The 143,070-nt window shown below is 42.6% G+C and overlaps 2 protein-coding genes across 13 annotated transcripts; one reads left to right on the forward strand and one right to left on the reverse strand.

Annotated features, from left to right (window-relative positions):
* Positions 1 to 17,771: 17,771 nt before the first annotated feature.
* Positions 17,772 to 78,100, forward strand: phldb1b (pleckstrin homology-like domain, family B, member 1b). Of its 11 annotated transcripts, none has more exons than XM_080730959.1 (20): positions 17,772 to 17,913; positions 19,233 to 20,743; positions 40,946 to 41,326; positions 43,056 to 43,202; positions 44,153 to 44,290; positions 47,561 to 47,689; positions 55,293 to 55,448; positions 56,126 to 56,236; positions 57,074 to 57,163; positions 59,751 to 59,840; positions 61,077 to 61,244; positions 61,899 to 62,042; positions 63,641 to 63,748; positions 64,753 to 64,855; positions 67,355 to 67,721; positions 67,971 to 68,061; positions 68,319 to 68,465; positions 69,901 to 70,120; positions 73,773 to 73,858; positions 75,202 to 78,100. In XM_080730959.1, exons 2-20 carry the CDS (start codon positions 19,361 to 19,363, stop codon positions 75,340 to 75,342), a joined length of 4,200 nt encoding a protein of 1,399 aa, XP_080587085.1. In that variant the 5' UTR covers positions 17,772 to 17,913; positions 19,233 to 19,360; the 3' UTR covers positions 75,343 to 78,100. The 11 variants fall into 11 exon arrangements, with proteins under 11 accessions (XP_080587085.1, XP_080587088.1, XP_080587091.1 ...); XM_080730962.1 differs by having other exon boundaries at positions 40,946 to 41,284; XM_080730965.1 differs by lacking the exon at positions 61,899 to 62,042.
* On the reverse strand, positions 75,411 to 119,690 carry LOC308289309 (alpha-2-macroglobulin-like protein 1). 2 transcript variants are annotated; one of them, XM_080730957.1, is made up of 36 exons: positions 119,424 to 119,690; positions 118,515 to 118,701; positions 116,457 to 116,613; positions 115,755 to 115,807; positions 115,243 to 115,263; positions 114,657 to 114,828; positions 114,459 to 114,543; positions 113,829 to 113,946; positions 113,373 to 113,487; positions 112,745 to 112,854; positions 112,226 to 112,390; positions 110,265 to 110,498; positions 109,102 to 109,162; positions 107,857 to 108,002; positions 107,406 to 107,555; positions 106,936 to 107,283; positions 106,226 to 106,298; positions 101,876 to 102,032; positions 99,506 to 99,734; positions 97,745 to 97,871; positions 94,426 to 94,547; positions 93,658 to 93,709; positions 93,116 to 93,202; positions 90,628 to 90,804; positions 88,938 to 89,019; positions 87,585 to 87,741; positions 86,611 to 86,685; positions 85,379 to 85,544; positions 84,924 to 85,123; positions 82,941 to 83,156; positions 82,255 to 82,373; positions 81,730 to 81,820; positions 80,508 to 80,576; positions 79,967 to 80,069; positions 79,572 to 79,613; positions 75,411 to 78,501 (listed from the first exon to the last, which is right to left on the reverse strand). In XM_080730957.1, exons 1-36 carry the CDS (start codon positions 119,489 to 119,491, stop codon positions 78,479 to 78,481), a joined length of 4,557 nt encoding a protein of 1,518 aa, XP_080587083.1. In that variant the 5' UTR covers positions 119,492 to 119,690; the 3' UTR covers positions 75,411 to 78,478. The 2 variants fall into 2 exon arrangements, with proteins under 2 accessions (XP_080587083.1, XP_080587084.1); XM_080730958.1 differs by lacking the exon at positions 101,876 to 102,032 and adding an exon at positions 101,679 to 101,829 and having other exon boundaries at positions 75,414 to 78,501.
* Positions 119,691 to 143,070: the final 23,380 nt, after the last annotated feature.

Below are 143,070 nucleotides of genomic sequence, written 5' to 3' on the forward strand. Positions count from 1 at the left end.
TTACAGAATATAAAATAAATAATACAACAGAATTGACACAGCCTAGATTTAAAGGCTTTCATAACTCATTGCCTTCAGGAATTGGATGGCTGTGGTCTATGAGGTCATATCCTCTCTATTATGTCTCCTTCTGATGACAAATGTTATTTGAAAAGTAGACAGAGACACATACTTTACTACTGATGCAACGGGGTCCGCTCACTATCCCGACGGGCCGCTGTCCCGACTAGCGTCGGCAGGTTAGTTACTGAGGTATGGTTACTGAGGTTAAGTTTAGGGTTAGGGGTAGAGTTAGGGTTAGTTTTAGTGTCGGAATACCGGCCCGTCGGCACACTGATGCGGACCCTGATGCAACAAGGTGTTTCATTTAGTTAATTTCACTTTAGTTTAGTGTCTGTGGACTACTTTGTCAAATCACATCTTAGTGGGGAGGACTGCAGTTGTGGAAACCCGCTCACAGTCAGGACATAATCTTTTCAAATGTTGATAGTTATAATTGTGTTTTCTGTAACTGTTCTCTGACTAGATACGGTAGATAGGCCTACAGCAAAGGTTAGATACCAACTTTTATCTGCATGGTACATACCGGTATACAGTAGGGATTCTGCTAATGCATCACTTACTGCAGAAGGGTTTTCCATTTGGACATCCACAGAGGCACTTCTCATGCCTCGTGTTGATCAAAATTTGATGAAAAAATTAACACTGCTTTACTCTATTTCCAATTTTCAATACTTTTACTTCTACTCCACTACATCTCAAAGACAAATATTACTTTTTGCTCCTTTTTACTTTTGAATATTATTACAAAATATACATTAACCACTTTGGCTATTTGAAAATAGCCATCACGTTGTGAGCTTGTAGATCGTCTATTTTCCAAAAGATCTTTTATACATGATGAACTTGTGAAATGGGACATACTGCATAATTAACACTACTTTTACTTTTAAGTATATTTTGATGCCAATACCTTTGTACTCTTCCTCAAGTACACTTTAAACACCAGACTTTTACTTGTAACAGAGTATTTCTACATTGTGGTGTTGATACTAAGTAAGTGAACAAAAAAGAACATTACTTTTTCCACCACTGGTTCCATTATTAGAATATCTATATAGAATGTCTATGTTGGTGGAAAGCAAGGAAACTTGCAGACGCAGAGGTGACTGGTGTTGGAGTGATTCCCAGAGTGCACTCAGGGAGATGAGGCAGCCAGTTAGCCCTTATTGGAAGCTCCGCTCCCCCACAGCGCGGACGGATCAATCTGGCTGATTAACTGGGAAGATTTCATAGCATGTTATGTGTGTTCTTGCACACACACTTTCTCATGTACTTTATCTAAACACACCACACACATGCACGCTCGCACACACACTCCTGATTTCATCCTGTGCTCGGTGACCCAACGTTCACTTAATTTTGCCGCCCACTGCTGCCCTCTCCTAAACGACTTCAAGCATTCTAATTATTGAAATGGCAGTGTCATATTTCACTGCCAGAGTTTAAAGTATAGAGGTTGAGACAGTCTCTCTCTCTCACTTATTCTATCTGTCTCTGTCTGAATATACTGCATATCGCTCTGAGGAGGTCTGCTTAGCTCAGCCCACGAGAGAAGGGATTCTTTCTGTGTTCCTAGTTTCTTGAAAGCATCCTGAAATGTCAGAGAAGCCTCTTATGAAGAAAAGCTTCTGCTGTGTTTGAGATTGCATAGCCTATCATTAAGATAAGCCAATTCCAAATACCCAGAGCAGGTGTTTTACTGTTAAACCCAAAAACTCAGTTGATGACATGTTTTTGGAGCGGTGAAAGCGCTCCCAATAGACAGGTATGTCCGTGGGTATGTCTATGGGTGGGTGGGTGGGTGGCTGGCTGGCCGTGTCCGTAGCCTGGCAATACCTTGAGTGGCCACACACAACACACTAGTTAAAGGAGGGGCGCTGTTTTGTGCAGGCCAGGCACACTCAACACACACACACACACACACACACACACACAGGGTATAGCTGCTCAGATTCACCGCTCCACTTCGAACCGAGGTTTGATTTTTGAAGTTTTGACGGGTTTAAAAAGAGTTTTAAACATCCACACGCCTCGGATGGTTCCCGTTTCTCGGTTCGGTTGTCTCAACTCTCTTGTCAAATTGTGGGAAATGTGATGCTCATTAGCCAAGTTTAGACACTGTCTAGATGTGTGTGAAACAGAAAACCAGATGCTAACATTCAACATGAAGTGTATTCATCTGATTCTATAAGTTGTAATTAGACAAAATAAAAATTAAGCTAAACTGTGAAATATGATGAAGGCGTCGCTTTAACAAGGACTTACCACCCTCTTAGTCTAAAAGGAAACCTGAGAGCCCAACCTTGACTGCTCCAAGTTCACGTCCTTCTCTTCTTCCTTGTTATGTCAAACGATTTGACCCTCCCAAGGCCTCAGATCAGTAGAGAGAATTTGACCCCTGGATAAAGAGGCCTTTCAAGTGACTCACTAAACTTCCAGCAGACCACCGAGGGAGAGACGTTCACGTAGAAAGTCAAAAAAGCAACACACAATTGTTCCCACTTTAAAATGCTTCCTAGTTCCTATACTGTACTTGTATTCGCAAGTGTGTTGAAAGGGTAGAAAGAAAGTGCTCTTGACAAAGTTCCTTACCTTTTGTAACCTGCTTTTGCATACTTTTAATATATTATATTCTTGCCCAAATGTATTATAAGACGTTTACAAATGATCAGGACATGCAATCTGTAACCTTAATATCTACCTGTGACTCAAGCCACAATTTCTGAAAGCATATTTGGGTAGAGGATTTTTGAGCTTCATGAAATACCTCTTGTCTACTGGTCCTACTACCTGACCAGAGGATATACAGTACTTCTCAATAGAAGAGAAGGTAGACCAAGTACAACCACCGCTGTTGTGTTAGTTATAATGGTGTAAAAAATAACATTCTATTCACGCAAAGCAAAGTTATGGATTGCAGGTTTAAGGAAGTAACCTGACCAACTCACAAACCATAATTAGATGCTCATCGCCTTTCAACTTCCTTTGTGTTCATTCCGCAGTGTGCAGCTCTATCATTGACTGTAATTACACGTCTTCACTGATGAGAACCTTACGTTACGATGCGATGCATACTGGTACCTGCTGTGCTGTAAGGCTCTGTCTGTGAGCACAACTCATGTTACAAACTCAAAGTGCTTCAATTGACTATACGCTAGCCATCAGTAGCAATGATTGTGCATCCACAAAAAAGCGGCAAAGTTCTCCTTTAAGGCGACAATGCCACAGATACGAGCAGTTTGTGTTAATATGAGCTTAGCTGAGCTCTCCTCTCCTGTACATTGTTTATTGACTTTACACTACCTTTCGTTCTTGTGCAATTATAAAGAGAGGAGCTGCGGTTTCATTGTATGAACATTGTGTGGGTGCCGCTATGTTGCCAAATGAATAGGGCAGGCTACTGACTGTGTATGATTTATGAAGCCAAGTCCTGTAATTCCTCCACCCACCGAGTATTTGATGCATGGGCCTAGTTAGCATGTGCTCATATTATAAAAGGTTCCCAGGGACCTTGATAAATACCCAGAGTCTCACGAGACCATAAATCTACAGCTACTGTGTCAAAAACTATTGTCTCGTCCACACACTGTCAAGTGTTTGGAGGCAGCGGAGGATCCATCTTGATGAAGGGGCTGCTGGCATTTTAACAGCTGGATTGATGAGTGCTAATTGGCATCCAGGGACTGTTCGTAATGGACCTGAGTCTTTCACAGAAACCTCAACCACTTAAGCCTGTATTGTTGTACTTCTCTTTTTTGTAAAATAACGGATCAACAAGCTCACAACACATCGTGAAAAATATATATAATTATTTCTATCGCTGACATTTCCAAAATAGTAACCATATGGCCTGGGTTGTAAGTGGTTAAAGTTGATATCAGCTGTGAAACATCCTGCTTTGTTATTTGTTATTCACGCGTAGTCAGGTTTTGCCATTCCAGTAATTATAATGATCACTCTCTGCTAAAATGTCAGCTTTCATCATGTTTTTCTCGGCAATATACCGTAATATCCAACTTTATTACATACTTAGAAATATACGTAGTAACACAGTCACTTATAGAAACCTTATCATTCGTGTAAAGTGTACATTTGCTGTTAGTGTGGTAGATTTAAAAACCAGCGAGTAAGAGAAGCTGAAAAAGAACACTGTTCCCTGGTGGTTGTGAGAACTGTTTTCTCATGTGTTTCAGAGATGTCTTTGTTTCGCTGACTCATCCTTTAGGGCTGATCCACAATGCCCCCTCTCCTGTCACACATCACACATGTGTACTGTACACACACACACACACACACACACGCACACGCACGCACGCACACACACACACACACACACACACACACACACACACACACACACACACACACACACACCCTCCTATAGCTGCTGAGGCCTGTGAGCCTGAGCCCTTGGGGGTGGGATGGGGGGCTATTGAGTGGCAGCTGCCAGTAGCATCAGTGCTGAGAGTCTCTTGTCATTACTGTCACGTAGGCTCTTTACCATGCAGTCTCTCTGGTTAGAGAGCTGCTGGGCTGTGAGGGGGGTGCGGCCACACAGTAAAACCCCTGGTGTTAATTTAACTCTGTGAGAGTGTACAAATGGTCTCGCGAATGGATAAACTAATGCAGAGGATTTGACTGTGTATTCCTACCTAATAGCATAGTTAGATAACTCATCAGATAACTCATGAATAGATTGAACCAATATTTTATTATAGAATGCAAAAAAATACAAGTGTAGATATAATATTTTATCTTGGCTCTGCTAAAATGTTCTCCCTGCCAGCTCAGCACAATTAGACAACCATCATTAACCATTAAGAGCAGGGAGATCTATAACAACGCCCCATGGGGAACAGAACTAACAGCAGAGCCCACTAGTGGTGCTGGGTGGTGGTGGGAGCAAACAGGCTCATCTCAGCCACACCAACTCAAAACGGCCAAAGACGGATTCTGTTCGGCGGTTCCCGACATTCGGTCGTGTTGGAAGTCACCATTATTACAGAAATATATACTGCATGCTATGCTGAACGTAATCCACTTAGTGTCATCTTTTCAAAATGCATATTTACCGTACAGTTTGTGTTTGTATGCTTATTTTGCAATACCTATTGCGCAATCCTCTGTAGAGTGAGTTTGTCATCATGGTCACAAGAGTATCGGGTTTCAAGAGGGAAGGGGGGGGTTAGAGAGAGAGAGAGAGGAGAGAGAGAAGAGAGAGAGAGAGAGAGAGAGAGAGAGAGAGAGAGAGAGAGAGAGAGAGAGAGAGAGAGGTACAGTAAGATACAGTAGATTACAGTACAGTAAGATACAGTACAGCAAGGTACAGCATAGTACAGTACAATACGGTACAGCAAGGTACAGTAGAGTACAGCAAAGTACAGTACAATACGGTACAGCAAGGTACAGTAGAGTACAGCAAAGTACAGTACAATACGGTACAGTCAGGTACAGTAGAGTAAGATACAGTAGATTACAGTACAGTAAGATACAGTACAGCAAGGTACAGCATAGTACAGTACAATACGGTACAGCAAGGTACAGTAGAGTACAGCAAAGTACAGTACAATACGGTACAGCAAGGTACAGTAGAGTACAGCAAAGTACAGTACAATACAGTACAGTCAGGTACAGTAGAGTAAAGCAAAGTACAGTAAGGTAAGGTAAAGTAGAGTACAGTACAATACGGTACAGTAAGATACAGTAGATTACAGTACAGTAAGATACAGTACAGCAAGGTACAGCATAGTACAGTACAATACGGTACAGCAAGGTACAGTAGAGTACAGCAAAGTACAGTACAATACGGTACAGCAAGGTACAGTAGAGTACAGCAAAGTACAGTACAATACGGTACAGTCAGGTACAGTAGAGTAAAGCAAAGTACAGTAAGGTAAAGTAGAGTACAGTGCAATACGGTACAGTACAGTACAGTACAGTACAGTACAGCAAAGTACAGTACAGTACAATACGGTACAGTCAGGTACAGTAGAGTAAAGCAAAGTACAGTAAGGTAAAGTAGAGTACAGTGCAATACGGTACAGTACAGTACAGTACAGTACAGTACAGCAAAGTACAGTACAGTACAATACGGTACAGTCAGGTACAGTAGTGTACAGCAAAGTACAGTAAGGTAAAGTAGAGTACAGTAGAGTACAGCAAAGTACAGTAAGGTAAAGTAGAGTACAGTAGAGTACAGCAAAGTACAGTAAGGTAAAGTAGAGCACAGTAGAGTACAGGACAGTAAGGTAAAGTAGAGTACAGTAGAGTACATTAAAGTACAGTACAGTAAGGTAAAGTAGAGTACAGTAGAGTACATTAAAGTACAGTAAGGTAAAGTAAGGTACAGTAGAGTACATTAAAGTACAGGACAGTAAGGTAAAGTAGAGTACAGTAGAGTACATTAAAGTACATTAATGTACAAAGTACAATACAGTAAGGTACAGTAGAGTACAGTACAGTAAGGTACAGTAGAGTACATTAAAGTACAGTACAGTAAGGTACAGTAGAGTACATTAAAGTACAGTACAGTAAGGTACAGTAGAGTACATTAAAGTACAGTACAGTAAGGTACAGTAGAGTACAGTAGAGTACAGTAAAGTACAGTACAGTAGAGTACAGTAAAGTACAGTACAGTAAGTGGATGGATGGATGTGGATGGATGCATGGATGGATGGATGGATGGATGGATGGATGGATGGATGGATGTGGATGGATGGATCGATGGATGGATGGATGGATCGATGCATGGATGTGGATGGATGGATGGATGGATGGATGCATGGATGGATGGATGGATGGATGCGAATGGATGGATGTGGATGGATGGATGTGGATGGGTGGATGGATGTGGATGGATGGATGGATGGATGTGGATGGATGTGGATGGATGGATGTGGATGGACAGACAGACAGATGGATGGATGGATGTGGATGGATGGATGGATGTGGATGGATGGATGCATGGATGGATGTGGATGGATGTGGATGGATGGATGGATGTGGATGGGTGGATGTGGATGGATGGATGCATGGATGGATGGATGTGGATGGATGGATGGATGGATGTGGTTGGATGCATGGATGGATGGATGGATGGATGTGGATGGATGGATGGATGGATGGATGTGGATGGATGGATGGATGGATGTGGATGGATGGATGTGTGGATGGATGGATGGATGGATGGATGGATGGATGTGGATTGATGGATGTGGATGGATGGATGGATGTGTGGATGGATGGATGGATGTGGATGGATGGATGTGGATGGATGGATGGATGGATGTGGGTGGATCACTGCTGCAACGTAGCTGTGAGCGCCTGCGAAGCAGGCGCGATCTCTAGATGTGAGCGGCCCGAAGGGCCGCGAACCTCTAGTACCAACAATCCAGGGACAAATTACAGCAGGAGGAAGAGCAGAGACTGAGGTGAGCTTAAATAACCAATTGGGTGTTGCGTAACACTGTTGTAATAACTCATCCGTATATACACTCACATAGAAATGTGCATGTGTGTAACTAAGCTTGAATTAAGCTTGCAAGCTACATATCATTTAACAACATGAACTCTAGGAATCCCTATTCTGGGCATGACATAATAGGTGAGCATTAGGTGAAGCAAAACTTTGCCAAAAATAGCCAATCAACTCGCTTGTACGCTTGTAGATTGGCTATTTTGGTAAAAACATTTGGTGTAGAGGCAAAAAAAGGAGGCACAGTACAGACCCTTGGGGGACTGTGCTCAACAAAGTGTATAGTATTTAACTCATTCTGTGCCTATCCCGAACATGTTCGGCTTTATTTCAATCCAATACAATTTTTTTTTTATTAATTGACTTACCCTGAGCTGCTTGTAGAGTCGTGGGTGGTCCTGGCTCGTCCTACGCTAGCCAGCTAGCCATTTTACATGGTCCGACGATATATTCCATTAAAAATGGTTTAAAATACATTTTTGAGCCCCCCAATGTTCACTGAATGTTCAGCGCCGCTTACGGAACGACGTCCAGTGTGCCTATCCCGAACATGTTCGGCTTTTTTAATGAAATGAATAAAATTATCCGAGGCCTTCTGAAGCCTGGGCCTAAATTTTCAATCCAGTGTTCGAAATCCGGCCGCCCCCCGGCCGGCCGTTAGCCGCGAACGTTGCCGCGAATCGCCGCAGAATCCAATGAAAAACCACATCTTTGGAGGCCCATATCTCTGGATTGTGTTTTTAGGGATGTGGCGCGAGGTTTATTTACGGCGAAATCGCCTAAAAATGATCTTTTAAATGACAAAATGCTAATAGCTATTCTGTAGCCATTTTCATCCGGGACCTTTCCATGACGTGCACGAAGTGAGCACGCGCGTCACCGGATGCTAATACGCTCGCCTATGGGACAAACCCTGGCATTCTTTGGCACCCTCTAGGGGCTGGCACTAAAAAAACTGCGGTTAAACTGCACACATACAGTAATACTGCAGTGTCTTCCAGTATGTCACATACTTGCAGGTATATGTGGGTTTTCAAGCGCTATTATTTATTTGCCATATAGGATCAAACCCTTGAACAGTGTTCAATGGAATTCACTGTGGGTTTTAGACAGACGGATGGTGGGTCTGCTGCATGGGCTATGATGTGTGACTGATGTTAACCACAGAGATCATGTACTCACAAGTACTGGGAGTGTCTGTGACTCAGAAAGAGACAGAAGATTGTGAGACAGACGGAGACAGACCGAGTATTAGACAGAGTATTAGAGCCCTACCGATTTGGCCAATATCAATATGATCAATATTTGAACCCCAAAATCTTTTTTTGCACTGTGTCAGACTCAGGAATCATTTGCATTGATAGGTAGATGTAAATGTGTCCTGTTGAAGACTGAAGTGGAGAGATATATATCTCTATTTAGCAGCACTAGGGCCAGCCTGCTCCGTGCTGATGACAGACCACCGGGTTTATCTCAAACCGTCCAATCACATCACAGCGGGACAACAACAGAGCTAAATTCAGACAGCAATGAACGTCTGATGGCTTATCTCTTTATTGAGCTCCTGGCTCACATGGTGGCTGATAACTGACATGTATTTATAATGTGTGTTTTGTCGTTTCCAACCTGAATGTGAGTGGGTGACGTTGACCTGTGTGCTTGACGAGTTGCCTATGTGAGTAATCCAGGTGAAGTGTTTAATGTATCATTGTCGGTGTGGTGTCTGTCTGCTCTAGATTAGATCGCAGCTCTTTGTCTTTCTACGTGAATCATGGAAACACACCGAGAAGGCGTACTCCCCATGAATCATGACACTGAATCATAGTACGATTGAGAACAAGTATCCACACCGGAGCAAGGATAATGTTTAACAAACTTGCAATGCTAACATCGGTAGTGAATAGTCTTCCGGTTATCACTATCCCAGGGGTCTTCAACAGGGGGTCTGGGACCCCTAGGGGGTCCTCAGAGTTACTACAGAGGGTCCTCCAAATCTTTGTGTGATAGGAACTTGTTTCCCCCCCCCCTTTCTTATTAACCACTTGAACCCTAGCGTCCATAATCTAAGAACTTCTACAAGCTCATGTTGATCGTGCGGTTGATCGTGCTGTCAAACAGTGACACTATATCTATGAACAGATTGTGGGGGTCCCTGCTTCATCTCTCTCTCAACCAAGGGGTTCTTGACCTGAAAACGTTGAAGACCCTTGCACCATCCGATTTCTCTCTCTCTCTGACCAATTATTGTTAGTTTGGTATAAAACAGTATGTAATTATGTTCTTTGGCGAATAAATAACACCGCCTTTTAGAGTTCATGCATTTCAATGTGCTTTGCAGATGAAGGAAACCACAGATGAAATATCCCAAGTTCTCAATCTCTCAGCTGCCCGGCCCACTGGCTTTTCATCTTCAAAAGTATTCGGCGTGTTTGCGGGGGAAAGAACTAAACAAAAGTTCAGGCTGGTGACTCTGGTTGATATGAATCTGAGACTCTGAGTTAGATATGTTTCTCATGTGGCAAAGCTGTCCAGTTCTGTGGAACACATTCTACTGAAAGTGGCTACAGTGTAATGGTGTGTTCAGTGTGGTCAAACATCAAACGTAATTATTATTCTACCTGATCCAGTCGTAGTCATGCTGATCTCTGTATTAGTTGGTTAGACTTTTCTGTTAGCCAACCGTCGTGTAGGATTGTTACACCAGACTCTTTGCGCTGTTATTGTTAATGGCAGGTTGTGTCATGATGCTGAGCAACCATGCGTACACAGCTACGCAACATTAGGACAAAGATGATTTGTGAATGAAGGATAAAGTGTGTGTCTGTGTGTGAGAGAGAGTGAGTGGGCGGGACAGAGAGAGAGAGAGAGAGAGAGAGAGAGAGAGAGAGAGAGAGAGAGAGAGAGAGAGAGAGAGAGAGAGAGAGAGAGAGAGAGAGAGAGAGAGAGAGAGAGAGAGAATATGATGAATAAATGAAGTTAAGCATGTAAGCCTGGTTTATTTATACTTTATTGTACAGTGGTGCTGCATGGTGGACATGGTGACATGGTGACCCCAATGTTATTCTCCATAGAGAAATTACTTCCGTGACCCAAGGGATGAACGAGTGCGCTGTTACATAAACTGTACATTTTGTCAGACAGATTGGTCTCTAAGTGAAAGAGATACAAGGTGGTATTCCCTGGCACCCTGAGCCCTCATGTTGTTGGATTTGTGTTGTGATGACAGAACAGAACACACAGTGCTGGGGCTTTCAGTCCGCTCTGATCATTCAGACAAACTGTTCAAAAAGCTGACACTGTTTCCTACAGGAGAGAGAGTGAGAGAAGCAGGAGAAAGGAACTGGCAGGAATTGATTCTGCTGGCGAGCAATAGACCTTTTGCGCAATTCCAGGTTCCATAGTAACGGGTGATGACGTTGTTGGTGGGTAAATCTGTTGAGTAAACAAACAATCAAAAACTTTTGGCTTGTTGAGAATTGCTCCACTAATTGCCCAAGAGGGATGAACTATACAGCAGTGATTTTGAGCTGCTTGAAAATATCACCACCATCTCTGTATGACGTCCTTGTGTAACCACAGCGTCCCCTGAGAGAAACATGTACTGGACAGAAGAAGGCCTTTTGCTCCTGGCCACTTTGCTCATCAGCACTATGTGACCATGACAGCTGCATATACGTACAGTACTAATACCAGTAAGACTCCCTAATCGGGAGATAAGCGACCGTTGGTCGCTTATCTCCACAAATATCACAGCCTCCACCTCTCACGTCATACGGGCAGCCATAGTTACACCTGGAATGTTGAATCTCCATATATGGAGATAACCTACCCATCACACAAAGTCTGACCTCACCAGCCCATACCTGGGCATGGACGACTTATATCTCCATATACGGAGATGGCCATATATGGAGATACGATGACATCACAGAGTCCACAGCTGATGATGTGGCGTGATGTCATACAATACACAAACAAGCCCTATATAAAGGGGCAATTCTCACCAGGGAAGAGAGCATTCCCCACTAGCTGAGTATCTTAAGATGGTTGGATGTGATGATAAGCCACAAATAGGCCAAAAGTTTGTTTTACCAATTATCAAGACATACGGGCAGTTGACAGTTTGCCATTGTTACTCATTGAAGTTGAATCTCCATCTGAATCCCTTTTATGCCCATATATGGAGATCCCTGCTCTGAGTATCTGACATCACTAATCCCTTTTATGCCCATATATGGAGATCCCTGCTCTGAGTATCTGACATCACTAATCCCTTTTATGCCCATATACAGTATGGAGATCCCTAACAGAATCCATTTTATGCCCATATATAGAGATACCTGCTCTGAGTATCTGACATCACTGTGATGTCACCTGTTTATGCCTAAATATGGAGATCCCTGCTCTGAGTATCTGACATCACTGCGATCTCACCTGTGATGTCACAGTGACACATCACCTCAGTATCTGTGATGTCACAGTGACACATCACCTCAGTATCAGGCGTTACACGTATACATTGAGCAGGGCAAAGGTGTGACGTGTGTGACGGACGGACGGACGGACGGACGGACGGACGGCCGGTGGAGGTTTTCATACCAGTAAGACTCCCTAATCGGGAGATAAGCGACCGTTGGTCGCTTATCTCCACAAATAGGCCAAAAGTTTGTTTTACCAATTATCAAGACATACGGGCAGTTGACAGTTTGCCATGGTTACTCATTGAAGTTGAATCTCCATATATGGAGACATAAGTTGCTCATACCATAGCAACCATGTTTTTTACAGGGCCTGGGATTGATGACATCAGAAATCTCCATATATGGGCATGAAAGGGATTTTGTTTCTGGAAATATGTCTGTGGGGTGCCACATTTGGAATAAAACACTTACATCACACATCTGGATATCCATACAGCCCATCTAGTTTGCCTGTGTCCATTTATGCCCATATATCTGATGACATTGGGACAATGATCTCCATATATGGGCATAAAACTTATGTTAATTAGTAAAGCCTGGGGATCTCCATATATGGGCATGAGGGGTACCCTAAAAGGGCATCATCTGGGAATAGCAAATATAGTTATCCTAGAAAGTGAAAATCTTACATCAAAGGCCATAACTACCTACCTACCACCATACTGCATTCCTCATTAAACTACCTACCAGTAAGATGCCTATAGGGAGAAAAGCAAAGGGCGAGGTTGCACCATTTCTTGGTCTTCTGGCCAGTGATGTATATCGGACCATTTAACCATATATGGAGACATCTGGTACCCAAAGATATTCACAGATATGGGCTTAATATTGATGACATAAGGGATCTCCATATATGGGCGTAAAAGGGATTTGGTTCCCCTGGCATCACAGGGATCTCCATATATGGGCATAAAATGGATTTGGTTACCCTGGCAACACAGGGATCTCCATATCTCCATATATGGGCATAAAAGGGATTTGGTTCCCCTGGCATCACAGGGATCTCCATATATGGGCATAAAAGGGATTTGGTTCCCCTGACATTACAGTGATGTCAGTGGCTGGTTCTACAGAGGGGATCTCCATTTATGGGCATAAAAGGGAATGTATGTATGATGATGTCAGATATCATAGACGTCATAGGACTTTCACATAACGAATAACTGAGTAAGCATGTAAACCCGTAAAATCTATATTTGGGCATGGCTGATTTATGACCTCATCATGATGACACGAGCAAACACAGCTGAATTGTATAAATGATCAGTGCAGAAACCAACAGAAGTATTTGACCAAGACTCTTCGATTTAAACATCAACAAAGGTGTGACGTTTGTTGATGGTCACAAAGGTGTGACGGACGGACGGACGGACGGCCGGTGGAGGTTTTCATAGTAAACTGCTCCCTGACGGTCGCAACTATAGAATATATCAGACCCCATGAACCCCAGCATCCATGGTCTCGGCATGACATAAAGGCGGACATTCAGAAATAATAGTAAATCTATAAGCTCACAATTTGCTGTTTTCTGAGAGGAAATTTGGTGTAGAGGAAAAATCAGAGGGCCCTAAACACAGAGCCCTGGGGGACCCCTGTCAGTATACAGTATATAGGGTTTAAGTTGAATATACAGTAGACCTCTTTAAGTTGAACGTACAATATCAAACATTAAGTTGAATATACATTAGATATATTGGACCTCTTTAAGTTGAATGTACTGTATACATTACCCTACAACACCAACACCTCTTTAAGTCAACTCGACCTCACAGTAATAGTCTATACCACACAGTGACAGTATGAATGACTATGGGTATGAATGTCTAGGTGGCTGTGGTCCATGCCACCATTAGGGACGCTGTCAGAATCGCTTTGATACCAGTAAACCCTTTGAACCCTCTTGTCCTCCTGTTGGCTATACGTCTGTCACCTGTACCATGCTGTTATGACAACTCTCATATCCAGTGTTGTCCTACTGTACCATTCTGTTATGACAACTCTCATATCCAGTGTTGTTACTGGATGTTGTATGCTATACATTTGTTTATCATATTTGTTCATTTTATGGAAATAATTCTGATTCTGTTTCTGCCACACTGCAGTGTATTTAATGTTGACGTGTGTGTGTGTGTGTGTGTGTGTGTGTTCCAGGCTGTATGCTGTGTTTGGGACAGTCGGCATTCTTCCGTTTCAACCACCCTGAGGAGGCATTCAGGATGAAAAGTATGATGCCCTCTGCTGGAGGGAGGGGCACGTCTGGGGATTACAGACTACGTACAGGTAGGCTACTACTGGAAAAACACACACACACACACACACACACACACACACACACACACACACACACACACACACACACACACACACACAGTGTACTGTGGAGATGGACAGAAAACAGGGGGAGAGATATGGCGAGAGACGTGCAGCAAATGTCGTCTGGAACGGGAGTCGAACCCGCAACGCTCTGTCAGGCCACATTAGAGCCTAAGTGCCCGGACCGCTAGGCCAGCTTAATCTCTCGCTCACTCACTCACTCACTCACATTCTCTCACCCCATGTACACACTGGTTGCAATAACCCTTTTCACAGCAGACAATTTGATGGGTACCCTAAACACACCCACAATCAACTTTAGTACCTTCAGTCGTAATAATGACTGCTGTGAAAATTACAGTTCCATCAACTATTTAACTGTATTTTAAAGATGATGACGGGAAGAAATTCAGTCACTCGTTGGGCAAAAGTGCAGTGTTACCTAAACGTTCCGTTCTTTTTCTATAAATACAGGCCTTATGTGAGCAGAGGCACACTGAACTGTTGTCATAGGAACAGTACGCCTCAAAAGAGCGCTAACTTCCTGGGTTGTGCGCGGCCTGCGTGGATGAATGGTCAGACTGTCCTGCAGGGCACCAGGGCAGGCCGCCAGGCGCAGCCGCAGGGGGGCCTGGTCTTTTACAGGTGCCTGTGCGCTCAGCAGTGAGCCTCCCCATTAACATAACCCCCTCACTCTGTTCCCGAGCTGGAGGGGGTTGAGATATGATAGCGTAGCATAGCGTGGCAGCCAGCCTGTGTGGTGCCTGGCTGGTGCCTCAGTTCACACCATGCATGTTTTATGAGGAGCTCATTCCTCCCCGTCTCCAGGCAAAGTTATCAGCGGCAAGATTGTGTGTGTGTGTGTGTGTGTGTGTGTGTGTGCGCGCGACTGTGCGTGCGTGTGAGTGTGCTTGCATACGTGTATTTGTTTGTGCACTTGTGCTTGTGAGTGCATTCGTGGACATCCGACACACAGACATGCACAGGCAAGCACACACACACACACACACACACACACACACACACACACACACACACACACACACACACACACACACACACACACACACACACACACACACACACACACACACACACACACACACACACACACACACACACACACACACACACACACACAGTCGTAACTATATCACTGCCCACTGACAGTATCTTGTTATTTCCTTCTGTTCCTGTTGTCACTGCCTACCATGTTGTGACGAGTTTAGCTCACATGTTTACTGGGTGTTGTGGACTTCCTGGCTCTGTAATGAATGCTTTCCGTTGTTTAGAAACTTAGAGCTTTCCTCAATTATGCGTTCCTGTTGTGCATAAACCAACTTCTTATCACTTCCATGATCTGGGAGTGGTAGGATAATGTCCAGATGCTATCTGGAAATTATTGTTCAGTCATATCTACTCAGATAGACTATAAAGGCATACTCAATAATAACTTGTAATAAAACATAATAACTTATATATCACTATTAGAAACTGAAAGCGTTCATGCAATTCTTTGCAGACTGTAACATTTGAGCTGGTAGTAGACTGCAGTATAGCTAGGCGGTAAAGTTGTTTTAAAGGACTTTAACCAGATTTGAGCCAGAAGTAGACAGCGGTTGCTTGGTGTTAAAGTTGTTTTAAAGGACCATAACCAATGGTCTATCTAGCATGTTTAGCCCATATGACTAATTTGTACTTGATGTATATTTAAAAACAACATTCCAACTGCATTGTCTTCATCAGAATACTGCTATTTTCCAGACGTAGTTTGATTGATTTTCAAGGAAGACACTAGATGCCATAGGACAATCATTGCAGTAATACCATACCACACAATGAATCAGTATGGTATGAAAATCTACTTGCAGAGACTGATTCGAAAGAAAAGAAAAGATTGATTTAACATCCATGAATTATTCACAATGTAATGATGTTTAGCAAACACAGTCATTCAGGCAAGTTTATTTTTTAGATATTTTGGACAAAATGTTATGGGAAATGTAATGAGAAATAATACAATTTCAGTCCGATAACTCACAAATAACCAATATTTTATTTAGACCTAGGCTATATAAGTCAGTTGGCCAGTCGGTCAGTCAGTCAGTCAGTCAGTAGGAGTCAGTTGGCCAGTCGAATCAGTCAGTCAGTCAGTCAGTCAGTCAGTCAGTAGGTCAGTCTGTCTTGTCCTGTTCTGTCCTGTCCTGGTTACTCTACAGAGATTACAGTATCATACTGTAAAAGTGCAAATTTCTTTGTAGGAATTGAATTTTTACAACATGACAGACAGGCAGTTCTATTCAACAAAACTTTTAGGCTAAAATTGTTGTTGAACTGTCTGCAACAAGCGTCCCATATTCTGTTGATGGTTATGTTGTCTCTAAAGCGAGCATGCTGATTTATTCTGTCATTTTTAGTTTGTTAGAAAAACAGCCCTGGCCTACTTCTTCTTTAATAAAAGTCATAACACCCAGCTTCAAATTAATTTGAGTTATGTTTTTAAAAATCACAAGCTTTGCCTTTACTTTTTTTTAATTTCCACTCATGTCATAATGGAAATTGTTTCTGAGTGAAGCTTGTGAAATGTGAATACTGGCCTGATTTCATGAAAACATAATGTCAAATTAATTTGGAGCTGGGTGTTATGACTTTTATTATAAAACCTGGCTCAATGTGCTGTCAGACAGACTAGACATGTGGACATGTGAAATGCATTGCCACGGCCCTTTAAGATATTTCAGTGCCCGCCCAGTCAGTCACATCCGGAAAGGGAGGAGAGCGGAGTCCTAAATCCCATAGCCTATAGAGACACGCGCGCTGTGATTGGTTATTTGGTTGTCGAGCAACCGTTTATGTTTCTCTTATTTTATACGACAGCCCCTGACATAAATTACTTGAATGAACATGAACGACAGTCAAATATTTGTCAATAACAGAACGAAGTGAAGTTACAGTGACAAACGGGCTGCTTGCTTTAACAATACGCCACGTTATTTCCAGTCGTGTAAAGTAAAGTACATTTACTCAAGTAGGCTACTGTACTTAATTTACTTTACTGGAGTATTTTCCAATTTCATGCTTTCTGCTATTTTCAAACATTTAAGTACTTTTACTCTTTTGCTACTATAGCCTATTTGATGCCAATACTTCTGTACTTTTACTCAAGTAACATTTTGAACTCCGGCCTTGGCTTTTACTTAAGAGTATTTTTATATTGTGGTATTGCTACCCATAGTATATATCTGTAAATTAATGTAGTAAAATGTTAGGTTATATGAACGAGTTTACATTGTGTACAAGAAGGTGTCAAACTAGGTCGTGTAGTAAACTGGGTCTAAAAAGCCAGCGTTCTCTGGGCTATGGGATCGTACCGTACTAGCGGTGCGTTGCTGTGGCACCTCGACGCCGGCTGGGCTGAGTCGGCTGACACATCAGTCGGGCTGTGGTTCGCCCAGCCTCGGTCCCTCTGTGGAGAAGCGGGACCCGAGCCCGGTCCGACCCATGGAGGCTGTGTCTCCTCTTACTGTATGTGTGCAGCATCACTGCTATGAAATTGGCCGGGTCGCGTTCTGATTCGTGCATGTGAGTACCCCACACTCAATTACAGCTATTGCCAAAGCGCTGGGAGCGACCGTCAAACCATGACATCATTGCAAAGGGGTCTCCACCGCAAAACGATTGCATCTATTTATTTCCGAACTGTCATCGTCCCCAATCTGCTTTGTCGTTATTTTTTTGAATCACGTGACTTTAGCCCAATTAAATTACGTTTGAAGCGCCGATATAATAACCGGCAGATCATTCGTTTCTTCCATGGACATCTGTTCAGGGTTGATTCTGATTGTGGACAAGCTGTCATTTAACAGAGAGGACTGGCTGTTGGGGGCAAGGCTGAGAGACACGCTATTCTTCTCCCTGTTGAACAAGCAGAGCCCAATGAATTATTTATGAAGCTTTAGAGCAGTTTTTTGAAATATAGACACGTGTCTTTGCCAGGGGATAATTTTTTAACAGCACCACTGAGGGGAAATTTAAAAACTGTTCATGGGCAGCTATTCTGTATTCCCATCCACAAGGCTTATTATTTTGCTTTTAGACTATAATATGGCTATTATTGTACTTAACTTTTCCGCTGATGTTGTTTTCCTCAGCGTTTTTATACCACTAAATCCATCTTCAAGTTTCAGCATACTGTAACCACACTTTTACTTGATTTCATTTTCCACAAATAAAGATCGGTCCGACCCCATCCCAGTTTTTGGAGACCTGTCTTGGTGGTGAAGCTGCCCACGTGGTTGTCATGTCCGCTTGCCCGCTTTATAATCTACTATGTTGACATTAGAGAGAGACAGTGAAGATTAGATTACCCTGGCCGTGTCCTGTGCTGCTCCGGGCCACATGGTAATTGGGTTACAGCGGCACATTTTCCCCTGTTCCCTATCCACACACTACAGATCTGTGCTGTTCTGCTCCTCTGTTCCCTGCATGCATGCATCCTTCCTTCCTCCATTCCTTATCTCCTCCTCTTGTCTCTACATCGGACACAAGTGGTACTGCAGCAGAGGAAGCCACTTCTATAGTAGAAGAGTCATTGAAAGCACTCCTGGGTTAAAGAGCTCAGGTCCCCTTTATGAAGTGGAACTGTGGTACTTGAAGGGGCCAATGTATTCAGCCTCTCTCTACATTTAGACAACATCTAACATTGAATAGTGGGGCTGCAAGAGCAACATGTTATCTTAACTTTTGCTCTGTATATGAAATACCGTATCTCCAAAGTATTAATTTTGGTGTGTAGGCTATACTGTACATAATTGACTGTGACTCCTGTGTCAGTGTGCTATGCAAGAGATTACCGTACTTAAAAGCTGTATATTGACGTTGCTTTAATTTCATCTCTCCAGACTCGCAGAGCTTGGTCAATGGGAATCACCAGCCCAGTCCGGCTCAGTCTCCCCCAAACGCCGGAGAGAGAGTCCAGTCTGAGCACAGTGCCATTGTCAGCTCTATCGAGAAGGACCTCCAGGACATCATGGACTCCCTCGTGATGGACGACCCCCAGCCTTCACCTTCGGAAGCCAAAAAGCCTCCCGGGGGTCAACCGATCCCCCACTCTCCCCTCTCCCCCATGCTTAACGGAGGAGGGAGGTATCTTCTGTCCCCTCCCACCAGCCCAGGGGCCATGTCTGTGGGCTCTAGCTATGAGAACACCTCTCCTCCCTTCTCCCCCCTCTCCTCCCCCTCGGCTGCTAGCAGTGGGAGCATAACTAGCCCCTCTCTCAGTGGAGGACCCCAGGACCAGAATGCTTCTCTCCCACCAGTGCCTGTCCGCTCCTCCAGCTACAACTACTCCACCCAACCTCCGCCCAGCCCTCAGCCACGGACTATATTGCCTAACTACAGTGGAGGTGGCGGGCCTCAGAAGGTTCAGGAAAGCCCCAGGCTTCAGAGGAAGGCCCTCCTGGAGGCTCCTCCAAGCCCCAAGCCAGGTCGTAGAGGACTGGGCCAAGATGGCAGTGAGAGCCCCCGCCAGGTCCACCTACTGTCCTCCACTGAATCTCTCAGTAGTATGAACATTGTGCCAAATAGCCCCAGACTCACTCCCAAATTCCCCACTTGCGCTTCCCCATCCAGTCCCAGGACCAAGGCTGCCACGGTGCTCCAGGACCGGCCTGCAAGCCCTTTCAGAGATCAGGGTGGTCTGCTAGACCGCTCGCTCACTTCCAGCCCCTCCCGGCAGCTGTCGCAGCCTGGCAGAGCCTTCCAGCCTCCCCTGGACCCTATCGTGCACATCATCCATGGTTCCCAGCTCCAGCAGCATCCTCGCATGCTGCAGCCCCCAGAAAGCCCCCGCATGACCAGAAAGACCCTAGAGCTGAACGGGGACAGCCGAGCCGGGGGGGCCAGCATGAGGGAGCTCCCCCCACTCAGCCCATCCATGGCTCGGAGGGGTATCCCAGTACTGCCAGGGGCACTTCCGGGAACTGTTCCGACCCTGAGGACCCCGGATGGCCTGTCGATTCCAGGCAAGCTGGTCCCGGACAGTCCCCGGCTCCGTCGCAAGACTGGCTCCCCACCGGAGGAGCAGTATGGCGGCAGGGTTGTCCGAGCCCCCAGCCCCTCCTCCCCATCCCTGTCGCTGATGGATGGTGACGGCGGATGCAGGAAGGCCAGCTTTGGGAACGTCCTCTCCCCTGCTTACAGCCTGGGCTCTCTGCCCTCCTCCCCCATGGCGAGCCCCAGGAGCCACAGGAAGATGTCGGCAGGAGCCAAGGAGCTGGGGGGGAGGCCCCGCCCAGGGATGAGGGAACGTAAGAACAGCATCTCGGAGATCAGCGACAACGAAGATGAGCTCCTGGAGTATCACCGACGCCAGCGAGAGGAGCGCCTTCGCGAGCAGGAGATGGAGAGACTGGTGAGTTGACAGCAGCAGAGCCCGTCCACACACTGCTTTGTTTTTCTGCTTTATGAGAGAGATCAGTAGACATACAGAGGGAGAGACGGTGATCTCACTCGGCTTCCATCAGCCCAAACCTCTATAAAAGCGCAATATTTCTGTGCGTGCATGCTTGTGTGTGTAATATGTAGCTGTCCTTTGTGTATGTCCAAAACCATCTGACCAATCGATCTCAAATTCCGTAGACCATAGGTGGCGCGGTGCCGGTTGTGAAGCTGGTTGGAATTGCATTCGTCATCGTCATAGTACTGACGTCATAGACTGGCCTCCAAGTACTATGATAATGGACATTGCACTAAGTACTCTGACAAAAGGTACAACGGGTGTTGTACTGTATAACTAAAGGGTCATGTGTTGTGACGAGTATCACCCTAGTTTAATAAAAAGATCTGTGGATCCGGTGTGGCCCCATGTGAATCTCTAGCCGCAAATTGCAACACTAGATTTTTTATAATCGGATGAATCTAGGGTTGCAATACCTCCCATAGGGATCCAATGCATGAAAACTGTTTTTTGCTATCTGATTGTATTAAACGACTTCAAACTCACCAATATTGTGGCTCTATGGAAAGCTTGGAATGTCCTCTTGCTATCTGCAAAGTGTTTGTTTCTGAAAAATCCACCGTATAATTGTTATGATTTATTTTCTGTCAAGAAATCCGAGCAGACATGGTTTATTTTCTAAGTGTTGAACTTCGGAAGCGCTCGTCTTCTATAACGCCTCTTGCATAATGTGACATTTAGAACCAGGTGGTCACAGGACCGTTGAGGGATTTTCCACGAGCGCTTCCAAACTCCAGGACTTTGAAAAAATTATCACCTGAACCAAATTTCTTGGATAGAAAGTAGCTCCTAACATGTCTACTGTGGATTTTTCAGAAACAAACACTTTGCAGATAGCAAGAGTAAATTCCAAGCTTTCCATAGAGCCGCAATATTGGTGAGTTTGAAGTCGTTTAATACAATCAGATAGCAAAAAACTGTTTTCATGCATTGGATCCCTATGGGAGGTATTGCAACCCTAGATTCATCCGATTATAAAAAATCTAGTGTTGCAATTTGCGGCTAGTGAATCTCGTACTTCATGTGGCCAGCCTGTGACGTTTTCAGTCTGGTTAGAAGGGTTAAAATTAAAGTTCAATATTTGTAAGTAGAAAACGTATGTGAAAACATATGTGAAGAAGAAAAAAACTAAAACAATTGTGGAGATATTTCTGTGGCTTATTGATAGTGTACACACACAAGAGACTTGCCTCTGATCAGTCCAGCGGATTGTGAAATGATTTGGCTCCAGACACACAGACAGAGACACAGACAGAGACACACACACATACCCTCTCCTTGACAGCTCGCCTCCTGCAGAGCCACACCGTAAAAACGATAACATGTCCTTAGGTCGAACTCCCTTTGGTCCGACCACCTAAACCTAACCTTAACCCTAACCTCAGTAAAACTATGCTTTATCCTTAAAAACAGTTTTTATTTTAAAAACACACATTTCAAGGCCGGTGCATTTCACACAGCAACAACACTGGATTTAAAGGAGCAGTTTTTCACTCTTTTTCAAACTTATCCTCATATAATTGGTCCTCACTATTATATTATATTATAAGATTTCAATCTACTCCCTCCTGGTTGGCTGTGGACACTTCAGAAACCTGCATGATATCATCATTGGGATTCCAAAACCTGCCTACCGATGATATCACCAGTAGGCACTAGGCAGGTTTCTGAAATTGTCCATAGCCCTCCTCTGAGTAGACAGAAATAGATCCAGTGGTGTAAAGTAACCAAAAACATTTGCTCAAGTACTGTACTAAAGTACAATTTTGAGGTATATTTACTTGAGTATTTCCAATTTTCAGTACTTTATTATTTGTATACAATTGAAAACTTGGGAAATTAGCCATTTTGCATAATGAGTACTTTCTACTTTTTGTACTTTTAAGTACATTTTGACACCAATACTTTTGTACTTTGACTCTTTTTTGAATTTTGAATTCAGTACATTTAACATTTAACGAGTATTTCTATATTGCAGAATTGACACTTTTACTTAAGTAAAGTACTTTTTGCAACACTTTTGTGAGGACCAAGTATAGGATGAAAAATGAAAATAATCAGTGAAGTGGTCCTTTAAGTACATTGGTACAACACTTGCGCTACACTTGTGAGTTCTATTGTACACGCTACCCAATTGGTACAGTGGCACAAACGTGATATAAAGCTTGGCGATCCGTGCAGCCGATGAGTTCAGTTTTTGCTGATGGACACAGACAGGTAAGCAGACAGACAGACAGACAGACGGAGACATACACATTCGTGGATTATATCCTCTGGACCACCGCCAGTCTGACCGAAACACATCCCCGTCGTTGTCAGTGGAAACCTCGTATCTCCCAAGTTTCAAATTTGTACGTTCTTTCGCAAAGTAAAGCCCTGCTTCATCTTACAAGGCTGTTGCACAAAAGTAGTGAAAACAGCAGATCTACAAGCACACAACGCTTCGCGGTGCGAGGCGTTGTGTGCTTGTAGATCGGCTGTTTTCACTAGTTTAAATCATTTTTAAAATGAAAATGCAAAACGAACAGTTTTGGACATACAAGGTTTTCACCTGACAACGACGATATGTACAGTACAGTGCTTTACCAGACTGAAGTAAAACATGGGCTAACAGAAAGAAAAGAAGGCCGTAATCAGTGCGTTTGTTTGCTGAAGGTGGAATTAACAGGGGACAGTTAAAGCCACTGACTGAACCGTCTGTAACTCGGCTAGTTGGCCAACGAAATGCTGTCTCCTGGCGCGGAGCAGACGTCGCCATGGTAACCACATTGTTTGTTGTCTCGTAATCTTAGGGAGAGACAGAAAGAGCGTGGGCAGGGGGGTGGGGTGGGGTGAGGTTGGGGCTTTCTGGCAGGGGGCGGGGGGCATCTTAGGCTCGTCTGGAAGTTTGAATGAAACCTGCTGCTGAGACAATGTCCTTTTTAGAAGGTTTTATGTGACTTTCGTGCCTCTGCGAGAAGGCATTTTGTGTGCCCTGTTTGTAATTACACAGTGGGTGTGTGAGAGAAAACGAAGGCGTTTCTGAGTCTAAAGCTGCAGTGTGTACATGCTATGATATTGTAGTGACATTATTAGGGGGGGTCCATTACAGTCCAGTGTTGTCTCACTGACCCCGTGTCACGGTAGAGAAGGCTGCTGTAAATGTCACACAGGCAGAGTGAAATGTAGACTTGTACAAATTCAAAGTTATAAAGGCATTGTCAAGAAGACAAGACTGCTGATCAATATGTGGTTCAGTGCAGAGGCGGAATGAATACAAAGATCTTCATAATAAGGTCATGTGTGGTCATCAAACAATGTTGTGCAAGAAAGGAGCCTTGCTGCAAAAGCCAGAGTCAATGATTTGATTGTGTTGCATAATTAATATAGCACTGTAAAGACAGAGAGCCTCAGGGTCTGTGCTTAGTCATAGTTGACTCAGAGTTGTGATTTATTTTCAAAGCCCACAAGCTTTCACATTCAAGTACCCAATCTTACACACTCTGCTACCTACTGTACCTGAATTGATTACGGTAAGTAAAAATGAAAAGGCTGAGCTAATGGGAGTGAAACTACTGGTCTGAAGGAGGACTCTTTCTTGATAACAGCATACAGTATGTGTGCAAGTTGTTTCCATCTTTATAACATGAATAGTGAGGTTGTTTTGTTCCTTTATTAGATGGTTGTAGTAGGGAAAGTAGGTCTGATTTTCATTCATGCATTTCTTATTTCTCTTGTTTCTGAATAAACATTTGACTTCATGTCAGCGCAGGGAGAGGTGTGGTAAACTGACCCCAGCTCTGGGACAGACAGACAGTCAGTCACTGTGCAAAGTCTGGTAGGGGGTTATATTTACCCAAGTATGCATTGGTTTTATCACCACACCTGTGGAAACACTGTTGACTTATTCTGTGTATAATCATGTTATATTAGAACTCTCCGAGTTCTGCAGCTGTAGATGTTTTGTATCACTCCGAGTCCATGTTATATTGTATCCACCTGTTTCCGCGGGAATTTACCATAGAATTTATGTGTGGGACACATCCGGGTATTCTGGGACCGCCAATGACGGTCAGGATTACGATTATGTCACACTCGGCTCGGCTCGACTACGACGCAGCTGCGAGCCAGAAATGCCGCCTACCTTCTGCTCAATGCACGATGGGACGCTGGAAACTTGTTGATACTGATATTCAAGACTGACAGGACCTAAACCTATATCTAACTTCTGGCTGCCTTAGGTATAATATCATCTTTTTTTTAAAGATTTGTTTTTGGGAGAGAGATGGGGAGTGACACGCAGCAAAGGTCCTCGGGATCGGTATTCGAACCCGCGACATGCTGTCAGGCATCAGAGCCTATGTGGTATGCACTGGGACCGCTAGGCCAGCGCCAGGACGTCCCGAATAGCAGAGTTTCTTAGAAGGCCTGTCCTGTACTGAGCCGGGTGTTCTGCTTAGTTATATCTGACTTATCTACTAAAGATGTTTTATATCGGTGATAAACTTGCTGTGTGTGTGTGTGACGTGAACAGGGTCTCGCATTCTGATGACATACTGTACACAGTAAAGAAAAGTTATTATTTTGAAGGCATTTCTGTGCCTGTACATTACAAGACAGTGAAAAATGAGGCACAGGGTAGGGCAATTTAATGACACTCAACACAGACCCTCGTCAAGAGCAGTTCTGTGCCCGTGCGGTACGCTAATTAATTGTCTGACTCCACATTGTTAGCCAGCCCCCCCCTGGCTAAACAATATGTAATTGCTTTGTTTTCCTAACAGCCTGGAGGTGAGCGTTTTTACTGATGGGCAGCCGACAGTGAAGAAGCAGCATTTGCCATGTCTGTCGGGTGCAAGATGTCCCTGCCTGGCGAGCAGCTGTCTGTCTGATATACTGTCCCTCTTGGCAAATACACTTGGCATATGGCCTGAATTCACAGTATCTGCTCTGTCTGTCTGCAGACAGATAAAGGGGGGACTGGCCGTGCGAAAACACAGTTCCTCTGTCTGCCAAAGATGACCTCATCTTTCAGCCGGGGAGTCCACTGAAGATGTCGTCATTGTTTCAAGAAACGACCTTGAGATGATGTCTCACTTCACGTGTGATACATACAAGTTTAGATGATGTCTCCAGAATAAATGTTGACTTTTTCTTATTAAGAGTGGAAACATTGTTTAAGTTCATTCTGGAGTGCAGCTCATCCATTCTGTGTTGACTGCTGAATATTTAAGATGTAACAGTGTCACAGTCTAACGGTTGACACGACAGTCACTGTAACCGTCTAATGCTTGTAGTTGATTGACAATTACTGACTGTATGGCCATAGTTAAGTGAGTTACTGCAGCTGTCCAGTGTCCAACAGCACCAGTTGAGTGAGAGTCACTGTATGGTTGTAGTTTAGTGAGTTAATGTAAGTGGCTAATCGGTACTTTGGAATGAGAGTTTTCTGCAACTGTGTCTAAATTCAGTAGTTCACAAAGTGGGTCCAAGGACCCTCAGGGTTCCTTGGGGGTTCCATATGAACCCTTAGCTTACAGGTCTGTAACTCTTGAGAGTTGTGGGGGTCCTTGAAATACAAAAGTTTGAGAACCAATGGTCTTAACTAGCTGTAGTTGAATGAGTTACTTTATCTGTCTTGTAGTTGAGGGAGAGTTACTGTACTAGGGAGTAGGGACACTATATGTTTTTCAGAAAGACTCCCAAGGTCTGTCAGTGTGTTATTAGATATTATTTTATATAATATAATTGGTCACAGCAGGAAGACAAAATGTGCTGATAGTTGAAAAGTGGATTGTGTACTGGACAGTGTTCAGACGAACTGGTCCGCAGAGAATAATTAGAGCAAAGGAGTCTGCCTTCTGCCAGCTAGTACTGTACTGGGGCCGCTGAGTACTGGACACATGAGAACCCATACTGTACTTAAAGGGGGGGTTCAGGGAATTAAGCTATTTAATTAATTACATTATTTTTATTATTATATATATATATTTATATTAAATTAAAATATACAGCTTAGCTAGACTTCACCACGCAGTGCTTTCGACAAGCATCGCTCTTTAGCCACTTAATATACTGTAAAATGGACCTGAGTGAGTTGTTTTTCGCCCCGATCTACAGCAAATCTCTTTGCTGAAAATAGCTGATCTGCAAGCTCTTTGTAAGCTTGTAGATCTCTTTTTGGCAAATGTCCCTTCCCCAGAATAGGGTTGGTTCGGTTCAAGTGGTCAAACAACCATTTCATTTGACTTCAATGGTTTCAACTACAGACATTATAAGATTTTAAAAGATACTTCAAATTAGTTTGGAGTCCATTTTGGCACTGAAAATATTTGATTAATGTTGTTTCACTTTCATATCCTAGAAGACTAATACAGACTAATTGCACTGTTTCCTAACGACAGCTCACACATCTCACTTTTTTCCTTTTCCATCCTCTGCTCCTTTTGTCATGCTATGCGTTGCATATTTTCCCAGTCTGTCAGTCTGTCTGAAGAAGAAAAAAATACACAGTAGTCAGGACATACAGAGAAAACTCTGTTGTGTATTGCGCCATCTTTGCCAGTGCAGTGTCCATGTGGATTACAACAACACTAAATATACCTTCATACTGCAGATATAGGCACCCACATTCAGGACAGGAACGCCTACAGCTGCTCTTTAAGCAAAGAAACCTAGGAAACGTATCACAGCAGGCCAGGATAGGCCTAGATAGGGTTGTACAATGTATTTCAAATTATGTGATCATATTAATATACAGTGTTTCCACAGTATATGTCAGAAATAATGGAAAGAGCCAGCATGTAATGAGATCTGGTGCTATTTTAATGTTATATGGGTATTAAATCACTTGACTTCCACCAGGAGCATTGTGTAAAATGGTGCTTAGTTTTCCTTTGATTGATTGATTGATTGAATATTTTATTATTATTTACAGAAATGCAAACAGCACGAGTACAGTCATACACTTAAGCCCTTTGCACAGAGGACAGTTGCGTTTTTTTCGTTTGCGGCATGAATAAAACGCATTGGATTTGGTGTGCAAGGCTGTGCGGAATCGGCGCTGCGGATCCAAAAATGTGTCATAAAAGGAGTGATGAGTTTTTTACCGCATGCGACAAGACGCACGAATCGAACTGGGTTCGATCGAGAAAAAAACGCACGGCGGCAGCCACTCGTCGCACGGCTAATTCGGAGCCGGTGTGCATGAGGTCATAGAGAATCATTGTTTTCTTTTCAAAAAATTATATTGTCCGTTTTATCCGTGCGGTTAAACGCGCCTGTGTGCAAAGGGCTTTAGTCTAAAAGGATAACACAAAAAGGTCCAGTGGACATGTTTCCATTGAGGTCCTATATATACTAATATTCTTCTTTTCAGGTATTATGATTGTCTGAATTATCACATCGAACATTGTCCCAAATCTTAAGAAATGATTACATTTAATTTGTAGTATCTTCTTATCTATGTGTAGAGCTATAATTTAACATCAGCAGTGCTCTTCAACAGGTTTCCTGTTGTTGGAACCGGTGGAGTCAGGACCCAGTATACCAAAGAATAGGCTATATCGGTGGTTTTAAAACCCTTTTGACTTCAGCACAACTTTTCCTAATTTCTGGATCAAAGTACCCCCTTTACCCGACTACAACATGTTGCCTTGAAAACGATATCTAGCAAAACATTGCTGCCAGGCAGAAACCTCATAAATCCATATTTTACACAGCAGGCAACAGCCGGCGACTCTGGGCGATGTCGTCCAAAAATCGAATTATTTTCATGTTTTTGGGCGACGTCGCCTCATCGCCTACTATCGGCAGTAGTTGCCAGGTCCCATTGAACTCACTCCGGAACTCACTTCCCGACCGCCATTCTCTCTGTGTCTAAAGGTAAGCTCTGTTAATCCAGCCTTGAGACACCACACACACACACACACACACACACACACACACACACACACACACACACACACACACACACACACACACACACACACAGTCCATATACATTTAATATTGTTCCATGGTGTATTTATGCTATTTGGAGTGGCTTTTCTGCCTTTAATTGATTGTACAGTGGAGACTGACATGAAATGGGGGAGAACTCAGGGAGTGACATACAGCATAAGTCCACCCGGCTTGGGAATTGGGACTTGCTGTGTGGTACATGCTTCATTGCCCTATGGTGCCATCATTGCCCTATGGTGTATTTATTAATGGGTATTCTCATAGCAATAAAGTATAACATTCATAGCCACACTGTGTGTGTGCCCATATGAAACAAACGCTGAACGGGAAGTAATCAATTCATGGGCTTCTACGGGACAGGTTTTTATGAAGATGCATTGGTTGTGCATTCCATAGCGATAAGCATCATCAGGTGCTCCAGCAAAGTAGGTGGCCTGGAAGACTGGTGCTAATTACCCATCTATACTTTTATATCTACGGATGTGTTAGTCATATTTGCCAGTTTGGTGCCGGAATCAGGTTTCTGTTGCAACTCCTAATACTGTATTTTGTTGCTAAAACAACAGAATAATAACATACTGCACAGCAGTTTCATGCACATTAAGGTGCTATACTGTGTGCTGGATACATCCCATTAGGACAAAGTAATTGCCTGTGCATGGGAAACTTAGTTTTACATTTTACATTTTAACTCCTTGAAATGCTGAAGATCCACATGGGACACATGGGATAATGTCAACAAATAAAGGTATAGTCTAGTTTCCTTCACTTCACTTCCAACAGCAAATGTTTTGTCAACCACAGTGTCAAGTGTTCTTGTCTGAACTCTCAAGTGTTGTGGCGCTGTCTGGCCACTAGAGGGTGTAGCTTCCCTACTCAGGTTCTAGTTGGAAATCAGAAGGCACCATGGAGAGTGGAGGGAGAGTGGGATACAGTACATTCAGCTAAACAGCAAGCCTCTCCCAATCTCATATTTGGGTCCCCACTCGAATTGCAAATTTATTATTCGCTGAGTGGGCAGATTATTAGGAAGGAACATCTCCTGCATCTCAAATGTCTCCAGGGGTTGAAATTTCTTCCTGAAAGTATGATTTTATGTGCTTAGCTGTTATCGAAGCTGGCACAATCCCAGAAAACCACAACCGCACAAACCGCAGGGTTTTATGTTTTCACACTGCAGTGTAAAAAGATTGGATCGAGAATATTCTGAGCCCTTTTGTGGATCCACCTGGCCAGACTACTGACAGCATATTGATATCAAAGAGTGTCTAAAACCTTTAAAGTACAAAGTTGCTCTTCATGGAACCAACAAGCAAGCCACCTCCCACTTCAGGAAGTCCCTACTCAAAAGTATGCCTAGCCCCTCCCCCCTTTTCAAAGATCACGCCCCCACCAGGCCCCAGGGCCACTGAAGGGCTCTCTCTCTCTCTCCCCCATTTGTTCCAAAGTAGCTCAGTCTGCTTGAGTAATTTCTCAACATTAAGACTACAACACAGGGAGACAAAGTGAGAGAGACTACAGTGTTGTGTTAGTACTGTCCAATAACATCCAGTAGTACATAATTGTAGCTACCAGATATGGATCGGCACCAGGCGCTGAGCAGCGCTGCACCGGTGGGCACAGTGGGGAGGAGGCGAGGGCAGAGCAGAGAACAGGCCATGTTGTACCTGCTGACTCTGGCTGGCGAGAACCCAGGCTTCCTCAACAACGTGGCAGGACTCATGAAGGTAACTGATGCCACGATCTGGGACTCTCTGGTGGGCTCTGGCTATATTTAATGAACCACTCTAGAGACCTTTAGCTACATGAAGAGGTGTTGACGGAGCTCTGGGATTCTTTCATTAGGGAAGTGATTTAGACCACCAGGCAGTTGTGAGCTGTGTTCTTGGCTGACTTTTAGAAATGCCCCTCACACATCAGAGTCTAAATTTAGAGGGAACGTTGTACTGTTTGCTGGCTGGCGAGAGGACAAGTTGATCAGATGGCATGTACTGTTGATGTTAGCGCGCTCGCGGGTTTGTGTGTGTGTGCGTGCATGTGTGTGTGTGTGTGTGTGTGTGTGTGTGTGTGTGTGTGCACGCGCGCGCACGCATGTATGTGTATGTCTGTGCGTGTGTGCGTACCGTGCATGCTGGTACAAGAGCTGGGCCAATGCCAGTTTTATGGGTCTGATGCCGATACAGATGTTTTCACTGATATTTTGTAAAATAATAGTGCAAAACCTTTGGGGGAAAAAAACTTGACTAAAGTTTCTATTTGGAAACTTTTCACTTATAATATGAATTATACACAATCATCGTCAATCATTGTAGATTGGCTATTTTAGAAACATTTTTAAAATCCTTGGCTGTGTATAATAATTGTCTAAATCAATGTTGATATAATATATCGGACAAACGGATGTACAGTACAGGTATTGGTGGGGCTCCATCATGCTCGGTCAACGGCGTGCTACAGCACGCATACATATGCATGTGATGCCTTCTGTCGGCTCATTCATTCACAATGGAGAGCTTTGAGGTTTTGCAGCATCTGTATTAGTTCAGATGTCTGCCGGTTGACTGCAGGTTGGGGATTTTTATAATGAGACCTGCTGAGAAATGTGTTGGGAGTTTTACTACTGCAGGTAGTGCAAGCTAATGAGAACGAGTCAGAGACTGAGATAGAAAGGCAAAGATTGACCAGGAAAAGGGATTTAGAACTAGTATTTCGTTGCTGATCGAGACAGCCGAGAGAGAGGGAGGCAGCGTTGGATGGGAGTGAAATTGTGAGTGACTCTGTCTGTGAACAAAGCTTCAGGCTGTTGTTTGCATCCTCTTGTGTGACAGCTGGAGAGCTGTTTGGTTTGTTTGCCGCTGTTTACGTTGGCTGGTACGCTTCATAAATCTCCCCCGGCCAAACAATCGCGCGCAGAATAACTAGCAGCTCATCACACAGACTGTTGCACGCTGGCATTGATCTACAGCTCATATTTATTGGGTTATATGGGCTGTATACCGGTATGTCATTTTGCATATTGTACAGACAGATATCATATGTATTTCAGAACATCCCTCTGCCTTTTTCGGGACAGAGTTTAGTGGTGGCTGTCTGGCTGACATGATGCAACTACAGTTTGTGCAGATATTACACTTTTGGAGTTTGTATTGCGGATGTAGGATTCCTCGTTGTATTTTAAATAACAGTAATTGTGTTTTTTTTCCTACATAAATCCCCCACTCTTAACCTGCCCTCTAATCACTGCCTGTGCTCTTTGATCTCGTCTGTAGGCCGAAAGTTTTGACATAATAATAACCAAAACACATGTGGGAAATAAATGACCCCTGGGGGCCCATATCCTAACCACTTCAACTCTATTTAAAAAATAAAAAGAGCAGATGTTCAGTACAGTACTCCTGAGATGCCAGGTTGAGAGTGGTTAAGGGCCAGGACTCCGAAGGGACGCTACTCTGGTTTAAATGCAGCTGCATCTACTGCTGGTTACAAGCCAATCATTTACACCTTCAGTTCAGTACATTTGGACTTCACACACAGTCAATCCAACGTATGCAACATTGATAAAGAAATAAAGAAAAGAAACCAAAAAACATTTCACTTGGGGTCATGGTGCAGGCAGATCACACATGTAAACAAGAGATGCAATATTATCTGAGTGTATCTGATTCAGATCTTTTTTTTTTTACCCATTTAGAACGGGTACACATTATTGTGTATAATTATTTTATGCTTTAACTATTGAAAAATCGCAGATATACAAGCTCACAGCGCGGCACCGAGTGCCGCGCTGCGAGCTTGTAGATCTGCTATTTTTGAAAAATCGTGAAAATTAGAATTTTGACCCGATTCTATAAGTGTCTTTTGAATCCTTCTACAGACCCCCATCTCAAAATATTTAGTTCCAGGGACCCCCCAGAAGCAAAATTTGAGTTACAAACGTTCGATTTGAATAAAGAACAGCCTTTCAGGAGAGAGTACCCATTTAACAGCTTATAAACTTTCATAGTGTTCCAGTTCCAATTTTGTCAGCTCATTTCTTCATGTCATCATTCTAATTCACCTGTTTATTCTGTATCCTGTTTGAGGTCTCTGCCCTGATTGGATAAAATGTATATCCTGACCTGAAAATGCATTTTCTGTTTAATAAAGAGCTGGAGAGACATGGATGTCACTGAGCAAACACTCTATACAGTAGAAACAAGTACTATCAGAATAATAGAGCTATACAGTCCATAACACTTATTTTAATCAAAGAAAATACACTTACCCTAGTGCTGTGTATTTGGAGCTATATATTTTTAGACTCTTACATAGTACTTGGGCCTGTAGTGAATATAGCTCCAGAGGCAACTGTTGTGGAGCAGTGAGCTCCGGTTTCTAGCATCTTGCTGTTAAAGAAGCATTCCAAACAGGTTATGTCAAAATAACTCCAAAATAACAATTGATGGGCTGGTTCCAGAGGGGGATTGGGAGTAAACAGAAAAGTTAGCTCTGATTTCATGACACTTCTGTCATCATGCACACTTTCACTAAGACTGCACTGGTGCTGTCTTAGTGAAAGATGGCACCAGTGCAGTCTCTCTCTATGTATGATCAGGTCAGATTGTAAACATTCATACATGGAGGCTGGCTTTGGAGTTTTGGATAAGCCTATCCACAGAGTGAAAACAGCACCCTGCCGCTGCTGTGAAGGTAAAGAATAGCAGTGGATCACCCGTACGCTTTCACAGAGTGTCTTTTTTGGGAGCTATTTTGACATATTCTGTTTGGAGAGCTTGTTAGCAGCAAGTGTCTAGAATAAATGAGAGCACGCCATTTCGACTGGCAGCTCAGACTCTGGAGCTGATATCCTACTGCGCTTCCAGGTTACTACAGGTATGTAAGAGGCGAATTATATATACACACTATGTCTGGAATTGCCGAACTTACACTTAAAGCTCGCAGTGCAGCGAGTGCAGCACGGAGGGCCAGTTTATTACCAGGAGAGTCAGGCTGCCTGAGGGCTCTCTGGTACGCTTGGCTTTGAAGCCTGTTCCGTTGCTCCACCACGTTCCACCAAGGAGGAGGAGGAACGCGGTCCTCGTTAACAGTCGTCTGTTCCTTCTCCCCGGGGACAATGACACTGAAAATACAAAACCCTTCCCAATGGAGTGCATCTGATGATTACCACCAACGTGGTTTGTTTTGCGTAGGGTTTACCAAGGGACGGAGCGTGTGAATCTTCTGCTACACTGCCCGGAAGAGATAGATGAATACATATATATTATATATAAATAAATTATCTATGGAGGTAGGCAGAGAGAAAGAAAGAAAGAAGTGCTTTGTTTTTTTTGGGGGGGGGGGGTTTAGTTGAACTCTATTGAATCCAGCTCTGGAGGTGTACTTACCAAGGTTCTGTTCCCGTCTGTGACGCGCTGTAAGATTACAAGTTGCCCCCCACCAATTAAAGATACACAGATGCCCCCCTCACCCCCACCCACCCTCTCTAAGGAAAGAATAGGATAAAGCAGAGAAAATTGGGGGACGACGGAGAAGGGGAGACGCACTGACTGCCGGGGAAAAAGAAGAGGAACAAGGGAGAAATCCTGATTGCCGGGAGGCTGGAAATGAGGATGTTAAGTAAGGAAGGAAGGAAGGAAGGAGGGAGAAACTGCACAAAAAAAAGTCACTAGAGAACTATCTGCAACGAGCGTAAATAACAAAGAAAAAACTAAAAGAGCATTGTCCTCCTAGGTCTACCCCTGTCAGTTCTCCTGATCGTCATAATCTTTGTAGGGTTATGGGTCGGTTGTAATGCTGCTAATCTGAGCTCGTTGTTCTGTAAATCATTGGTTCTCAAAGTGGGGTCCGGGGACCCCCAGGGGTCCGTCCTTGAGGGAGTTCCAGGGGGTCCCCAGATAAATGATAGTTAGGAACCAAATGGACCCTTATGGGTATGTAACGCAGAGAGTGAAACGGGTCAATTTGGTTCCATTTCTACACTCTTAAATTAACATTGATTTTACAATATAAATTGGGGTCTCAGAGCTAGAAATACCATTAAATGGGGGTCTGTAGCCTAATGCATGTCAAACTGGGGGTCCTTGAAATTAAAATGATTGGGAATCACTGCTAGAGCCGTAAAAATCTTAAGTGTCAGTGTGGGGGTCCTTGACATGAAAAAGTTTGGGAACCACTGCTGTAAGTCACTCGGGATGAGAGCATCCATCATTCACCTGGTGAATTCCTTTCGTTCTCCAAGGCTGCCATTGGCCACTGTCATGTCCGCCAGTATTTTATACGAGTACAGTACATATCAGTCCTTTTCAACTGGGTTACCATTTTGCAGCAAAACTCAGCTGTTAAGGTCGTAACAAAAAAGACTTTGTGTGAGTTTTTTGAGAGTAAGCCAACGGAAAGGGGGCCGGGGGGAGTAGAATGTGTGAATTCAGGTTTGGCCTCCAAGACGGCCAGGCACCACACTAGAGCTTAGGGAATGCTTGGAACTAAGCAGGCAGCGGAATGCCTCTCTCACAGAGAGGTAACAGTACCAGTACCCCCACACGCGCGCACACACACGCACACACGTATTGGATTTACACTTTGGTGGCGATTATACTGTTTTTTTGTTAAATACTTTTTGGTTAACTGTTAACTGTTAGAGAGTACTGTACTGACACAGAGAAAGGCAAGTAAGGACAAGGGACCTAATGAAGTATTCATTAATTTGAATGCATGCATGCATGCAGTGAATCTTCTCATTTGCTCAAGTACTGGATTTATTCGTTTTTGATTGACGATGAACTGGTGATTTTCATATGAAAAATTAACAATTTGTCAGAGATTAGACAGAGCTCATGAGTTGGTGTGTGTGTTTGTGTATTGTGTGATGTTCTTCTCTGTGGTTTGAGCCTTGTGACCGAAACTTTCCGATGTCCTACAGGCAGTGAGATAAGTACTGGAACTGTGGTTGACACACATTGAAGTAAGACTTTACTGTATTCATCCTGGAGATGACACTTGGGGTGTCCGTACACCCCAGATCTGAAAGGAGTCAGTACTAAACACGTCCACAACACACAGAGATGTGATGAGAAACGGTAGAATGGATAGCCTCAGGATGCATTGTAGAGAGGAGAGGAGAGGTTGTGCCCTATTTTTTCCCCCAGTTCTAATTGTAGATTTCTTTATTTTATTTCTTTATTTTATTTTTAATTTTTTTGTTTCTTTACCAATTTATTATGCAAGAAAGTACTTCGTCAAAGTACTTTGAACAGTACAAACAAAAAAGTGCCTGGTAGCTTGGATATTATTCTCTCTATCCATATCCTCATGTTTACTGACAATACAGTACAGTACAGTACAGTACAAAGTCAGACACAGAAGCTAGACAGGCTTTCTACTAAGGGGAGAGGACAGATCCTCAGTTATTATAAATATTTATAATATCGCCCTACATTTGATTGTGATCTCCCCCACATCTCCAATACTTCCCACCATTTAAGCCCCATAATGTGTCGTCATTGTTCGATTTGACGAATATCGAAAATACGATATTTTCTATATATTTTTGAATTCCGAAAGTTGATTGTGACCCTGTGCATGATGCCAAATAGGGTGCCCTATAGAGGCGTGACCGCTGTAGAAGGCCTGTATTTGTTCAACTGTCTTTAAGCCCAGCCTGCGTCCTGCCAATGAGGGTGTCTGTGCTAGCGTGCATGTGTTTTTATCCCAGTCTATTCTAACATCGCCACCATGCGAGTGAGTAAACCTTACCTTGTTACTTTCTTTTGTTCTTTAGGATTGCACACATTTTTAGTTTTAGCTTTGATGATATGATTAAGACCATATCGTAAAACGGTGTCCGTTATAAAATGCTTAAAAATGTTGTCTGTCAGTCAACTCGCCAGTCATTCAATCAGCTACCCCGCAGTCAGACAGCAGGTCAAAAACAATGGGATTGGGGCGCCCGCTGGCCTAGCGGTCCAGGTGCATACCACATGACAGCTCTGATGCCTGACAGCATGTCCCGGGTTCGAATCCAGATCCCGACGACCTTCGCTAGGTGTCACTCCCCATCTCTCTCCCCATTTCCTGTCAGTCTACTGTCCTATCAATAAAGTCATACAAGCCCCCCCAAAAATCTTAAAAATATAAAAACTAAAACCAAGCGGACTGTGGATTCTCCATTCACACACGGAGATCCAAAAGTGTGTTTGGTGCTTCTAATCATGCCACCACTGAGGTGATGTCTGCTAAACAGTTCTGGACCTACTGCCCCTCCCTGCTCCTTCCCAGCCTCTTGTTTCGGCCCAGGGGGATTGTGCTAACGACATCTACAGAAAGGCTCAAGGCTCATAAACTGACATTTCTGACCTCGGGAAGTGGTTGTAGTAGCAGCGAATTGCCCTCAACACACCTCCGCTTTCTAAAAACCCCACATGGGGAAACAGAAGGGGGGGGGGAGAAAAAAAAAGTTCACAACAGATGTGGTAGGCAGTCGGGAGAGCACCAGCGTGATTTGTGCGTAATTTGCAGGTTGTCTGGCTTCTAATTTGACAGTGTGTCAAGTTGATTTACGCGGAGAAGCCCCCCTCCCCATTTCATGGTATGAAATCTGTCTGGCTTCCTGCTCCTCAGCTAACAGACACGTTTTCATGAACATCGTCTGGTATTGGAGACAGATCTTCATTATATATCTACTCTTAGTTTTCCTTTCTTGTCCAAAGTCAGATCAGAGTGTCAGAGTTCAGATTGGTCTGATCTTAAAGGGGTGTGTGGGTGCGTGCGTGCGTGCGTGCGTGCGTGTGTGCGTGCGTCTATTCAGGTAGCATGCGTGCAGCTACAGTAGCATTCATTATTCATTGTGTTCTGGTTGAGGATACTGCACCGTGCTACAGCTTGGGGCTCTTGTCCTCCCACCCACTCTGTTAAAAACAGAGCTCCCTGATTACAGCTCCGAGCTAATGGAGGGGTTGCTACAAGCTTCTTATCATGCAGACACTAACCCAGAAGACTATGGGAAAGACGAGCTTGTATCTCTACGAGGAGGGACTTTATCCCTTTATGGCAGTGGGTCGGGATCCAAAAGCATGACGGAAGATGTTCTTTGCCTCCATGTCAAAGCATCCAGCTTTTTTTTTAATTCTCCCCTTCTTCTTCATAGTCAATTCAGGTGTGAAAGTGGTTTAAAACCGGCGCACTGGAGGTTGTGTGTAGTTGAAAATTGACTTGTTCAGTCGGGTGGTTGCTATGCACCAATGGGGGAATGCCTTAGAACGGACCCCTGATGTGATGTTATGTGTGACAAAAATACCACATAGCTCCCTGGTTTCCAACTCGGAGAGGATGGCATGAGTAATAGAAAGAATTCGGACGTGCCAACCCCAACACGCAGAACCTCAATTGCACACATTTTATCATTTTTTCCCCCCCATTTCATTTTTCTGGGATTATTGTCTGTGAAGAACTTGCAGTCTGCAGGTGAGAAGTGGGGTGGGAGGTCCGTGGCAGGCAGCTGACAATCAAGAGGTCAGAGTTCACATGCGGTCCCAGCTTACTGGAACCTTCCTAGTAGGTGGGCTGACATCCAGGACACAGCTGGGCAACCTATCAGCACACATAGACATCAAAAGGGGCTTGAGCCCCTGCCCCTTTATCCGTCTGTAAAAAGTGCCCTCTCCAGACCATGAATGCAGTTTTTACCATGGTGAAAACTAAATACAAATGCCCTCTTTCCTTGCCATACCTGAAGGCAGCATTCAGTTGATTCGCCTTGTCCAAACTCTCCTGAACTTGAAGGCAGCATCTTATGTAGAAAGAATTGCCCTCTCTGTGTAGCAATTCATGCCGTTACACTGTACCACATCTCCAGTATTCACTTTATTATGCTTAGTTTGGTGTGGTATTAAGCAACGAAAATAGCCGACCTCCGAGCTCACTGCGACGCGTTGTGAGCTTTGTGGTCTGCTATTTTCGATGTTTTCACCAAAAGGCCCTTTTAGAAATGTCAGCCCCTGCGCTGCGAGGCGTTGTGAGCTTGTAGATCTGCTATTTTCGGCAAAGAGCTTTGGTGTATTGGGGAAAAAGAGCAGACCAAGTACAGAGTGAAAGGTCAACTTTATTAAGTATTGACGGTTCAAGTGGTTAAATATCTGAAAACTCAAATTGACATAAATCCAAAAAACACTGATGATTGTGTTGTCAAACAATGAAACTATATGGAATCTATGAACAGGTTGTGGGGGTCCCTGCTTCATCTCTCTCTCAACTAAGGGGTCCCTGGCCTGAAAACGTTGAAGACCCCTGACCTAGAGTCTAGGTAAATGGTAACAAAGCATTTTCTGACAAATCCCCCCTCTGAATACGGCAGCAATTTCTTGGGCAATGACATGACTGGCCTTTGCAGCGTCGTTATGAGTAATCCGAGTTTTGTCGAAGATGGACTGTTGATTGTTCGCACCTTCTTCAAATTCGTCACACTTTTTGCTTTTTGCTTTGTGTTTTTATTATGTTGCCCGTAAAGCCCACCCTTCCGCCCTGTGTGTTGGGGGCTATTAGGGGGAGGGGACAGGGAGTTATGAACGAAAGCGTGAACGTAACAGTTTAAGGAAGTGAACTAGATCTTTTGAATGAATCACTCACAAACGAACCATTACATCACTAGGACCTCTTCGCGGGCACAAAATGCCTGTGGAGAGGACAGTTTTTAACAGCCCTAACCTAGACTGTAGCAGGGTCAGCAGTTCATTGCTAGGGTGACTAGGGTCTTTGATGATCCTCTGGGCCTACTCCCCTGGGTGTAGTCGCTTGATGCATTTGGGTCTCATCTGGATTTGATGGGTGTGGCAGAGTTTTGCTGAGTCATAGTGGGTCAGTTGAATTGAACCGTGACAGAGATGGCACGATGGAAGCTTGTGTTCCAGCTCGTTAGCCTGGGGCCTGAATTCTGTCCTTTCTCTGAGCGGCTGCCTCCAGATCGGTGCCCGGTGCACGCGCACCCAAACAGGAAATTAGACGGTGCACGATCCAATCTGATGTCCTTCTGTCTTTCTTCTAATCACATATTCTTTCCCATTTCCTACATGTAAAAATTATATATGCATTATTTGATTTTTTTTAAAAGGTTTCAACAAAGAACAACAACTTTCTAATAACTTCCATTAAAAAAGAAGAAGGAGAAAAGCTTTGCTCCATGTTGTGAGCTCGTAGATCTGCTATTTTCACTGGTTTGGGTCGCGGGCAAATGTCTAATTTCTCTTTTGGGTCTTGAAACCACTGATCCAGAGAAACCATCAATGTAGTTGAACAGCCTCATATCGCTTCATGAGCTAAACTACTCTCAAGTATTAAGACAGCTGACAGCAGTCATCCTGGTGGAGATAGGGGTGGTAGGGGTGCAACAGTTAATCAAACCAATCAACTTGAATAAAATAATCGATCTTGGAGGGGGGAAATGTAATTTTTTGTTTGTTTTTTCTTTCTTAAAAAAGACAGCTTGTAGATCAGCTATGATGTGGCTAATTCTTATGAACAATAGAACCATACTGAGAAAGAAACAATGAGCTAGAACTGTCTTGGGAGTTTTTATTATACGTGCACTGATGCTGATTTGATGTCAGCACAAGCTGAGATGAGAGCAACACGTAGAAAAGTACAGAGAAACAGAGAGTTTTAAAGTGTCTCTCCTCTCCCCCTCACATCAGGGAGGCAAAAAGGAGGGACAGGTTCTTATCAAACAGGCTACGCTCTGTGAGCCTGCTTCGTACCAAACAAAAATTCAGCACACTGAGACGGATGCTTACACCCACGCCACATGCTATGTATAACTATTGAGAGTGTAAAATGAAACCAAATGGACCCGGCCTCACGGATCCACTTTGTTTCATCTTATGCTCTCAAGTGTTAAATTATTGTTAAAACATCTGCATTACTTAATTTACAAGAAGTCTACATCATTAGAGAATGTATAAGAGTTGTTATTTTGCCTGTTATCTCTGCTATGGTATCACATCAATACAATATTCTTAAGTTTCGGGTCTGAGTGGCAAATCATCAAATGTTGGTGTGTGGCTCAAATGCCCAATACATAATGTACCTTGATATGAAAAAGGTTGAAAACCACTGTCATATAGAGTTTGACATTAAACTGTGTTTGTGCGTTTCTCTCTTGTTCATCAGGAGAGACAGCGCCTGGAGACCATCCTGAACCTTTGTGCGGAGTACAACCGAGGCGACGGCCCTGGAGGCCTGGAGATGGCGGTCCAGTCCAGGGCGGCGTTCCCCGGGGGGTCGCTGGCCGACGGCTGCAGGCGGAGGCCCTCGGTGGAGAACCTGCTGGGGGGGCGGAGGCCCTCGGTGGAGAACCTGCTGGGGGGGCGGAGGCCCTCGGTGGAGAACCTGCTGGGGGAGAGGACGCCGTCTCCCGCCCTGCGCCACGCCGCCGCCCAGCGCCAGAGGGAGAGCGACGAGGAGAACCTGAAGGAGGAGTGCAGCAGCACGGAGAGCACGCATCAGGAGGTGAGGTCCACTCCTCCAGCACTGCACAATGGAGACAAACAGGTCAGAGACTAGCTCGCTGTTCCCTTGCCTGCATGCCTGCCTGCCTGCCTGCATGACTGCATGCCTGCATGCATGCAATGCATGCACCTTCACCCCTGCATGGACGCCAGCATGTACCAGCATGTACCAGCCACTGTACCAGCCTAAATCAAGCAACAAAGAATTTAATTGGCACTATGCATAACTGTTGTCCTGGGTTTCCCGATAACCATTTCCAGTTCTGGTACACATTTTCCTGTTCTGGAAGAGCAGATTATTTGAGCGAAGCTGCAGTATAGAAAATTGCACCAGAAATGTGTATGCCACTTTAGGGAAACCCGGGACTACAGTTCCTTATGCACAGAGCCTGTGAACAAAGAAGCATTCATTTCAAGTAAAGCTTTGCACTTTCTTCAACATCATTTTCATTGATTTTTTTGGAATCTTAACTGGACCCTGTTTCCAGACTACATGATCTTTCTTATAATATAATATTGTTATTATTCAATCAGTAACCACTTTGATCCGGGCGTGCCTATTTTGGTCAGGTAATTGTATTGTCAAAGAGAATTAAAATTTGCTAAAATGGCCAATCTACAAGTTCACAACTTGCATTGTGAGTTTATAGATCGTCCGTTTCGTGGTGGTTAAGATGCGTAAGAGTTACTGCAGCATGGACTGTCGGTTCACTTGGATAAATGTGTGCATGCACTGTATGAGTCTGTTCTGTGGGCTCTGACAGTTTCTACGTCTGCCACACTGAATATTGTGACTGTGAGTTCACACAGGTTCTACATCTGTCACGCTGAACATTGTGAGAGTCCCGGGGCACGGAGTGCAGTTCATCGTACATCTCTAGTAGTACTGTAGCTGACTTTTCACTCAACACATAGAATCTTCATATAGTTTTTCTGCATTTGCAGCAGGGTTGATATTGCGTGATGTAACCAACCCTTAGCGTGAACTCACACTTGATGGATAAAATGCTGTCACTGCCGCGAAGTTTCATGAAGCTTTTAGTCACGCGGGTGCTGTTGATCGGAGGGTTAACTTGACAGTTCGAGTCCAGCTAGAATCAAATCCCTGAAAGCTGCCAATGCCAAGTGACCTTCACTTTAAGGTCATCAAAATACCATCAACTGCATTCTGTGTCTCCTGACTCTGTTTGAGTATTATTTATTTTGTGAATATTCTATCATCATATTCCTCGTGCTTTCTGTGTGAACTCTATCTCTCTGATGTAGGGCTGTCACAATTATTACATAATCGTCTAATCGTGATTTTTGGACATAATCGTGATTATTTTTCATAATCGTCATAATCGTGTCCATGTTGAAAAATGTTCATATATTTAAATAAAAGGTCAAAAATTGTGGAAATAGCAGATCTACAAGCTCACAACGCGTTGCATCGCGACACGTTGTGAGCTTGTAGATCGGCTATTTCCACTATCAATGTTCTTTTTTAAGTATAAAGTTGTCAAATATGTCAGTAATTATGTGTCATATCTACCATGTGCAATTTAAAAGCTGAAATGTAATTGTCAACTACAAAAACACAATTAAATCGTTAATCGCAATTGTTTGAGTGACAAATAATCGTCATGTAAAATGTCATAATTTTTACTCTGATGTTTCTCAGACTTTCTCTTATTCTTCTCGGTCTCAATATGTCACGATATCTCTCCCTCTATTCTAATCTCTCTCCTTCTCTTTTCCTCTCTCTCTTTTCTCTCTCTCTCTCTCTGCAGCATGAGGACCCGTCCAGTCCGTCCGGCGTTTCTGCCGTTGAGCTCAACATCTTGGAGGATGAGCGGGTCAGGGTTTTGAGCCGCGTTGACGAACTCAAGAACCGCCTGACAGAACTGGACCAGCAGCTCCAGGAGTCCAAACAGGAGGTAGAGTCTCAGCCGGCTGTAGATGGCATAATGAAACCTACACTTTTAGATGAATCCTCAGGAGATTGTTCAGAGATGGGAGAGAGACGGGAAGCTGAAGGAAGAAAGCAGGAAGGCGTTTACGGATCTGCAGATCAGGAATTGAACCGGGGACCTTGACATAATGTGGTTGACACCAGTGTTAATTTTGATAAGCAAATTCTGATTTAATCCACAACATTTAGTCATATTTTAGTCATCTGAAATTTTATTTAGTTTTAGTCGGCATCAAAATCTTAGTCTTTCAGTCTTAATCAACAACATGAACAATGGTTGACAAATGCTCTGCTCATCCACCGGGACACATGACATTTTAATTACTTTTTTATTGGTTATTTAATTACTCATTATGATTAATGTTGCGTGATGGATTATACATCATGAAGAATCCCTCTGCTCACTCAGGTTTACAGCTAGGATGTGTTTTTGTGCTTCTGATATTGAATGTGAACTCATGTTCCCTTTGGGGACAATGTGGGAAGCACAGTCCTGAGTATTAACCCACTAAGACAGGGAAAGCATCTGTGTCACTTTAGATCTTACCACTTTAACCATCATTTTATACTTTGGCTATTCAAAGATGGCAGATCTACAAGCTTGTAGCGCGGCACTTTCGTGACGTGCTGCGATCTTGCAGATCTTTTTTTTTTAATGCAAACATTTTTGCCTCTGGAGGTCCCTGCAACAAAAGATATTTTGAGAATTCATATCATTTTGGGTGTCCTTGACCTTGACATGAAAAACCTTGAGCATCACTGACACATACGTTTTTTTTCCTCCAGAAAACTATTAGGATTTAGAAGGCATTTGTAGAATCGGCCTCCTCAGTATGATGCACATTATTTGTGCGAGGCTGCGAGCTCAGATCAAAGTGTCAGTGTTTGATGTGTCGTTGCCCTCCCGTCCTGCAGGCGGAGATGGAGCGCGCCCTGCTGCAAGGCGAGAGACAGGCGGAGCTGGACCAGATCCAGGCCGAGGCCGGCATCATTGTTCAGCTGCAGCGCAAGCTGGACGAGCTGGAGAACGCCATCCAGAGAGAGAAGGACAAGGTAGAGAGATGTTATCCTGTCATGCATTATACATACATCCTGTACACACACACACACACACACACACACACACACACACACACACACACACACACACACACACACACACACACACACACACACACACACACACCTAGCCTGGAAAGCTGACGAATCTGCCAATGCAAAAAAAAAAAAAAAAAAGAAGGAAAAAATGCACTCTGCAGATTTGGTCTGGCACCGCTCAGTTGTGATTGGGTTTCACTCCCTCTGAAGTAGTGAGGGACCAATCATGGCCCAGTATGCATAAGTGGGGCGGGTTTACCACCAGAGGCATTTTCTTAAATTTGGACCTTGTAAAAAGCAGGTGCCAGACAGAGATTCCAGACTAATATCTACAGTATGCAGTGATATTTGTCTGGCCATGCCAGGCTTAGAGAAACCCTGTGTGTGTCTCGCTCTCTCTCTCTCTCTCTCTCTCTCTCTCTCTCTCTCTCTCTCTCTCTCTCTCTCTCTCTCTCTCTCTCTCTCTCTCTCTCACACACACGTTCACTTACACTGAACTCTCACATATATTGTCTATTTGGTCACTAGTGCCTCTTGTCTCCTGATTTAGTTCATGTGTTTGCCTCTTCTTTTCCAAACCAACATTCCTTTACATCTTGGTGGGTTGTGTCTCGTATCACATTCTACTGGTGACCGAATTTTCCCCCTTCCAGTTCTGATACTTTGAATCACCTTTCTTTCAAGGATCAAAGAAAGCGAGTGCATTCTCTCAGGGTTGTTTTTCCTCTGTCGCTCCTGCTCCCGCTGGGCTCGTCTCTACTGCACTAACCAACAAATATTAACACTCCCATCGCTGGTTTTCTGTGTCTTCAACATTCACAACCAGTTTCTAGCCTTAATCACTTGAACCCTAGCCTCGGAAACCCAGACTTTTATTTATTTTGGCGATAACTTGAACCCTAACGTCCCCTATTCTGGGGCATGTCATAATAGGCGAACATTCAATCCGCACAAAAATAGCCTATCAACTGTACAAGCTAACAACACGTCGCAACGTGTGGTGAGCTTGTAGATCAGCTATTTTCAGCGAAGAGATTTGGTTTAGAGGGGGGAAAAGGAAGGGTTCAAGGGTAGCCAAGGGGGACCCCTGGTCAATGAAGAATATGGGGTTCAAGTGGTTATTTGTGTTTGGTATGAGATATGGATCTGTCCTGCACAGAATCTGTCACTCAGAAGCATGAGTTACATGCGAGGACATTGTTCTGTTTGTAGTGCGGTGCAGCGTAAAATGAAAAGATTTGTAAGATTAGGAGGCACACGGTCATGCAAACGGAACATGTATTTACACACAACATACCTTTTTATAGGACGCTTAGACTACAGCAGAACAGTAGATAAACCAGAGAGGTTCTCCTTAATGTTCATGCCAAGGATCGCCGCTTTAATTTGGTATAAAACGATCTGTCTGTGCTGTAGGTGGAAAAAAGAGGATAAATGCTGAAGAAGGCACACTGATGAGTCTTTTGTGGTAAAACCTCCAGCCTGCTCTGTGCAGCCCAGGGGGTTCTTCCTGTACTTACCTGCCTCAACCACAGTTAAACGGCAGCAGAGAGATGGAGAGAGAGAGAGAGAGAGAGAAGAAAAGAGAGCAGCTTGAGGCACAATACCCATTTTCACCTTCTTGTGTAGCAATTAGTCATCTAGCCACTCTGCAATTTAGATTCCTGTGTCTCTAAATTGTACTGAATCCTGTGATGCCAGCAGCTCCCCCACTCCCCCTTCCAAATGACACATTTTCTGATATCCACTGAACAAGTTCAGACCTGCGGGTGTCTGAGAGGAAAGTAACCACTCCCCTCTCTTAAAAAAAGCACAAAGATCTAAGCTTCACTTGATGTATCTGTGTCAATCTCAAAGAAGTCAAAAAATGCAATGTACCGTGGTTGAGACCCAGTCTGACCACAGATGGCCCGGGGGGGATCCCTTATTCCTGTGCCCCCCCCCCCCCCCCCATTGAATGTCTCTCTTTCAACCATTCTATTGTCCGCCTCAAAAAAGAAAACCCAAAGGTGTATGATCTGAACATTAAAAGCTCAAAAGAAAACTCTCTCTCTGCACAGAAGAAGACACATCTCTGAAAATACAGGATGCACTAGCGTCAATGGACAGTGAAACAAAACAAACAAAGACCACAGAAAACTCAAATGGAAAAAAAAAAAAAAACTGCTGGACAGTTCAGGACTGCATTTTCCCTGAAAGATTGTTGCTTTAATGGAGATAAACTACGGAGGTTTGGTGTTATTGATCGTTTCCTGACCTGGCGGCCAGAGCAGCGCTCAGGGGACGTACTGTAGCGCCTCTCCACTGTCACTACAATACAGTAGAAACATATCGTCACTGTCGGGCGGAAACCTTGTATAGTTTCAAATTTGTACGTTTTTTCGAAACTAAAGCCCTACTTCATACAAGAGTGTTGCACAAAAGTAGTGAAAATAGCAGTGTGCTTGTAGATCGGCTATTTTCACTATAATAAAAAAGGAATGGTTTTGGACATACAAGGTTTCCACCCAACAGTGACGATAAGCTACTGTGTTTCACATTGTCTGCTTTACTGCAGTAAACATTGTGATTTGTGACAAGTGAGTTTGTAATTGTCTCAGATGTAAGCCCACAAAGGGCAAATAGAAAAAAATATGCTCTAGTAAAAGATTATACAAATGTATCTAAAATGTCCTTGAATTGATTCTTTAAAACCTGTGTACTGATTGTATTAAGGACCATAGGCTTAATTTTAAGGATATGAACGACTTTGAATGCTGTCATGCCTGCGTAAACCGAAGGTTCTGTCAATGTAAACCAAAACCAAATAATATCGCTTATTCTCAAAGAACAAGGCAAGGAGTTTATGCTGATCTAAAGCAGGCACGGTAAAACAACTAAAGTTAAAAAATCTCATGTTTAACCTCCGTCAAGTGACCGTTTTAACTCTCAAGTTGTTATTCTATGGTTCCTACTTCCTACTAGAATACAGATTGAGTTCCTCTGTCACTATTTGGGTTCCGCTGACCTTGGAAATTGCTGTTGTGACCTCTTTAACATCTGCACGGTGTGACCTTTTCTTTTTTAGCAGCGTGAAGTTTCTTTTTCGGGGGTGGTGCGTGTGCGTTTGCTTCTCTCTACCTCTCCTCCATCCATCCTATGTATGTTTGTGTGTGCGTGTGCGTGTGTGTGTGTGTGTGTGTGTGTGTTTTATGTGTGCTGTGCTGTGTTGTGTTGTGTTTCTAGGAGAGCGCTAATGTCGAGGCCGAACGCCAGGCCCTGCAGAGCCTGCGGGAGGGTTACGCCGAACTGAAGAACCAGCTTCACAACTGTCCCGAGTCACTGCGGGAACAGTTGCAGGATCAGCTCAAAAGGGTGGGTCCATTGGACAACAGCTCTACAGGGTTCCCACGGTCATGAAATTCCTGGAAATATTTTGAAATTAGAAAAATATTTTTCCAGTGCTGGAAAAGTTTTGGAATTGATCAAGGGTCCTGGAAGGTCCTGGAAAATTGTCTTTGGTTATTGATTTTGTTAATACCTCTGAAATGACAAATTAAACATTGGCCAAATTGTCAAATATTAGAGGCAGAAATTGTGAAAATAGCCGATCTACATGCTATTTTCTCAATAGAAACGCGTTATACAAAATTCCTCAACTCTTAGTGCTCGTCAGGGTGCCGGGTCCCCATTTAAAATATGATTATTTCTGGGGTCACAGCCTGAAAAGTTTGAGAACCACTGGCATACACTACCTGTCTTTGGGCATAGGAGTAAGCGACTTGTTATTGAGCTGGATTATTGTTATATAGTCATGGAAATTGGGTTAAATATTCTGGAAAAGTTTTGGAAATGAACTGGTAAAAATGTGTGGGAACCCTGGCTCTACACCCTTGTGTAGTGCAGGGTTTCCCAAAGTGGGTGCTTTGGCACCCTAGGGTGATGTGATGCACAGTCCAGGGGTGCCTCAGAATACTTTGATAATATTTGGAATGCATCAACATCACTTCGGTTTAACCTCTTTAGACCCTCTATGCTTAGTAAAACAGACCTGATTTGCGCTGTACTTAATGAGTTCTTTTTCCATCCACCTCAGCTCTCTTCACCAAAAACAGCAGATCTAGAAGCTCACAACGTGTCACGTTGTGACTCATTGTGAGCTTGTGCAGTAGATCGGCTATTTGTGGTGAACCTTCATCCTATTATAGGGATCCTTGGGTTCACGTGGTTAAACGTCAAGTATAAAAGTTATTTTCCATCTTTTCTAATGGAAACAGATAATTCGCTGTGACATATCGTATCTCAGATGGAAACATGCATATTTACCTAACGTAATATGACATAAGATTCAAAGAATTTACAGTGTAATTCAGGGGTGCCGTGGATGAAAAGGTTATTGATACAGTGATGCCCTGAGTCAAAAAAGTTTGAAAACCACTCGTGTAGTGACAGTCCCCTCCATCCCTTGGCCCAAACACACACACACACACACACACACACACACACACACACACACACACACACACACGCACACACTCTAATAATCAGGATTCACCCCCCACCACCACAACACTTTGACGACGGCTCGCCAGATTGCCACACGTATCATATCCTGTGGTTCAGCCCGCCATTTTAGATGCCAAGCTGTAGTTTCTTTCAGCCTGTAGCAGCTAAGCCTCAGACACCCCCAACCCCCAGCCATTAAGTGGGGGGGGTGGGGGGGGGGGGGGGGGGGAATTCCAGCAGCGAGTGCAGTCAAGGTATTTGTAAAACAATCCCGGGCATTGTCGGCTTTAAAAACTGAAGCACATACTGTAGCTGGCAGAGACAAGGCTCCAAAAAACAAACAATGATGAATTCCAGAACTCTTGATATTTAGCATTCATTGAGATCTCCAGTTCATGGGTCCTTTCACGCTGATGGTGTTTTTCTCATGGGATTCATTTGCCTGAAACTTTTGAACTGTTGTTTATGTCAAGAGTTCATTCGCGCAGAATGTGATTATTCTGCGTTAAAACGGTGCATTTCTTTATTCGGAACAGCACAAATAATGTTGTGATCAACCTGTCTGAATAAGCCTCCGGCTATGTGAATGCATTTTGACGCAAAATACTCTCTATCAACGTTTGTTAGAAATCGTTTCACTGTGGCCCTGTAGTGTACTATACAGTACACACACACGCACACACACACCTCCCAGACTCGGTAATACCACAAGCTGCTGGAAGGTGTCCATTCTCCCCCACCACACCTATGTGCTACTGAACCCACTGAGTTGTAGAGGTGAACATAGCTTCAGGTGGCAACACTGCTCTGTGGTTCATGGACTGGCTCATGTGATCTGAATGTACAGTATCACGTTGCACTTGCATGCCCTCCTTCCTGTGTTTGCGGTGGGTGCTTGTCATGTATGTCATGCCTGCTCATGGCGTGCGGCCCATGATTTATGCATGCATGCATAATTTGTAATCGCTCACTAATCAATTAACACAGACGCTAACGAGCTCCAATCTCTTTTCTGCCCTCCCTTCCATCCTGTGACATTTCTTATGTCGAGTGAGTTGTGTTTTTTTGCCTTTGCCTTTTTTTTTGCCTGGTTTAGAGGTCTCTTCTATCTTTTTTTTTTTTTTTTTACAATTCATGGTCTGAAATGATGCATATTTTTATGGTCTGACTGAAATTATGCATATTCTTTCCTCTGTATTTCAGTCTTGTTTATTTATCAACTGTACCTCCAAGCTGCATGAGAGCTGTTCTATAATCTGTCAGAAAAGTACAGTACAGTTTCAGCATCTCACCCAGGCCAGTGTCAACTCCTAGCGGGTCATCTTGAATCCTGGTCAAAAGTATTATTATTATTATTATTTTTCAAAAGCCCATAAATGTACAACCTTAGTAGCTGGTAACCTGGTCCTCTATAACTGATGTTACAACGTCACACGTCCTTGCTGGTTGTTACAATGATGATGGGAATCCTACAGTCTCGTGTGCAAATAGAAAGCAGATGTGTGCTGTTTTTATTTATGTTTACAACACTGTCATTAGAATTACATTGAGTTGCGTTAGGAATACATTTCATGAGGATTTCATGTTTAGCAAAACCAGATGTGGTTCAAAGGGAGAAACTATGAAATTAAATTAAAGGAACACTTCACCATTTCAGCAAGCCTACCTCCATATACTGGTATCCACTAATGCTCAACTCTAGGATGCTACCATGTTATGCCTCCTTGTGTCTCAGAGATGAGCTATGGATATTGTAGCATGACAATTTACTCATCAGTGATGTTATTGGCATCCTGATGTCTAAAACCAGTGATATGATGTCCTGCAAATCCCATTATAGTCTCTTTAGCGGTCGCTACAGTCCTTTTCTTCATCCCACACAGATCTACAGTAATGTTGTGTACCTCAGCTGTAGTAGCAGCAGGATGTTTCACAGCAGTCTGCCTATTAGTCTAGGACCTGGGTAAGATATGTATGCGCTTAACTTAGGAGAGAATTTCTCAACTGTTCTAGACTAATATGACCCCTGGGAACAACGTAAGAACTTTGCGAAATTCTCTATCCGGGGCGAAATACCCGAAAATGACCACGCCCTTTTAAAAATGACCACAACTTCCAACATGGCTTTATCTTCTAATCCGTTGGAGCTACACATTTTCTGAAGTGCTCAACATGTTCAGAATACCAATGTTTAGGGGGACATATAAGTGTGTAACATTTATAATTTCGATATTTTATGACAAAACAACTAAGAAACGCTAAAAACGGTCAACTTCTTATTGTCCAGGGCCTTAGGGACATTTTTTTGCACTAATCAGTGTAAAACCATAAAACCTGTCCCAGATGTAACCCAGAGCATGCTCTAATGATTTAGGAAGGGTGCCCAGCGACTCTTCAGTGTCATCATTGTGGCCAAATCCAATATGGCCGCCATCTCAAAACAGTTTTGGCTCTAACTATTGAACCAGAAGAGCTACAAATGCAAACTTGGTGTCTATTTCATGTTTTTTGACCATTAGAAACATGTTGGAATGCTTGTCTTTATGTTTGGGTGTATCTCAACATATTTCAAAGATGACGTGTATCTGAAAATGTATTTTACTGTACCTTACTTAATCTTTGCCACCTTTTACTGTAGCAAACATTGTGTCTATTATATGCTACTTGAGCATTGGAAACACAAGGGTAGAGCACTAGAGCACTCTAATTAGCTTAGTAAGATGCCTCAGGACCTCACCCTAAAGGGCGAGGTCGCGCCATGTCTTGGCCATCTGGCCACTGATGTATATCGACCAGTTACCCATATATGGAGACCCGTGGTACCCGTATATGGAGATCCATGTACTTTATATGGAGATATGCTGTGAGAGCCCAAACATGCTTACTCAGTTATTTGTTATGTGAAAGTCCTATGATGTCTATGACATCAGACATCATACCCTTTTATGCCCATAGATGGAGATCCCTGTCTGTAGAACCAGCCACACAGATATGGGCTGTCTTGACCATCTGTCTTGGCTATATATGGATTCCGTTAGTGTGGTATGTGGCCGATGTGGCCTCCATATATTGTATGGGCATGGGCTTGGGTATGAGCATTCCCATATGAAGTCCTGTGAAGTCCTTATTATGTTGCCTGGTTAATAAACCAGACTGCACTCAACACCACCCCCTGACGGTAGTGAAGTGTGTGATAGAGGCTGGCACCATTATGGGCTTAATATTGATGACATCAGGGAACTCCATATATGTGCATAAAAGGGACTCTGTTTGTGTGACATCACAGTGAAGCCAGGGCGTGACATCAGAGCGACAAAGCCATTCTGTTAGAGTGGTTCCCCTGACATCACAGTGATGTCAGAGAATTATGTCAGAGCGGCAAACCCATAGGCCGTAAAAAAGTGTACACGTCCAGACGTCCACGCATCCAGATGGATGGAGTCAGCATGTGATGTTTCACATACTACACTGCGGCCTTCATGACATCATCGTGATACATTATTACATGTATCATTATGTAACATAAAGTTTCATCCAGATTGAGTGTAGAGTTCTAGGAGTGAGTTAAAACTGGAGAAAACAAACAACTATGTATCTTAGATGCTTCTTCTCCTTTCGTGTATCATCGTCCGGTTGGCAACATTTTAGAAAGTAACAAGAAATGTTAAGATTTCTTGTTACTTAGGGGAGGCCATGGGGCTGGCTGTCGTCTTCTCCCCTTTGCTGACGTCAGCCTAGGCAGGGTTTGAACTACTCACCTATGCACTAACCACTACACCAACGTCGCACCTTAGATGCAATTTTATTGAAACAATATAAGAGTAGACACAGCCAGTACAATATTGTGTAACAATGTTCAGCAAAAATGTTGTATATAAACGCCATTATCTTTGAAATATGCAAATTGGTTCGGACCCAACCAATCATAAAGATAAGCATTCCAACATGTTTAAAATGTCCAGAAAACATGAAATAGACACCAAGTTTGCATTTTGTAGCTCATCTGGTTCAATAGTTATAGCCAAAACTGTTTTGAGATGGCAGCCATATTGGATTTGGCCACAATGATTGATGACCCTGAAGAGTCGCTGGGCACCCTTCCTAAATCATTAGAGCATGCTCTGGGTTACATCTGGGACAGGTTTGATTCTTTTACACTGATTAATGCAAAAAATGTCCCTAAGGCCCTGGACAATAAGAAGTTGCCTGTTTTTAGCGTTTCTTAGTTGTTTTGTCATACAATATCGAAATTAGAAATGTTACACACGTATATGTCCCCCTTAACATTGGTATTCTGAACATTTTGAGCACTTCAGAAAATGTGTAGCTCCAACGGTTTAGAAGATAAAGCCATGTTGGAAGTTGTGGTCATTTTTAAAAGGGCGTGGTCATTCTGGGGTATTTCGCCCCGGATAGAGAATTTCGCAAAGTTCTGACGTTGTTCCCAGGGGTCATATTAGTCTAGAACAGTTGAGAAATTCTCTCCTAAGTTAAGCGCATACATATCTTACCCAGGTCCTCTACTATATAGCTGATTGCTGAATGCAGATGTGGAAAGTAACTAGTGCTAGGGGTGTAACGATACATTTTAACAGCGATACGATATGCATCACGATACATGGTTAACGATATGATAAATGGACGAAATTGGTTCATTCATGGCGATACGATTTGATTCAATGATTTAAAATCGATATAGTAACTATTTGGTAAAGGAATTCAATCTGTGTAAAACGTGTAAAAAAATCTATTATTATCGAAGTAAACGCTGTGATTATCTAGCAAATACATGGACATTATATTTCAACAGATATGGACAAACCCACCTTGACATGAACACAGAGATTACACACATTTATTGATAGACCAAGAGTAGCTATATGGAATGGAAAGGTAATTAGACCCCTCTTTTTCATTTTCCCTCTTAAAATTGCTAAATACAAGGCACAAATACTTAGCTATCAATTATTTGCATTGAAAAACTTTTTTTTTAAACTATACAGAAACGATACAAAGCCAAAACGGTACGATATATGCTTTTGCAAACAATATAGTAGATCATTGCAAATTAAAATCGACATTTCGCTTAGTTACTATATCGTTACACCCCTTGTAACTATGTACATTTACAATTTTGAGGTATTTTTGGAGCTGTGTGAAGCACAGGCTCCCTATACGTGGCTGTGTGGGTCTGTGTGTGTGTGTGTGTGTGTGTGTGTGTGTGTGTCTGTCTGTATGTAGCCTGAACTTCCTAAACTTCGGCACGCCACTAGTCCCACAGTTTTGCCACCACACACTCGCGCCATATGTCAAATCGACCGGCTTACTCGGGAATCGTGGGCTATTACTTTTCTAAGAGAAAGGTTCTATAGTTTAATTGATATTAATTTATTAGTGAATTAATTTTCCCCATTGACTTATAATGGGAATTGCAAAAACTCACATTCAATTATTTGTCTCTCGCAAACCATAGGGGCTAGAGTTTCAAGACTTGGAGAGGAGGTTCATAATGATTTCAAGGATTAAATAAAAAATACTTGTGTCATTTGGCCGCATGGTGGCGCCATAACACCCCACTTTACGTTTTGGCCTGTAACTCTTGAACCGTAGGTCGGAAAATTAAAAATATTTTTTCCCTGGATTCCTTGGGTCATGACGCATCTCCCCATATAGGCCACGCCCATTTGCGCCATGATAGATTTTCCGCCATCTTGAATTTTCTCCAAAACACACTTTTTGCTCCTTTTCCTACATATTTTCTTCAAATGTCACAAAAATCGGTACACATGATCCACACACACACACACACACACACACACACACACACACACACACACACACACACACACACACACACAGCTCCACTTCACACGGGTGTGATTTTTTACTTTAGTGGAGTATTTCCAATTTTCATTACTTTTACTTCTACATCCCAGAGGCAAATATTGTACTTTTACTCCACTATAATTATTTGAAAACATAAGTTACTAGTTACTTAGATTTGGATTATTATTACAATAGATATATCAACCACTTCAGCCCTACCGTATATACATTTCGGGCATTTGAAAATAGCCGATCGACAAGCTCACAATGCGTCGAGCTGTTCTGCTCTTTTCAAAAGATTTTAATACATTTGAAAACTTGTGAAATGGGACATTACTTGTGGTATTTTTAAGTACATTTTGATACCAATACTTGAATTTGGACTTTTACCTGAAACAGAGTATATCTACATCACAGTATTGATACTGAATGTTCTTGGATGCCTGCTGCAGTCCCAGACCGGGGCTAACATTCACCGATCCTACCGGGAATCAAAACTCCCCCCTTTTATTTGAAAGACCGGCAGGGTATTTGTGTTGCTCTTGTTGGTCTGCGTTTCCCAGGGTGGTATGAAAAAAAAAAAAAAAATCTACCACGAGGGTTTGTGTGTTGTTTTAACGGTGTGTGTCTGGGCGGGCTGTGTTAGGACGGCGAGGCGCTGGAGGCGGGCACCAAGCAGTTTGAAGACCTGGAGTTCCAGCAGCTGGAGAGAGAGAGCAGCCTGGAGGAGGAGAGAGAGAACATCAGCCAGCAGCTCCTCCAGGAGAGAGCCGAGTACCATGAGAGCATGGCCAAGAGGAAGGTACGTCTGACTGAGCTCTTCACACCACTGTGGATTTCCTCAAATAAAACTATGACGAAGAATGTTCGTCGGCTAGCTTTTTTCACTGACGAAAATGGCATAAAAACAAAATAAAAACAACTAATATGTTAGACTAGTGGAGAAGAGATCCATTAGAACTAAAAGACAAGACATGTTATGTTTGGTCTCTATACTTCCTCTGTCTCTATACTTCCTCAGTCGGCGATTGTGATGGAGGAGAAAGGAACTGGTTGGAATAACGTGTTCCTTCCATGCATTAAGTCCTACCGGGGGAAACTCCCCCCTGTCAGGTGATAAGAAGCGGCCTGCTCACTCCTCATGCATTGAAGGAAGCATGAGCTCAGTTCGGGGCTCTCCCCTGGTTGGCAGAGGGAGAGTAGAGCCCAGGATTACAGCTTAGGCAGTTGACACAGGGTGAAAAAAGGGTTATAAAAGTTTTAAGAGGCGAAATCAAACCTGAAGATGGGCCTTTTACTATAATGATAATCTAAGTAACTGTTGACCTGAGCCTTACTGAACTTTATTATCATATCTCTTATTTTGTTCTCTTCATATGTATTCTCTTTTTTTCTCCAGGGTGTGTAAATGTTTAAAACGTAACTGCAGGTGTTCCAAACTGTGCACTGTAACCCCGTGCGCCGTGTGTGTTTCCACAGGACAAGGTGTCTGCCCTGGAGAGCCAGGCCAACCAGCTGGGTCTGCAGGCCTCTCAGGAGTGTGAGAGACTCGGCAAGGACAGGAGCGTCACCCTGCAGATGCTGCAGAAGGTACGGAAGCATTTCCCTGTACACCGCCATGCTCACTGTAGAACAAGACCAGACTTCAAAGTGGAAGCTGTCAAATGTGTGTGGGAGAGAGGTTGACAGCCTGGTTGAAGGATGACATTGTGGAAAACAGAAAAATAGACTCTGCACATTGGATCGTGTTCAATATTCAGTATTCAGGATTCAAGAGGATTTGTTTGTCACTCTACTCGTACAGGTACAAGCAGGGAAATGTTGGTGTGGCATCCTGTAGCCTGTGCTGACAACAGCAATACAATATAACAAGTTAATAATAGTGATACTACCAGATGTCCCATGGATGTTTATTACATTACCACTGAATGTTGCGTTTCAGCCGTCTAGCCCAGTGTTTCTCAAACCTTTACATTTCAAGGTCTCCCCTTAACTCTGACAGTGTACAAATGGAAACAAATGGACCCTAACGGATCCATTTATACACTGTCAGAGTTACAGACTTGTATGGGTCAATGTAGCCCCCACAAAGGAGCCCCCAAAGTTCCTGGAATCCCCTTTAGAACCACTGGTCTAGCTCTTCCTCAGACAAAGACACATGCAAAAACACACCTTCAAATACTAGGCCAGCTAGTTCACCTGACCAACTTTGTTGGTGTGAATGATGTTGCCACATTATCTGCATTAAAATTCATTGGAGGTTGAAGATGCCATTATACAGAATATATTGAATATATTGAAAGCCCAGACCAGGTATTTTCACCTGGAAGCAATCACTAAATAGCGTAACCGTTGACCTTCAAAGGTTTCTTGTATTCATCATGATCAGGTGAACCATGGAGCTCTGTGTGTGTGTGTGTGTTGCAGGAGAAGGAGAGGCTTTCAGCCCTGGAGAAGAAATACCTCAGCCTGACGGGTGGGAAGAGCTTTCCTAAGAACTCCACCACCATGAAGGAGGTGAGATGACTCTCTCTCTCTCACGCACGCACGCACGCACACTCATGCACACACACACACACACACACACACACACACACACACACACACACACACACACACACACACACACACACACAGAAGCACACTTTGAATTATACGCTAAGGAGGCTTTGAACATGCCAGAGCTCTGTGTTGGTTTTTTTATGCGAGTTCGTCACGCTGCTAACCTGACTTCATGTGATAATCCAGAATAGAGTGTGCGAGCATAACAGCTGCTGTTGACTTCCTCGCTCACATTTACACTGGTTCTTATGGGGGGAGGGGTGGTGAAAGGTCGCGGATTATGGCGGTCGCGCGCGTTTGACACGGGCAATAAATCTGGTCTCCTGACCTGTCGAAACAGGAAGTGCGCCTGCGTGTCAACGACGCTGACCTCCGGGTGGACGTGCGCTCCTCCCAGCATTCCTTCTGCCGGGCCTCCTCCTCCTACTTACTCCCCTCTCCTTCCTGTCAGCCGTACCCTGGCAGTCCCTCCGAGGTACGCTAACCCCACTGACGCTCACCACATGACGGACCCACCGCTGCTGTCTGTCTGTCTGGGTGTGTCTGTAACCTCCGTCCCGTTCACTCTAGGGCATTCACGAATAGTGATTTTTAGTATTCGAATTATTCGACCTCATGTATTCGAATAGTCAAATATTGGACAGGACTGGCCAAACCGTCAAATATTAAGTAAGCAAGAGGCGAGGCGTTGCGAGGCGTTGTGAGCATGTAGATCAGCTATTTTCACAATATTTATCTGCGGAAGCGAGTCACATTAAATGTAATACCTACAATTCCAAGTGCTTGTCAGGGTGGGGGTCCCCAGTTATTGTGGGGGTCACAGCCTAAAAAAAGCTTGAGAAGCCCTGGTATAGAGCATTAACAAATTCATCCACCAGGGGCATCGACAACTCATTCTTATGACTTCCTATCTCGCCAAGCTTTATAAACTATATATTTTTTAAAGAGAAAAAAAAAAGAAAAAAAAGGTGAATATTCGACTTCGGTGAACAACGTCGAATAGTGACTTTGATATTCGAATATTCGAATAGTTGGTGAATGCCCTAGTTCACTCTGTGGTGCTGAACCCCCACCTGTGCCCCCTGCTCCTCACTGTATCGGATGCTTTAAGCAGAGCTGTGAAACTCAGCGGTTCTTTACCATTTTAATTCCAAGGACCCCCCATAACATCTGAGAGTGTATTAAAGGACCACTTCACCTCTGGGACAGCATCATATGACCAGTTGTTGCATGCTGAAATACTGAAATATCTAAAAACACAGATTGAACACAAAAAATAACTCAGGATTGTGTTGATCGTGTCCCAAACAACAATAAAATAAGATCTGGTTGTCCCAGAGGTGAAGTGATCCTTTAATGGAACCAAATTGGCCTCCATTTACACGCTCGGGGCCCTATTTTCACCCGGTACTCTTGCCCCTTCTCCCTAAACTATTTTGAAAAACATTTTTCAAGACGGGGTGCTGTGATTTTTTCCCCTCCCCCCAACACATGATCATCAGTTATTATGATTATACTAGGAGGACGATTTTTTTTCTTCAAAAAGGTTAGGTTAAAATGATGTTTTTCTTTGGCCTTACCCACCAGTTAATTAAGTATACCTGGTTTTCTTAGCACCAACCACCTGAAGTTAGCCACCCCCACAGTCGTATGATAATAAGGGGAAGGGATAATCTTAGTGTTTTACTAAAGCAGTGTATTGTGATTGGGCCTTTTGACTCAGTCTTCCAGCTTTCAGGAAAAAACTAAAATACACAGGGAAGACATTATTGTTTATTACAACCACACCCAGGGGTCATGTAAGTAATGTTAACTCCATAGACACATACAAAACTGAAAAAGTACAAAACTATGGCACCACCTCTTTAAATAGTTCAAATAGCCAATCTAGATGTTGATAGTAGTAGATGTAGATCGACTATTTGAAGTATTTTAAAATGTTTTTCCAAATAGTAAAAAAAAGGCAAAGAAACGTAGGGGTCCCCCACCGTGTTGATTGCTTGAACCCTGCACTGTGTGGAGGCTTTGCATGCGATAAATTGGCTGTAGGGCGGAAACCTTGTATCTCCTTTTTTCAACTTTCACATGTTTTCCCAGTAAATTAATGCCCAACTTTTGTGTCGCACAAAAGTAGCGAAAATTGCAGAGCGCAGATAAAGAAACACAAGTTTTTTCAGAAAACCATTAGGATTTAGAAGACATATTTAGGTATTTTTCAGATCTTAACGGATTAAAGTGAAAGTGGCTTAGTGTGTTTTGGGGTTTTATAAATATTTAAAGTATTAACAGCTTGTGACTAAATAATTACCACATTGGATCCATTGGAACACATGTTCTAATGGTAACCTAATTGGACATTTACAGGTTGACGCCCAACAGCAACGATATCCTAATGAAAGTGGATCAAAGTGCGGATCACTATTATCAAGTCTGAACATATTGTGAGAGGCTGTTGGCGTGTTGCTGTAGGTCCTTTAGAGTGTTGTCCTGACGTTGTGCTGTGTTATGTCGTTGTTGTTGTTGTTGTACGGACGCGCTTCAGGAGTACCTGAAGCTAACAGATGTCTATAAGATGTATGGCGGCAGTTACCATGACAACAGCAACCCCGCCTCGCATGCCGGGCCGCGCGAGGTACCATCGCTCTGTCTGTCTCTCTGTCTGTCTGTCTCTGTTCTCTCACTGTTTAATTCGTACCTCTTTGCTGTCTGTTCTTGCTCTCTGCCTCTATCTCTCTCTCTGTTTCTACATCAGTGGTTCTCAAACTTTTTCATGTTACGGACCCCCAAATCAATATGAATTTGGCCACAGACCCCCAACCGAAAGTGTTTTGTTAACATATTTCAAAAATAATCGAAATCTATCACAAAGAGACAATCCACAAGCTCACAATTCGTTACGATGGGACGAGTTGTGGATAGCTTGTAGACCGGCTATTTGTAGAGTTGAATTTGTTAAACTGATTTGGATATTAACACATTTTGCTGGGTACTAGCCCCTTAAGGACCCCTGGGGGTCCCGGGACCCCACTTTGAGAACCACTGCTCTCCATCTCTCCATTTTCATGTCACATTGCTCCCTCTTCTGGTTGGCTGCTTAGCTGGAAATGTAGCGTTTGCTTACTGCATACTATTAGCTTTTCTCACTCCTCACTATGACCTGTTGCTACAAGCAGCTTTACTCTGCCCTCTGAACAAAGAAGGCAATTGAAGGGCAACTTCACACACAGTACTTTTAAGCCTGACTCCTATCATTCTGTTGTGAGGAGGGTGTGAGAATCTGCAAAACGTATTGACACATCACATAAGCTGATAGAGCCGTTGACGCAGTTCTCCAGACACAGAATGTGTTAGGAAGGTTTATGTTTGAATTTTCAAAACGCCCACCTTGCAATTAGGTGCTGCGATCGAGATTTTTCACTTTAGATCCGATACGGATATGTCAGCATCGATACAGATACTGATCCGATACAGCACTTTTTTATATATATATTTATAGATGAAATATGATATATATATAAAGATAATAAAATAAAAACACATATTTATGATTGGTCATTTTCGCTGCAGTCCGATCCGATCTAAGTTTTTTTGGCTGATATCGAGGCGATATCCGATCTGAAGATCGGATCACAGGCTGCATCCCTACTCGCAATAAAAATAACAATAGGTTTCAGGCTAGAAGTCACGAAAGTTTGCCTTTATTTTGGACGGTACATTTGGATAGTGGATGTATGAGCAGATTGTTTGAGGTGAGCTTAATGTCCGACGTCTTGGAGCGTGCTTCACACCATGGACGTGATGTGTCTGTCTCACTGTCTCCATGTCTCTTTCTGCTGCTGTGTGTGTGTGTGTGTGCGTGTGCTAACAGGACTATGTGACTGTTGGCCAGTTAAGTCAGATGTACGGGATGCCCAAGGTGGAGTCATCCCCCACCTCTCCGCTGCGTCAGCCCGCGCACGCCGCAACGCCGGAGTCGTCTCCTGCCTTCCCCCGCATCTCCTCTCCGCACGGCTCCTCTCTCTCTCTTTCTATGGAGGTGTGTGTGCTCCTCCTCTTGTTCCCTCCTCCTGTCCACCTCCCTCCTGTCGTAACACCTGACGCCTGGTTCATGCACTCTTTGGCTTAACATGTGTGAACCGTGGCCCTCAGTGCTTTGCTTTGCTCTTGTGCATCTCGTTGCTGTTACTGGTGGTGGTGCTGTGCAAACCAGGACGCACCAGAATAGAGAGCTCTTGTGTGTTGGCATCTTTTTGTATCCAGAAGTTGAAAATCCACATACACCAAGTCCATTATTTTCAGTGAACACAGTATTTATTTTCAAACGTGTGGAACTGAAATGATGGACAGTGATGAACTTTGTGTAAAGGGCTCTTTGGGAGCGCCCCACCCCCTTTGATTTCATCATTTTGTTTGATTGGAAGCAAATGATTCATGTTGATTCTTTTTGATGTACTGTACATGAGGCCTCAAGAGCAGACAAAGTTGAGTAAACGTAGCTTCCACAAAAGCTATACTAATACAACCATCTCTTCCTTTTTTTAATGCTTACTAATCTTTCTTCTGTTCTCTTTTCTTTCCCTTTCTATTCCATCCTTTTTCCTCTTCCTTTCGTCTTTCTTCTTGTACTCTTTGCACCGCCCTGCTCTGCCCTGCTCTGCCCTGGCCTGCCGTGCTGGGTGCTGTCCCTCAGTACCAGACAGAGGGCAGTAGGCCTCTCCTCTCCAGGGTAGATTTAGAGCACTGGTACCAGGAGGTGATGTCTGCTGGGGAGGCCAGTCTGCTCGGTCCCTCTCCTCCCCTCCCAGCTAAGTGTCTGTCAGGTCGCAGGCTGCAGGTAGAGAGGCCCCTTCTTTTCCTTTTCCTGCTGCCGTACTGTTCTTGTTGCCTCTGTACTGAAACCAGCACCCAGGCAACAGCTTGGGTGTGTGGGTGTGTGTGGGTGTGTGTGTGTGTGTGTGTGTGTGTGTGTGTGTGTGTGTGTGTGTGTGTGTGTGTGGTGTGTGGTGTGTGTGCGCGCGTGTGCGCGCGTGCGTGTGTGTGTGTGTGTGTGTGTGTGTGCGTGCGTGTACAGTATGTGTTGTAAAGGAAAGAGTATAATGATCTCAGGTCTGTAATTAGACCTGTGAGTACCTGATTAAAGAGCTGCCCAATGAAAGGGGACTGTCCCAGGTGTGTGTGCACGTGCACGCATGTGTGTACGTGCGGCGTGCGCGCATGCTAAATTACTGCCTATCCATTGTGATACTTTGTTATTCATTCCTTAAGGAAGGCAGACTGTTGTTACTGCCCTTCCTCTCTTGTCCTACTGAAATGATTTGTATTCATAATACATAATATGTTTAATAGAGAATGCTATCTCTGCTTTTAACTTCTAGTCCATATTAGAGCCAGACTAATACATGTTGGCTGATATTATGTGCAATGTTTGTGTCAACATGTCATATTTTCTTTTGTTGCACCTGCTGCCTAACTTGTGTACAGTATCTCAACTGAAGGCAGTCCACAAGGATCAGTTGTTCAGTCTTGTTGAAGTCATAATCCATGCAAGACAATGTGTAATATTGATAAAATATATATCGTCACTGTCAGGCAGAAAACTTGTATCTCTAACTTTCAAATTTGTACTTCTTTTCACCAAGTAAAGCCCTGCTTCATCATACAAGGCTGTCGCACAAAAGTAGTGAAAACAGCCGATCTACAAGCACACAACGCCTCGCGGTGCGAGGCGTTGTGTGCTTGTAGATCTGCTATTTTCACTAGTTTAGTTCATTTTTAAAATGATAAATACAAAACTAACGTTCTTGGACATACAAGGTTTCCACCCGACAACGACGATATATATGTATGCCACAGTTAGTTCTGACCCTACTATTTGATTGCCTGAGATGCATTCTGAGTGCAAGCACATATCTCCCAATAACATAGAATCAGTTTGCTACTGGGCAAACATTAATTATGACTTTGTTGTAAGGACAATGACCGTGACCATGACATTGATGAGTTGACCAGCCTTCACCTAAACAATGAAAAGCTTGACATTATTTTTTATATTGTTTTAAAACATTGTCCTAACCAGGTATATTGTTCTGAAACACTGTTCTAACCAGGTACATTGTTCTAAAACATGTTCCCAACCATATTCCCAGGCCAGTGCATACTAACGGACATTTCAGTCAATACACATGATTTCATGAACATATGCCGGATTTAGCTTCAAGCTCTTTTCCATCCGTGGTCCCACATACAATTACAAAATTGTTCGAAAACCTTATCCTAACATTATCCTAAATTGGCACATTGTTCTCAAACACTGTTCTAACCAGATATCTTGCCAGGTCCCTGCTCTATGTGTACACATTTTACAGCCATTGGCCATTGTCTGCAATGTTATATATTCTATTGTTAACATAAACGTTCCTTTCACTGTGTCAGGTGTTTCGCTCTAAGCTGGACAGCGATGCTGGACAGTCGGTTCATCGGCCTAAAGCCTCCCCCATACAGCATGGAGCAGCGACACTGGGGCGGAACACATCCTCCAAGGTTCATACACTTCCAAATATACACATTTCTACAAAGTCACATGTTGTGGGGAATGGAAATTGGGGTGCAATAGGGGTGTAATGACTGAACGAATAATAAATGGAACGATCAACAAAAGATTTCTCCAATTACAATACATTACAAGAGGTGTCTAAAGCACACAGGGCTAGATATTTGGGGATGTTAATATATGTATTTGGGACGAAAAGAAACAATGGCAAACATCTGCAGATGTGTCCCTCCCACTCTCTATAAAGTTTTCCCCCCAGTTTTGTTTGAATGGATGCAAATTATTCATGATATTAATTTACATGCTTTGATTCTTTTTGATGTACGTGAGGCTTCAGAGCAGGCAAAGCTGCAGCAGTTTTGTTCATAGGACAGTTTTTTCATAGAACAAAACGTCATAAACTATATGGAAATCAGCTTACGTTCCCACTCTGGCTGCGGCAGACAAGTTATGGAAATTAACACGGTAGGGAGTTGGGAGATTTTGCAGAGTGGGGAGTTGGGAGATTTGCAGAGTGCAATTACCCCAGCATTCAAGACCAGTGCCTAGTCCCACAGGACGGCAGCATGGAAATTTACCAGTGAATTAGTGGGTTTACATGCCAGTGGGAAAGGGCCTATACAGTATGCTATGAACATATAATATCTACTGCTTACATCTGTTTCACCAAAATGTGACTGTTTGTCTTTGTTGCATATTATAAAATGAATAGTTGTAAGTAGGGGAGCGATTTCAAGATGTAGGTTGTGGTTCAGATTACTTGCTATGAGTATTTCGCGTCATTTTCTACCCTTTTCCCTTATTGTATTTAATAATAATTGTATGGTCTTCAATAAATTGGTTACACAGCATAAACAGAAACAGATTATTGACATATCAATGAATTATGAAGAATCATTGTAGTACTCTGCTTCAGAACCTCAGCGAGGAGTGAGTCAGAACAAATCCAAAGCTAGGTCTGACCTTGATGAGCTGTTGCTGGGTTCCTTTGCAGAGCACCCTGCTTGGATCCAACAGCACCGGCAGCCTGCCCAGGAACCTGGCGGCCACCCTCCAGGACATCGAGAACAAACGACAGCTGGCATTCCAGCAGAAAGGTAACGGCACCCTCCTTTAGCATAGCCTCTCTACTGCCATCTGTGTGACATCAGGCCCGCGTTGTACAGAGGATCCGGGCCCTGAGTCCTGGGGCTGCTGTCCATTTTGAAAGAAATCGGCGAGAGAAACCAGGTTTTCTCCCAGACAGTGTGTTTCAGCTCAGTTGTGAGGCAGTCACTTGTTCCACACAGTTCAGAAGCGAGTTAACACAGTTCGGTCCTTCGACTTCTCATTTAAAAAAGAAAAGGCGCGTTTGTGTCATGTCTATCTGTATGTGTGTGTCTGTCTTTGGATCTGTCCCTTCCTTGACGTGTGTGCGGCGCTGCAGAGTCCCCCAGCCGTCCCAGTGTGAAGGAAAGCCCTGCAGGTAGACCAGCGGACCCGCAGCGTGCCTGGGAGTGGGACTCGTTCTGTTTTCATCTATTATTTAGCGTGTCTGTCTGTCACTGCCTCATCTCGCCCGACACTCGCTCTATTTCTCCCTCTCTTTTAAAACGCTGTCCATTACTGGCTTGTCACTCGTTCTTCTTGCTGTGTGATTTCTGTTCATCTTTTCTTCTTTGATTGAAACGTTTTGTTCCATCGGTCTTTTTTTCTCCCCCCCTATGAATGTTCTGACCTGTGGGAGGATGACTATTGCATGTTCTCCAGTCTGTGCACTCCTATACTCCCTGGAGCTACTGTATCTGATCTGAGGCCTCGTCACCTCTTCTAAGAGGTTCCTGTCCACCTTCCTTGTGCGTAGCAGCATGGAGTTGACGATGAGAGACATTGCAGAGAGAAGGGATTCTTGCTCTTTGGGACGCTCAGTCGATGGGGTCATGTTCATGTTGTTGGTGATGGGACTCAGGCTCGTGGCACTGAGTGAACACATACTGTACTTGTATGTGTGGTGCATGAGTTATGTTTCCTGCCTGGTGCTAGCGCCGATTGTTGGACGTCCTGTCCTTTTGGTGGCTCTGTTGGTTGGAATGCCTACGATGACCTGTGGCCAGCATGTGGTTTTGTATGGAGAGATGTTTATGGGAGCAGATTTACAGTTGTCCCCAAATAGCTCCAGGTGTCGCTGTTGTTCTTTTTGTATTTTCATTTCTTCGTCCGAATGCGGGCAAACATCTTGAGAGGAGATCTGGACGGCATAAATCATTTATAACATTAAGACCTGAAAAATACCCTAAAATGTCTTCTAAATCCTAATGGTTTTCTGAAAAACGTATCTGTGGTGCTCAAACTTTGTAGTGTCAAGGACCCCTAGAATCATATGTATTTGACTGCGTACCCCCATCTCAAAATATTTAGTTCCAGGGACGCCCCCAGAAGCAAAGAAAAGAATTTAAAAGAATATATATTTAAAGATTTGCACAAATGTTCATGTTTTTTTTTTCAAAAATAGCAGATCTACAAGCTCATAGCGCAGCCAAAGTATAAAAAATACTGGTGCCTTCCCGGTCTTAATGGAATAAAAGAATAGGTTCCGATTCACTGACTTAGACGTTTACAAAACGGACACACGTTAAGAAATTGACTTGGGTTTTATTTCGTTGTCAAAATGCATGCAAATCCCAAATAATGCCTGCGTACAAACGTTTCATGTGTTTCTTAACCTTGAACTTTATATTTCCCTGTGCAACATTCCGCCAGCGCTGTAATGAACTGCTGCTTTTGCTCAGCTGTGGATAAACAATTATTCAAATGGAGTAACATTTAAATTACACAGTATAGAGCTTGCTCCTCTGAGCTGATATTTTCTGAAAGGCGGCGTGAAGCTGATCTCCAGGGAATCACAGAAATATCACTGAATTAGAAACTTGAAGCTAATCCTGCTTGACATTTTGAATTAAAATGCGTATTTGTTAGTAGTGGTGCAACAGTTAATCGAGCTAATTGATTATTTTATTTGCGTTTGAATCATCAAGTGTTTAATCAGACTAATTAATTTAGACTATTACAAAAAAAGATTAGAAATGTTTTACGTTGATTCGTTGATGTATAAAAATAAAAAATAAATAAACATGTGTTTCTCGATTAATCAAAAAAGGATTCGATAGGCCCTCTGTCCGGGCACCTATAGGCTCCAAAGTAGCCTGACTGTGCGGGATCGAGTCCCGATCCTTTGCTGCATGTCACTCCCCATCTCTCCATCCCCATTTCCTGTCAACCTATTATCCCATCAACAAAAGGCATAAAAAAGGCCAAAAATAAATCGTATTCCATAAAAGAAATAAGTGATAGTTTGCAGCCCCATTCTGTACTGTAAATTGCGTACTTCATGGGAGGAAGTTGGTGTCAGGACCTGGTTTGGTTCCATTTCTGTCCGTATAACACCTTTCTGCCCAGATCTCCTTTCGACATTGTCCACGCTCTGCTCCGATGAAGAGACGATCATCTGTATAAAAGCAACAGCAGCACCTGGACCCTGAGGGTCTCAAATCATCCAAACATCACTGACCCCTCCTCTTACCCCCCTCTCTCTCTCTCTCTTCCTCTCCGACCCCCAGGTCAGCAGGTCATAGACGAGCAGCGCCGGCGCTTGGCCGAGCTGAAGCAGAGAGCCGCAGTGGAGGCTCACTGCCAGTGGGAGGCACTCCGAGGCTCGCAGACCCACCTCGTCGCTTCCGCCGCCGCCGCCGCCTCCTCTTCCTCCTCGTCCTCCTCCCCCCCGTACCCGGGAAGCGTGACCTACAGCCCCGCGCTGAGCCACGCCGGCCACAGCTCTCCCATGGTGCACCACTCCATCCTACACCACCAGCCTCCGTCAGGGGGGGAGCAGCCCTACGACACACTGAGCCTGGAGAGCTCTGACAGCATGGATACCAGCATTTCCACCGGCAATAACTCCGCCTGCTCGCCTGACAACATGTCCAGGTGAGGAACAACAGCTCTGCATACTGTTTGAGCCCTGCTGCAGTGACACCGTAATGGTCAAAATAGGACTAGCAATAATGTGTGGATTTATCTTCCATCTTCACTGTAATATTTTTGGCCATATCTGGTCCATTTTTTAAACTTGACAAATGTTTCTTGCACTGAATTTCCCTCATAATATGGGGTCGTGGTATAAAAAAGGCTGAGAACCCCTGTATTAACATATTCCATTTGATCCTTGTCCCACAGTGCCAGTGGAATGGATGCTTTAAAAATTGAGGAGATGGAGAAGATGTTGAGGGAAGCTCATATGGAGAAGGCCAGACTTATAGAATCACGGGTAAGAAAGAACTTAAAGAAATATTTGACCCGACACTCATTGTCTCATGATTATTTTATCAATTACAAATTGACGTGAACATTTGTATTTCTTTTGAATACTTAGCTAAATCAATTAGTATGATTAACCACTTAAACCCTATTTTATACTTAGTTGTAAAAAATAGCAAAAAATAACTAAACTCACAACTTGCAGATTATTTCTGAAAGCTTTCACACTTCACAGATAATAGTGGATAAATGAATGTATTCCTCCAGGAGCGAGAGAGCCATGCCCGCCGTCAGATGCTGGAGGAGGAGCGGCGGAGGAGGGAGGACGCCGAGAGGAGGCTGCATGACGAGACCTCACACAGGCTGCAGCTGGTGGAGAGGGAGGTGAAGATGAGAGCCAAGAACTTCGCCCAGGTACACGCACGCGAGGGAAACAGAACGTGGCATTCTCGTCAGGGGCATCAGGGTCTGGCAATGGCCAACCCCTAGTGTTCACATTTAACCTTAACCCTCTAGAGCCCACTGTTGTAATATTACAATGTTTGTATTTCATCCAAAAAAAGGTTTAAATCATTTTATTTTAGCTCCCCCTACCACCTAAACATCACCATTGGATTCTATTGTTTAGTATTACAATGCCATTGGCCCCAATATTTGCATATAAGAGGCTGACATTCACACCCGTCACACCCACTGACATTCGAGAGTTTTGATGATCATTAGAATGTCTAGAACATGTACATATATTATTATTGTAAAAAATATCCCCCATATGTAAATTAGAGCATGATTTATGATTTATGGCTATAAAACCTTACAAAAACATAAAAAATAAAAAAAAACATAACATTTTCCTCTGATTAAGACTCCTACAACACCATCTGATTTTTTTCATTTTTTTATTTCAAGTATTTCTATTTTTGGGCCTAAATGTAATTATTAGTCTGATTTCATTGCGATTTGGGAATGTCATTATACAGTAGGCAAGAATGACAGTGATGTGCCAATTTTAGGACCTTTTTAATACCTAAAAAAAGTTACAAACTATACAATAAGAACTGGTCATACATTGTCAAATTATATAAGAAAGAGGCAATAATTGTGAAAATAGCCCTTTCTACAAGCTTGAGGCATTGTGAGCTTGTAGATCTGCTATTTTCACTATTTATCTGAAACCGAGTCAAACTAAATGTAATGCCTCAATTCCTACATTCTAACTGCTTGTCAGGGGAGTTCCAGGGGGTCCCCAGCTAAACGATAGTTAGGAACCAAATGGACCCTTATTGATCTGTAAGGGCTCGAACACACTGTACGATTTTGCGTGGTCGGCGAGTCATCAGATCATTAGAGTATTTCACACTGCACGAGTGACTTTCTTGAAATCGGCTCGTTGTGGTTTTCAAATCGGCTCAAAATCGGCTCAAAAGGTCAGGCAGTGTGTTCGAGCCTTAACTCAGAGACACCCATACCTCAGAGAGTGTACAATGGAACCAAATGGACCCATTTGTACACTCAGAGTTAATATATCATTGATTTTACGATAAAAACTAGAGATACAAAACTCAGAGATAGAAATGCCATTAAATGGCGGTCCGTAGCCTAATGCATGTCAAACTGGGGGTTCCCTGAAATTAAAATGCTTTAGCCGTACAAATCTTCTCTTATGGGGGTCCCTGGCATATCTTTTCAAATGGGGGGTCCGTGGGCTAATATGTGTCAATTTGGGGGTCCTCCTTAACATGAAAAAGTTTGAGAACAACTGGTATAAGTAGTACTGTAAGTGTCAGTTGTGAGTTACAAAGTTGATCTTAATGACGGCTAACTTTTCTCCCTTGGCGGCGCTTCCCAGGCTCGTCCCATGACGCGCTACCTTCCCATCCGCAAGGAGGAGTTTGACCTTCGCTCCCACGTGGAGTCGTCAGGTCACAGCGTGGACACCTGCTACCACATCATCCTCACAGAGAAGATGTGTAAAGGGTACCTGGTGAAGATGGGAGGGAAGATCAAGTCCTGGAAGAAACGCTGGTTTGTCTTCGATCGCCTCAAGCGGACCTTTTCCTACTACGTTGGTGAGTTTTATTAACCACTCCAAGCTGCACTCTGCAACTTTTTGTATCCTTCTCGAGTTTCAGAGCCGAGTCTCCCGTGCAGTGGTGGAAAAGATTACTCGCATTTCTTTCTTAAAGAGGTGGTGCCATGATTTTTCCCCCCTCTAAAACATGATTATCAGGTATTATGATTATACTAGGAGGAAGATTTTTTCCAAAAAAGTGTACAGAAAGAGTTAAAATTATGTTTATGTGGCCACACCCACCAGTTCATTGGTATGCGTGGTTGTCATGGTGGGTGGTGACCCAGCTGAAGTTAGCCACACCCACGTATGTTGGGTGAATGGTAATTAGGGGAGGGGTTGATTCTGTGATGTAATAAGTATGTGTGTTTTTGGACCGGCACGTTTGACCCCACAAGGTGGCAGCCTACAGCTAAAACCCAAATAGAAAGGCAATACATAATTGCTCATAACAACCACACCAGGGGGTCTAATGAAGTACTGTCAACCTCCTAGACACAACCAGAAAAAGTACAAAACTATGGCACCGCCTCTTTAAGTGAAAGTATAAATACTGTAATGTAGAAATACTCTGTTACAAGTTAAAGACCGGAATCCAAAATGTACTTGAATAAAACAAGTACAAAGGTATTGGTATCAAATGATATAAGTTATATAAGTACCAAAAGTAAAAGTAGACTACTAAAATGTTTGAAAATATCAGATCTACAAGCTCACAACGTGTTGCATCGTGTCACCTTTGAACCATTTTTTAAGGCCATTTTCAAATAGCCTAGGTATAAATTGCGGCTAAAGTGGTTAATGTATGTTTTATAAGAGTATAATTTATCTGCAAAGTAACTAGTAAGTAAAGTGTTCAAATAAATGTAGTGGTGTAAAAGTACAATTTTTGGATCTGAGATGTAGTGGAGTAGAAGTAAAAGTACTGGACAAATACAAATACTCAAGTAAAGTACAAACCTAAAAATTGTACTTAAGTACAGTACTTAAGTAAATGTACTTAGTTACTTTACACCACTGCCCCCATGCCACTGCCCCCATGCAAGTGCTGAAATTCTTCCAACTGAGCCAATATAGAGTATGCCTGCTGACTCAGGGGAGAGACTTTGATGCTTTACCTTCAGGCAGTATCACTTGTCAGTAGTGGTCATACCATACCACAGGATCTACCCTTCTCAATAGAAGAGCAGAGTGACCAAATACAAGCACCGCAGTTGTGTTTGTTGTATCGTAAAAAAGTGACATAGTGTAGCCAAAAAGAAATAAGACTTTGTGAACTTGTAGATCTGCCATTTCTTTTTATCTATATTTAGCCTGTAATGACATGCACAAAAATGGGGATGCAACATTGTTCAGTGACAACATATGCAAGGTGGGACGTTTTATAATATAAAGTGGCAGAGACGATTCATTTTAGATTTAGATTTCCATTTTACTGAATTTAGTTGATGCAAGTTGAGCGGACGCACAAGCACAAAATTAAGAAATGCCAATATGTAGTGCTCAGAAAATGCTCCAGTCATCACAGAGACTAAAATAATGAGGGAGTGTAACATATTAGGATGAGAGTGGGGAATAGGCAGTTTTTCTTAAAGTTGAAGACTGAGATGACCTAGGCTATGTAGTCTCGCGTGGCCAGACGGTTGCCTCCGCGATTTGGTCAAATGCTCCCGGCATACAGTCTGGCAGACCGGGGAAGAAATGATGAGTGCGAAGATGAAGCGGAAGTGAAGCCCCCACGTCACTTCCGTTTCCGTCTCACATCACACATATTTATCATTATATAAATAAAAATCATATAAGCATGTTTAGCTTGCTGCTTAGCAGAAATGACATTTTAAAATATATTTTATTGAACGGTAATGCCCGTTTCCATTACTCGCCGTTAGGGAGCTGCTGTTCCAGACTCTATATAGCATTCAGAGATTGTGGCATAGTTGTCTGGCTACGCGAGACTATTAGGCTATGCCATCTCGTGCTTTTTATTTTAGTCGGACATTGAAGCCTTGTGTCAAGCGAGTTTCACGACTCTTTAACTTTTGGGGCCTGTTAAAGAAAACACCTGCTGTAGAATTCCTTTCAATCTGTGAATAAAATAAGTTTTATCGTTTTTTTTAGATATTCTGGGCCTTTTTCTGCCTTTATTGATAGTGAACAGTAGATTGACAGGAAATGGGGAGAGAGAGAGAGAGAGATGGGGAGTGACATGCAGCCTAGGTGCCTGGACCGCTAGACTAGCCCAGGCCTAAAATACGTTTTATTTCTATTCTCCTTTCTTTTTCAAATGTGGGTTTGGACCATTCATTGTTAGGAGTGATACTGTTGGTTAAACATGTCACATAGTCGTCTACCGTGAGAGTTGGGACACATGTGCTGTGCGAGGCCTTTGAAGACTTCAGAAGGGTTTCGTCTTAAATCGGGTTTAAAGCGCGCTGGTGGAAAGCTATGCAGGGAGAATACTCTGGTGGTCGTTTGTATGCGAGCTGCGCTCTGCGCTCAGAGCGAGCTGATCAGATGCGAGGCTCACTCCGTCTCTTGACCTTGAAGAAGACGCAAGCAGATGTGACGAGTCCTCGGTCTTAACCCCCGCTGTTAATACGGGTTAACGAACCACAAGTTGTTTTTATCTTCTTCTTGTCATTTAGATGCAATTATAAATTAGTATGCAAATTCTGGGCTGTTTGAATGTTAAAACAGGTCATTAGGAGATAATGGCTGCGTATTAAAAATGAAACCGTTAATTCCTCGAAATGGTGATTTCCTACATATCTTACCTACTAGTCTTTAAGTTGGGTTTGTTGCGAGTGTTTGCGCCTGGAGGAAGAGCGGAGTGCTGTGTTCTGCTCCTCTTCCCCACTGCAGCTCTGCAGGGGCTGATGAAACAAACTGCAATGATTTACAACCCCGGTGTAAGAATGCAGTCAAGTAGGGTCTGAAAGCGCAGCGAGAGAAAAGCGGAGAAAACTGCTGCGGTTGTCTTTTTCAACTCCCGTTATCTCAAGCGATGAATCTGTGATGATCAAGGATTTTCTTTGAAAATGGCCCACAGGCCCATGTTGTTGTGGTTGTCATCGTTGTCATAGGTGACCTGGTGTTGTGCCACGCTGAGCTTTTGAAGTAGGGCTGCATCTATAGATTATTTTCTTAATGAGTATTTTATCGATTACTACTTTGATTAATTAAATAATTATCAATGCACTTGAGCCTCTTTTTATATTGTGCAAAAATAGCCGATCTACAAGCACACAACGTGATTTTTATTCTCTTTGACAGCTTTTTATTGTTCCAACACATACAATCAACAAGACATGTAACATGACCAATAAAACCACACACATATTTGAAAAGGGGTATTGTTTAACAGTGTATCATACAAGAAACAACGTGAAATTCTTTTTGAACATTTTTGCCTATAATAACATGGGGGATGCAAGGTTGAAAGTGGTAAACTGTTGCAGGCCTATTAGACTTCATGGTCTATTTACTGTATTTATAAAATGTAGAACAAAAAGGGGGTAAAAAAAATGGATGATTTAGTAACGGTTGCATCCGTAATACTTTGAGCCTTTGAAGCCAAGATAAACCCTGTATTGTCAGTAATTCCTCCTGTCTTAAAGCAAACGTTTTTTTCTTTTTTCTCTCCTATACAGACAAACATGAGACCAAACTGAAGGGAGTCATCTACTTCCAAGCAATAGAGGAGGTTTACTATGACCATCTCCGCAGCGCCACCAAGGTACGCTACATTTGAACAAGGAAAATAAATAATAAAGATTCATTTATTTCACATTTAATTGAATTGCCGAGTTTTTTCCCATTTCCTCTTTGGTTCCAAACCCCTTTTTTCTTTGGTATTTTCTATGTTGTGTCTCTCGTCTGTGATCACAGAAGGGCTTTTTCAACTTTACTTTGACCAGTGTATGTATATTGTTTTTCTTTACCCGATCCCCTTAAAATGCATCCTCTCTCGGGGCCCCATATACTCTCCCCCCCACCCCCATCTCTCCTGAATCCTCTGCGAGTGTGCCTCTCCATGCCCAAATAATTATGAGCCCCAGAGGAGATGTGTGTCATGAATGATTATGCACGGTTAAGACAGGCATGGTTGTGACTGGCAGGGGGAGAATGTTGAATAGTGAATATGTTAATTCCGTTGAATATTTCTCCTCTTCCTCTCTGCACGGGGTGGATAGGTTTGCGTTGCTGTTTGAACTGATAATCCTGCTTGGTTTTGTCACTCCGTCCTTCACGCGTGGCAGTTTGTCCCAAACTAAACCCATGCAGTGGCTGGCAAGTTGTGCGCTTCTCAACCAAAGTACCAGGGCCCACCAAATGGGTCATGAGATGTACAGACAGGGTCACAGACAAAGAACAACTCTGACAGAGGCAGATTGTGTACATGTTCTTGTTGTCGTGTTTAGGATTGCAAACCATTGGTTAATTTCTTGGCGATTTAATGTACATTTTTAATCAATGCAAAAAATAATGGTATTTCTTTTTAATAATGATTAAACCGATTATTCTAATTAAGCCCTATGTTATACTTTGTCATACAACAGTCTCAACATGTTATTGGGGGAAACAAACATATTATTTATTCAAACAGATTTGTTTTAATCATGTTAAATTTGATTAGCTCGATTAACTGTTGCATCCCTACCTGCTTTGATGTATTAAATGAACATCAGTCAAAAGAGATGTTGAAGAAGGGAAAGAGAAAAGAGATTGCATAGTATTGCAGCTCTAAATTAGTGAAGTCTTTGTCATGATTCTTGTAAAGTACAGTAAGTCACGTGGTGTATATGAACATTGTATTCTTCTCGGCGAAACCCTTTGCCAAGAAGTTGCTCCGTTATTCCGTCTATGGACTTTCTGCCTCACAGTGTTGCCAAAACAGCTGCCTCCCGAGTTACTCCCAGATGTGTGCACGTGCATACAGTAGCAGTGCTAAGGCGTGCGTGCGTGTGTGCAGTTTAAAGTGTGTGTCAGTCTAGCCCCTGTAACAAGAGATAGCAGTGAAAGTCACATGAATCGTAACACGGTTTTGATGTCGGAATGCCCTTGTCGTTTCTCTCCTAGAGTCCCAACCCAAACCTCACCTTCTGTGTGAAGACACATGACAGGCTGTACTACATGGTGGCTCCGTCGCCAGAGGCCATGAGGATATGGATGGATGTCATCGTGACAGGAGCGGAGGGTTACACACAGTTCCTCAACTGAAAAAGAAACACTCACACACACACACACACACACACACACACACAATGCTGCTGTGGCGAGGTGAACACCAGGGTGGTTCTTCCATGTTGGAATCTATTAGGCCATCTCGTCACCAGTCACCCCCCCCCCCCCCACCACCACCACAGGGAAAATAAGGCCTTTTTTTTAAGTTACCTTTGTTCAGACATCTTTTTTTATTTCTCTTATCTTATCTTTCCAATGTAGATTTTTTGTTTTCACTCCCGTGTTTTCTACTCGATTTTGTTTGGATTGAAAAGGGAGCCCTTGGAGGACATAATATATGTATTGTACAGTATACTGTACGCTCGCTCGCGCGCGCACACACACACACGTGTACACACCCTTCTGCATGTAAACCAAAATATCAACCTGTTCAAGACTCGTCTTTCTATATTGCCAAATGGAGGAGATATATGCTTTTCTTCTTTTAATCCTTCTGCATTTTAGTTACTTATTTCTTCTTTTTCTACACATTTTAGAGAAAATTGCCAAAATGACATTACACTTATGTGTTTTCTACGACAGTGGCTTATTACCTGTTGCGTTTCCCAGTGTATTTATGTCCAGTTTTGATAGAAATGAAAACAATTGTCGGCAATCAAAAAAGGTTGTTTAAAAAAAAAGATAAAAACAATATTCTTTGCAATGCATAACAGTGGATAAAGATCAATACGTGATCAGGGATGTTCTGTAACATCTAGTAACAATAGACATTATTTATGTGGGGCAAATACTGTTAAAGCTACCTGTTGTGCTTTAGCCAAGTGAGGGAATCCTCAAGGTGAAAACCTTTGTTCTAGTCCGTCTAGAACAGTCTTGTACTCTGAACTAGGCCATAAGGCTCGATACAGTACAGTGTAATGTATCATGGCCTTAGGGCTTAGTTACCTTTAAAAAAAAATACATATATATAGGGTACTGAGTACACAACACTTAAAAATAAAAGTGAACTCACTACAGTTTGACACAGATTTCAGCAAGTTTATTTTGAATTATTTTTGGACAGCAGCTCAGGAGTTTCCCCCCCATCTTCTGCGGTTTCCATATTTCCAGCCAATTTGTGAACATAGCGAACACGATCTCGCGGTTTGTCTTAAACCTGATTTATACTTGAGCACTGGTGCTGCGTGCACCCATGAACCTTTAAGTATAACTCAGGTTTTATGTTGTTCACATCGCCAACACCACCTGAAGGTGTACAACACATATCAATGTGTGTGCGTGTCATTCGCCAAGTCCTGCGTCTGAACTTAGCAATCTCCATTTTGAGAGCTGCCAATTATCACTGCCAGCCTAAATCACCAACAGCTAGTGGGCACTAGACTAGACTACTCCACATCTGTGACCAGTGTTGTGACATGGATAAATGCAATTCAGATCTGTGCCTTGATTTAAATGTTTGTTACCTTGTATGGAATCACGTCTATCTAGCAGAGACTCTCTGGACTGTGTATGGTTTTAATTTCTATTGTCAGAACATTGATATGTGGATTTGCATGCACAGGAATCTACACAGTAGTAGATGGAAGGGAAGTCTGTGGCGTCATTTACTGGTAGAAATACTAAAGGCTAATTTGTACTTTATTGCACGACCCTTATGTCGCTCTGTAACAATTCTTCATTTTCTTGCCGAGTGACATGAAACGTCGTGTAACAAGTTATAAATTGTCCTTGAGGGTCTTGTACACACTGGGGGATCTGTGACACTGTGGTTACGTGATGAATTATATATTAGTTCAATTATCAAGAGCCACAATACTGGCAAACAAAAATCACCAAGCATTTTCATTTTTTCTGAAAAGGAAATTGGTTTGTTCACGTTTCAGCTCCCAGTGTGTCACGAGGCCTGAATGCATGTGGACGTCTCGTTAGCTTTGGAAGACGTCGTGTTCTCGTGGGGTTATAGCTAGCCTGGTGTCAACATCGTAAAGCCTACAGATGTTGACGGTGTATAATCGATCCAGTCGGGCAGTGGAGAGGGACATGTCCTACTAAGAAAGTCTTATAGAGGGGACAAGACCACGCTGTGATGTCCATTTTTATTAAGAGCATGTGGAACGGTTTTAGTTTCATGTGTCTGATGTTCGGTGAGTAAATGAGCTGTCTTAATTTATGGTTATGGTGCCTGCGATAGTGAGCAATGATGTTTTAAGCAGATTTTAAAAAAGACTGGTGAAAAGACCTTAATATATATTTCCTCCTTGCCTTGAACCCCCCACCCCCTGCACTGTTAAGTGTGCAAACCAAACTATTCAGCAGGGGCAAGGTTGTTAAATTGCGTCTGAGGACGGTAGATGGAAAATAGACTAAATATCTGTGTTGAAACTAAATACTGTTTAAAAAAAATTTATGCTTGGATGGAAAAAAGCTCATTAGTGAAATGAGACGGTATTGTATGAAAAAAGAAATGTATTTGTACTTTTTTTTTTGTCATTTTAGAAATTTTATTGTCAAGAGTCAATCACATTTGGGTTTTATGGTCATGGTACATACAGCAGAACATAGATATTCACCTATCACTTTGCCACACTGTGGAAAAACAGATCCTCTATCTCTCATACACAACCACACACAAGTGCACTCTCACACACGAACACACACTCACACACACACACAAACACACAGTCAAATCTCGGACCATGTTGTGTTAACGGTACCCTGTATGTTACATGGCACTTTCATGTATGGCGGATATGGATTTTTGTCAAATCTATTAAAAATCACAAACTGTTATAGAGCACTGCCTACAATTCTTGAAATGAACACGGACCCTGCAGAATATTAATGCAATTTCCAGTCACAAGGGGCTGACACTTGATTTCTAGTACACAGATCTTTAACAATGAAATGCTATCGTTATCAACAGGTCATATTCGGGTCTAGGATACGTTTTCCATGCAACAGCTACATTTATATTAAAAAAATGAAGGGAAAGAAATATTTAAAAGCTCACAAAGTAAAACCTCACAAAATGTAAAACCTCAAAAGGGTAAAAATCTTTGACCCTACAGTTAAAAAATAAAGATGTTGGAACGTGACTGAAATTAAAATCCCTCCAGGAGCTCTGAACCGTCTCCCAAACAAGTCTCTGGTCCAATGAGAGGCAAGCAGGATGTTACAGCTCATTGACGGTGTCACCTGTAAAACATCACTTTATTAGTGTCAGGTTATATTGTATGCCTACTATTTAAATTCCTCTTAAAGGAGTAGTTCACCCCCAAAATGACTTTTTTTCTATTGATTACTCACGCCATGGAGACTAGAGTTCAACAATATTTTTTGGTTTTTGTCACATTCCTAAGACAAAAATTTGATTCGAGTAAATTTACCCCCATTGATTCCGGATGGTGACCCGTTTCGAAACGGGTCACCATCCGGAACGAATGGGGGTAAATGTATTGTTATCACATTTTTGTCTTAGGAATGCGACAAAAACCAAAAAATATTATTGAACTCTACTCTCCATGGCATGACTAATCAATAGAAAAAAAATGTCATTTTGGGGGTGAACTACTCCTTTAAGCCCTTGCTGCTGATGTCATAGATCAGTGGTTCTCAACCTTTTCAGGCCGCCACCCCCAAAATAATCATATTTTAAAAGGGAACCCCCCACCCTGACAAGCACTTGGAATTGTAAGTATTACATGTGACTTGGTTCCACAGAAATATTGTGAAAATAGCAGATCTACATGCTCACAACACCTCTCAACACGAGGCGGTGAGTATGCTTGCCATCTCACTTGCAGAGCTGCATTATTCAAAGTAAAATGAGAGCAATCCAATTATCCAGTGACTTTTACAGCTTTTAAAATCACTAAGATAAAAAGGTTCTTAAAACATTGGAAGTGTGAGGAATATGTCACATTAAACAATTATTGTTTTAAAAAAGAAAATTATGCTTTCCGCCTGCTGTGTGGATGTACACATGATACAAAAAGTCGTTTTACAGTAGTAAGAATTAAAAGCACAAAACAAACACTCCCGATGTGTAAAGGTCGTAAGGGCCGATGCATACGCCATACTCTGTCTAAACTACAATATGTTACGTTGTTCGGGGGGCGGGTACCGCCATTATGTCGGGTGTTCGGTGCTGCCGAGATTTTGTGACTCCCCGAACTGAACCGAAATAAATTCGGCTCTAAAAGTGGAGTATGCATCGGCCCTAAGACTGAAGGATTTACAATGTTACAATGGTGTGGTGGACTTACTCTCAGCACATGAGGAGGTATAATCAGTGACTGCCTCGTCACCTGTAAACAATGGAGAACAGCAGAAAAAGCACTTAAACACTTTTCTAAATCTTGAGTTCTGCTTTGTTTTAACTCCTTACTAGTTACTAGTCAAAGGATCATAATATGAAGCTAAATATTGCAGCATAGCTAACCTATCATTACGTTATTTTTTTGTGTCCATTTGGAAAAGGAAGTCAATTGCATACTTTATTCTTTTTGAGGACCTAGACCTAGAATAACCTTTATTTGTATACAGTAGCTATTTTTTGGAGTTACCGTATAACTTGCATAAACCAAATCCATCTATGAATGGTATTATAACAAAATAACTTGAAGAGAATAGAAGGAGAGCAGAGTGACGTGGTTCTTACTTGTCTGGTAGTAATCATAAATCTTGACAACAGCAGGCATCAGGTTCCTGACAGGCACGTCCTCTTGTAGAATCACTTCGAAGGTCTTAAAGTCCTTCTTCATCTGCAACCAACCAGGAGCAGTATTCAACTCACTTGTTTCATACATTCCTGCACTAGGGCTACACTATGTCATGTGCAATCTGGCAAGCCTTCGTCAAAGAAAGGGGAACACCCACTCGGGTTGTCCATCTTCCTCAGAAGCGTAAGCTATCATGACTCTGTCTCGAGAGAATGTGTCATGTGTTGCAATAATAGTTTCCACAATTACAACTTCAGTCATATATTCATAGTCATATATTTAGCTCAGTTTCATTTAGGACAACATGCTCTGCTGTTATATTAACTTTGTCGATTGGTGACCAAGGATAATGGATTAGATGCAATTAGTGCCCTTCTTATTTCCGATTTTCCACAGCAAACGCCAGAGGCATGTGCAAATGATTCTGATATTATTGCAATATTAGTGTTTATTGTGTGTTGTGTGTGTCTGTGTACCTACCCCATCCAGGTAGATGTTGATATGTCCTTCCTCTACTTCGACGCGTTTCACTAAACGCCTTTTCTTCAACTATATAGAAAACACAGAGGACACAGTGGGTTGAAGAGTCGCCTAAACATCACTCTAGGCAGTCAACGAATGTAATTTAAATGTGTTGAGTTGTAGCAGGTTCCATATACCCATGTTGTCTTTGATATTTTAGTCGACCGTATTTTCGTTCCGGAAATTGTTTGAATATGTTTGAATATACAGTAGAATTGACAGAATATTAATATTCTCTCTGCTACACATGTGGCACTCAGTTTACACACGCACGTACACTCAAAGGACCACAAAAGGAAATAATTACTCTTGAGCTTTGTTTTCTCCTTTTGACAGATTGTACAAATGTGGTTATTATACAGTACATGCACATTCTGTCAATAAAGATGTCAGTCAAATCAATTAACTCACTCAAGCATTGAGTAAGTAGATTAACTAAACAAGTTGAACTATTAAAACTCCTGAATCAGACCCCAAAACTTTATTCTAAAGCCCCTTTACACTTGCCATGATCAACATGCATTTCCATATTACGGTATAATGATTATTAGCAAAGTAAATAATATAAACAAGTTACGCCCCATTACATATGTGATCTTTTAGGATCAAAGCAATATTGTCTGTGTTCTAATGTTGAACCAAAGCTTAGCACTTGTGGTTTAGGATTCTCTGCATAAGATTGATCATCTGCTAAACCAGTGTTTCTCTGTCTGTCCGTGAAACTCTGCACACATGTTCCAGAGCAGAACCTCTGCCTCAAATATTTCCCATTGGCCTGTTATAGCACCACCAAGAGGCCAATTTTTGCATTTCTTTTCCTAAAGCTTTTGTCCATTCATGATGCAAATCGGTACACAATACACATTATCTCTATAGTCATGTGATCAAGACAGATCAGTCAGATTCTTAATATTCCATCCTGATCAGCTAAGATTGGCCTCCAAAGTTTGCAGGAGTGGGCCGCTTTTAAAATGCCAAAAATCATCAACACACAACGCAGCGTCCGATTGCCTTTAAACTTAGCATGCACATTTCCACTAGAAGGAGGAAATGGCACCCAATAAATCGGCCTCATGGTGGTGCTGTAACAGGCAGATTCATGTTTTGGCCTATAAGTCTTGAACATAACAAACGACATCCAAATGTAACAATGTGAATGAAGTATGGTGGATCATCTCACCAGTGTGATGGAGCTCTTCTCCACGATGTATCCTGACAACAGCTTCATGTTGATGATAACCATGTTGGTCTCCTCACGTCTGCCCTGGTATCTGCTCAAAACATTTGGATCAAATCAAACATTTATTGGGTTCGTCTACAGCAGTGGTTCCCAAAATTCCGACCCACAAGTTGAGAACGACTGATCTAGAGCAGTGGTTATCAACCTTTTCTGGATCAGGGTCCAGGTTTAACACATTTTTTCACAAGTTTTTAGAGAGTAAATACCTTGAAATTGTACAGTATTTTCTTTTATGTCATATTATCATTAAAATCACAGTATTTTGCCAATTACTGTATTTGGGGGCCCACTTGCAATATCCTCACAGCCCACAAGTGGCCCCAGGCCCAAAGGTTGAGAAACGGTGATGTACAGGACTGCAGTTGATCTTTTCACGTTTCAAGTCTAGTGGTTTTAAGTTAGTGAAGTTGAACAGCAGTTAGTAGCAGTTATACAGAGCTACATCGTGACGGCTCTGCACTTTACCTGACTCCCACGGTGACAGTGAGCTGAGGTCTGGATGCGTTGCAGTTGGCCACCACACAAGTACTGATGTTGAAGGAAGAGAAGTCTGGCGGAGGGGGGATGTTGTAGTGCATGGCGATCTGAGGAGAAAAGGTCCTCAATGAGACATCATTCATAACAGTGGGGAAAAAGTACATTTGTTAATTAAGTAAAAGTACTACAATGTAGAAATACTCTGTTACAAGTTAACGTCCGGAATTCAACATTTACTTGGGTAAAAGTACAAAAGCATTGGCATCAAAATGTACTTAAAGTACCAAAAGCAAAAGTACTCATTGTGCTGAATGTCCCATTTCAAGTTTTCAAAAGTATGCAAATATTGTGAAAATAGCAGATCTACTACAAGCTCACAATGCATCGCGGTGGGGCAAATCTTTATATGATGGGATCACTCTTTTGCATTTACCACTTGAACCCCAGCAGCCCTATTCACCAAAAAATAGCTGATCTACAAGCTTACATTGCGTCACGTTAAGAGATTTGGTGTAGGTTGAAAAAGAACGCAACAAGTATAGTGCAACTCAAGCCCGTTTTACTAAGTATCAAGGGTTAAAGTGAAGTGATATTGATCAATTCCTAAATTATTTGGAGGCATTTTAGACGTAGAAACCCTGATCTCTAGGTTACCGCTATGAACTATTAGTTACCTGAGTGAGGACGCAGCTCTCTCCCTGCGCTCTGATGGTGTAGTTCCATGGGACCTGGGCCAGCTCCTTCTCCTGGTACAGCAGTCTGTTGCTCTCATCCACTCTGAACTCTGTCACCGGGCCTGATGTGGTGCTCACCGTCACTATACTGTTTCCCCCGGGACTGTAGGTGGCAGCGCCAAACAGGGCCAATGCCTGAAGTGCTACCACTGTGTCCTGGCCATCAAAGATAAAGGAAGAGGGGTTACAGAGGCAGGAGAGTGAGGGGTGGGGGTGTGTGTATCTCACTAGATATCCTCATGAACAACATGCTCCCATGTCGTGCGGGCATTTTGGCCCAGTTCACTACTATTACAAAGGGATATTTGTCTTCCGAGGGCCAGGAGACAAAGACTACTGCATGGTTTTTGCCCCTGTCCATGTGTCCGTCCGTCTGATCGGTCCAGCGGTGTCCGAGATTAGATGGTGTCAAACTTTGCATGCACACTCACAGTAGGCTAAATATCTTTTAGACTTTTCATATTTCATATTTTTAATACAGCATCGAATCTACCTCAAATTTGGTAATGGTTGTAAATAGACAATGACATGTGAACGGTGGTTTAGTAAAGACATTGATGGCTTAATTTGTTTTTATTCACATTTGTTTCCATTTTTCTGCGTAGTTCTGAACTGACCTGAATCATTGAGTAAATGTTGGCTAAATGATATTATGCAGTATATGCATTAGAATTTAGGTCATAAATATATATTTTCTCCAGCAACACTCTTGGAATCAATCCACACTTTAAAATGCAAAGATAATGCACCATAACTTGGACAAGTGAAATAACCATGCAATGACATTCTGTGTGTTGGATATCTCAAGCTGTGTCAAGTCTATTCGAGTACTGAATAAATGCCTTCCAATGGCATCCTGGCAAAACTGTCAGCTACAATGTCACATACAGCGCGAGTCAGTGGGCTGAACATGGCAGACAGACGATATGGTCCTTTAAATTCATAGTTAGGCTTTCTGTGTGCGATTTATATAGATGTGTGTGGAGAGACAGGAAGCTCGGGGTAAAGTGAAAAAAATAAATAACATGCAGCAAGAGGTTTCCACGTGGAATCAAACCATGGCGCAGACAATTACTGTATGTGCTCAATGCACCATGCGGTCTGCTCCCGGGTCCCACCAAGTTTTGTAATGAAGGTCTGACTTCTACTTCAACAATGATGATAAATTAACCACTTGAACCCCAGCAAATAGCCGATCTAAAAGCTTGCAGCGTGTTGTGCTCGGCTATTTTTGTCAAAGACATTTAGTGTAGACAGAAAAAAGCGTTTCAAGTAACTCTTAAGGGTTTAACCCATTAAGACCTGGAACTGAGTGCTGCGCTGCGAGCTTGTAGATCTGATCAGATTTTTGAAAAATCTTGAAATCTTAAAAAAAAGCCAACATTTGTAACTCAAATCTTTCTTTCTCAGGGTCCCTGGAACAAATTATTTTGAGATGGGGGTCCGCGGTCAAATACATATCATTCTAGGGGTCCTTTGAGTTCTTTGAAAACTTTGAGCACCACAGATAAAGAAATATAAGTTTTTCAGAAAACAGTTTTAGAAGACATTTTTAGGTATTTTTCATGTCTTATGGGTTTAAAGGAGTAGTTCACCCCCAAAAGGACTTTTTTTCTATTGATTAGTCACGCCATGGAGACTAGAGTTCAATAATATTTTTAGTTTTTTGTCGCATTCCTAAGACAAAAATGTGATAACAATATATTTACCACCATTCGTTCCGGATGGGGACCCGTTTCGAAACGGGTCCCCATCCGGAATCAATGGGGGTAAATTTACTCGAATCAAAATTTTGCCTTAGGAATGTGACAAAAAACTAAAAATATTATTGAACTCTAGTCTCCATGGCGTGACTAATCAATAGAAAAAAAGTCATTTTGGGGGTGAACTACTCCTTTAAGCGTCAAGAAGACTGTGTGCTACCTGTGTGGAGGCAAAGCCACCCCAGGGGTTCTGCTGCTGGGCCAGCCATCGGACGATGCCAGCAGCGTAGTCCAGGCCAAAGTCAGGGATGGTGGCGTTACCGGAGAGCAAGGCCAGCAGTGTGTACGACGTCATCTCCACCGCCAGGGAATCCAGTCTTTTACTGGGGCCGTCGGACCTCTCCCAGTGACGACTGCCATCTGTTAGGTACGATTACAAGAGAGTTATTGTTTATGGCCATTAACTTTTACATTTCTGTATCCCTGCCTGCTGTATTTGTACCTAAAATTAAATTTGTATTAAATGGCAAGGAAGGATTTGTATTTGTTGACCCACAGGTTGAGAACCACTGTGCTAGGCTATGTGCCGAAAATAGCAGATATACATGTATCTTTGGTGCACAACACACTGGTGTGCAACTAAGTATACATCAATACAACACTTTGCTGCCCTACCTCCAGTGATGGCCTGTTGGTGCAGGGAGGTGATGAGTTTGAGTCTGATGTCCTGGTTCCCAGCCAAGGTGAAGGTGTAGGCCAACAGGGCTGTGGTGTACCTGTTGTCCAGTTTACCTGCTACCGCTTGCTTCAGGCAGTCCAGACACTTCTCTACCACAGGGTCCTGATGCAACACACAAGAGAGGACTTCATTTTATTGACCATCGCAATTCGCAAATAGGCCTACGCCAAATTTTAAAGGTGATACACCATGCATTTAAAAAGTATTTATGTCATAAAGTTTATGTCCCAAAAACGTTTTTCAAAAGGTTTGAGGCTAAATTACCACTCCTGAATAGAGAGCCTCTCTCATTTTTAATGGCTCTCAGAGCATTTTCAGCTGCAGTACCACCTTTGGCCTGAACTGCGCCACCCCCCCAAAATCTTTTTGAAAAAAAAAAATCTTTTTGAAAAAAAAAAGTTTTTGAAAAAAAAATCTTTTTGAAAAAAAAAAAAGAAAATCTTCAAAAACGGCCGTCGATGACGTCAGCGACGGCAGCAAATCTGGACAGCCTGTTTTGAGAACCCGTGGGATGCTTTTAACCTCTGCCTTCCCAAAACCAGAGAAAGACACAGCGGTCAGAAATGGGACTTTGTGAGGATAGAAGGTGGGACCCCAAAAAAAGGTTTTAAAATAAGAAAAGTTAAATTTCATGGTGTATCACCTTTAAGCTAACTTGTTACACTCTCACACACGATATCACAGATATACAATTTGAGGACAAAGTGTAATAAACAGCAATATAATATTCGCATACACACAAAAAGTCAATTGATTGATCATTTAGCCTGGGATCCAGTAGCATTTAGGGTTTCTGATCCGGTCGGGAGTGGAAAAACCTACGTCATGTTGTAGTCATCAGGTAGTCACAGACTACACTTTGGCCGGAACTATCAAACCGGAAAAAGTTTTAACCCAAAATTCCCCGCACTCAAGGGCATCATTTTAGGGCCTACCCAATAAACCCCTTGATGCAGTGTACTTTTGCATATTTGGGAAAAGTTTGTTTGGTATTCAAAAAAAATCCCATTTTCTTTTCCTACAAAATCATATATTTCCCTTTTTTCTCTTTTCTTTTCTTTAATAATTGTATACATTTTAAAACAAACAAATCTAAGAAATTCCACAAATGTTTGTACCAGTCTGTAAGAAACAGAACCAGAAGGTTCAGCATGATGTAGAAACTCACTGTTGTGTCGGGATCCACTTCCAGAAGAGCAGCTGTGATGTAGGCTGTCAGGGAGATGTCATCACTCACTCCTCCCTGTAGACAGAACCACCGTGGTCCAGCAACAGTTAGAGTTATGTTTACAGGCTAGACTCAGAGACACTTTCCTACTGTAACACTACAGTTAACACTTCTGCCCCTGAACGTCCCATACTCTGGAAACTTCTGCAGAAAACAGCCATCAGTGAAACGGCTGTAAAGGTGCGTTCCCACCAAAAGAGAACATATCTATTAGCTTGAATCGCTGCATTTGGTCACACTGGTCAGCGTTGGTGGGGGGAAGCGAACGTATCCTCAGTTGGGATTTTCCATCTGGAGTGAAGATACCTAGCCTGGAATAGAGACGTCTTTTAACTTTGCTTCTCCGTCTGGCTACCATCCTGTTTGAGCTGGATTTCCAAAACGTCACCAATTACGTAGGGGCAAGTCAGGAAGTGACTTGAATGTTTTCGCGCCGCAGTTACTTTGTATGCAAGGATGTCTTCAAGACAAATTCATGTTTATTTTTCAGTTTGCATACATTCTATGATATTATGTTATAATATATAGTTGTATTCTATTATCCATTGTCATATATTACTGTATGTACAGTACAATACATACATGTTTAACTTTTAAATATTCAGAACATTTACATACACTCTCTGTACTTGCGTTATGGTCATCAGCAAGTAAGCATTTCATTGCACTGCTGAGCGAACTGTAACTATTTCATTTGGAAAGGCCTGTGTCTGTGCGTGCATGTGTGTGTGTGTTTTAGGGATATCCCACAGCTCAAGTGCTGCTGTGTTAATGACCTTCAACAGAAGAGGTCTTGAGCCAGAATGGAACCCAGGAAGTTATAATCGTCGGCAGCAGATTTCCGGGCTCTGCCAAAAGCATGTCCACCCATTCATTCACCGCTATGCCCTGTCAGCTACCTGCAGGTCACAAACCTTCATGCCGTTGTTCAACAGTTTCCCCACTGAGTTGATGCAGCCGTCCTTGCGCTGGTGAGAAGCCAGCCACGACTTGGCATCTCTAACGTGGTTGGGGTCCACGAAGATGAATGGCTTGGCCCCAGCAAATGACTTCATCACAAAGGCAGTCAGCCTGGACGGACACACACACGGACACACACGCACGCACGCACGCGCGCGTCACACACACATTAGAAAAACAAAGCTGACCATGACTAATGGTTGTGGTAACCTTTAAATGAACCCTGCTTTCATGGCGATTATATAACAGCTGCAAATGGAGCGCTGGCTCACATTTTGGCTCTGCCCGTACCCACAGCGACCCAACATGATCTTACACCATACGCTACACCCATTCACAACGACACCCATACACTGCTACACACTTCACCCATACACTGTTACACGTTAGATATAATCATAGACCTAGATGCCAGAGCACGTGAGCAAAGTTGTCGTGAGAGGAGATGTCATTCGCTGCTGACATTTTCCCCCTTTTTCTCCGTTGTACATACAGTGTTTTGTATTAGTTGTTGAAATGTATTATTGTGTTATTTTTATGCTATGTTGATTAATTGAATACATAGGACCACAATGGAAACAAGTCACCAGGACCTTTTTTGTGTCTTTTAGCATAAAATGTCTGACTGTACCTCGTGCTGTTTGCATTTATGACTAATAAAGTATTCACTCAATCAATCAGGGTTGAACGTGGGGGAGATCCCACTCTTTTCACGATCTGCTAGCCACTCAAGGAGAGTCCCACTGCTCCACTCAAACTCCATCGCTCACCTTGACACCTTAATAATAAATCCTGTGGGCTAATTAATCACCTGACGTCCAATCTTTTTGTGCATGTTCTACTACAGTGGTTCTCGACCTTTTCAGGCTGTGACTCCCCAAAATACTCCGGGGACCCCCCCACCCCTACCTAATAAGCACTTGGAATTGTAGGAGCTGAGGAATTACATTTTCAGTTCCACAGATAAATATTGTGAACCCACACAGAGATACACATTACACCCACAGATCTACACCCTCACAGAGCTGCATCTTAACATTTACACACAAAATCATTTACCGTATTTTACATGGATGCACAATGTGTACAGCAAATAGTCAAAATTGGTCAAATATTTCAAGTGTGTTGGCCATTACATTTTCCAAAAATGAGGCCTTTATTAATGCATTTTAGAATGGGTCTTCAGAGAAATTAGCAGACAGTTCCTACGTGGAATTAACATAAGGCCTACTGATTGGAACATTATTCTGAATGCTACTCAGAATAACAGTGTGGCTCACAGAATCACTGAGACTCATCATACTGACCAAGTGTTGCCAGATTTGTCGCTCTTCCCGAAGGCGCTGTAGGAGCCTTCATCATGCTTATAGTTGAGCTGTCTCTGATAACCTGTATATCACCCATAAACATGCAGTGTATCAACAACAACAAAAAGATCAACTCACTCAGATGTAAGAACAGTATGTGACACATGAGGTCCTGAATTCATGGCCAACCATTCATGGCCAAAGAGTGGTTAACCACTCTTTGTTTTAGAACGTAAACCCTATACTTAAGGGATAGTTCAACCTCAAAATGACTTTTTTTTTTCTTTTTTCGATCAATTACTCACCACCTTGAATTCATGGATATTTCTTTTGTTTTTGTCGCATTCTTATCCAATAATTTGAGGACTTTGTGTCTCCAAAGGGAACAAAGCAGGCTCTTTGTGTCTCCAGGCATAGAGGAACAAACAAAGCAGACTCTTTGTGTCTCCATAGGGAACCACTGCTGGTCATCAAATTATTGTCTTAGGAATGCCACAAAAACAAAAATCCATGAATTCAAGTCTCCATGGGGTGAGTAATTGATACTATCCCGTAAAGTAAACCCGATACTCTAGTTTCCCCTCTACACTAAGAGCTATATTTTCGTCCATGCCTTAAGGCCCATTCCCACTGGGCCAGATAACAGATAAAAAATCTCTTTCTCCAGATATTTTTTCAAAGTGGATGGTAGATACAGATAAAAATAATATCTACCACAGATATTTACCACAGATACTTTTATCTGTGGCAAATATTTTTTTTTATCTGTATCTACCATCCACTTTGAATGGAAAAGACTGGAGAAAGAGATTTTTTTATCTGTTATCTGGCCCAGTGGGAATGGGCCTTTACCCCTTATCCCTAAACTTATTTTCACCATTTTGAAAAACATTTCAAAAAACTTCAAATAGCCGATCTACATCGACATGTTGTGAGCTTGAAGATCAGCTATTTCAATATATTTTTCAAAATACTGAAAAAATGGCAAAAGAGTTTAGGGGTAAGGGGTAAGGCATGGACAAAAATAGGGCCCCAGATCTCTTTGCTGAAAACAGCAACAAATCTACAACACCTGACAACGCCTTTGTTTTTGTTGTATTATAATAATGTCCTTTTATGATGTGTTATTAAAATTTACAAAGATGTAAATAAAATCTATCTGCAAGTTTGTAGATCTGCTATCTTGGTCAATACCATTGTATGATGAACAGCTTAAAGCAGGGGTCTTCAACAGGGGGTCCGGAACCCCTAGGGGGTCCTCAGAGTTACTACAGGGGGGCCACCAAATCTTTGTGTGATAGGATCATGTTTTTTGCATGAACCACTTGAACCCTAGCTTTCCTTAATCTGAATGGAACATTACCCAAAAATAGCTGATCTACAAGCTTACAACGCCTTGCGTTGCGAGGCGTTGTAAGCTTGTAGATCAGCTATTTTTGTCAAAGAAGAGCAGACTAAAGTATTTGATGGTTCAAGTGGTTAAATGTCTGAAAAGACTCATTACACCAACATGATGATAGTGCTGTCAAACAAGTCTAAGCTGTCTAAGAAATCTATGAAAATCTTTCTTCTGCAACACAATTTTGTACATTATGTAGTGGGGGTCCCTGCTTCATCTCTCTCTCAGCTAAGGGGTCCCTGGCCTGAAAACGTTGAAGACCCGTGGCTTAAAGTTAGGTTCTGTGCTCACCACTCTCCAGGAAGCGCGTGGCCCTGTCCTGGATGTCTGTGGTGAGCTGCCCGGTGCTCTGCAGGTATCTGAGGATGTAGATGTTGGGAGCGAACAGCACCATGTTCTGCTCTCCACAGCCGTACGGCATCGCCAGCAGCTTGTCCAGGTTCTTCATGGCTCTTCCCATCAGATCACCTAGGGAAGGTTAATACATAAATACATGATTAGATCAAATGTACAGTATGTATCAATGTACAGTATGTATTATTAAGTGGATAAAATCTAGGATATAAAAAAATATATTAATGAGTAGAGCAGACATAAATTGTTTCTTCGAATGTTTTTAGATTATTTTTTTTAAATAATATAATTAAAAACAAAATGTATTAAACTTTATACAAAAACATAAAGGGACCCATACAAAATTGTCCACGACCCACAAATGGGTCCCGACCCACTGTTGGGAAACTGTGAATTAAGTTATATTAAATGGGGAGGGGAGGGAAATAACATTTGGCAACAGAAGATAAGTACAAAACTAAACATACAAGGGACAAACATAGATGAGATATGTGTGCAGCAGGTGTGTTACCGTGTATGTGTGTTGTGTGAAGTAAGGCTGAACGATTAATCGCTTCTAAACCGAAATCACGATTTGGAACCATGCGATTAGCAATTCGCAAAGGCCGCGATTTTAATTTATTTACATAATATTCATCATATCATGCAATGGCAGCAGCGAGTCTGACCCGATGGGTCTGACCCACTGCAACGGTCTATGCACAGTATGCAGCCAGCCAAAACCATCAGATCAGCATCTGACTGTCTTTCAATTCAGCACGCACAATTAGCCGAAATGACGTTGTTGTTGTGATAAAAGCTGTAATTTCCGTTCCAACAAAGTAGGCTACTCCATGTCTGCAGATAGCGAATGTTATAATGTCCTTAAATCTTGTGCATAGATAAAAGCTGTTGTTTCATTTGCCGTAATGTTGAAAGTGAAACTGAAAGGGATATTTTCTTTTGCGACGGTAACATGTGAGAAAAAATACTCACATTTTATATTTAAGTAAAAGTATCAATACTGTAGGCCTACTCGAGTAAAAGTACTTAAAATATTGGCATCAAAATGTACTTTAAAAGTATCAAAATGTTTGGAAAAAATGTACTTACGGTAGTTACTTTGCACCATTGTGTGAACCATTGTGTGAAACATGGTGTCATAAGTGCATTTTTTTGCCTTGAGCATAATGAAAGCAAGGCAGCGATATAAGGTAAAATTTTCCTTGACAATAATAACAGTCAGTCTATAGCATTACAGAGATTTTTCTGAATATAAAAACGTTTTATATTGCTAATAAGCACAATAAAAGGGAAAATGTTCTAAATATAACTGAACTGAACTAGTTGGTAATACGCAGATGCTTTTTAAATGTATTACCCAATAAATATTCAACTTAAGCTTGACTTATGGTAGGCTAAAGTGAATTTATAAGAAAATAGTGCTTCAAAAAAAAAAAAAAAAAAAAAAAGTTTTAACCAAAAATACTATCACTTACCCTACTTTAAAAAATATTGCGAAAGAATCGCAATCGCAATATCTGTCAGAAAAATCGCAATTAGATTTTTTCTCAAAATCTTCAGGCCCAGTGTGAAGAATGATGTACTGCAGAACAGGACCATTTACCTAGTATTAAAGGGGAGCTCTTCCCAACACCTACACAAACCTTGTTGAAACATTTTCATTGATTTTCCAATATGAGCTCTTGACACAATGCGGCAACTCCTCACAACAGAACAATTGGATTGATGTTAAATATCAGCAAAGTTCCCTTTTAATCTAGTACAAAAATGAGCAGAGAATGAATAGGAATGAGATGATAGGGGCAGGAATCATGTTCATGGAAGATTACGGTCAGATTTCCACCCCAGAGAACGGGGGCTGGAATGTCCTTGAAAGCAATTTGTTCCAATAAATATATGCAGATTTGCTCTGAATAATGTTGATTTTACCGTATCCATATTTGGGTAGTCTGTGTGTCTGTGCAAGTGTGTAAATATTTGCGCCCGTAAGTCGCATTTAGTATCAAAACCTGGCATATATGGCCAAGACAGAATTCATGTGCAAGTGTGACTCGCGTCATGGCAACCCATATATGGAGTTCCCTGATGTCATCAATATTATATTAAGCACATATCTGGGAATGCCTATATATGGACATATTGTGTCAGTCTCATGATAACCAGTGTGGTTGTTGCGACGTGAGTCACACTTGCAAATGGATTCTGTCCTTGTCCCTTTTCTGCCCATATATGGAGATCCCTGATGTCATCAATATTAAGCCCATATATGGGAATGCCCATACTGTATATGGACATATTGTGTCTTTTTTTGCAACGCACTTAAAAAGGTGTATACAAGGTGCTATATAAATGATTTACCAAATTCACACATTTTACCTTGATGTGTGTACAACTATTGAGTTTAACTGTAGATCTTACTGACCCAGTACGGAGACGAAGGCCTTGGGTGAGCCGGCTATAAACTTCTCAGGGAGCTGCAGAGAGATGACCTCCTCCACTGGTTTACCTTCTGCACCACACCGACACAACGAGAGGTCACAGACACATGGATTGGTGGGTAGAGGGTGGGTTAGGGGTTGCAGAGGAAAGGCAAGGGTTGGGAGACAGGGAGACATTGGGGTCAGAGGGTCACATTTAGAAAAGAAGACTTCATTCCAAGGGGTTGTTTATACTTTTTGGGAGAATGTGTGCGTTGTGTGGTGTTCAAGATTTCAAGAATGATTAGATCACACAATTACGCTATATGTAGTAATGGGGAAAATGTTTGTAACCCTCAACAATTATTACATAATCGCCCCAAAATTGCCGATCTACAAGCTTGTACAGTAGATCTTCACATTTTCTGGAAATGTCTCCTAGAACGGGGATGTTAGGGTCAAATGGTTAAAAATATATAATAGAGCCAATCAATAGTAACTTCATCATCATCAAATTGATGTGTGTTTAATGTCTCTGAATGCTGACCTGCAGGACAGAGGAATGCATTGTGGGTGCTGGTCTCTGGTGCTCCTTCAGCCTGGTGAAAACCAAAAGACATTAATAAATTAGACATTATACATTTCTTGTATCACTTTTATCCAATGTACTCTAAGTAACACACAGAGAGATTCAACACAAGCTCTGTACTCGAGTGTCCATATTAATCCATAATGACCAAGCAGCAAGACGTTATAGCACTTTACATTACATCGGCTACACAATACAATTAATAATTTGACTAAAAACTAAAGACCAAACAAAGCAGTTAACAGACTGCTGAAAGTGTTGGCTGATCGTCCCCCAGCGCAACACTGGTTGCCTTGGAAAACGAGGTTCTGATCAAAATAGAATCCATTTTCTGATACTGCTTCGTCTATTTCTCGCCTGAAATGTTTTTAAAAACATTCTTGAGAGCAAAGTTTTGTTGTAAATTACACTGTGTGTTTGTTTACATGGCTGACATGTTGGATACAGCACTAGACTCACGCAGCGCAGCCTGAATGCAGCAGGTGATCTGAGCCTTTGATTAGGCAGCGGTGCATTATAGAGCGCAGCGGTCATTATTCACCTATAATTCACCGCTGATTTCAGCGCTTGACCAATCAGAATCAAGCATTCAACCATCCATGTAATAACATACCTTATTGCATCTACGTGCTGCTGTGATGTTTTGAGCTAAACACACCGTCTGATGAAGAGCTTTTTTAGATATTTCGGCCTAGTATGCATTTCATTTTATTTTCAGAGACTGACCTCCACCAGCAGGGGACGGATCACTGTGTCCTTCTGTCCTTTCTCAGGGACCGTGGCGATGTCGTTACCACACAGCTGTTCTGTCCTTAGGGCCTCAGCACTGACCTTCAGACTCACCTTACCTGCACACACACACACACACACACACACACACACACACACACACACACACACACACACACACACACACACACACACACACACACACACACACACACACACACACACACACACACACACACACACACACACACACACACACACACACACACACACACACACACACACATTGATTACTGTTCGTTCTGCTGACACACCATCACTCAATCTGTGTATTTAGGCTAATCTGTATTTCCCTCCTTATAGATTAAAGTCTCCATGTTCTTCCTCCTTCCCCTCTTTCTCCTCGGCTTCCATTTACTGTTGCACCATGGCAACTCACCCACACATCTCTCTCCTAATGTTTTATTAACGTATGGAGAATCATCCAGCTCATTTTCTTCCATTCCGCGTGTTTCTCAATTACCTCCAGCAATTTGCATTACCTTTAGAATTTTACCACCAATTTCCCTTATTTGAACCTTCACTTGAATATTTCAAAACAGACTAAATATTTTAGTCAACCTTTATAAAACATGAACATATTGCATTCATGGGGATAGATTACCGTCATTAACCAAACTTGACATCTTGGGAAGTTGTTTTCATTCCGTTTGGAGTTTAATGGGAAATAATGAGCCTGGGAATTAAGGCAAAACTGACCTACAGGTTGGCCACCATATGGGAACTAATTAACCAATACAACATATCTATGTCCACCCTATAGGAACTAACAACAAATCTATGGCCACCGCATAAAGTATTAGCTTAGTTTACATGCTACAGTAGTCTACATAATTTAATCCGCTTTAGCAAACCACGACGCAAACAGAGGTATGTAAGGAAAAGAGGTGTGTGTGAGTACTTTTTTTTAATGAGACAGGGAATAGAGATAAAACTGGATTCAGGTACTGACAGGAGAGCTTTTCCGGCAAGCATTGAAATGTAGAGCTGCGAGCCATTTTGGTTTATGTAAAACCACCAAATGTATGTAAAATAGAACAGGGGTCTTCAACGTTTTTAGGCCAAGGACCCCTTAACTGAGAGGAAGATAAAGCAATACTGTATAAAACTGTGTTGCAGATTTTCATAGATTTCATGAAAGCACTGTCATTAGTCTATGTTGGATTTGTGTTAATGTGTTTTTTCAGACATTTGAAGAGGTGGTGCCATAGTTTTGTACTTTTTCTGTTTTTCATGTGTCTAGGAGGTTGAAAGTACTTCATTAGACCCCCTGGTGTGGTTTTTATGAGCAATTATGTATTCTCTTGGTATTTGTTTGTTTTCTCTTGGAGGCTGCCACCTTGTGGTCAAAAGTGTCAGTTAAAAAACACACATACCTACTATGTCACAGTATCAACTCCTCCCCTAATTACCATTCACCCAACACTGTGGGGTGTGGCTAACTTCAGCTGGGTCACCACCCACCATGACATCCATGCATACTTAATGAACTGGGGGTGTGGCCACATAAAACCCCAATTTTAACTCTTTCTGTATACTTTGGAAAAAATCTTCCTCCTAGTATAATCATAATACCTGATAATCATGTTTTAGAGGGGGGGAAATCATGGCAACACCTCTTTAACGACTTAAATTGGCGATACTTTGACCTTTTCAGTCTCTAGACCAAACCTATTTGCCAAAAATAGCTTCGCGCTAGTTCTCCTCAAAATAGAGATGCGAGGGTTCAATTGTTCATTGAAAATAATGATCCTATCACACAAAGATTTGGTGGCCCCGCCCTGTAGTAACTCTGAGGACCCCCTAGGGGTCCCGGACCCCCCTGTTGAAGACCCCTGAAATAGAAGAATGAAGCAAAAAATAAAAATAAATCCCCCTTCACTCATTCTCTCTCCTCTCCCCTATAACTCTTACCCTGCTTCAATCCTACCTTCTAACCTCCTTCAATCACGATCACAGAGGACAACCACACATCTCATGCCCCCTCTGGAGAGGAGAGAGGTTTCCTCGCGTTTCGTCAGAGAAAGAGACTACCTGACTCGTTAGTACAAGTGATTGTCAGCGCTCCTCAGAGGACGCGCGGGGGGGATGGGGGGGGGGCAAAGTGCAATCAGGTATTCATCCCAGATCGTTGTCTTCATCTCCGTTGATGGAGGCTGACAGGCCTGAAAATCCTGGGGTTTCGGGGCCGTGCAAAGATCAACGTTAGGAGAACAAGTTGGTTCTTTAGGCGGGCGGCGAGGGACTGAGCTGTCAGCGCGCATGATTCACACCAGTTATCTTGACTTAAACCGGGTCCTACCTTGACTACATGCCTGTGAAAGAGATGCTGTTTTTATCTGAACATCTATGTGGGTGTGGAGGTGCTGTAACTGTAGGAAATAGAAATCACTGAGGAAGACAGCATGTCTGCTAGATGTGAGGGCCGCATAGCGGCCCGAACCTCTAGTATATACAGTGTATATTTATATACACACACACGGTACACTGTATGTTCATGCGCGCGCGCGTGCACACACACACACACACGCACACACACACAAGGGCTGTCAAATGATTAAAATGTATTCTAGGGCTGTCAAATCATTAAAATATAATCAGATTAATGACAGATTAATAATTAATTTGTCAGATTAATTATGAATGAATCATGATTAAATAACCATTTGCAACTACAGGTATGACCAAAATATGCCACAGTTTTCTGTATTTTTTTTATTTTTTTTAACTGTGCTGTTGAACACCCTTTACTTCTGTGTGTTGGTTAAAAAAAAATCTAACCAATGAAAAGTATTAAAAAGCGCATTGGGCCAAAACCGCCTAACTCCACTTGAGCTGGATGTTTTTTTTTCCATTTCCTGAAAAATGAACATTTTAGAGTTGCTGAGTGATTTCTGCCCGACAGCAGAGATAATGTTTGTGGCAACGTAAAGATAAATGGCACTCTCTCACATTTCCTTCTCACCCCATTGTGCCAACACTCACTTGGCATCTCTGACTGTTCACTGCTAGCTAGCCAAATCAAATATTTATTTATCCATTAACAAAGGAAACCATAAAATACACGCCTAGCACAGTGTGCGCTGTTAAGAGACTACCATAACGAGTGAACAAAGAGGAGAGGAGTTTCAAAAGAATGTTTTTTGAACATCAAACTCGCTCACAGGCCTGTAGCTCTGAGCAGGTGAAAAGGGAAATGTGTTTCGACAGGGCTTAACTGGGTAGATCTGAGTGAAGTGAATACGGTGTGACTCACCCAGAGTGGTAGGTGTCACAATCCAGTTGAATGTGTGAGACTCTTCCCCACACAGACACAGAGTATAAACACAGCCATCACACTGTCTGACGGTGTAGTCATCCGATTGGCTCAAAGTGGCCTGCACCTGCACAGAACGCACAGACAGAAGAAAGAACACCTCAGTCATGTGGTAAAACAAAATCAGTAACAAAATATAAATATATCGTCGTTGTCGGGTGAAAACCTTGTATGTCCAAAACCATTCGTTTTTTATATCATTTAAAAAAATGAACTAAACTAGTGAAAACAGCTGATCTACAAGCACACAACGCCTCGCACCGCAAGGCGTTGTGTGCTTGTAGATCTGCTGTTTTCACTACTTTTGTGCGACGGCCTTGCCTGATGAAGCAGGGCTTTACTTACAAACGTACAAATTTGAAAATTGGAGATACAAGGTTTCTGCCCGACAGTGACTATATATAAAACCACAAATCCTTTCCACAATGTAGATATCCAGCAGCACAAAGTTTGTTAACGGTACGGTAGAACAGTCAACAAAAGCTATGCTAAAAGGACAACATGAAAAGCCCCAGTGGGCTTGTTGCCATTGTGGTCTCCATTGTACTCAATTCATCAACAAGAAATACAATACATCTCAGCACAAAACCAACAGCAGCAAAAGATATCTTTACAGAAAAAGAGGAGCGGGGGCAGGGCAGGGGGCAGAGGATGCCACACCCACAGGCCCCTTCCGTTGTGCCCACTGAGAGACTGCATGAGACCCATTTTTTACCATCCCTAAACTTCTTGCCTTTTTTTACTGTTTTGAAAAACATTTTAAAATACTTCAAAAAGCCGATCTACATCAACACGTTGTGAGCTTGTAGATCGGCTATTTTAACTATTTAAAAATGTTTTTCAAAATAGTAAAAAAAAGGCAAGAAGTTTAGGGATGGTAAAAAATGGGGCTCATGCAGTCTCTCAGTGGGCACAACGGAAGGGGCCTGTGGGTGTGGCATCCTCATTTAGGAATAAGGGGTAAGGCATGGACAAAAATAGGGCCCCATTTGTCTCTCTGGGCGCAAGCTGGTAAGGGATATAATTCTAATTCCAATTGTAATTTGAGGATAGCCATGTTTTTAGGACAGTTTAATCTAGGTATCTGTGTATCGTGTTTGTATGTCGTTTTTACTGCATAAATGAAGTTCAGAGAGGAAAATAAAGTAGAGATGGACAATATCAGAATATCGGATATTGCTTATCGTTAATTCATGTAGTGGTTTCTGTTTATGACTATGAAATGGGTCTGGATGATTTTTATTATTTTTAATACAAATTGTTCCAATGGCATCTAAATGAAACATGTGGTTCTAAGTATATGCTGTTGCGAGGATGAGGGGGTACCTGGGCCAAAAAAGAGAACCCCTGCTCTAGTCTAGGCCATTGGCCCTCCAAGTGGGGTCCAGGGGTCATTGAAGGAGTTCCAGGGGTCCCCAGCTAAATCATAGTTAGGAACCAAATGGACCCTAATGGGTACGTAAATTAACATTGATTTAACAATATAAACTGGGGTCTCAAGATGGAAATGCCATTAAATGGGGGTCCGAAGCCTAATGCACGTCAAACTGGGGGTAAAACGGTGGAAAACACTGCTAGAGCCCTAAAAATCTAATATGAGGTTCCTGGCATATCTTTTCAATTGGGGGACCACAGGCTAATAAGTGTCAATGTGGGGGTCCTTGACATGAAAAGGTTTGAGAAGCACTGGTCTAGACGTACCATTATGCATTTGGAGAGGTAGTTGAACACCGTAGCTTTGAGTGTGAACACTTCTCCCCTGATGACGGAGTAGGGTAGGGTGAGACTGACGAAGAATGGCTTGAAGGCGGTCAGTGCAGTGTCGGGAGCCAGACCCAGGCCTACGGAGGACGACGTGCAGAAGGCCCCGGCAGCCCACTTGGTAATGGTGTCAGGAACCGTCTGCTCCAAACTCAGTGCTCCATCGTCACTGTAGCACAAACCAACGATTCATTTTAAAGACAGTGCTTGTAGATTGGCAATTAAGTAAAAGGGTAAAAAAGCACAAGTAGGAGTGCATTTTCAACATTTCCTTCATAAATGTACAGGTTATTTTATGCTAGCAGAGTAGAAATGTTATGCAGTTTTTAGATGCACTACATGAAGACAAGCACCCTCTAGTCTAGTAGCTGATAGACTAAAGAGGAACACACACTGGACGCGGAGGCGGCGCGGAAGCGCCGCGTCAAAAAATACGGCCCCGTTATTTTCAATGAACTAACCCACACGGGCGGCGTCAGACGCGCGCAACCGCGGGTCTGCCGCCTCGTCTGCCGCGCCGATACGCTGCTGTTCTATTTTTCCAGCGTTGCAGCGCGGTGAACATTTTCTCCCATGGTTCTCCCCACTGGGGGAAATGGATGTGCTGTGTGGCAGCACGCCGCATCCAGTTGGGGTTACCGTGCGGCACTTAGCAGCACGCTTGGTCTTCAAAACAGCCAAAATGTTTTCATGTCTTTTTTTTTTTTCAGAACGTAGCCCGTGACATTTGTCCCGAAATCCGTTTATTTCCGAGGTTCCGAGACCCGACCATTTAATGATTATTAAAGCCCCTTAGTTGTGCGTGCCTCTGCCTTTCGTGTGCCGAGGTCTCACTCAATGCAGCCGTGTGGTGTGCGCTGTTAACTGATTGACAGGCAGAAGACGGCTGCCAAGGAATCTATAATATTAACATCGAAACAAAAGCCAGGGAGAAAGGAATGCTTTTAGGCTATTTTCTATCTACAGAGGTAAGTCATTTTCGGTTTGTTTGTCATGGTTGTACGCGGGTGCTTTCTCATCAAGCCAGGCTGCTGCCTGGCTTGCCTTGGAGCAGCTACGACTGCTACGTATCACACATGCATTGAGCACCGAGCACCGAACCTCTTTTTTCCCTGCTGTTAATCTGATCCTAGACCAGCATAATCATCTCAGTTACACAGCCATTCATGTCGCTGGCTCGCGGCTAACTGACCTGATCCTTGAACTCCCCACTGCAATCAGAACTGCAGGCGCACTCCCAATATTCTGTCGTAATTTAACCCATTTAGGCCTAGAATTATTGAATGCTTTAACCAGTGAAAAATAGCAGATATACAAGCTCACAGCGCAGCACCGAGTGCCGCGCTGCGAGCTTGTAGATCTGCTATTTTTGAAAAAGTCATGAAAATGTGTGCAAATCTTTGAATATAATGTATTTTCAAAGCGAACGTTTGTAACTCAAATTTTGCTTCTGGGTGGTCCCTGGAACTAGATATTTTGAGATGGGGGTCCGTGGCCAAATAAATATCATTTTGGGGGTCCTTCACATGAAAAGGTTTGAGCACCACTGACATAGTAGTCTCTCAAGAACAGACTAACTGAGCTCCAGTTAAGTGAAAAGGACCTTTTCTTTGACGATGGCTGGCCAGATTGCTGACATAGAAACCTAGGTTTTTTCCAAAAATCTTAGAAGGATTCAAAAGACACTTATAGAATCGGGTCAAAATTCTGTGAGCTTGTATATCTGCTATTTTTTTATATTTAAAGCATAAAATATTGCGTAAATGGGTTAAAGACTCAACTCTTCAGACTCCACCTTAGCCCGTAGCACTTACCTTAGCACTTGCCTCAGCCTCGACGTCCTTGCAGACTTATGCAAAGGCTAAAATGTAATTAGATGTTATATATACAGATGCCAGGTCATTGTTGACCTGGCATCCTATAGTGTGTATAGTTTCAATGATCAGATTATTGATTTTTTGGTTATTCTACCGTTAGACTGAAGCTGTAGCTAATATCGTAACACTGTACTATTTGCAAACTGTTAATTAAGTATTTAATAAAAAACAATCAATAATTTAGGTGTCAAGTCGCATCCATCCTTGATTCAATAAAGAGAGCTACTGAATATTACCCAACAGCCACCAGATCCCAGATCCACGTCTCAGGGAAGTGAGTTCTGACAGTTTCCTTCGACTCCCCGTGAAGTCTTGAAGTTCCGGTATCTGATGCAGTCTCCACTTGCATGGTGTTGAATGCCATGGGGACCGGTGCGTCTACGTAGTCTGTGGACACACATTGAGTAACAGTGTTAACAGAGTGCACACTTACCCAACAGAGACCAAGTCCCAGATCCAGGTCTCAGGAAAGAATGTTCTAACGGCATTCTTGGTCTTCTTAGGTGGTGAGGAATCAGATTCATCGTAGAATTCCATTGCCACTCCATCTGCCTCTACCAGAGGCTGGGCTGCAGAACTCTCCTCCTCATCTAAGGAAAACAGCCGATTGACACTGAGCCAGTCAAGGAGTGTAACAAGCAGTGTTGGATTACCTTTTTGAGTAACTAACGGATTAATAACACATTAGTTTTACCCATTTGGTTTTCAAATAAGATATCTGTGTTAGTTTAAAAACATATTTCCCTGTTCCTTCTGTTGTCACAAATGAAAAAGAAAATCCATCCAACGGATTATCGCTGTTTGCTTATTTCCTACTCATTGAAGAAAAATCACACCCGTGTGAAGTGGAGCTGTGTGTGTGTGTGTGTGTGTGTGTGTGTGTGTGTGTGTGTGTGGATCATGTGTACCGATTTTTGTGACATTTGAAGAAAATATGTAGGAAAAGGAGCAAAAAGTGTGTTTTGGAGAAAATTCAAGATGGCGGAAAATCTATCATGTCGCAAATGGGCGTGGCCTATATGGGGAGATGCGTCATGACCCAAGGAATCCAGGGAAAAAATAATTTTAATTTTCCGACCTACGGTTCAAGAGTTACAGGCCAAAACGTAAAGTGGGGTGTTATGGCGCCACCATGCGGCCAAATGACACAATTATTTTTTATTTAATCCTTGAAATCATTATGAACCTCCTCTCCAAGTCTTGAAACTCTAGCCCCTATGGTTTGCGAGAGACAAATAATTGAATGTGAGTTTTTGCAATTCCCATTATAAGTCAATGGGGAAAATTAATTCACTAATAAATTAATATCAATTAAACTATAGAACCTTTCTCTTAGAAAAGTAATAGCCCACGATTCCCGAGTAAGCCGGTCGATTTGACATATGGCGCGAGTGTGTGGTGGCAAAACTGTGGGACTAGTGGCGTGCCGAAGTTTAGGAAGTTCAGGCTACATACACACACACACACACACACACACACAGACAGACCCACACGGCCACGTATAGGGAGCCTGTGCTTCACACAGCTCCAAAAAAGGCACAGAATTTGCAGGTGTGCAGCAGAGATTCAGAGAAGGCCGGTAGGTCATTCTGTACATTGTGGAAGTATTCGCTTTATTTTGGATTTGTTGTTGAAAGGAGTGAGAACATCAAATGCAATCTATGCCTGGATAACAAGTACTGTGGGGAAAGTAACTTATATTTATAGTTAATAGTTACTCTTTGAAAAAGTAACAAGTTACTAAATTACTAGTTAGTTACTTTCTTTACTTTAAAAAAAGATAATAAAAACTAAGCAGTCAGTTACACTCTTATTTTGAATTTCTCTGACCGAAAGTATAATGCTTAAAGGAGGCAAGCTCTTATTTTGAAGTCTGACCGCCTGGAAGTAAAGCGGTTAGTCTTGTTTCACTTGACACAAAGCTACTGACGCTAGCTTGACGAACATGCCAAAAGTCACAGCATTGACACAAATCACGGAGTTCAATAACACAACCGACACTCAGACAAATGGACAATCAGTCTAGCTTTTCATACAGAAGTCTTTAGGCAGCTTGCTACATTAACTCTTATAGTGCCAATCCCGAACTAGTTCAGGATAGTTTGGACCGTATTAACACTTAGCGCCGAGCGACTTTCTGGGCGACTAACTAATGATGGCGTTTAGTGCCGAGCGACTAAGAGCGACTTTTATATAAAAGCATTGTTTAAGCTTTTAATTTGGGTTGATAGACGGAGCGGAACGGTTAGCTTACCTTCGGCTAGTATACAGACGAAAACCGTGAAAAAAAAGGATACGATTATGACGTCACCTTTAAGCCATAGCTTCCTGTTTACGTAGGCCTCTGTTAGCCGCTAGGCTCAATGCAAACCATCCGACCCTCACGTAGCTTCACTAGGTCGGATTTTGATTCGGAAACTTTCTGTGTGGCATCTATATACGTTCCGATGCCCATACCAATGGTGGTTTGAGACGATCAAGCACGAATTGAACAGTATTGAGCTCAAATGGCGGCCCGCGGCCTGTCCATTGAATGTGAATGGAGAGCATGTCATCGTACCATCCTTGTATGTCCTGAACCTAGTTTTTATTCTGACTTAACATGGGACCATGCAAAGTCTATGGGCTATGGCTCACTCTAGTGGTCATCTTGTGGTATCCGCATGTAACGTGCACCTGTTATGTAATGTGATTTTGGGGATTCAATATAGCTATTTCCTGGCGTTATAAGCGCAGATTCATATTGAAATCTGGCTCGCTCGGCGCTAAGTGAGTTAACGTCCAGCGTGCCAATCCCGAACTAGTGTAGCCGACGAATTTTTTTCTTTTTTTTTTAAATTTTCGAGCCGGGCCCGCCGGCCGTCATCTGTTTACACGGCCCACGAGAGCGTCGCGCCGCCGATATTTGCCATCCACTCCAATGCAATCCAGGATCTTTAGAGCTCATTTTCTCTGTTCCATGCATATCCATGAGGTGTGCAAGGTTTAATCACGGCTAAATCGCCGAAAATAGGGCTTCTAAAACGCTTGGTAGCCAATAGCTAACTTCAAGCTAACTTCATTCTGTTCCTGTTCATGCACAAAGGAAAGTGTTCAGGCGCATCATGGCTGCGCAGGGCTTGTGCATATACAGCATATGTCTATGGTGGATTCTATGGCCATTGGGCGCCCTCTAGTGGTGATTCTGGGCACTGAAAGGGTTAAGGACTAATGGATACATTTTCAATGAAAGGTGAGTGGCTATATGAAGCAGGGGCAGGCTGCAGGTAAGAGCAGATATGCTTCTCCCACAAACACGCACACAGCCGTCCCGTTACGTTAGTAACACGTTAGACTCAAAACTGGTAACAAGTGTCTGTCAGGTTCGATTTGAAGAAGCGCCTCAAAGCCAAGCACATCTACACAACCCTCGTGGCCCCTCCGGTAGGCTAGTCTACTCTTGATTGTAGGTTTACCAAACAAAATCGTAAAGCGCAGTAAAGGGGACATTGCGTTAGTCATTCATGTTCATTATGAGTGTTGAATGTTTTTTGGACACTTTATGTATAGATCTTTTTTTATTTTTTATTGTGCCTTGCTTTTTTTTTTTTTTTTACTGTACACAACAGTGCTTTTTTCTTTTCTTACTTCTTTGTAACCTTACCTTAAACTGCTGTGCTGCCTCTGGGCAAACGATTTTCCCCCTTGGGATAATAAAGGTATCTATCTTCATTAGACTTTAGAGAGAGTTACCCGAAGTCCCCCTCTGCTTTCCTATTGGATGGGGTTTAAAGTGCTGGTGCCATGATTTTTTCCCCCTCTAAAACATGATTATCTACTATTATGATTATACTAGGAGGAAGATTTCTTCCAATAAAGTGTACAGAAAGAGTTAAAATGATGTTTTTATGTGGCCACACCCACCAGTTCATTGGTATGCGTGGTTGCCATGGTGGGTGGTGACCCAGCTGAAGTTAGCCACACCCACGTATGTTGGGTAAATGGTAATTAGGGGAGGGGTTGATTCTGTGATGTAATAAGTATCTGTGTTTTTGGACCGGCACGTTTGACCCCACAAGGTGGCAGCCTCCAGCTAAAACCCAAATAGAAAGGCAATACATAATTGCTCATAACAACCACACCAGGGGGTCTAATGAAGTACTGTCGACCTCCTAGACATATGAAAACCAGAAAAAGTACAAAACTATGGCACCGCCTCTTTAAACAGCCATAACTCCAGTTCCCAAACTTGGTTGGTGGTACTGGTGGTCCCACAGATGTCCAATTTCAACGATTTTTGGTGATTCCTTCCTACATCCGATTTGCCTTGAAACTTCACCCACACACTCTCAGTCAGATGAGTGTGGAGTTCAATGTTGGAACTCAAAAGTGGATCTGTTCACTTCCGGTTTTACCAGGACACCCGACAGCCTACCCCCCTGTTTTTGGGAACAAGGAATCCAGCGGCAAAGACCGGAAGTCGATCTGACCAGCTGAAGTGGGTGAGTTTGCAATTTGTCCCCCACTCTGATAATTTATTTGCCCCCAACTCCCGATTGTAAGGTTGCACAGGTATGACAGTGGACCTGGGTGCTGCAAGTGCATCGCTGCTCTGCAGCAGTGTTAGAGCAGAGTTTAAAACTTCGCCTTCGGTGACCATTACTTTTATTAGTGCAACATAGGACTATTTTTGAAGGCTGCATAGCGGCCTGAAAATCAAGTCATAAAAAAGCTCTTCAACTGATTAATTGCAGTAAACTACAGTATTGTGTGCTCATGGATCTAGTTAGTGTCAGGGACATACCTGTGTAAAAGTTAATGTCACAGTTGTATGGTTTCTTCACATCCGAGTTGGTAACAAGCTTAATTCCAATTTCCTGTAAAGAAAAGGGTACAGCAGTTATCAAACTTTAGAGGGCAGGTATCTGCCCTCTGAAGTTGAAAAAATTAAAACGCAAAAAAAAGGCAAAGCTACAACTTGTCGTTATGCTCTACATGCATGCAAGATTGTCGAGAAGGAACTTCTCAAGGCCCTCAAATTCTCCCTATAGCTATAGCTTCCCGTTGTGGTTTGAAATTGTACGTCACACCTTAGCATCAGTAAGGGTCGATTCATACTCCACTTTTACAGCCTAATTTATTTCGGTTCGGCTCTGTCTAAACTATGATATGGCGTCATTCGGAGGATTGCGAGGGCGGGTAACGCCATTAATTTGGCTCTGAATGACGCCATATCATAGTTTACACAGAGCCGAACCAAAATAAATTAGGCTCTAAAAGTGAAGTATGAATCGATCCTTAGGCAACCAGATGGACCAGTAGGTCATCACTTAACCTAGTAACATTTCAAAAGGAGCTTAACATTTTGAACTTTTTTTTTCCACTCAAAATGCACACATTTTCTCAAAAGCTGGTCCATGGTGCCTCTGAAATCAATGTACAGCAGTGGCAAAGGTTGGAAAACATTAAAAGCTGAGAACCCAATTCACTAGAGTTCTTCAGGCCCAATCTAACCTTAAAGATCCCATACACATCATTCTTCTCATTGGTTGGCCCAAAGTAATATGAACGCTTTGTTCGTCCACCACGTCCCCCCTTTGTCAAGTCCACAGGCTCTGGAGGAGCATCATCTAGTGTGGGAACGTCCAGTCCCAATACGAAGGCTTCTAGTACGGAAGGTTGAGCTGCCAGTATGGGAGGCTCTGGTTCCAGTATGGGAGGCTCTGGTTCCAGTATGGGTGGCTCTGGTTCCAACATGGGAGGTTCTGGTACCAGTATGGAAGGGAGGCAGAGGTATGGTTCATGATCGTTCACCTGGTAGTCGTAACCAGTCAGCTTTTGCACGGGCAGCAGGTTGTACACCTACAATCACACACGCAAACAGAGACACACACACACACACAGCTATAAAACTGACCATTTGCAATAGATCTCAAACATTGTGTGGGATTGTTCGCATAGATACTTGTCAGACAGATGCATACATATTTGAGGTTAAGTTCATTTTCTGGCTGCAACAGTAAGATACTCTGGTCAATGGCTCGGACGGAGCACAGCGAGCCAGGCTGAGCCTTCAGGTTCAGAGACGTCTTCTCTCCTGGGAGCGCCTGGAGAGACGAGTACTTCAGTGACACCTGCACAGGAGAGAGCACGGTTGGATATTTTGTTAGCTTGTGTTTCGATAAATCGTCTATATTTATGTAGTAGTGCCTTTATCCAAAGTGCGTCACATTCACAAATGCATCCACACACTGATGGTGGACGCAGCCATTCATGGCATTGACCACAGTCAGTGGTTCAGCGTCTTGGCAGGAGGAGTGAGGGTCGAACCAGAATGGTCCGATTCCTAACCACTCTACCTCCTCAGTTATGCATCTGAAGTGTAGCCAACGGGATTTTAGGAGGAATGCAGTGTCTTACAATACAAGGGCCTACCTTGTTCTTCAGGCAGAGTTCAATGGGGAAGTCCTTGCTATCGGCTACAGCCTCCCCAGTGGGCAGGATGGTGTAAACCACCACCTGGGCATATGGTGTCATATCAGCTGTTTGCTTCAGCTGCAAAGAAAATGTCCCTTTGTTCACTGGGAGTGAGCAGAAAAAACAGAGGAAAAATCAGAAAGAGGGAGAGTTAGTATTTCCTAGTATTGGACCATCAAAGTGCACAGCTAGGAGACAGTCACAGCCTTAGTTAGAACTTGTTCATGTAAAACTGAATTTGGATCTTGTTAATTAAATGCAATAAACTAGAAAGGTGCGCTGAGAGAGACATGTTTTGCCAGTGTGTCTGTGTGTGTGTGTGTGTGTTGGCTTCCTAAAAGGGAGTCACGTGCAACCCCCCCCCCCCCCCCATAGTCTACCAGCTAACAAGTTCAACACTCCATGATGCTTTTTGTAAAGAAACAAACATATTTACTTCAGAGCAGCAGCATATGTACTGTACAGCCGTAAAAGTGGCACTCTGCTTCCCTGTCTCTCTAATACACATTTGTTGTACATCTTCCTCCATCTTTCTCTCATTCTGTCATTCAAATGATCCGTAATCTACAAAGTCTGAATTATGTACGACCAGTTAAAGGCTTTGAAATATGTCCCTTAAGTAGGAGAGAGTCAATTCACAAAGAAATGACAGTTGTCGTTGACTGATTTGAAAAATACTCAGGAATTGAGTTCCTTGTCCTGCTGGCAGCGTGCATAAAGAATATGACACTGACACACACACACACACACACACACACACACACACACACACACACACACACACACACACACACACACACACACACACACACACACACACACACACACACACACACACACACACACACACACACACACACACACACACACACACACACACACACACACACACACACACACACACACACACACACACACACACACACACACACACACACACACGATTTAGAAGGGCATTGTTGGTTAACAGTACATTTGCAATGGCAGACTGAAAGAAATGCCAGGAGTAGCATACAGTTATACGATTAGTACAAACTGAAACATAACTGAACAAAACATACAGGACAGTGTTGGTTAACAGTACATTAGCACTGGCAGACTGAAAGAAATGCCAGGAGTAGCATACAGTTATACGATTAGTACAAACTGAAACATAACTGAACAAAACATACAGGACAGGTAAACATTCAAACATTTTATTACCTCCTGCTGCAACAGTCACTGGCACCTGACCCTGCTGTACAATCCCACCTCTGGATGTCACCTGGAAGGGCACATGACAGACATATGAACACATAAAAGCCAAGTTGGACATTTGCCAACTAATAAGTTGAACAATTCTATTTTATTGTTACTTATTCAGGTGTATGAAAGTGGAGCAACACTGATGGTAAATCAGATTCTACCAGTAAATAACACATGCTTGATGTGCATGCTGATGCTGACACAAACCCTTTATATTATTCTGATTCCTTTCATTTGGGAAGCAAAATGCAAACCCGCCATGCCGCCAACTGTCAACAACATCTACATTTCCTTGTAGGCCGGTAAATTACAGCAACTCAGCCACTCACTGGCATGTTCATGTTCTATGAATTGAGCACAAAGGACCCCAATGGGTTGCCAACTGATTCAATTAATCAATCAGTACAATAGAATAGGAGCCAGTTTTCTGTTTTCTGCTCATGAAAAGCAGCGCACTATGTGACATGCTTGTGTATGTGTGTGTGTGTGTGTGTGTGTGTGTGTGTGTGTGTGTGTGTGTGTGTGTGTGTGTGTGTGTGTGTGTGTGTGTGTGTGAGAGTCTGTTTTGGAAAAAAGAACAGATTTACAAGCCAGCAACACTTCCAAATGAGTTCTGTAAATAAACAATTCTAAGCATTTTCATATTCATATTTACTTCAGAGTTAGTTGAGGTGTGTGTAGATTGAATAGCAGTTTGCTACAGATGTGCCGTTTCAACTCTTCAGTACTGTTTACTGCTCTTTTCATGAATATTTCCAGCAAATACGAATGGAGTGTATTTTTGCAGAAACTTGCAAATGACAGGACACCAAATCCATTCCTATTGAAAAGCAGAATACACCTGCATAGGTTGATTTAAACTTCAAAGTCAGAGAAGGTCATAAAAATAGCAAAGATAGCTGATCTTCAAGCTCAATGTTCTGCAAATCCCCTGAAAATCTACTGTCTTGCCAATGGCAGGACGTGTGAAGGTTTGAAATGGCACATCTGTATGTCGCTATGAGAACTGTTTTACTCCGATAGGCTGCTACATGTATACATTTTCCAGGGTAGCTTATTATCAGCCATGTCCTGTCAGTGCTGACACCCGCATGCGGCTAAGTACAACTCTGTACTCTTACCAAGTAGAAGAAGTTAAGCTCAGTCTGTCCCCGTTTGAGCTCCTTTCCCTGGATGATGTACTCGGCGTGCACGGAAACAGCTTCGCTACAGAGGAAGGGCTCACTGGCCTGGACAAGCTTCACAAAGCTGTTGCTCTTGGAGTAGAACTCTGTGAGGGACATGTGCGCTGACCTGTACCTGGGCTTGCGCGAGCCATCGTAAGACGAGTCCTGCTCTTCACTCGTAGACCTTGCCTGTAGAAACACAAACACAAGATAAAAATCTTGAATAATTCATACTCTGGCAGTGTTGCCAGATCTGCTCATTATAAGCAACTTTGGTCTTGTTTTCCTGTATAGTCTCTAGTTGCGGGTTGCTTTTGTTTGGGCTCGTTTCTGAAGTGTAGTTGCTTATTTGGCCTTCTTTTAGAAAATATCTAAAGTAATAGAGCGCGAGTGGTGAAAATGGTCGCTTCTTCTGGGCTTGTTTTAATAGGGCTGTTAAGTATGACATCATTTTGTAGGCAGAGGAGCATTTCTGCCCCCAGTTTCCGTGAATCTTTTTACTATTTTTACTATTTACACATTTTTCTTCTCTTTGTTGTTGAAAGGAAAGTGTTAGAATTATACTTTAGTCGTTATTTTTGTCTCGGATCTGTTGAAAATAGCGAGGGACTATGTGGGGGGCAGATTCTCCTCTGCCTACAAAATGATGTCACGGCTTAAAAGCCCCATAGACCTAATTGCTCACAGAATCTGGCAACCGGAAGCAGAGACTTTTTCTCTCCCTGCGTAGCCTGGTTCCAGCCCATAGACGGGCCAACTCTCAGAGTAGACCGTTTCTCTGGTCTGGTGTTGTGTAATTAATCTACAGTTTACCGTCCGAAATTGTGGCTACTCCAATGAGCGCAGGGGGTGGGGGTGGGTCTAATGAATATCCAATCCGTGCAGCAGTTGAAACGATTACATTTCAGGAAGAGCATACACATACAGTACCAGGCACAGTGGCACACACACACATGCTGATTTCACCAAGCTGTTGATTAAATGTTTCTGATCGCATTTCTGTGTGGAAGCAGTCACTCGCACAGATACACATACGCTGTGCGCGCTCGCGGCCGTGCTGATCGCTCGCACGCAGACACAAACATGCGATGTTTGTTGCCATTGTGTGTGCTAATGGCTAGCAATCGTTGTCTCTAGTGGTCGGTTTAGGGGAAGTCAAAGTCCCTCCCCTGTAAATCGTTCAGACATGGAACAATGTCAGACTCAAGCGTCAGCTGAGTCTGAAATCAGGCTACTCCCTGCGTGTTTTCTCTCACCAAAATAAAACACAGCACTATTACTGTAGCTTTGCTTTGGACTCGATTGGTAAAGGAATTGAGAGTTGAGATTGAGAATACGGTATTTCGTTAAAATGTGCGAAGGGAAAATGTCTCTGGCTTATTTACGTTGGTTCTGCAACAGATGCTCGTCCGCTGGCCTGTGTTCAAACATGGTCTGCCTCTCAGGTTTAAAGTGCTACAATTACAATGTAGGCATTTAGTAGATGCCCTAATCGAGAACGACTTACAAGTGTGAAATCTGAGTAGACGAAAGGGTAAATAAAGACTAGAGCCGTAAGTAGAGTGCCAAGACAGTGTAGTGCCTCAAGTAAACTAAGATCCCATGTAAGCATCAAACCAAGCAATCATCTGTTAATAACATATCTAAATAACATTAATATTTGTGGTCAAGCTAAAATAAATCTAAATAACAGAGACATGGACAAATAACCAAATATATCTGCGTAGTTATATCTTGTATGTATCAAATAAAGGAGACTAACAGGGATACAACGAGAGGGGAGCGCTAGGGGTTTTCAGACTGTGGTGTGAAATGGGGTGTGCTCCCGTCTATCAATAGAGAAATGTGATACACGACCCCACCTCACTCTTCTTTATAAAAAAAGGAAGGAAGGAAGGATTAGTTTGGATTCCAACCTGCAGAGACACTCTGTCTTTCCAGAGGGACGTGTCCAGAGAAAACGAGGCCATTCCTTTGTTGTCCGTTGTCAGTGTTAGATTCTCTGTTGGGCCTCGGCAGTGCGCAAACACATACACAGGCTCATTGATAGCAGGAGTGGAGTCTGGACCGGTCACTTTGACCTGGAAGGAGATAAGAAAATAATAGCCATCTTCTCTAAAAAGTTAAAGCTCTATGTCCAGTAGTAACAGTGGTCTCCCCGTTTCGTTAGCCCTTTACTAAACAGAAAATACATTTTCAGTTGGGACGCCAATTCCATCCAATCAGGAGAGAGAATCTGTTTCAGCTTCAGTTCCAATTCTCTCATTGGAACTCATTTCTTGGTTTCCTCACTTCCAATTTCACTTGTTCTGTATGAGTTGTCACCTGTTTGGATGGAACTGGTTTCCTGACAAACATTTATTTTTATATACAGTACAGTATTTATATTATTTAGAGTTGGAACGTATTGAAAGTGGTTAAGATGGCATCATTACCTTTCCCTCAAATTTGATTCCTGGCTTATAAGCTGCAGGTACATCCTCAAAAGTGACGGTTCTGATGTCACTGGTGAAGCTGGCTGAGCCCTTGCCTTTCAGGATTACCCCTACAGGAAGAGGAGAAAGAGTTGAGTGTTAATAGTGGTGGAAGAATTTCTTTCTTAATCACTTGAACCCCAGCAGCACGCCTATTCTGGGGGGAACATTTGACAAAAATAGTCGATCTACAAGCTCACAGCGCAACACGTCTATTTTTGGCAAAGTGATGCAAAAAGGCGATCCAAGTACAGTTGTAACTCAAGTCCGCTTCTCTCAGAAAAGAGGGTTTAAGTGATTAAGTAGAAGTAGCAATACCACAATATAAAAATGCTTTTGAATATCCATGATGAATATATAAAAAGTAAAGCTGCAAAATAAATGTAATGTAGTAATAAAGTACAATATTTAATTCAGAGAATCAGTGGAGTAGAAGTATAAAGTATCAAGCTATGGCATTACTTAAGAAAAAGTAGAAATTGTACTTTATTTCCACTAAATGTACTTGGTTACTTTCCACCACTGCAAGACAGACACTTGTTGAGTGCACATGCTCCATGGGTACCCTCACTCACCACCCTGAACCTACCAGTCGCGCTCTCCTCCATCTCAGCATCCACGACAAACTTGTCATCAAAAGCTCTGTTGCTCGGGGAAAACTCTGTCACATTCACAACTTGGGTCGCACAGCCACTTTTGTCCGCCTAGAAGATAAAAGGAACCTAATTATGCTTGCCAGCACACAGAAAAATACACCAGTCTAAACAGACTTTTTGTTTTACCTTTAATCACGTGAAAATGTTCTTATGGAACATTTTAAGTCTATGGAAGTAACTCATTATACGTTTTTTAATTTAATCAATTTGGGTGCTTATATTAGCTTAGTTTTATATTCAATTTTTTTTTTTTTTTTTTTAACAATTTGTTATCCACAGAATGAGTTACATAATAAGTGTATTTTAATTGTAGACATTTTCACAGAAATAACATTAATGGATCACAGCATTGGAATCAAGAAAACAGTGCCATGCTCCAGGATGCTTACAGTCAGGTCATACGTTCTGCAGATGTCAGATTGTTTGTTATAGTGCCAGTAGTAACGGAAAGCCTTTCGGCAAAGCACAGCCATAACTACACCAATGACTGGTTTGCCATATGTGTACCTGCAAGGAAGGAAAAAAAAAGATATATATTATGAAGCCGTTTTTGTTGTTTTTTCCTTCTAAATCCCAAAGGTTTTCTGAAAACTGTTTCTTTATCTGTGTTTTTAATGCCCAGGACCCCTAGAATTATATGTATTTGACCGCAGACCCCCCATCTCAAAATATTTTGTTCCAGGGACCCCCCAGAAGCAAAGATTTGAGTTAAAAATTTTCACTTTAAAGGAAAATATATTCAAAGATTTGCATTTTTTTTTAATCGCAGATCTATGAGCTTGTATATCTGCCATTTTTGAATAATCAAAGTATAGAAAAAGAATGGTTAAAGTGGTTGCGTGACACAGATGCATTCCCGGTCTAAATTGGTTAATAGCCTGAGTGAGCAAGAATTGCTAAAGAATAATGACACTGACACTTTAAGGTGTTTCAGTTTTTTCAGTTTCAAATGATATTGTGAAAATACTTCTTTCAGATATTTATGTTTGATATTGGTTCATAGTTTTGGGAACACTCACTTTCCACAAATCTTCATCGTCACTTCTTCGTCCAGAATTGAAATCACACTAGGGAGGTGAACTTTCACCTCGTATTTAGGCAAAACTAAAACACAGAACAACAACGACTAATTATCATGAAAGCCAAGAGAATTCCTACTTAAAAAAAAAGGTAATATTACCTTTAACATGCATTATACTGTACATAAATTAACTGACCGTATTCCTTGATGTCGAAGCTGTGAGAGATCTGTATTCTGTCCTCATCCGTCCATGCTGTAATGAGGTAGGTTCCTTGAGCAGCTTCAGGGCTCATGGGGTGGGACAGGTCTAGGAGGCCACTGGACGCCGTCTTGTCCAGCCACTGGGCAATGCGGTTGCCAGTGGGGTCCTATGCACAAAGTAAAAAGAGATTTCGATTTTTGCTTCAACTTATAACTATCAGACTATTCCTTCTGGCAAGCAGGTCCAAGACAATGGTCTGGAGATGAAAATAAAGAGATCAAAGGAAGAGAAAACAAAGGCAGATGGAAACATTACTTCCATTCTGAATCCCAGTTGCATCCAAATAAACAGCATAGAAAATCTGAAGATTTACAGCTCCTGATGTTTTACTGGACACCAGTCACTCAAGCTGGTCGATAAAACACTGACTTGGCAGTACGGCTACAGAGCTTCATTGGAAGCTGATAATCATAAATATGATTTCTCACAGCCTCTTGCAGCCAATCACTCCTTTGGATTAGATAGTTTTCACTTTTCAGCGCAACACTTATTGTTAGTATCTCTATTTAGTGTCTCTTACCTGAAGCTCCACTGTTTTGTACTGAAAAGGAAAAAAAGAAAATGAGTGAATACCACGTGGCTGAAAAACACAATTTATAAAATGTATTGAAAATAAATCTCCTTGAAACCCACAAGCATGTGATCCTGACCTGTGCTACACATATTTAAAAACTTGAATTTGTGTGGAATTGTGTTTGTCTGCTCATCAAAATGGCACAACACTTTATTCATCCATGCTGTCAAGCTCAATATATCGCATGGCGGGTTTAAAAGGGGATTTAAGTCTAACTGTGCTGTTTTCGACCAAGATATTAATCTTTGCAAACTCGGAGGCGCTGGGCCACTATTGATTCAGATGTTTGGGGTCAAACGTGATGTGTGCCAAATGAACTTAGACATATTTATTACGGACACACAGTTTCACACCCGAGTGCTGCTTAAGTCCACAAACATTCCTCCCTTTTTACCTCCCACTCTCATGACCCACAATAGACCTCCTTTCCTTGTTTTTTGTTTCCTTTGTTGTCTTACCTTCCTATTTATGGGAAGGAAACCAGCATCGAGAGAGACAATCCGGAACTGGACTATAAAGATAATAATCAGGCATTAGAACCACAATCACAACAAGACGGGTCCAGGAGGTCGTCTCAGAGGCTAATCAACAACAAATTCTACAATGCAGATTCCTGACATACTATGTTACAGAACATACAAATTATTTTACGAAGCTTACAATACAGACAGTGTATCGTATCTGTACGCTCAGGTGTAACTTGTGTCTGGACTGGTGTGCGGTACAGACAGGAAAGAAACTGTTCACACAGTTATTTTATTATCTGATCAAAATGAGAAGACATACTCGTAAAATAATAATTAAAAAAGTGGTTCTCAAACTTTCAAATTTCAAGGTCTCCCCTTAACTCTGACAGACATGTACAAATGGAACCAAATAATTTGGTTCCATTTGTACACTGTCAGAGTTACAGACTTGTATGGTCAATTTAGACCCCCCTAAAGGAACCCACAGAGTCCCTGGAATCCACTTTGAGAACCACTGAATTAAAAGATTGACAGTATCAAAAATGATTACGTGAAGAGATTCAGGGATATTTTAGTGTTAAAACCGCTTTGTGAATTTTAACTGACATTAATTTGAAGATCGGATAGTTAGGGTCTACTTTTAGCATTCAGATGTTTTGTGAATATAGCCACAGTTCTACTCCAAGTAGTTACCTGTCTGTCCAGGTTTATAGATAGGTTTGTCCGTCTGGACGAGGTTGATGAAGGCCGCTGGCTGGATGAGGACCTTTGTAGCCTTCCTCATCACATCGTTTGCTCCTTCGACCGCAACGTGGATGGTAGCCACCTCACTGCTGCTCACAGCAGGCACCTGCAACACCACCCAGCAGCACACAGCATTTGGAAACATCAACATAAGCTGTGTTGTTGTATATTAGGGGGCAGAATCGCTAGGTACCTGTTGATTCAATTCAATTTCAAGTCAGAAGGCTAGTACGATTCGATTACATTCCGATTATCGCGATTCATGATTTATTTTCCTCTCTCTTCGTGACTAATAAACAAAGCGCTTTCTAATAATCCATAATGCAAACAGATTATTTTACTTCCATTATCTTTTATCACACCACAAACAAAATCATCAGGTTTATTTAGATTTTTTAATAAATCGACATATTTTTTAGTAGTATTTAAACATACAAAACATATGCGGTCTGAAAGCAGGATGTGTATTCCCTGGTGTTAGCTATGGCAGGATATAAACTTTAGACCAAGAGAGACAAAACACAGTCCACAATAAACCATCATAAAGATGAAGAGCAATCATCTCCTCACTTCACAGAGTCTTGCAATGAAATGTTTGACACGACCAAGTTAAAAACCTATTTCCATCGTTTGACACGACCAAGTAAAAAAAAAAAGAAAACAACTATTTCCATTGTTGTCCTTGATGGTAGGCAATAGCAATAACAGTGGAGCATTGAACACATGGATGGCTAGGCTACCCAATATAAACATGTGTTCACAACACTGTAGCAAACAGACTACCAAATGATAAACAAAGTAAACACGATCAAATCTGCAATTACACACAACTTTTTCTGACCACAGTTTATTACGCTCTTAAAGCTCCCTGATTTGGAAGTGATTTTAGTTTCTAAAACCTCAGGTTTCTTGTTCCATTCAGAAGCTCTAGATCGCTGGTTCTCTAACCTTTTTAAATCAAGGCCCAGCAGTTCAGTATGCATTAGGGATTAGGCCAAAGATCCAAAACTCTGTACAGTACAAATACGACTGTCAGTGTTACAGAACTACTAAGTGTCCCTTTGGTTCCTAACTATCAATCATTCTGCTGGGGACCCCCTGGAAAGCCCTCAATGCTCTAGATCAGAGTAAAGGAACATTGGCCTGCCGCAGTCCTGCGTTATCATCTTTACGCAGCATGCTTGCCAGGAACCTCTTATAGATTTCATGGTGAAAACCAGCTAAAGAATATCCACTCGTAATCACTGCAAGCAAAATCAATGCACCTCCTGGTAGAAGCAAATCAATGCACCCGTTGCACGGCCTATTCTAGTGAGTTGCATAGTGTACTGATATTGAGTAACCACAGACAGACCACTGGAGCCATGGGAGACAATAACTGTTCCCCCAAAGCGGACATATTTGTGGCATATGTTTTCACTCGCTAATGCAACTACTATTGCATAACAGAGACTGGAACCATTTTAAGATCAGTGAGGGGCGACCGTGAGGGGAGGGTTCCTTTTAGATTTGGAATGCAGGTACGGGGCTGGCCTCCGCAGAAAGAAGCCTTTGTTTAGCTGCTGAATTGCCTCATCAGACAGTTGCAGAATGAAGCAACCGTGCTTAAGGAGCTGATTGGGCTAAATGGCTCATTATAGTCGATAGGGAACAAGGATCGACTGTTGTGTATTCAGCAGCCGGGTGGTAAAAAAGCAGCACCGTCATTAACATCGACTCCCACTGTCAGGGCTCCTGGGAAATTAGGTTGCTGCTGGAATTTCTTACATGGGCGTAATAGAAAGGTCAAACTGAAGACGACACTAATATTCGTCCGTGAACATAGATTAATAGGAACTTAGGAAGACTATGTGTCTTTGTCATTGCATAAACCTACGCATGGGAACTTTGTGGGATGTATACTGTCTGTATCTCATATGCCGCAATCTCTCCCCCTAACACTTCCCACATACACAACACTGTCTTCCCTCAAACACAGCATCACCACAACCACACACAGTGGCATACCTGAAAGTGCAGACAGCGGTAATAGTCCTGGGTGATGGCCTCTTGCACCAGAATGGTGGTGTTGCCCGCAGACTCAGTGCTCAGGGTGAGAGTGAGTGTGACGGGCTCTGTGGGGGCGTGGATCTGAGCACACAACGTCTCCAAGCTGCCCCCTCTCACCTGGGAACTCACCGTCACGGCATAAACACTGCAGGAAAAAGTTGCGTCAAGAGATATATTATTTAAGTTGACAAAGGCATAGTGAGACAGGTCAAAGCAGAGGTGGCTTGTGATAGCAAAACGGGGCTGCCAATATGTTAAATCTGTGTAAACTGCATGGAAACAAATCTAAATCAGTGTGCTGGACTGTTCCTCTCTGAAGCACCACCAGGAGGTTGACTCATTCTGCATGTCCTTATGCAGCTCACAGAAGGACACATTTAATTGAGTTTGGGGTGGTGCTGCAGAGAATAGTGATGCAGTCTTTGCTGTGAGGAGGGATACTATTTTACCTGCCACTCCATGATGAGATTAAGTAAGAGGGATTTGTTTATCTCTGACAATAAACGTGACACAAAAAGCAATAGGAATGCAAAAATGCAACAAAAAAAACAGCTAGGGTATTGTTCCCGTTAAGAATACATAAAAGTCGAGGCCACAGACGGGTGTCCAGCAGTCTGGCTGTCTTGTCTTCTATTTATATTAAACTTTCGTTAGGCCTATAACCTACAGCAAAGAGTGCTCAGTCCCCAAGCAAAGTGTGTAGCAATGTCCTGCTGCTGCCTCTACATTTTGCAGATGACTGCTAAGTAACGGTTTCACTGACGCACAGTGACACAAGCGGAAAAGTTTTCCCGAATAAAGTTTAACATTTTACTTATAACGGGCCGCTGCTGCTGCAAATGGAATCAGAAAAGTTTGCACACTTACGTAGCATTGAAGTGGGCCGATGTCGCGGCTTGCAGAAACGCTGACGCGATGATGATCAAAACAATCATTTTGGGGACAGGTGCCAGTTTCTGTCCGTGTGTTTCACGTTGTGCGTCGATCGGCAGCGGGACACGACCGAACCTCTTGCGCACTTCGGGAAATTGCACTTTTCTGTCTGTCAGCCAGGAGGGTGTTCACCATGAGGACACAAAAGTTGCTCAAACGACTCCGTTTATACTCAAAACACCCCCTCCTCGTCTCTGTGTCTGTGAGTCACTCCCCCCAAACTCGTTGGAGCTGCAGCCTCCAGCCTCCTCCCTATCAGTGCTACTCAGATGTTTTTTTAGTTTTTTGTTTTTTTTAGTAGGGAAGTGACAATGCCTGGTAGGCTACCACAAGTGTAAAATTACTTTCTACTGGTAAAAGTCCTGCAGTCAAGTACAAAACCATCGTCAGAATAAAATTAAAGAAGCAAAAAGTAGCCTAAAAAGTTACACAGTGTCATCTGCATTGTATTGGACATAATGGCAATAATGATTTATCTTTCACCACTTGTATAGGCCTACTTCTTATATATTTTCACAACTTGTGAACTTGTAGAACTTTTTTTCTAAATACAGATTATTTTGGAATTCAGATGTAGGCTACATTTGATTGAATAATTCATAACAAAGTCTACATCATAGGCCTATACAACCTAGTAATATTGCCAAAAATATATTAAGAAAATCACACCTAGTGTGAAGTGAGCGGTGCTATTTTTGAGTTCATTTCATCAAGCGTTCCGCTAGCTAGTCAATCAGAACATCCTGCGAAGCTTGGCCAATGGGACCATATGGGTTCAAACAAACTTTGAGACGTTTTTGCCAAGATGTAGGCCATGTCTAGGCCAGATGTAGGCCACGATTCAGTTTACTTAAGCCCCAGACCTTTTTGAACAACAAAAACTTTGAGCCGTTTGTGCCAAGATGCAGGCCATATCTAGGCCAGATGTAGGCCACGCTTCAGTTTAAGGCCCAGACATTTTTTGAACACGTGTTTCCCATCGGTTTTTGACCGGACAAAGCACCGCTCAAAGAGTACAATATTTGCTGCCTCTGAGATGAGATGTAATGGAGTAGAAGTAGGCCCATAAGGTATAAAACATGGAATATACTCCAGTAAAGTAAAAGCACTTATTGTCAGTAAGCTACAGTAAGTACAGTAGCCTACTCGAGTATAGTTCCTTTGCACCACTGCTCCCTTCCCTACACAGTGAATTCCAGAGTGTTGATTTAACTCATATTGTACAAATGGAACCATATGGTTCCGTTTACAAGTAGGGTTTTTCTTCGCAGTGTATGCTATGAGTCCATGAAGTCCATGAAGAGAGAGGGAGGGAGGGAGGGAGGGAGATCAATAATAACATGCTGTAGTTCAGGGCCTCCCATTCACACAACAGGACACACAATCCACTGGAGTTTTCAATAAAACATAATAAGGTCAAATGGTCTTGTCTGTAGGGACAGGATGTGTTACTTTAGTTTCTGTGGGATAAGAATTTCTCACACAATATCTAAAAGGCCTCTCTCCCTGGCAGATTGAGCTATCACTCCATGGTGTTCATTCTTCAGTGGGAGTGATAAGAGCGTCTCCATGCAAGAAGTGGCGCTGTGATGTCACATTCACGTCACATGAATACTATCAATGACAATTTCCCAGAATTGCACATTTTTGGTTGTAAATTGTAATGATGAATTCTAGTTTCAATGGGTAAGCAGCGGGGACCTGTTTTGGGTCGCATGACCACTGATTACACTGTACTTGTATTGACACTGAGAGTGGGCAATAAAGCTGCGTCTCAAGTCCTTAAATTAGATCCTATTTCCTACACTTCTTTTCTATTTCCTTGTATGTTCCCACCCACTGACAATGGGAGATAGGAAATAGGGACTAGGAAATAGGATTTGTTTAAGGACTTGAGACGCAGATACAGATGGAAAGACAAGAAGGATTTCTTCCTGGGGGAGTAGGAAGAAATCATTGGGTATGGTATAGGATTCAAAAAGTTTAGAAAGTTTGTTGTGAGCAGTGGGTATGGCTCTAATGTTTTAAATGACATGTACAATAATAAATACAACATTTTGCACACCCGAAAATGTTGTTTTGGACAGAAATAGAACAGGAAAGTTAGATGTTTACGAGTAATGGAGTCGCCTGATGCCATGCACTTAATCTAATAAAAAGTGTAAACCATGGCATCTGTTAGCTCAGGTATCTTATCTGAACATACTGTTTGTACTCATATATTCAGTACAAGATATATCTCAATGTTTTATTGATAATAATATCTTGTTTTGGGGACCTGCATTCAGACTAGAAGCTCATGGTCAGATGGCTAGTGACAGTAGTGAGAGACCATATCCCTGTCTCGTAGAGAGACAGATTTGACTCACTCAGTCACCAGCCAGAAATAGGCAGGGGTGTCGCACCAAATTCTGGGCCCTGGGTACTTTAAACTATTTAAAAATAGCAGATATACAAGCTCACAGCGCGGCACTCGGTGCCGCACTGCAAGCTTGTAGAAAAGTTTTGCAAGTCTTTGAATATTTCAAATCCTTCTAAGGTTTTTGAAAAACCTATGTTTCTATGTCAATGGTGCTCAAACCAAAATTTGAGTTACAAATGTTCGCTTAAAAAATACATATATTCAAAGATTTGCACACATTTTCACGACTTTTCAAAAATAGCAGATCTACAAGCTTATATCTGCTATTCAATTCAATAGCTAAAGTATGAAATAATTAAGGCCCCTCCACCTTGGGCCCTAGTAACTCAGTCCCACTCTTCCCCCCCTTGTGACGCCCCTGGAAATAGGTAAACTTTCGACCCCGTACCGAGCCCTGCATGGGGGATCCCGGTCAACAAAATAGTTCACTAGGCTTACACTGTTTTCAAGAAACAGGTAACAAAAGTGTCACACCAGCATTGCACAAATCAATGCTGGAAAACAACAACAACTCAGTGTTCCATACTCCTGTAGATCCCTATAGCAGGGACACATTGTAATCTAACTATCTATAGACCCAGTACACCACCTCCACCAAGAGATTAGGGTGTCTGTCTGTATTCCTGATTTGACTGACTATAAACAAGGTGTAGTCAGCCAACACTGCAAACGTATCAAGGATGCACTGTGTCACAGCCTGACCTAGTTCCAGTGTGCGTGCGTGCGTGCGTGCGTGCGTGCGTGCGTGCGTGCGTGCGTGCGTGCGTGCGTGCGCGCGCGCGTGCGTTCCCAGAGCTGCTCTCTGGCAGACTGACCACCTAAAAACAACCACCTGTACACACTCAGTCAAGCCCTATGTTTTGCCTCACTCTCACAAAAAAGGGCCCAAGCCACAAGAAACCGCAATAGTAATGATTTATAGTTTTCATCTGTCCTAATTACCCTTGTCCTTGTGCATCATATATAAAAAGTTTGCCAATGGATTTAGTGGATATAGGTCGAGGGCAAAGTTTCAGTGTTTAAGAGTGGTGTGGTATGGATAAATGGTGTTAATATTAAGTTAACAAGTCTACGTCTACGTTTAAATATCGTTGTATTGTTGTTTATGTTTTTTCTGTGGAGCAGAGCTGATCCGACCAACTGTTCAATGCAATGCTGTCACTTAACAAATGATATACCATTGCAATAACTCATGAACAACCTCAATTTGTGGTTTGGGATGTAGCTTATTAATAAGCACCATTTGAAAACACAGAGAGCAAGAGACATACAGGCCACACAAGCACACAGCACTAATGGACCACATACAAGGTATAAATCAATTAGACAAGTGCAAATACACACCAACAGCTAGAAATACATTCACCTAAACTGAGGGTGTGTGCTTGTCCAACTGTTCTCTAGCTGTACAGATTACTAAGAACTCTTTTTATGAATATGTCATGGCATGTTTCAGGGCATATATTTATAATGACATGACTGGTCAGTGCAGAGACTGGTTCCGACACCTTTGTCTTTTGAACCTTTGTTTCACAGAATTGTCATGTTCATGAGTTTTTGCACACAGGTATGTCTAGCATTGACACATTCAGCCTATAGTCATTACTAACCTTAGGACACTACTATAATAATACCTGATAGTGTGTGTGTGTGTGTGTGTGTGTGTGTGTGTGCGTGCGTGTGTGTGTGTGTGTGTGTGTGTGTGTGTGTGAATGTGCGTGTGTTTGTGTGCAAGTAAGCAAGTAAACAAGTGTGTGTAATCTAGCCCCTTAATCCATTCCTGGGACACACTACCTGCATCTCTAATGCATTTTGAAACGGCCTTGGAACATTCAAGAGTCCTGGGACATAGATCAACATCAGCAAGACCCCATGTTGTATTGTGTCCTGGTCCCCACACCCCATTGAGTGCCCATACTTAGATTTCCACCCTAATAAAGGAAGATCCAAGTGTCTGTGTCTGAGAGAGAGAGAGAGAGAGAGAGAGAGAGAGAGAGAGAGAGAGAGAGGGGGGGGGGGGGGGGAGAGAGAAAGATGAGAAACCGAGAGGGCTTCAGGCAGACTATGGTGGCTTACTATTTCATATCCCAACACCAAACATTAAAAACACAAATATTTATAGAAGTCAAGGGTTATCATGAAATTGGTTGGCATTTCAAAAGAGATAATTGGCAAAGCCTTTGCCTTTGCCAGATTGTCTTGTGTTCATGCCAAGCTCTCAAGCTTTGTCAAGCTTTGTTTTTGTGACCTGATACCAATTTGTGTTTTCTAGACAACAAAGATTTTACCAAGCCCTTGCCTGTACCTCACATTGCCTTTCTGTCTGATTCGTTTTTGCTTCTGTCTGATCCGTGTTTGCTTGCGCTTTTTGTAAAAAAAAAAGAAAGAAAAAAAGAACCATCTTATTCCAAGCCCTCATTTTATTCCAAGCCCTTTCCACAGTGTCTGACAGACCGATCACAACACACTGCATGCCCATAGCTCATTATTCACCACTGGGTCAATGAAATGTTTCAAATGTTGAATGGATATTGTATGTTCTGTGCCAGAGTCCTGGCATATACAGTATCTCTTTCTCACACACAAAAACAGACATCATTCTCACGAGTCACACAAACACAGTCTCACATCCTTACACACAAACAGTCTTGCATCCTTACACACAAACACACAGTCTCACATCCTTACACACCCTGTAAAGTAAACACACAGTCACCCATCATTTACGCAGTCACACACAGTCACCCATCCTTATGCCCCCACCTCTCTCTGCCACACACACCATCTCTCTCCATCATCTCTCTACAATCAAATGCACACAGAAATGTGTTCACAGTTCACACGTATGCATGTGATCGCATGCACGTGCACACACAATCACTTGCACACATGCGCACGCGAACAGACGCACGTGCGCACGCACGCACACACACACACACACACACACACGCATTCGCGTATTTATGCATTTACGCACGCGCACACACACACACACACACACACACACACACACACACACACACACACACACACACACACACACACACACACACACACACACACACACACACACACACACACACACACACACACACACACACACACACTCACACCTCCACTTCTCCAATTAACCCAGACTAGTGGCTGTTCCAGTCTCCATGGATGTCATTGCTCCAGGTGTTTCATGTCTTCCCTGGCCTTTGATGTCAGCATGTTAAAAAGAACACAGTCAAGAAGGGGGAAGGCACGCAAGTACAACAATGCCTTTTCATCTTCCGATAAGCTGGGCTTCTATTGTTATTCCAGATTTACCCATAATGTTGCCCTATACTGTACTACTTATGCCGTATATTTCAATATCATTACCATTTGTTTTGAATTCAATACAAAATGATGTGTCTTTACATGACAGTATGTGGCTCATGTCATTCCTCTGGAAATGTTAGACAGACATACTGTCACTTTTACTGCATGGTAGCTGGCTGCTAATAGAACAGATACTTAATAATATAAAGAAATGTATTGATTGATTCTTTAGTTTGCTGGTTTTCAACCCTTTTCATACCAAGGCCATTATTTATTCAGCATTTGAGCCACGGACCAACATTTGATGAGATGTAGCCTCTCAGACCCAAAATGTAGAATATTTTGTTAACGTTGGATAGGATTTTGTCCACAATTCCATGCTGTATTGATATGGATAAGATTTTCATGACTAATAATAAAAAAACATCAATCATTTTTCTATAGTAATTTCATTAATAAATAAAGGAAAAATCTAAGAAATCACATAAATTAGAAAACAAATGTTTAAGAAGTAGTGAAAATAGCAGATCTACAACTTGTACATCTGCTGTTTTTACTAGTTTGGGTCCCACGCAAACATCTAATTTCTCTTTTGCGTCACAGGCCTAAAAGTTTGGGAACCACTGTTATAGGAGAGACAACAGGCTCACACTGATCAAAATAAAACGTCTTCTACATTCTCTAATTGTGTAGACTTCTTGTAAATGCAGATGTTTAACATTAAATTAAACCAAATGGACTGGTAAGGGTCCATTTGTTTTAATTTTACACTCTCAATAGTGGACCCTTAAGGGTCCATTTGGTTACCAGCCAATTGGGGACCAGCTAAATGATGCTTAAGTTGTTGTATTTTGCACCCACATGAAATGTGTCCTCTGCGTCCTATACAGCAGCTATTAGGAGCAGTTGGGTGCTATAAATATAGCACCCAGGTAGCAGTTAGGGGTTAAGAGTCTTGCTCAGGGACGCTTCGACACAAAGACTGGGGGGGTGAGACGGCGACCTTCCCATTCTCAGACTTCCTACCCACTCTGCTCTACTTTGCTGTCCATATGCAAAAGATTTTTTCTTTCACCGTGATGCACACACTGTAAAAACAGACACAATAATACATTCACAATGAAACACCAATTCAAATGCACATTGCAGGGGCTTCCAGTTCAAATGCCACCTAATTAAAGAGTGTGCAAGTGATATGATTTTATTTAAATTGATTTATTCAAATTGTATTGTTTATTTTGTAAATGTCAAAGCTCTATGAGCTATATTAGCCTATATTACAATAGTAATCTTCAGTTTAGTAACGGGGTTAATTTATCCAACCAGGAGAGATCTCTCTGTCTTCTGTTGTTTGTTATTGCCTGCTCTTTTTCTTTTCTTTTCTTACACACACACACACACACACACACACACACACACACACACACACACACACACACACACACACACACACACACACACACACACACACACACACACACACACACACACACACACACACATACACACACACACGCACACACCCTTACAGAGAAAGCATATCAATGAGGCATATTTGAAAATATAGAAAATACTTATACACCCCCAATATTTACAGAAGAGATACAAACACGTGCAATAATAATACTATTATACATTGTTTAAATTGTTAAATATTTTGTCATGTACTGTACAACCTACATTACAGCCTATACTGCATAGAGCACTGTTAGTTTGACTGCCATGTATTTACAACACCAGGCAGTAGAGGGCAGCAGACATAAGGATTGGAGATGTTGGTTTTCTGGAGAAAGGCTCATTAAATCTGTCAAACCATCTTTTTGGCTGATCTATTTCTCTATTTAAACAACACGAGAAGCCTGTGGTCCCACACAGACACGACATGGAACACGTTTTTTGACCCACATTCAATGTTCTCAGGGTGGAAGAGCTCAAAGAATGGAGCCTTCATAAACCTCCCCCATATATGCAGCCCATTGGAGACTTTCCAAAGTGCTGGTGTACATAGAAACCCACTGTGAAGGAACCAGCGTCAGCCAGTAACAAAGGGAAGTCAGACGTTGCATTAGGGATTTAGATCTTCAAAGGAGCAGCTTAGCGCCCCGGGGCCACGAGGGACCCTCTGGAGTCGCAGAATAAAATCTGTTGTTTAACAAGCCTTTATTGGAATCCATACGTGCAGTGAAATGTTGAAGATCAGGGACACACACAGGAGCCCAAAGCCATCGGTAATGCAGCCACAATGCACACAATGTTTGGTCAGTGCAGCCACATGAGAGCACAGGATTCCCATATTAATATAACAAACGTGTGTGTGTGTGTGTGTGTGTGTGTGTGTGTGTGTGTGTGTGTGTGTGTGTGTGTGTGTGTGTGTGTGTGTGTGTGTGTGTGTGTGTGTGTGTGTGTGTGTGTGTGTGTGTGTGTGTCTGTGTGTCTGTGCGTGTGTTCGTGTAACTGTGTTAAGTGTGTTTCTCAGGAATCTAATGAGACTGAGCCTGATACCAGCCCAGGGGTGTAGTCTCCAGGCCTGGTGGAGGCGCTGCGGTTCAGAGGGTATAGGCTCAGTGTGTCTTGGCAGCAGGATGGAGACTCAGCTGCTGTACAGTTCAACACTGTAGGCCAACTTACTCACCCAAAACACACATACAGTGATACATTTATACAAAAGTAAAGTCCATAAATAATTTCATGTGGAATAAAGTGGTAAAAAGTATCGAACACAGCAAGACAAAAATAGGCATGTATACCGTAGGCATCTCATGATGGGTAAAAAGCAAAGATCTCTAGTTTCTAGAGATTCACAACCTGATTGGTGCTCAGCATCAAAATGGAACTGGTTACAGACTTATTTCAAAACAATATGTGCAGTGCGTTGCCTATAAAGGCCAGTACACACCAATGCAACTAGTCGCTAACTTGCAACCAGTTGTAAGAACGGGGGTGCGTAGCGTTGTTACGATGTCTCATTTCTCCGACGTTGCGTTCGTCCGATTCTCCCCATTGACTAACACTATCTCTAACCCAAACCCTAACCCTAACCGTACGCTGGACTAATGAGACGTCAGACTTTCGTAATGCTCTGCAGTTGCAGACTGGTGCCATTTGGGGATAATGGTTTCAAGTAGTTGCAAGGAGCGGGAGCGTGCCGATGTTACTACATCTCATCTTTTCGACACCCGACTCTAACCCTCACCCTAACCTTAACCTCCGTGGAGTGAGTCGCTAACCCTCTGGTCGAAATGATGGGCGTTCGCAAAAGCGAGATTTCCCCGCAAGGAGGCAGCTGCAAAGAGTTATTGCAAATCGGTTGTGAATGTCTTGAGAGAGCCTTTTGCCTTTACCCATCACAAGATGCTTCTTGTGTGAATGTGTGACATCTTGGTTGGCCTAACAAAAAAAACATACCAAGTGTGAAGTGAGCGGTGTTAAGCATCCCGCAAAGCTTGGCCAATGATCCAAGTGTGGACATAAGCCTACATACATATACTGTACAAACAGACAAAGCCAGCCTAGATGTAGGAGCGGTTAGCACCGCTCAAAAAAAAAGTTTCTTCGTGCATATAGGTGTTGGAGAACACTCTCTGACATGTTGGTCCTGAATCTCCCATAGGTGTTCAGTTGGGTCAAGATCTGGTGACTAAGAAGGCCATGGCATTATTTTGATTTGCACAATTTTCATACACTCGTATACCATTCAGTGTCACCTAGTGCCCTGTGGATGGAGGTCCGTTGTCCTGGGAAGATACCACTCGCATCAGGACAGAAATCACTCAGTATAACTTTGTATTGATTTGCAGTGACCCAGGAATATGCCCCAAAAAAGCCACTGTCGGGGTCAAGCATTCAGGACTGTGTACCGTGCTCTTATCGTCTGCAACCCTAATAGTGAACACGTTTGCGGATTTATCAATAGGCTGTTCTTTCTGACACAGTCTGATCACTTCCTGTATTGACATTTCCAGTCACCTGAGGAAGAATTTATCAGTTTTTTCTTTACATACAGTATTCCAATAATTCACAAGACTCGCAGTCATTGAATGTGCACTTTCAACCGTAATATACAACCCTGTTTACTTCCTACCTTAGATAAATACTAAAGTCACTTAGTCACTGTTCCTATTAAAACTCTGGCCAGTTGAGCAATCTTCATGCTCCTGCCACCCGTGCCTCAAGACCTCTTACATAGTCACTTATACTGTAGCTCTTTTTGATCCACTACCATGCAGGCCTAATGAGCTCAGCACACTGTATGCCACAGAGCATGATGGGATGTTGATTGCTTAATTCTATCATGCGGTACTCTTGTATGGAAGCATCTGCATTCATTATGTTACCCCACTCATTTTTTCAGGATTTTCCTTTAATTTGTCACACTTCATATATGCGCATGAGCGCAGCCGCACACACACGCACACACGCGCACACACGCGCACGCACGCGGCACGCCCACACACACACACACACACACACACACACACACACACACACACACACACACACACACACACACATATACAGTACATGAGTACACGCAACCGCAGTTCTCATCTTCTCAACCCCCTCCTTCATCTAGAGAATTTCCCTCAGGTTAACCTCAATATCTCCACCATCCCCCCTACACACACACACGCACGCGCGCGCACGTACGCACACACACACACACACACACACACACACACACACACACACACACACACACACACACACACACACAAACTGTTTCTCTCCCACCCACTAACATCTCTCTTTTAATCTCTCTCTCTCTCTCTCTCTCTCTCTCTCTCTCTCTCTCTCTCTCTCTCTCTCGCCCTGTCCAGAGCCTCTCCTCCGTCTCCTGCTGAAGTTCCCTCCAGACAGCGCAGGGTGTTGGTGGAAGAACATTTGTTTGAACTAACTGTAAAACACCGCTCCCTCTTAGCAGGCTGATCAAAGGCAGGGATTACCAACAGCCCGCCGTAATGAGACCTCAATGAGTTGAAATGGGCCCCCCTGTTCCCTGCAAATAACACGCTATCATCAGCAGGAGCATCACAGGGGAGGGGGGGAGTGGGGCTGAGTTACTAGGGCCCAAGGTGGAGGGGCCTTAATTATTTTATGCTTCAACTATTGAAAAATAGCAAATCTACAAGCTCACAGCGCGGCAATCGGTGATCTGCTATTTTTGAAAAGTCGTGAAAATGTGTGCAAATCTTTGAATACATGTATTTTTAAGTGAACATTTGAGGGGTCCCTGGAACTAAATATTTTGAGATTGGGTTCCGTTGCCAAATACATATCATTTTGGGGGTCCTTGACATGAAAACATTTGAGCACCACTGACATAGAAACATAGGTTTTTCAAAAAACCTCAGAAGGACTCTTCAAAAATAGCAGATCTACAATCTCGCAGCGTGGCACTCGGTGCCGCGCTGTGAGCGTGTATATCTGCTATTTTTCATATTTAACGCACAAAACAATGCGTTCCCAGTCTAAATGGGTTAAACCCCCTCCCCCTATGAAAAACATTCATGGGGGCCCACAGTGAATCCTTGTACCCGGGGCCCAGAATTGGTGCGACACCCCTGATCATCACCACAGACTGCACCAGGAGCAGCCTGATTAAGACAACAGTAATCCAGTAATATTATTTTCTCTTTCTAGATGTAAACTCGTTGTATTCTTTATCTTTTATTATGATTACTTCAAGGCAGCTCTTTCTTTGTTAGATAGTACAGAGAGAGAGCGATAAGGGGGGGTATGGGGGGGGGGGGGGTAGAGAAAAGACGAGAGACCCCATCGTGTGCCGCAAGTCATGAGCTGCATGGGTTTGAACTGAGGACGAAGCCATGGGGTTTTGTGCTGTGTTGCAGTCGGCTGCTTAGAGTTGCTATTCTGTTCTATTGGCTAAGTCTACACATGCAGATCAATGGTGCTGTCTCTAGGGATGTGTTGTGTAAAGTATAAAATATAAAATGTTAGAATTTCACCCTTCTACTTCCAGCCTCATGGCCCACTTTGTTCAGTTCATTTACTGGAGCTCTTAGTTATCTATTTCTGTGTGCCTGTGTGCGTGTGTGTGCGTGCGTGCGTGTGTGCGTGCGTGTGTGTGTGTGCGTGCGTGTGTAATATAGCCTACAAGCATCTGTGTAATATACAAGCATATGTGTTTCATTTATTAAAAAATATCTAAAATTACTCTGGAACCACCATGCTGAAAGGATTTAAGATGTGTGCCTGTTCGTGCCTGTGTACATGCATGCATGCATGCTTGAATGCGAGTGTGTATGCACCAGTTTCAGTTGATACTGTCAGTAGAGCTGGCCAGAGGGCTGAGTTCTAGTCCACCGAGAGCCGACAGCACATGAGAGAGAACCAGCCTTCATCAGGGTTCATAGAGACAGGATGCGATTCAGTGAAGAACTAAAGATAACATGCCCATATAAACAGTGTAGTCATCCAGATTGTTCACAGGTAACCCTGCTGACATGGAATTGAGTCATCATATAAAACCCCATTCACGCCTCATCCGTGTCATTCATCCGGCCACTGTAACTGATTTTCAACATTATTTTTAAGCTCATTTTCATCGTGTGACGACAAATAAACAAGCATTTTGTAAAGCCTCTTATGCGTTTTCCAGGGATGTGCAGAGAATTTTAGAGAGGCAGGGGCTGACATTTCTAAAAGGGCCTTTTGGTGAAAATAACAAAAATAGCAGACCTCCAAGCTCACAGCGCGTTGCGCTGCGAGGCGTTGTGAGCTTGGAGGTCAGCTATTTTCAGTGCTTTTCACACCGAACTAAGCATAATCAAGTCAATACTGGAGATATGGCGTACGGCATAGATTTCTACACAGTGAGGGCAATTCTTTCAACCTAAGATGCTGCATTCAAGTTCAGGGGAGTTTGGACAAGGCAATTCTCTTGAATGCTGCCTTCATGTATGGCATGGAAAGAGGGCACTTGCATTTCTTTAACCATGGCAAAAACAGCATTCGTGGTCTGGAGAGGGCTACTTTTTTAGAGGTGGATAAAAGGGCAGGGGCTCAAGCCCCCTTTGATGTCTATGGGTGCACGTGCCTGGCGTTTTCCCATCTCAGTTTGTCTGCTGTCTGTCCGCCCACTGGCCCAGTTAATAATAAAAACCAGGGGCGTCACAAGGGGTAGGAAAGTGGGACTGAGTTACCAGGGCCCAAGGTGGAGGGGCCCTAGTAACTTTAGCTATTGAAAAATAGCAGATATACAAGCTCACAGCGCGGCACCGAGTGCCGCGCTGCGAGCTTGTAGATCTGCTATTTTTGAAAAGTCGTGAAAATGTGCGCAAATCTTTGAATATATGTATTTTTTAAGTGAACATTTGTATATTTTGAGATGGGGGGGGGGGGGGGGGGGGGTCCTTCACATGAAAAAGTTTGAGCATCACTGACATGGAAACAGGTTTCTTGGCACACATTTTCACGATTCTTCAAAAATAGCAGATCTACAAGCTCGCAGCGCGGCACTCGGTGCCGCGCTGTGAGCTTGGGGGCCCCCAGTGAATCCTTGTACCCAGGGCCCAGAATTTGGTGTGACGCCCCTGATAAAAACAAAAGCATGCAGGTAGGTGGCTGTTTCCTCACACATCCCCCTAGGCTGCCTGCGCTGCCAGGAACTACAAACTGAATGTACAACCTGAACCATGGGACACACAGATAAATACTAAGCAGCACTTGACATCAGTTATCATCATACTGTACTTATTTTTTCACAGACACATCAACACATTTCAATAGTTTAAGCATTCATCAGAGCATCACAAAATGCATAATGATTATGAGAGGTAATATGCAATTACAAACATTACATCCATGAGATTAATATACTACAACAACAATAACAACAACCTCAATAAAAAGCACACAGTAGATTACAATCACTCTGCCACTCTGAATTGAAGTGCTTGAAAAAGCTTTGAAAAGGGCCTTCTGAAATCCTTGTAGTATTCTGTTTATTTTATTTTATATAGTAAATGAATAAATTAATAAAGCAAATTTAATGAGTAATTAATTGGATTTTAAAGTCAGTCAGTCAGTCAGTCAGTCAGTCAGTCAGTCAGTCAGTCAGTCAGTCAACAATCGATTAATCAATCAATCAATCAATCAATCAATCAATCAATCAATCAATCAACCAATCAATCAGTGCTCTTGTTCATGTTGTAATTTCTTGTGAACGGCAGATTCATTATGCATAAAGTTCTCATTTCAAAACATTTTCAGAATTCTGCATGTTCATGTAAACCAAATAAGATCTTCATGTATTATAAGTCGGTATAAGAGACACTCATATTAAAATAATAAGGGTAATAATAATAATATTAACAACAACAATAATAGAATAAAAGCATAGATCTACAAAGTGTGCAAAATGTATCATCACATTCATACAACGTTTAGTTTTTCTTCCATATTTACACTCAGAATTAATTTAACAATCAGGATTTTACTGTGTACAGGCTATGTCATTGTAAATAGTCTGTTTGAAGTCTGTCTTTGTATGTTAACTAAAGCCCCTTCACCACATGAAGCTTCTTTTCAGGACACATGTGAGTCTACTGTACGCACGTTGTGAATAAAACCACTTTATGAGATTGTGTGTTTCTCTGCGTTCCTTGTTGTGTGTTTCTGGGGTCCCTGAGCGGAAGCATTATTACAACTATCCCAAGGTAGATAACATGTTCATTTGTATTCCAGTTCAAACCAAAGTAATTAATTTGCGTTTATACACCAGTATCCGTGTTCCTTGTCATCCCAGTTGATCCTGGTTGATTAAGTACTCAGCATCCCTGGCATTCTGATCTCAGAGCTGTAATTAAGGATTGCTCACCCCAGCTCCCTGTCAGTCTGGGATGAAAGCGGAGGGTGACAAGAGTTTCTTAACTGTCATCCTCTGGGAACAATTACCAAAAACAATGGTCCAGACATCACTCAAAGAGAATACACAGCACTATCCAACACTTTGATCCTTTCCTATTCTGTTATTCATCCCCTGCTTCTCCCCACCGTGGAAACAAAAGAGAGATAATTGACAATTGACACAATTAATTCATTTTAAAATACATTTGTTTGTTATTAAAATGTAATAATGTGTTTGATCCCAACACTCCATGTGAGAATAGGTCTGAAGGGTCTGTTCATCAATTCCATGTACCGCTTTTTCTGTGTTGCCAATCCCCTGTAAAAACTTAATGTAAGCGGGATTCACTGGGAGTAGGGCTGGTGATGAAATTATGGTGTAACTGATACCAATGTGGCATGGTAGAGTAGTGCATGCCCGCCCGCCCGCGTCTTTGAAGGAGCTTCTCCCCCTACAACCGTGCACGGTTGGAGAGATCTCTCGTACGGTTGTACAGTAACAACAGGCAGATGGAGGGCAATACCGTGCAAACGCCAGGCAATAATTTTGCCGCAATGCCAAAGCCCACAATTCAGCTTAACAGAATTTATTGTTGATTCAGTGTTTGTTGCAGTTGACACTGAAATCATGAAAAGATGACAAACACTCTAACATTTTAGTTGACTATGACCACTCTGTCAAATCTATCTACGTATATGTCAACTTTATGCTGATATGCATATGCTGACATACTTTATATTGATGTTTAGATATGCAGTAAATCATAGTTCAAATCCAGGCAAACTTTCATGATATTGGGGCAACAGCAGCATGTGCTGAATTTTATCATGCTCAGCTATATTTTGAGATTTTTAATTCAAGTGATTTTGATTTTGACAACCAAATCTTTTTTTCCCTCTGTTCTCAGGACATTTTTTTAATACCGTGGTCGTGGATGCTTCCATACCCATATATTAACATTGATTAGACTATTATTGACAGTTTGTTTGTTGTTTTTTCTTTCTTGTTTTTTCCTAATTAATATTGACAGTTTGTTTGTTGTTGTTTTTTTCTAGTTTTTTTCTTAATGACAATAATTGTAGATTAGTATATTTCCATGATAGTCACAACAGACACTCTTCACAATCCCTTCCTTTCTTTTAAGTCAAAACAAATATTTTATTAACTTAGTTTCAATTGTATTAGACATTATACACCTGGATGTATACAGAACACTGGAGTAGACCAGGCTATGTGCATTCTTTTGCAAGTTTCCATGGTCTCCATGACCCAAGGACGATTACAAATTCAAAGCGACTAAAAGAGGTACGCCATGCATAATAAAAACTGCACCATCTGCAAAATAATGATTTGAACATTGTAAACATAGGGAGCATCGGGAGACAGAGAGGGGGGTTCTCCGAACCAATGACTACAGGGACACAAAAACATGTTTGTGAGAAGGGTGAGAGAGTGTTGCCTATTACTATAGCAACAGGAAGACCTGGCTCCTTCAATCAGTTTTTGGTTTCCTCTGGAAGGGCGAGAGAGAGGAGGCAGGGCAACTCAAGACAGGCAGAAGTGGTGTCGTAGTTTTACTAATGAGGGCAACAGGACAGACGGGCTGTCAGCCATCCACTGTGACCTCCATCTGTCCTTCTGCGATGCCAGGCATCTCTCTAACCTCTCTGAAAGTACACTGAAGAAAGGGCAAATATAATTTACGTGGTCAGTTGACATGTGGATTACAGTCATCTGCCGGGAAGATGCAAACGGGTACTGCAGAAAATATTGGATTAAAGATGCATTTATGAAAGTGGATACTACTAGTGGATTACTAGTCTTAAAATAAATGATATGCAAACGGTACAGGACATCAGCACCTCTGTATGCAAGAGGAACAGTGACTTTAGTGACAGATAGGAGACAGTTTGTGAGGTTGAGCGACTGCTGCGCAGGCACACCTCGGGGCAGTGTGTTCTCTCCTCTCTACTCCCTGTACACTAATGATTACACCGGCCCACAAATTGCTGAAATTTGCAGATATTACCACAGGCCAGGGCCTCATCTATTACAATGATGGGTCCATTTAGGGAGAGAGGCTGACAGGTTCCTGTTATAGTGTGCTAACAAGCCTGGAGGACAGCACACGCGAGACAGTTGAATTGACGCCTGACTTGTGCAAGAGCTCTGCGTGCCTGTCATCTGTTGGAGATCAACGGCTCCGTGGTGAACACATCCACAGTTCAGCTTCCTGCTCTAAAACCATAAGCACTCGCATGGAGGTGCTGAAGGAGAACACCAACTGTTTAATCAAGTTAACTCGCTGAAGAAACTCAGTGTCCCAGAACCAATCCTTGGCCGTCGCATTTACTATCAAAACCTCCAACGGCTGTCTGTCCGTCCGTCAGTCCGTCTGTCTGTCTGTCTGTCACGTCACGTCACGTCACGTCACACTTTTGCCCTACTCATATCTCCGCCATCGTTGCCCCTATCCATGTGAAATTTTCCACACACACTCCTTGCCGACCAAATCAACACCCCAACTGGGCTGCTCACAGGGAATTCCCGGGGACCACTGACTCTTGCTGCTCCAACAGACCTTCACCTTCATTGGTTTAACTTTGCCCCGCCCCCTCCCCTCATTGGCCATAACTTTATTTGGCTTTACTCATCAACCGTTTGTCGTACTAACTTCTGGGTGGTGTCAATTGACTTGATTAAGAGTCATTCACCTTAATTGGTTTAACTTAGCCCCGCCCCCTCCTCTGATTGGCCCAAACTTTATTTGGCTTTACCCATTAACTGTTTGTCGTACACACTTGTGGGTGGTGTCAATTAACTTCATTAAGAGTCCTTCACCTTAATTGGTTTAACTTTGCCCCGCCCCCTCCTCTGATTGGCCGAAACTTTATTTGGCTTTACTCATCAACCGTTTGTCGTACAAACTTGTGGGTGGAACCAATGCCACTTACAGGCCTCTTTGTGTATACTGTGACCTGACGATCGCTTATCTCTCGATTAGGGAGTCTTACTGGTATATCTATCATTTTGGAACAGAGGGTTTGAAAATGCTTTGTAAACAACTTCATCATACTTCAATCACCACAACAATTTTTTTATCTTGACATTTTGTCATTATTGCCTTTATTTAGATCACAAAGTTGTAAATAACAATTATAAAAGGATTTTACAAGCAACTTATTAAGATAGCAGGGGTCTGCAACCTTTTTGACATGAAGTGCTTTTTTTCCCTTGATTGCTAATGTGCCAGATCAACATTAAATGTAACTAGATAATAACGGTCGCAAGTTACTATGAAAACCTCCACCGGTTGTCTGTCCCTCTGTCTCTCTGTCCGTCACGTCAATCACGTCACGTCATGTCACGTCACGTCACGTCACGTCACATCACGTCACGTCACATCACGTCACGTCACGTCACGTCACGTCACACTTTTGTTTTGTCCCTACTCTTATCCCCAGCACCGTTGCCCCTATCCATGCCAAACTTTGCACACACACTCCTTGGCTGGCAAACCACAACCTCCAGCCCTGATTTCTCACATGGCCCTCTTCTAGCGCCACCATGAGGCAGATTTTTGCAAAACTCATTTTTGGACACTGCGCCTACAAATTTCGGCCTAAAATCATGCAAAGCGGAACACAGTATCTCTAAAGTCATGTCATCAACATGGATCTGTCCCATTTCCCATATTCCCTCCTGATTGGCTACGATTGCCTTCTAAAGTTTGTGTATGCCACCCGACGGTCGCTTATCTCCCGATAAGGGAGTCTTACTGGTAATAACAGTATGAGGTGTGTGAGGTGGTTTGGTGGTGGAGTATAGGGTGTGTGTGTTCGTGTGTCAGGGGTTGGACTACAACCGTACAGTACCAAATTAAAATTACAAACAATTCAGAAAATAGCAGATCTACAAGCTCATAACGCGCCACATTGTAGATCGGCTGTAGTATGTGGTTACTGTAGGTTTTTACTATTTGCAACCGTATAGGTCGCATTTACTACCAGTAAGACTCCCTAATCGGGAGATAAGCGACCGTTGGTCGCTTATCTCCACAATCTGTCGGTAGATAATGCCGGTCTTATATAAGGGTCATTTGTGTACGGTGTGATGTCATACTGATGTCAGCAGTGTGATGTCATACTGATGTCAGCAGCTATGTCTCTATATATGGAGTTATATGTTGTTCGTGTCCAAATATGGGGCTTGTGAGGTCAGACTTAGTGAGATTTGTCGGTAACATGGTAAAAAACATGGTTGCTATGGTAAACGGTTGGTTGCTAAGGTAAAAAAAACATGGTTGCTATGGTAAACAGTTGGTTGCTAGGGTAAAAAAATGGTTGCTATGGTAAACAGTTGGTTGCTAGGGTAAAAAAACATGGTTGCTATGGTAAACAGTTGGTTGCTAGGGTAAACAGTTGGTTGCTAGGGGAAAACCATGGTTGCTAAGGTGGTTGCTAACGTACACTAACAGACCAGCAACAACAGACTGTTGCCACAGCAACGTACACAAAGGTTTGTGTACACATGTGGTGTGATGTCATACTGATGCGGAGATATGAGCAGGGCAAAGGTGTGACGTGTGACGTGTGACCGACCGACCGACCGACGGACGGACGGCCGGTGGAGGTTTTGATACCAGTAAGACTCCCTAATCGGGAGATAAGCGACCGTTGGTCGCTTATCTCCACAAATAGGCCAAAAGTTTGTTTTACCAATTATCAAGACATACGGGCAGTTGACAGTTTGCCATGGTTACTCATTGAAGTTGAATCTCCATATATGGAGATAACCTACGCATCACACTTAAGTCTGACCTCACCAGCCCATATTTGGGCATGAGCAACTTATGTCTCCATATATGGAGATATGATGACATCACACAGTCCTCAGCCGATGATGTGGCGTGATGTCATACAATACACAAACGAGCCCTACAGTATAAAGGGGCAATTCTTGCCAGGAAAGAAGCATTTCTTCGACTCAGACCTTATCGCCAGCTTATCTCCACAAATAGGCCAAAAGTTTGTTTTACCAATATAAGAGTTGGTTGCTAGGGTAAAAAACATGGTTGCTATGGTAAACAGTTGGTTGCTAAGGTAAAAAAGACATGGTTGCTATGGTAAACAGTTGGTTGCTAGGGTAAAAAAATGGTTGCTATGGTAAACAGTTGGTTGCTAGGGTAAAAAAACATGGTTGCTATGGTAAACAGTTGGTTGCTAGGGTAAACAGTTGGTTGCTAGGGTAAAACCATGGTTGCTAAGGTGGTTGCTAACGTACACTAACAGACCAGCAACAACAGACTGTTGCCACAGCAACGTACACAAAGGTTCATACTGATGTCAGCAGTGTGATGTCATACTGATGCGGAGATATGAGCAGGGCAAAGGTGTGACGTGTGACGTGACGGACGGCCGGTGGAGGTTTTGATACTAAACTGCGACCTTACGGTCGCAATAAATTTACATAAACCAGCCCATATTTGGGCATGAGCAACTTATGTCTCCATATATGGAGATATGATGACATCACACAGTCCTCAGCCGATGATGTGGCGTGATGTCATACAATACACAAACGAGCCCTACAGTATAAAGGGGCAATTCTTGCCAGGAAAGAAGCATTTCTTCGACTCAGACCTTATCGCCAGGGTTGGCTTATAGCAGCTGTCGGTAGATAATGCCGGTCTTATATAAGGGTCATTTGTGTACGGTGTGATGTCATACTGATGTCAGCAGTGTGATGTCATACTGATGCGGAGATATGAGCAGGGCAAAGGTGTGACGTGTGTATGGGGCTTGTGAGGTCAGACTTAGTGAGATTTGTCGGTTATCTCCATATATGGAGGGATGTAGGGTAAAAAACATGGTTGCTATGGTAAACAGTTGGTTGCTAAGGTAAAAAAAACATGGTTGCTATGGTAAACAGTTGGTTGCTAGGGTAAAAAATGGTTGCTATGGTAAACAGTTGGTTGCTAGGGTAAAAAAACATGGTTGCTATGGTAAACAGTTGGTTGCTAGGGTAAACAGTTGGTTGCTAGGGTAAAACCATGGTTGCTAAGGTGGTTGCTAACGTACACTAACAGACCAGCAACAACAGACTGTTGCCACAGCAACGTACACAAAGGTTTGTGTACACATGTGGTGTGATGTCATACTGATGCGGAGATATGAGCAGGGCAAAGGTGTGACGTGTGACGTGTGACCGACCGACCGACGGACAGCCGGTGGAGGTTTTGATACTAAACTGCGACCTACGGTCGCAACTAAACTGCGACCTACGGCCGCAATGAGAACCTGCAGCTCATATGTGTCAGTCAGTCAGTCACGCCTCATGTCACGCTCCATATATGGCCAAGACAGAATTCATTTGCAAGTGTGACTCACGTCACGGCAACTACACTTGCAAATTAATTCTGTAACTATCCCTTTTATGCCCATATATGGAGATCCCTGATGTCATCAATATTAAGCCTATATCTGGGAATGCCCATATGTGGACATATTTTGTGTCAGTCTCATGACAACCTGTGTGGTTGTCACGACGCGAGTCACACTTGCAAATGAATTACATCCTTGTCCCTTTTATGCCCATATATGGAGATCTCTGATGTCATCAATATTAAGCCCATATCTGGGAATGCCCATATATGGACATAGTGAGTCAGTCTCTGTTGTTTCAGCGCCCTTAGGGCGTTTTACTGGTATTAATAATAGAATCTACAAAGTAACAAGTAACGAAAGCTGTCAAATGCTGTAATTGTAGTGGCATAGAAGTAACACAAATGGAAAGTAAAGTAGAAGTACCTCAACATTGTACTGTGCATTTGTAAGCAGTTACTTTGCAGCTCCACTGAGCAGCCAATGACTGACAGCAAGCCAACAATTATGACACCACATGAAAATGTAATATTTCCAGCAGATTTTGATTGTCCATATACATAATAATCTTTTTTTTTCTTTCTTTTTTTTTTGTAATATACTATATTTTCTGGATGTAATTAGACTCAATAATCCACCTATCTCCCATGACTCCCTCCCCAGTCAGTGTTAGAAGTTTGAATGAATGTAGAATTATGTGCAGGATGGTAAAAGACAAAACCTTTTTAAATATTTAATAAAATAAAATAAACTCTCTCTCACACTGCGTGTGCCAATGTTGGCACCCGTGCCTAAGGTTGCCTACCCCTGCTATAAAGGATCGTATTCCTGTGTGTTTCTGCAGTCTGCACTGAATCAGCCTCTGTGCTCCGGCCTGATTTAAACCATGTGCATCTGTATTGTGTACCAAAAATAGCTGATCAAGGTGAGATTCTCGGTGCAGGACGCAGGGCGCAACCAAATATTAAATCAGGCACGATTGGCATCTCTGTTGTGCTCACCCTGTTTGTTACTTACCATCAACCAAATTCACCAAGAACATAAAGAACAGCCTTAAAATTTTATTATGCAGTTAATTCACTGCTAACACACTCTCCCCAACCATCTATACTGGGCAATGCTTTAAGTCTGTGGCATTACAGTAATCAGTTACCAGAATGTGGACGGGTCGTCACATTTGGTTCTTTTATACTGTAGATTTGGTCAAATAGATGTGATCTTTCATAGTCCATAGTTGTGTTCATATACATTTTCTCAGGCTATCAGGCAATTCTCCCAACTTATTTTATTGACTCACTTCTGAAACAAGATCCCCTTATAAAAGTTGCAAAGCGTGCGCGCGCGCGTGTGTGTGTGTGCGCGCGTGTGTGTGTGTGTATATATATATATATATATATATATATATATATATATATATATATATATATATATATATATAATGAGATATTACAATCCTCCAATTCTCTCACATTACGTACAATTTGGTCACAGGACCTGGGGTACTATGGGGCTTTTAAGCTGTGACATCATTTTGTAGTCAGACCTCCAAGCAGATTTATTGTCAATATCTGTCCCTCGCTATTTCAACAGATCCGAGACAAAAATAACGACTAAAGTATAATTCTACCACTTTCCTTTCAACAACAAAGAGAAGAAAAATTAGTAAATAGCAAAGATAGTAAAAAGATTCGCTTTTTTGGGGGGCAAAAGTTCTCCTCTGCCTACAAAATTATGTCAGACTTAACAGCCCCATAGGGTGCATGTGTATCAGGCTTGAGGTGCTGCAGTTGCCAGGCCCCTGCTGATCTGTATAAAATGTTTTGGGCTTGCTCTCTTTATTCATTTTGGGAGTCTGTTTTTGACACTTTTGTTTAATGACACCCCTGTCCCCATTGCACCCTTCCAGTCCCCAATTGTAGCTTTGTCTGGAGTCTTACCGGCCAAGTCACATCTACGGAAAAATATTGTTGTTTGTTTATTTTCCTTTTGTGGATTTTTTCTTTTTAACCCTGCTGGCAGGCAGTTAATCCTTGTGTACTGGAAGGGTCCTTCTGTTCCCACTCACTCTTGTTGGATTGTGGATGTGCAGCATTTTATGCATCTGGAGAAAATTAAACACACCCTACTAGGCTCCTGCTAAAATATCCGTATGTCTCCCCTCTTGAGTTAGTACTCCCCCAACCTATTTACCATATCTGACATGTTTATAGTTACTCCATGACCTTAAACGACTTATTTAATATTTATTTTAATTCTATGTTGAGATTATGAAGCTGGGGGCATGGTGGCGCAGTGGTTAGCGCTTTGCCTCACAGCTAGAAGGTACTGGGTTCAATTCCCGCCGGGGGACGCTGTGGCATTGGGGGCGTGTTCCTCCCTCTGCGTCATCAGCGCCCACACCCTAGGTGGGGTTGGCGATAGGGCCTTTCAGTGTGGGGTTTGCATGTTCTCCCCGTGTCTCCTAGGGTAGATACCCTCACAAAAACATGCAGTAATCCTGGTCTCTATACTGCTTTTTTCCCATTTTGCTTGTAAAACCTCAACACTCAGACTCCATGCTTATACTGCACTTATAAGATTATATAGTATTGTTGTGGAAGT

Source organism: Nannobrachium achirus (assembly GCF_963921795.1).
Source record: "Nannobrachium achirus genome assembly, chromosome: 8".
In the NCBI taxonomy this organism is placed as follows: domain Eukaryota; kingdom Metazoa; phylum Chordata; class Actinopteri; order Myctophiformes; family Myctophidae; genus Nannobrachium; species Nannobrachium achirus.

Excerpts from the sequence above, each read along its gene's own strand:
- phldb1b (XM_080730959.1), top strand. The coding sequence starts at position 19,361 with ATGGACTCCCTCGTGATGGACGACCCCCAGCCTTCACCTTCGGAAGCC. Across the intron at positions 62,043-63,640 it reads TGTCAGGTCGCAGGCTGCAG|GTGTTTCGCTCTAAGCTGGA; the intron begins GTAGAGAGGCCC and ends TCACTGTGTCAG. Across the intron at positions 73,859-75,201 it reads ATCTCCGCAGCGCCACCAAG|AGTCCCAACCCAAACCTCAC; the intron begins GTACGCTACATT and ends TTTCTCTCCTAG.
- LOC308289309 (XM_080730957.1), bottom strand. The coding sequence starts at position 119,491 with ATGATTGTTTTGATCATCATCGCGTCAGCGTTTCTGCAAGCCGCGACA. Across the intron at positions 108,003-109,101 it reads AGTGACTGTTGCAGCAGGAG|TGAACAAAGGGACATTTTCT; the intron begins GTAATAAAATGT and ends GCTCACTCCCAG. Across the intron at positions 93,710-94,425 it reads TCCGTCCCCTGCTGGTGGAG|GCTGAAGGAGCACCAGAGAC; the intron begins GTCAGTCTCTGA and ends GGTTTTCACCAG.